The sequence below is a fragment of the Candoia aspera genome, chromosome 2, assembly GCF_035149785.1.
Source record: "Candoia aspera isolate rCanAsp1 chromosome 2, rCanAsp1.hap2, whole genome shotgun sequence".
NCBI classification, from domain to species: Eukaryota; Metazoa; Chordata; class Lepidosauria; order Squamata; family Boidae; genus Candoia; species Candoia aspera.
In genome coordinates, this window is record NC_086154.1 from 31,094,358 (window position 1) to 31,238,536 (window position 144,179).

At 39.7% G+C, this 144,179-nt stretch overlaps 1 protein-coding gene across 1 annotated transcript; it reads right to left on the reverse strand.

Moving 5' to 3' along the window:
• Positions 1–34,151: 34,151 nt before the first annotated feature.
• On the reverse strand, positions 34,152–107,375 carry RYBP (RING1 and YY1 binding protein). The gene is made up of 5 exons (XM_063291581.1): positions 107,077–107,375; positions 105,885–106,010; positions 47,628–47,804; positions 46,954–47,049; positions 34,152–38,217 (listed from the first exon to the last, which is right to left on the reverse strand). Exons 1-5 carry the CDS (start codon positions 107,106–107,108, stop codon positions 37,965–37,967), a joined length of 684 nt encoding a protein of 227 aa, XP_063147651.1. The 5' UTR covers positions 107,109–107,375; the 3' UTR covers positions 34,152–37,964.
• Between the last annotated feature and the right edge of the window lie 36,804 nt (positions 107,376–144,179).

The window sequence follows — 144,179 nt, forward strand, 5'->3', positions numbered from 1 at the left end:
TAATGTGATTATTCAAAATGCAGTGACTAACCTGCATCATCATCTCCTTGGCTTTCGTTTGATCCTCTAGGTTAGAAATTTTCTCTTGGATCTGTTTAAGAGTGTCATTAATCTCTATAGTTACTGTTTGAAGAAAAGAGATAGACTCTTGGATTTGCTTCAAAATCTTTAATTGGCAGAATCTGTTTTAACAAGTTGGCCGGGATATTTTCCTCTCCCCTTTTTTTTTCAGGGGAGTGATGGAGCTGATGATGGAGCTGCAATATGAGATTTCTTGGCTCTAGCTGACACATTTAGAGCAAAATAATCAGCTGTAGCAAGTGTAAACATCCTTAATTTACTGGATTGATGAAATGTTGTCCAAGCCAGGCAGGATTTCATATTGTCCAAGGAGGAAATAAGCAGGAGAGAAGAGAAAGCCATCAGCTCCTGCTGCCAACTCCAGATTGATTTTGAACATCATCACAAAAGGAACTGCCCATAGGAGGCCAGGAAGGAGAATCCAGCAATTGGTTTGGACTTCTAGGGAACTCTCATTGACTTCTACTGCAATCTCTTAGCAGGGAGCCATGCTGTCTGTTGATGAAATGCCATTGCTATCATTTCACTGAGTCTGAGACAGCTGGAAAATCTAGTAATTGATTGGCCTTTGAGGGGTGAGGGTGCAGGATGGGGAGGAAACCCACCAGTCTGCAAATTGTGTTTCAGGAAATCCTGTGGTTTCTCAGGAATCAAGCAATTTTCATTGACAAAGAATGACAAATGGGATTCCATAACAGACAGCTTGTGATCATCATGACTAGTCTCAAAGCTTAAAAGAATGCTTACTTTGTACCCAGAAAATATCGAGTTCAATTCCTGGTACAGGAGTTCCTGTTAAAAAGGGCTTGTCACAGTGAAATAGCTACTGCCAGTCAGAGTTTACTGAACTCTTTGGGCAAGCAATTTGGCCTGTTATAAAGAAATTTCCTGTGTCCCCTGATAGGCTAACTTCAGTTAAACATTTAAGGGTCATAGTTACCAGTGAATTGTTATCATTTTTTCCACACTGATCATAGTTGATTAAGGGAAAGGATTTATTGGCCCCAGGGAGGTACAGTTTGTGTACTCAGTGTATCAAGGGAACATGCATTAAAGAGATAGTCACAGAGCTATACATATCACATCTAGACTGTCAGGTTACATCAACTTCAATCTAAACCCAATAGAAAGCCTTCCTTCTGCGAAATACCCCATTTTTCATCCACATTCATTTGTCACCACTAGGATGCTAGTGGACAGATTATCTTCTCTGCTTCCAGCTCCCCAGTCAATTCTCTAGGGTCTGCTATGGAATTAAGTTCCAAGGATCTGCTATGGAATTATGTGTTAATATACAGATACTCACAGATGCTTAATTTGTATGAAGTACATTAAATAGTAACCTATAACTATTTCCATGAATTGCTTCTTCCTCTGATTGCCATTTTCCTGGAGGAAAAGCAATATATTTGAAAGTTCCAGCAATATTGCCATCTAGCCTTTGCCATAGGTAGATTATATATCAAGGGTGGAGAATCTTTTGGGCTCAAAACCTGCATTGTTATACTTTTATCTATCTGTCCATTCCCCAATCCTAAGTGCATTTAGCACTCTGTCCCTTCTTCCCTATTTATTTTGCTTTTCAGACCTTGTGTTCAGGCTCATTCAGGCTTTCCAGGCACTGGCATCCAGGATATGATTGAAGGCACCCCACAAAAAGACAGAAGCAAATTCCACCTCTCTTTCTCTAGAGGAAATGCACTTTTATTAAAATTCTACTGTGGATATGATCACATAAGTAGTTAAAATGTTCATAAACATTCCATAACCTCACAGCAGTTTGGCAAAGGAATGAAGAACTTTTAGGCAAGAAGGGATTTTTCTTTAAAAAAGAGTAGCATCACATAATTGAAAACTGAAATGACGAAGTCAACTAGTATACAATATAATATATTCAAAACTAGTTTTTTTTTTAAATGTGCAAACATATTCCAAACATCTGCATTTGTCTTCAAAAGAAACCCACTCTCAATAACTCCACAAACACAATATTTTAGTAAACATGCTTTTTATCCATGATATAATTGAAACTAATGGAAACTCATACCAAACTTGGGAAAAACAGTCTTTTCCCATGATAGTTTGTGTAACTATGACAAATTCTTAGTTTTGAAATGGCATAATGTGTCTCCTAAAGCATCTAAATTGATCTGATGCTGAGAGGATTGAGGAGATGGAATTCAGCTTTTGTTCACCAAAAGAGGCTGTCCTATGTAATTCCCTTTGTACAAAACAAAACTGGTGAAAACCAGACTGGGCTCTTATAATTCCACCAAAAGTCCTTAGGGAGTTGGATTTGGCCTCTAGAAAATTTTGAATCGATCAGAGATGGCAAAGCAACAACCAATAACCCCAAAGACGTTGGCTTTCAATTTATCTCCCACATCATATAAAACTGACTAGATGATTTCTCTCCAACCAGCCTTTCTCCAATGAATGTGTGTTGAAACCTAAGAGTTTCTTCAAGGAGGCAATAACTAAGTAGTTTAGCTGGGCTGACGATACTGATTGCATTTAGAATTCCATGTGAGTAATTGTTGCCTTCTGTATATCTCCTTCCCCACCCATAACCCCCCCCCCCTTTATCTCTAGAGACTTGGCTTCATTGGCTTTAGAAGAGAATTTTAAACTTTTCTATTTTTTTTCCCAAACCCTTAATGGTTTTAAAAAAGAATTCCCCCATGTGCAAGACTGTATGGTTTCAGTACTTGCACAAGGTTCCAAGTCGTGTATTTTGGCAGGAAGATCCAAAAGACCTTCCTCTTTACCATCCAAGACCTGGGCAGAATAGAGAAGCCGTAAGTAGAAGGGCTAAGAACATTCCAACTGGATAAAATATGGGGTGTCAGGAGATTCACCTTGATGGGAGCAGCCCATTGCAATTCTACTTTACTTGGAAGAAGGTCTCTGCCGGGGAGATTTTGTCAATAATCAGTTGAGCTGGTTGCCTCCAGTTTCTTGCTGCTTCTATGTTCCTTAATCATGGCAAAACTGGCAAGCAAGGCTATGGTCTACCATTAATCTCAGTGTTATTGATATCAGTATTCCCACATGATTTAAATATTTTACCAGAATCTGTCCTGATATTGTATTTGAATTGAGAAATATACTTCTAAATAAAAAAATAAATAAATAGGTGCTTATTTCAACATAGGGCTACCTTTTAATACAACTCAAAAACTACAATGGTGTAAAATGCAACAGTTCACAGATGCAAACTGCTACAGTCCTATACATCTATTTCTGGTTGCTGCATTGGTTACTGATGGGCTTCTGATTCCAATTTGATGTGATTTATTTATTGATTTATTATATTGATTTATATAGCCTTTCATCTTGGAATTGCAACTGTGGGAGCTGAACATAGGATTAAAATCAACAGAAGAAAAATAAATAATAACATTAAACAGCAGCAACACAATTGATCCATAAAGCCTACATGATGTGGCTCTAAGATGGCAAGACTATCTCTTTCAAGTGGAAACTGCCTGGGCCGTGAGTAGGAATGGAAGGCTTAGACAGTGTCCTGGCTAAGCAAAGACCACACTGAGACAAGGAGAAAGTCTCTAGTGTTTTATTTAACTGCTATTGTAGACAGAAAATCCTCCCACACTGAAGAAGCATGGGAAAACCCAGACAGATAAACCCCAAAACTCAAGGCGGGTCTGCTGTGGGTTTCTTTGAATGACAGCTCAAAGTCTCTAAACTACGAATGCGTTTTTTCCCCTGGCTAGGGGCATCCTCCTGTTCACCATCTGTACTCATGACAGGCAGGCCCGCAACTAGGGTCTGTGTCACCCGGGGCAAACATGGATTCCATGCCCATTTTGGCACCCTCCCAGCACTCATTTTGGTGCCCCCCCAGCGTAGAGCCTGGGGCACATGCCCTGCTTGCCTCCCCCACCCCAGTTGCGGCCCTGGGTTTAGGGTCCTGTCCTTGCAAGAGATCAAGAGGACATGGACCCAAAGACATCTCTTCTGTGTAGTGAATCCCGTGCTTTGGAATACTCTGACTTCAGAGCTATGCTTTGCATCCTGCCTGCCAGGATTTCATAAAGCAGTGAAGACCATATTATTTAATCAGGTGTTTGGTGGATGTCTTTTGTTGTTTTAGTATCAAAGAATTATGTATAAATGTGCATGTGCGTGTGTGTGTATATCTCAGTTGATATGTTACCAATATCCCAGAATATCTATTCTCACAATAATATATTTGTCTTTCAAATTGTTTTTCCTGCTGCATATTACATTCAAAATGTAATATAAGCAAAAGCTGCCAGTCAGAGTAGATTTTGAAGAAGAAATAGGATAGAAAGAGTACTGATGCTTTTGAACTTTGTGTTGAAGAAGACTCCTGGGAATACCATGAATAGCCAAGGAAACAAACAAGTGGATCATAGAACAAAGCAGTGCAGAGTTTTCACTAAAGGCACAAATAACTAGACTCAAATAAATATATTTTGGATACATTATGCAAAGACCTAGCTCTTTTGAGAAGTCTATAATGCTGGGAAAGATAAAAAGAAAGAGAACCAGAGGACTACCAGCAGCAAGGTAGATGGACTCAAATAAAGCAGTGAACAGCCAGCTTGGGGACAGATGATCTTGGGAAAGGTTTATCTATGTGGTTGGTAACCCTGACTTGCTGGCACATAATAAATCTTTTTTTTTTCATCTTATGAAAACAATAAAATCCAGTTATTTTAAAATGTGTTTTCTCCAGGCTATTGAGTGAAATAGCATGTTCTACATATACTCTACAGCTACATGTTACAGATTTTAGAATGTTTCAACCAAGGCTATCCAGGAAAGGAAAGGCAATGGGGGCAATCTGCTTTGGCCACTCATAAAGTGGGGAGACTCCTCTTCAGCCCTTGCACACACAAATGGTCTCTACTATAGCCCTTCACATGAGAGACCACCATATGGGTTCATGAAGAAAACGTTGGCCAAGATGCAAAACATACCTTCTATAAAGAGAGTCCTGTTGACGTTACTTTTAAGTAAGCATGATTACAATTTCTGTCTTATTTTAATGTCCTGTTTACAATTCATTTAACATGGGAAAGATGCTTTTCTTTAAGGAATCAGAGGGGGTTCAGCAGTGGTTAGGGGTGGAGAAAAGATACTGTATTTAAGCTAATAGTGCCATCTACAGCATCTGGGAAACTGGATATCCCCAAAGAGACAAATAATCTGTATTTGATCTTCTATTCAATTTCCCATTTAACTCTTTCTTTTAAAAAGCTGAACTACTTTGAACCAGTTACCTGTTTCATAACATATATTTGGAACTATTCAGAAAGTAAAAACATAATAAATATTTGAATGATTGCCCATGTGACTTACATCTGAAGTGTAAGGTTTTTGCTATTGTGTCATGCTACATCTATGATGGGAAGCTATGATGGCTTTTACTTGTCTCAGTTTTGCATAAATAGTAAAGGATGATCCTGTAAAAACTTTGGTTTCATTGTAACCTAGTGAATCAATGACCAATAATAATTTTCAAGGGACAACCTTTTCTGCATCTGAAAGTCACGACCCAATCGGATAAAATGAAATTAGCTAAATCATATTAACTTCACTGATTTTATCTGAAAACCTGTCTGTAATTTGCTGTCTTTGGCCTACGCTCTTTCCTCACAAGTAAACTTATTTATATACATAAACAGGTAGGTTACCTTGTTTAAATTTTTTCCCCTAAATTTCTCATTTAAAACAACATGTTTTTATACAAATATGTCACACTGTTTGGTAAACTCTGTCTCACCTGGAGTTTAAGAAAATAGAAATGTAGGTCCTTTCTTTTTTTATTATTTCTAGTGCTGAACACCTTTAAAACAAGAAAAAAATATTTTTATTTCTCTCTCCTGGGAGGAAAAAAACCTTAGGATCAACCAGTGATCTTATTCTATCATTTCTGTTGGAAGCAACACTATACTTTGCTTTCCCAAAAAGCAAATAGTATCCTTCAGGATCTGTTGTGGTCACTCCTCTTGGGTTGGGAATGAAGGCTTGCCTTTATTTTCATACCACCTATGATGGATGGAACAATAAATGTGAATAATGGCTGCAGAAACTACGTGAAGTTTGGATCCATCCATTTAAATTGTCACTAAATCAGCAAAAGCAGAAAACCCCCCATAAATACAAAGGGTTCTTCCTCTACTCATTCTCCGTCACATTTTCATGCCATCTGTTCTCCTTCATTCATTACTGAACAGTTCATCCTAATCGTTGGACCTGTTTTACATTACTCTTGGTTTAAACGCTACTAAAAATAATGCCATGATTAAGGAACATTAATAGTCTGCCTTAAACCAATAAGCATCACAGCAAACAGCAGGGGATTCTCTAATTATGGGTAAGATGATGGCTGTGCCCTGCTGCAGTATCCTCTCATCTTATGTAGAGAAGGAGAAAAGATTCCGGTCTCCAGGCCAGCTGTTAATGAGATGACATTTCCACACCGTATCAGCTACACTGCAAAAACACCCAGGTTAATTGTGGCATACTCACAGCAGCAGAAAAAGAATGAGTTACTGGGCTGCTAGATACTGAAATAATGGTAATAACCTTCTATGTTACTCAGCACCTGAGGCTTAGCTGAGTTTCTTTGGAAGAAAATTGCAGGAATAATTAGGGTTAAGAAAAGGTGCACACTCTAACCTACTACACTCACTAAATAGTCAGTTTCTAACTCTTCTTGCATTCTTTCAGAGAGGTTCAATGCCAATTCTCAGTAACTCTTACTAAATCTATATCTTCATATTGGGGTTGGTTGAGATAAACCAAGGTTGAATTAATTAGTCTCTGTGTGGTTCTTTAGATCCATTTGTAAAGAACAGTATTTGATTTGCTAGGGACTGGATTACATCATTCATTCAAATTATTTGTGAAAAACATGCTTCGTTTCTTATTTTATATATGTATTTATATAACATTTCTTATTTTAGCCTCCCAAATACTTAAGAAATGTAAAATCAAAACAGTAAGAATTAACAGCTGGAAAAGGCCAATGTAAAAAGTTAATTAAAAAAAAAATCTAAAGTAGTCTTTCTGCCTGATATTTCAGAGGCAGTCATTTCCATTGTAAAGAAGTTCTAACCCTGCATTGTTGTCAAACAGAATTTGCAAGTTACGGCAATTGTGGAAAAGAGGACCCCATCAAAAGGGCATCAGTGTCTGAGAGGCTGAACCATGGAGAAGTCTATTCTTGATTAAAAGGTATCATCAGGTAGATTCACACCGCACAGAAAAAAAATCTGCATTTTTTTCTACCAGTTCTCAACTGATTAAAGAAATTTTGCTTTCAAATTTTTAAGGATGAGCATTGTGTGAAGTTCTTATGGATGGAGAAAGGTGAACTTGTCTTGATTTCCTTAGGAGTAGCCACTGCCCTGATTTCCACTGCGCAATCATCTCTCTGTGGCCTACAGCCTCCCAGGTTTCTCCCACTGCAATGAAATCCCAAGGAAAAAATCCTTGAGGAAATTCCTCCTGTTGTCCTGCTTTAGGTGGAGAATAAAAGAAGCTTCAGAATTATAGATGGATGTGCATCAGAAAATACCAGCAGCAGCAAGAGCACTCTGCCACCTTCAATAATAAACACAAAATACCACCAAAAGAAAATGGAAGGAAATATCATGAGTATATAAAAAAGTCTTTTTCAAGGGGAAGAACATTTTAGGAAATCAAAAGACATAGGTCAGCCCAGCAATATTTCAGAGCCTGTCTGAACTCATCATTTACCTGAAGATGCTATTACCACTGATGTTAGAGTCCCTTGAAGGCGTCAATTGCCTTGGCCCGCTCATGGAAGGAGGACTCCTCCAATGTATAAATCTCAAAGGGTCAGCTGGATTGATACCTTTAATTTAAAGCAGTAAAATTAAACTACTGAAGTAGAATTGTGAGAGTTTGAATTTCCCCACACATTCCCATTTATAGACTTCAACGGACAAAAAAAGCGGAGGAGGGAACTTTACACTAAGAAAAGATGCCAGGAGAAGAAAGGGTGTGTGTGTTAAAATGAACTCATCTTCAACCCTTAGGGCCATACAGCAAGAGTTAAATAGATTTTTCCCTAGTCTGGCAGCTCTAATCAAAATCATCCCAGACTTGCAGCATTATATTTACCTTGCCTCCAGCCCACCCCCCACCAGCAAATGGACCTGGAAGAGAAACTTGTCTTCTTATTGAGGCAGCTGTTTTCCACGTTGCTTTATATTGTATTTTTTTTTTCCTTCAAAGTTCAGGGGGTTGGATTTGGCATGAGGGTGGATTTGGCTTGCCTGCAAAGAAAATCAGAAACCTGAATGGAAGACTGAATATAAGCTTGAACTACAACCCCCATGCTGCCAATTCAACCCAAGTACTTTGGGAAGGAACCAACTTTAAAGAATGATTGTGGTGATTAAACATACTCTGGAAGAAGACTGAAGTGCCAGCTGGCAGGATTTCTAATGGGACCAAGATGACTTTTTATTTTATAATTGTTTTCTGCTTTGGCCATTCAACCACTTTCCTCCCTTAAGCTTACTCTTAATGCTAGATGGTTTGATGAGAACAACATGAATTCAGGATTGCAGTATATATACTTTTCAAAAATAGTATAAGGGTAGACAAGGGAGGGAAAGTTAATTGAAATATGACCCAGTTCTTATTGAAGAAGTAAGGATGAGGATAGAAGTAAAGATTAGCTCTTCCCCCTTTCATCCCAACTGTCCCATAGAGCCTCACAGTTTTTGAAAGAGAAGTATGCAACCACGGCAACTTCATGACAGTCCCAAAGGCAAATCTAAGGTGTTTTTTATGCCACTGGATTGTCCCAAAAGCTTTGTCATGGACTACAATACACCTGTTCTTAAAACGTTTTAAAATAATACCCCAAGCTGTGGAAGGAATATACTCTTCAGATGTGGAATCCAGCCTTTTGGGACTTGCAGGCACATCTGGAATGTCTGCGAACAAGTTATGATGACTCTCATGAACTGATTGGCATGGTGGCCCAAGCCAACCACACAACACCCATTTCCAAAAGGCAATGCATATCAATTCCTCTACTTCCAAGAATACTCTTAGCTTACTTTTCCCTTGGGCGGGGGGGGGGAGGGGAAATAGGCACATTTACAAACCTATCATTTTAGTACCTAAGAAAACCTCTAAGGTCTACATGGTGCCCTTGTATTGTTGGGAAGACAGATTATGCCAAAAGCCAATGGTTTGTTTTGTAGTATGTCAGCTTCCCCATTGTTCATTTTTATTAAAATAATCTTCATGAAATTCAAGTAAGCGGGACAGGGGCCAGTCACCAAACATATTGATGCTTTCATGTGTTACGTTGAGAATCCAGTACACTACTAAAATATAGAACTGTGCAGCACTTTGCATTCAACACCAAAAAGGTGCTTAGAATGCACTGGGGTGCAAATGTAGCATCTGTCAGCAATTCTTTAAAGCACACACGGCTTTTTCCAGGATTGCACAGTACTGCAGAGGACAGCCCAGGAAAAAGCACAGTTGCAGACAGGAGCTGTGTTCAAAATGGTGAATCCCAACACACCTCAGGAGTGCCGTACAGCCCTGCTAAAATACAAGGAATGTGTGTATGAGTTGAGAGGGAGGGGAGATGGCTGCAAATGACTCTGACAGACATAAAGGATCTCACAGGAGTTTTATAAAAAAGCCTCGAAGTGGCATTAGAGCAGATCCCTGTAGTTTTGACCCTTGTTTTGGAGAGTCTGACCTGATTGCAGGATCAGAACATCTGATAAGCACATCTAAGCCCTTCCTCCTCAGCCATTTTCCAATTGTCTCCTTTTAGCTCCAGTCCTCCCTGTCTTTATTCTAATGCAAGATGTAAATCAGAAAGGAGAAGTGAGTGATTGCACTAGCCCCCACCTAGGCAACTGAAGTGCCATAAATCAAGCCAATCTAAATAAATAAAAAAGTGGATGAATGATGCTCAGCACTCCAGCTGGAGCTTTTGCCTGATTGCTATCAACTTCTATAATTCAAATCAGATGCCTGCCACTTTTCTCAGCTTTTACAGTAATGGCTACCCGAGCTGCCCAAGTCTCACAGAGGAGAAAATTCAAGAGAATTTTCATTACTGCAGCAACAGGGACCTGTTACTTTTGGTCCTCAAACATTCCTATTCATACTGAGATGGTGTGTGCAAAACCAGAAAATGAGTTTTCATTTTCTGAGCCTCTCAGAGGGCCCATTCCCCCTTGGGATGATGTCTCCTCCTGGAAGTTCTTGTATTTAATACCTAACTTGAAGGTGAAGATTGCAAAAAGTGGTCTCCAAGTATATCCCAGAGCACAGCCTCAAGATACAATATCTCTTACCTACTTATCTATGGTGGTTTAAGACCAAACATGGGCAAAACCATGAAGATCCATCCCATGATTTCTTTTAAAACAGTTTTCTTTTGCCACTTGTTGAATTTTGGGAAATATAGAGGGGTTGAAGATTGTGTTCCCGAACTATTTGTTCTTGCCAAAGCTGAAACTTCCCTGACATTCTTTAGGAGTTTTATTTTCCTCTTAGCCAAGACTGCACTGAGATATCCCCAAAGAGTCTTGTTCCAGCAGGGAGTCAATGCTAAGTATGCCTTTGACCCTGAGTCGACATCCCACAGAGTTGGCAGCCACAGATCTAGCTTCAAATTGGAGTGCACTCAGTGCTAAACCAAGAGGGACGCGGTGGCGCTGCGGGTTAAACCGCTGAGCTGTCGATCGGAAGGTCGGCGGTTCGAAACCGCGCGGCGGGGTGAGCTCCCATTGCTCGTCCCAGCTCCTGCTCACCTAGCAGTTCGAAAACATGCAAATGTGAGTAGATCAATAGGTACCGCTTTGGCGGGAAGGTAACGGCGTTCCGAGTCGTCATGCTGGCCACATGACCCGGAAGTGTCCTATGGACAACACTGGCTCCAAGGCTTAGAAACGGAGATGAGCACCGCCCCCTAGAGTCGGACTCGACTGGACTTTATGTCAAGGGAAACCTTTACCTTTACCTACCAGTGCTAAACCAAATGTAAAAAAAATCCTTTGCTGGTTGTAAAGGCATTTGGGGACCTGAGGCAGAAAGTCCCACAAGTGCCTTTTATCATATCAAGTGATAAAAATAATTAATCCAGTGTTTCAGACCTCTACCTCATTCTGCATAACAGTAGTACAGTAGTAATACTACAGTATTCTGCATAGCAGTAGGATCAGCTCAATAGCTTTCTTGCTTTCAAATGGACTTGGGCGTAATTAATTTTAGGTAACTTGTACTCAAGTAGTTTGAAGCACATGAAATGCATGTATTTTTAACAAACAATTGTGTAACATGCTGTCCAATATTATCACACTGCATTTTATGGAGCCTGGGGTACACTTTAACTTTACAGTGTTGCTCTGGCTATTTGTACAATTCTCTCATTTGGCCATTATTTTATTATTTTCTATTTGAACATGATAGCTTTCCAGTGGGATCCATGCTTTTAAATGGTTTGCACTGTTGAAAGTCTTTTTTAAAAAATTATGCGCTGTACAAAAAAATAGCTTTTGAGACATCTGTCTGGCATATTCTTCAATGCCCTCCAGATATTTTGGACTACAATCACCCATGTGATTGTGCTGACTAGGGACCATGGAAGTGAACACCCGACACACTTAAAGAATATTAGATGGGGTAGGGTTGGAAAGCTCATGCAGCTGCTCTGCAGGCTGTCCATGGTTTCTGCATGCACAGACAACATGGGACTGTGTGTAAGGCAAATTACGCACACACATGGAGCAGCCTTCAAAACGGGTACAGAAGGATGCCACTTTACCTCTTCAAGGAGCAGTGCTTCCCTCAAACTAACGTGCTTTGCAAATCACCTTTTTCTGATGCTTTGCACATCCCTAATGCTTATTGAGAATTAGGGCACTGTCATAGACTTGGAAGAGCCACTGAGCCCATCAAGCCTAACTTTATGCCCAGTGTAGGAATTTAAATGAAAGCATTGCTGATGGTGGCTGTTCAGCCTCTGCTTGGATTCATCCAGTAAAAAATTGCTTGAAGTTTTCCTTGGTAATTGGTTCTCTTAACAGCCTCTACCATTAGAAAGCTTTTTCTAACATTCAGCTGGAAACTGTTTCCCTGTAAGTTCATTATTCTATACCCTGCACTCTGAAAGACAAAGAAGAGGTTGGATGTTTGGAAAGGGCTATTTTCTTGTTCTTCAGTTGCCTTTTTCTCAAGGCTGAGCATCCCCAATTTCTCTTATCTTTTTTCACAAGACTTAGTTTCCAATCCTCTCATCAAACTTGTTGCCTGTCTTTGAATCTTTCCTAAAGGTCAATGCCCAGAACTAGATAGAGTACTTGAAATGGGATCTGACCAGTATAGAATATTCATGGGAATAGAACTTTCTGTGATTTAAAAGCTATAGTTCTCTTTATGTAGCCTAACATGACATTCAACAGTCTGGGGTATGGTATTGCCAGTATGCTAATTGAACATCCCTACCCTAGGCTGTTAGGGAGCTGCTGCTGATGTCCTTTCCTAGGAGAGAACAAGCTGAAGTTGGAGCTGCTGCTTGTTCATTAGGGTTCTCTGTTGCCACCAGGGTTGTTTCTTGACAGGCAGGCACCTCCTATGAAGGAGCAGGTCTGTAATTTGGGGATCCTTTAGACTCATGACTCCTGCTTGAATAGCAGATAGAAGACGTGGCCAGAGGGGCTTATGCCTATCTTCTATCTATCCTAGTGTACCAATGGCATTGCCTCCTGGATGGTCTAATGAACTTTACATGGGGCTGCTCTTAAAGTCTACCCAGAAACTGCAACTGATCCAGAATGCAGCAACCCATTTGCCTACTGTCTCTTGCCATTGGGGGCATGTAACATTAACTTTGTGAGCCCTGCCCCAGTCTATTAGTTTCCAGGTACAACTTAAGGTGCTGGTTTTGATCTATAAAGCCATCTATGGTTTGGCACCCTACTTTTAGCTTTGCTCTGAATTTATTAAAATTGGTGTTATTGAAGTCTGAGGTGTCCTTAATTGCCCTCAGCTATAGCTTCTCTTGTGAGAGCCAGTTTAGTGTAGTAGTTAGAGCATCAGGCTAGAAACCAGGAGACTGGGAGTTCTAGTCCTGCCTGAGACACAGAGCCAGCTGGGTGACCTCGGGCCAGTCACTTTCAGCCCTAGGAAGGAGGCAATAGCAAACCAATTCTGAAAACCCTTGCCAAGAAAACTGCAGGGACTTGTCCAGGCAGTCTCTGAGAATTGGATGCGATTGAACGGAAAAAAAAAAGCTTTTCTTAATATCAGATTTTCCAATGTAGTGTGATCCAGCAGTATTCTTATGTCTGTCAGGCATGCTGTTAATAAAAAAGAAACAATCATCAATTTGTTAGAAGAAGTAGAAAATTGTTTCTTTCCATCTGCCTTGCTCTATCTTGCTTATCTTACTCGCTTAAATGTCTTCTCTTGTCTCATCCTCTCCTTTTCCCACATCTCAATCAGTCTGAGAAGGCTTAAAGCAGATATCCTGAACCTGTGTAACTCCAGCCAGCCTGCCCAGCAATGAGAATGCTGAGAGCTGTAGCCCAGCAACTTTTGGAGGGCCACAAGGTCTTATCTATGCCCTAGAGCCTGGACCGGGGGGCTATAGAGCAGATTTCCATGCTTTTTCAGGTCATATTGTCTTTTTAATGTCATACTATTGGCTGGTGCTGGGCTGGAGCCATTCAAGGAGCAGTGCAGATTGGAAACTGAACGCAGGAGAAAATGCAGTGGTATGCTCCAAGTATCCTTGTCTTCCAGGTAGCGAGAGGAGAAAGGATATGACAGAAGTGGAGAAAGATAACAGATGAAGGATTCATAAAAGCAATAACTTTTATTATTTTATACTATATATTTAAATTTAAATTATATAATATTATATAATTATATTAAATTATATATTATTATTTACTTCAGCAAAGGATCGTTACCTTGTCGTGGTGCTGGAGCTTGAGAACCTCAATGATGCCATGAGCTAAACTGTGAAGGGCCACCCAAGACGGGAAGGTCATGACAGAGAGGTCAGACTAAATGCGATCCCTGGGGAAGGTAATGGCAACCCACCCCAGTATTCTTGCCGTGAAAACTAAATGGATCAGTACAACCAGAGATATGTCGGTATACCATCGGAAGATGAGACCCCCAGGTCGGAAGATGGTCAAAATGCTACTGGGGAGGAACAGAGGATGAGCTCAACTAGCCCCAGACGTGATGACGCAGCTAGCTCAAAGCCGAAAGGACGGCTAGCGGCCGACGGTGCTGGTGGTGAACGGCGAATCCGATGTTCTAAGGATCAACAAACCATTGGAACCTGGAATGTAAGATCTATGAGCCAGGGCAAATTGGATGTGGTTATTGGTGAGATGTCAAGATTAAAGATAGACATTCTGGGCGTCAGTGAACTGAAATGGACTGGAATGGGCCACTTCACATCAAATGACCACCAGATCTACTACTGTGGACAAGAGGACCACAGAAGAAATGGAGTAGCCTTCATAATTAATAGTAAAGTGGCTAAAGCAGTGCTTGGATACAACCCAAAAAACGACAGAATGATCTCAATTCGAATTAAGGGCAAGCCATCTAACATCACAGTGATCCAAATATATGCCCCAACCACAGAGGCTGAAGAAGCTGAAGTAGAGCAGTTCTATGAGGATCTGCAGCACCTACTGGACAACACGCCTAAAAGAGATGTTATTTTCATCACAGGAGACTGGAATGCTAAGGTGGGCAGTCAAATGACACCTCGAATTACAGGTAAGTATGGCCTGGGAGAACAAAATGAAGCAGGACATAGGCTGATAGAATTTTGCCAAGACAATTCACTCTGCATAACAAACACTCTCTTCCAACAACCTAAGAGACGGCTTTATACATGGACTTCACCAGATGGACAACACCGAAATCAGATTGATTACATCCTTTGCAGCCAAAGGTGGCGGACATCTGTACAGTCGGTAAAAACAAGGCCTGGAGCTGACTGTAGTTCAGATCACGAACTTCTTCTTGCACAATTTAGGATCAGTCTAAAGAGATTAGGGAAGACCCACAGATCAGCTAGATATGAGCTCACTAATATTCCTAAGGAATATGCAGTGGAGGTGAAGAATAGATTTAAGGGACTGGACTTAGTAGATAGGGTCCCAGAAGAACTATGGACAGAAGTTGGCAGCATTGTTCAGGAGGCGGCAACAAAATACATCCCAAAGAAAGAGAAAACCAAGAAGGCAAAATGGCTGTCTGCTGAGACACTAGAAGTAGCCCAAGAAAGAAGGAAAGCAAAAGGCAACAGTGATAGGGGGAGATATGCCCAATTAAATGCAAAATTCCAGAGGTTAGCCAGAAGAGATAAAGAATTATTTTTAAACAAGCAATGCGCGGAAGTGGTAGAAGACAATAGAATAGGAAGGACAAGAGACCTCTTCCAGAAAATTAGAAACATTGGAGGTAAATTCCAGGCAAAAATGGGTATGATCAAAAACAAAGATGGCAAGGACCTAACAGAAGAAGAAGAGATCAAGAAAAGGTGGCAAGAATATACAGAAGACCTGTATAGGAAGGATAACAATATCGGGGATAGCTTTGACGGTGTGGTCAGTGAGCTAGAGCCAGACATCCTGAAGAGTGAGGTTGAGTGGGCCTTAAGAAGCATTGCTAATAACAAGACAGCAGGAGACGACGGCATCCCAGCTGAACTGTTCAAAATCTTGCAAGATGATGCTGTCAAGGTAATGCATGCTATATGCCAGCAAATTTGGAAAACACAAGAATGGCCATCAGATTGGAAAAAATCAACTTATATCCCCATACCAAAAAAGGGAAACACTAAAGAATGTTCAAACTATCGAACAGTGGCACTCATTTCACATGCCAGTAAGGTAATGCTCAAGATCCTGCAAGGTAGACTTCAGCAGTTCATGGAGCGAGAATTGCCAGATGTACAAGCTGGGTTTAGAAAAGGCAGAGGAACTAGGGACCAAATTGCCAATATCCGCTGGATAACGGAAAAAGCCAGGGAGTTTCAGAAAAACATCTATTTCTGTTTTATTGACTATTCTAAAGCCTTTGACTGTGTGGACCATAACAAATTGTGGCAAGTTCTTAGTGGTATGGGGATACCAAGTCATCTTGTATGCCTCCTGAAGAATCTGTATAACGACCAAGTAGCAACAGTAAGAACAGACCACAGAACAACGGACTGGTTTAAGATTGGGAAAGGAGTATGGCAGGGCTGTATACTCTCACCCTACCTATTCAACTTGTATGCAGAACACATCATGCGACAAGCTGGTCTTGAGGAATCCAAGGCTGAAGTTAAAATCTCTGGAAGAAACATTAACAATCTCAGATATGCAGATGATACCACTTTGATGGCTGAAAGCAAAGAGGAACTGAGGAGCCTTATGATGAAGGTGAAAGAAGAAAGTGCAAAAGCTGGCTTGCAGCTAAACCTCAAAAAAACCAAGATTATGGCAACCAGCTTGATTGATAACTGGCAAATAGAGGGAGAAAATGTAGAAGCAGTGAAAGACTTTGTATTCCTAGGTGCAAAGATTACTGCAGATGCTGACTGCAGTCAGGAAATCAGAAGACGCTTAATCCTTGGGAGAAGAGCAATGACAAATCTCAATAAAATAGTTAAGAGCAGAGACATCACATTGACAACAAAGGCCCGCATAGTTAAAGCAATGGTGTTCCCTGTAGTAACATATGGCTGCGAGAACTGGACCATAAGGAAGGCTGAGCGAAGGAAGATCGATGCTTTTGAACTGTGGTGTTGGAGGAAAATTCTGAGAGTGCCTTGGACTGCAAGAAGATCAAACCAGTCCATCCTCCAGGAAATAAAGCCAGACTGCTCACTTGAGGGAATGATATGAAAGGCAAAACTGAAATACTTTGGCCACATAATGAGAAGACAGGACACCCTGGAGAAGATGCTGATGCTAGGGAGAGTGGAAGGCAAAAGGAAGAGGGGCCGAGCAAGGGCAAGATGGATGGATGATATTCTAGAGGTGACGGACTCATCCCTGGGGGAGCTGGGGGTGTTGACGACTGACAGGAAGCTCTGGCGTGGGCTGGTCCATGAAGTCACGAAGAGTCGGAAGCGACTGAACGAATAAACAACAACAATTATTATTTAAGCAAACAAACATTAAATTTCAGTCAAAGTGAGGTATGAAACCTTAATCACATAATTGCAATGAAGTTTGTTGTTATTTATCGTGCTGAAAATAGTGCTCATACACTGTTGACAAACTTTCCCCAGCCCTCCAAAAACTTGTTTTGTTAGTTGAGTTCTTGTGCAGGAAAGGGGGTTCACTCGAGTTTGTGTTTCTTCCTTTCTCTCAGGCAAAAACAATATATTATCAGAGAGCCTCATAACTTAGAAGAACCATAGTACATTATGGACAACATACAATAACTTGCCATTAGCACTGAGCCCTAAAGTTGCTGGTCTGCTGCTGTGCCCTGGTAAGGGTGAACTAGGCCTCTGCCCTCTTTGTTGCAATAGAGCACCATAGAAAAAGAAATATTTTTAAAGAATATACTTTTTAGTACTTGAAGCATATTCATCCCATTTGCAGATGTAGGAGATGGCCCTGATTACACCTTTTAATTGATTGATTTAACAGGTGTCAACTCTGAACTTTTGGATTTTTTGAGACAGCATTGTAGGATATGAGGCAAATCTGCAGTTTAAAAACAAGCAAACAAACAAACAAAACCCTGTGTTGGTAGATTTTTAAGTTTGCTACTATTCCTAAAGACCTACAGGATGTTTGCAACTAAATAGAATATATCTGTTCTAGATAGGAACAACTGGAAGAGGTTTACTCATGGATTTCTTTTTGCGAGACTCTCAAAGTGCAGTCAAGTTGTCACTGTAAAAATGATAATAAAGCATAAACCAATACTCTGTGTTTAGTCAAATTAAAACATTCATGATGTGAGGTATCTTGTAACTTTCTGTACAGTATAGTCGTCACCAATCTGCCTTTCCCCCAAACATTCCAAGTCATTTGCTATCAAGAATGTTTTACATCACTAATCAGTAATCCCACCCTCCTTTATTTTTGTACTCTAATGCCTGCAAATTGTGTTATTGTCACAACATGCATGTCAGGCCCCGTCACACTTGACATCTCTGTTCCTTAGAAACTCCCTATTGAAATGATAAGTGCAGCTCAGTGCTTATTTTTAAATCCCATCCTTGTGGCATAAAGAGGGCATTTTAGATCCAATCATGATTCCTGCCAGCAAATCCCATATTAATAAGTGACATTTCCATGGGATGAATGGAAAAAAGCAGCAAATGGTGCTACATGTAATCTATTTGATACTATGTAACCTGACTTTTTTCCAGAAAGCTGCATTAATTTCCAATATTTTTGGAGTTATATACTGCATGTAGCATCAGGTTTGGCAACCTGATGCCGACATATATTTTTGGCTATGAGTCCCACCAGCCCCAGCCAGCACAGCTGATGTGGAAGATTGAAGTTGTAGTCCAAAACTGCTAGAAGGCTCCAGATTGCCTGTACTTGTTGTAAATGTGAACCCCATGACAATTTTAATGAGTACATATAGTCAGTCATCTTACTTGCCTTCAATTAGTTCAAAAGCATTGGCGAGATATGCCACAAACAACCCACTGCCCCCTGGTTATGAAGATGCAAACATGTACTTATAAAGTTCAGCTGTATTTAAAATATGGATGGAACTAAGAACCTCGTGTGGCGCAGAGAGGTAGGCGGCAGTATTGCAACCGAAACTCTCCCCATGACCCAAGTTCGATCCCAGCAGAAGCTGGATTCTCAGGTAGCCGGCTCAGGTCAACTCAGCCTTCTATCCTTCCGAGGTCGGTAAAATGAGTACCCAGCTTGCTGGGGAAGGTGACAACTGGGGAAGGCAATGGCAAGCCACCCCGCTATAGTCTGCCAAAAAAACATCACAAAAGCGGTGTCCCCCCAGAGGGTCAGATATGACTCGGTGCTTGCACAGGGGACCTTTCACCTTTCACATCTATAGGAACTAATAGCAAAGTTAGGAGAAGTAAAGAAATAAATGGAACTGAAACAGCTTCAGTATTTTATTACTGAAAATTAATGAAAAACCAATGTTAAAATAGAAAGGAAAGGCAAGAGATTAAGTCAAGAGAAAAGAAGAACAGATAATGGCACCCTCCAGTTGAGGGATTGCAACTCCCAGAATTCCCCAGCCAGCGTGGCCATTGTTGAGAATTCTGAGAGTTGAAGTCCATGCATCTGGAGGGTGGCCAGATGCAAGGAATCTGTGACCCTTCAGATCTTGTTCAGTCCACTATTCCTAGCCAGTTGTATTAGGAGTTGTGATTCAAAACACTCACCTGGCCTTGAGTTCTTGATCCCTACTCAAGAAAGCTGGTCTTCTGTAGCTGTTAAGGACCCAATTCTGGCTCACAGTGTATACAAACATGACTTTCATTAGCAGTATTACGTCATACAAATATACAATTAAAATTAAGAAATGGGTCTCCAAATGCTCAGGACTGAAGATGTAAAAGACAGTTAGTACAACCTGTTGAAGAAAACTGTATTTTGTTTCACTGATCGTAACGCTGTATTCCTAACTCCTCAAGAGACTCTGAGGGGGTATACATGGCTTTGTTGTTGTTTATTCGTTTAGTCGCTTCCGACTCTTCGTGACTTCATGGACCAGCCCACGCCAGAGCTTCCTGTCGGTCGTCAACATCCCCAGCTCCCCCAGGGACGAGTCCGTCACCTCTAGAATATCATCCATCCATCTTGCCCTTGGTCGGCCCCTCTTCCTTTTGCCTTCCACTCTCCCTAGCATCAGCATCTTCTCCAGGGTGTCCTGTCTTCTCATTATGTGGCCAAAGTATTTCAGTTTTGCCTTTAATATCATTCCCTCAAGTGAGCAGTCTGGCTTTATTTCCTGGAGGATGGACTGGTTTGATCTTCTTGCAGTCCAAGGCACTCTCAGAATTTTCCTCCAACACCACAGTTCAAAAGCATCGATCTTCCTTCTCTCAGCCTTCCTTATGGTCCAGCTCTCGCAGCCATATGTTACTACAGGGAACACCATTGCTTTAACTATGCGGGCCTTTGTTGTCAGTGTGATGTCTCTGCTCTTAACTATTTTATCGAGATTTGTCATTGCTCTTCTCCCAAGGATTAAGCGTCTTCTGATTTCCTGACTGCAGTCAGCATCTGCAGTAATCTTTGCACCTAGGAATACAAAGTCTTTCACTGCTTTTACATTTTCTCCCTCTATTTGCCAGTTATCAATCAAGCTGGTTGCCATAATCTTGGTTTTTTTGAGGTTTAGCTGCAAGCCAGCTTTTGCACTTTCTTCTTTCACCTTCATCATAAGGCTCCTCAGTTCCTCTTCACTTTCAGCCATCAAAGTGGTATCATCTGCATATCTGAGATTGTTAATGTTTCTTCCAGAGATTTTAACTCCAGCCTTGGATTCCTCAAGACCAGCTTGTCGCATGATGTGTTCTGCATACAAGTTGAATAGGTAGGGTGAGAGTATACAGCCCTGCCGTACTCCTTTCCCAATCTTAAACCAGTCCGTTGTTCCGTGGTCTGTTCTTACTGTTGCTACTTGGTCGTTATACAGATTCTTCAGGAGGCATACAAGATGACTTGGTATCCCCATACCACTAAGAACTTGCCACAATTTGTTATGGTCCACACAGTCAAAGGCTTTAGAATAGTCAATAAAACAGAAATAGATGTTTTTCTGAAACTCCCTGGCTTTTTCCATTATCCAGCGGATATAACTCTGGTAGAAGACAAGGGCTATACTGAACAAAGCAAAGGAAGTAGACAGGAGAATTTTTTCCTTTAGACAGAGACAGGATTTTCATTTTCCCCTTTTTGTGGGGAAGAAATTTTGGAGTTCTCTTTGGATTTATAAAATATAACAAACCTAATTTAGAGCTTACATTTCATTTTTTTGACAATTGTGGGAGCTCTAGGGGGTCAAAAAAGAGGTTGGTGAACTGCTCTTTGCCCATTCTTTCACTATGCCATAAATCATGGTTTATAAACCTCAGTGGATAAATTGACATATTGTGCAAGCCAACATGAAACAAACTACTTTATTGTTTAATATGATCTTTAAGCCTAAAGAATATATTTGGGAGGCCTTTCACTGTAATCACATAGTTAAATAGTTTCCCCACATTAAAAGAGGACAACCCTGCATGTGAAAAACTAGCATATCTCAATAGCTCTAGCTTTACCTTCTTCTAATGGGTTTTTTAGTTTTCTGAGTGTAAACAATTTTTTAATCCAATAGAGTACATAATCCCATATCCATAGCCTGAATCAGTATCAGTATCGTCCATATAACAACTATATGCTGCTGTTATTCTGAATGTGTACAGGTGCCCTCATGTTATGATAAAAGCCAATTCTTGGGTCTCTTTGTCTGAAAAACATCCAGATGATTTGGTTTCTCAATCATCTATTCTAGTAAACTAATTTATTCTTATAAAGTTATTCATATTTTCCTGCAGAACTCTTTTTAACTCTTGCTGTTGCCTGATTGCCTCACATTATATAATCAGTTTTGTTCATTTTGTTACATCCTCACACTATTTCCAAGCAACAATAAATTCCATGGGCAACTTAACTAGGTTTCATTTGCTTCCAATGACTTATGGAATGCACAGAAGACTTATGGTGCTTTATTTATGCATAAGCAGAGCACAGAGAAATAAATATGTTTCCTCACCACCCACACCTCTATTTTTAATCACTCCTAACATAAAAATTAAGCTCTTATTCTCTTTCTTGTCAATCAGCTGCTTTTTGAATCAGTTGGTTCTTTTCTTTGGGCTAAAAAAAGAACTGCCCTCAGAAAACTCTGGTGGGTCATTCATTCCAAACATGTAAGAAATATTCTCATTTCTATTTAATTAGCTCCCACAGGTGAAACATCAATCAAGAACTGTGGACTGGTAGCCATGAAACAGTTTAGCAAAAGAATAATGGAGGAGCAGCATAATAATATGTGCAAAACAGAACACATAAATCTGAACTATGAATGGATAATGTAGATAGAGAGGATCAGAGATGTTACTGGAATGTCCTGTAAGAACTGCAGATTGTCACTGGGGAACAATCCAGATATGGAGAGCATTTGTCCATACAGTCAACAGCAGCCAGGCCTGACTTGATGGTACTTAAGTTGCTATGCAATAAGAAAACATGAATTCTATATTCCAAATACATAGCTCTGTTTTTGAAGATATTCTGAAGCCCACAAAATATTAGTGGTACTTTTTCAAAATAAAGAAGCAACAAATTTTATCTCTGTGGTGGGTTCCAGATACTACTTACAGTAGAACTCTACATCTGTAGACAAAATATAGATGACAGGTTTTTCCACATGCCTGAATGAAGTAATGGCAGAAAATCACAAATGCTACATCACTGAGAAGGTTAATATGTAAAATCATAAGATGAAAGACAGTAATCAAGATAACTACCAAACAAGAATATTCCAAGAGATCAAGAGGTGGAGAATGGGTATATATCTATTTTGGGGCATGCATAAAACAGAAACATTTTATTCTGAGCTCACAATGAAACAGCTTCATTTAAAATGTTCCATCAGAGTGTTTTGAATCAGTTTGTTCTGATGGAACAAAACAAAAAACAGTTTGAATGTTCTGCTCATGGGAACGATGGAAATTTGAACCAAACCCCTTACTTATTTTTTGGCTCAGTCATAAAATAGGGGAGCCTGCTACCCACCAGTCAGCCTACAGAAAACTTGGCTAACTGGATTTTTTTTAAAGTTTATTTTTTAAAAAAATCCTATAGCAAGAACAAAAACAACAATGAAAAATGCTTTTTACAGCCTAGCCTGCCTACACAAATAGCTACAGAATGGAACTCCCACAAGCAGTAACAGCTGGATTCAATGGATTCATGGATGGATTTACTTCAACACAACCCGTGAATAAAATAACAACTCAAACATATTACTCTGGGTCTTGGATTAATTATTCTTCCTATAATACATGCACAGTGCAAACTTTTGTGTCTGACAAAGAGCCTGAAAAATAAAGTGCAACATACACCAGACAGACAAGAACTACATTATATAACAACCTGAACTCTAACTTTCACATAGAAAGGTTTTAAAAACAGCAGTAAACTCTCTTATTAGACAGGTGGCAATCTTTTTCATATGTCCAAACATTGTTCTCAATGAGCATGTCCTTAACTGACTTATCTTCACTCCCATCCCAGTCTCCCCTCACCTACTGCCAGCCTGCAACAGGATTAGAGTTTCAAACAATATTGGACGCAATACTGCATTTTGTCTGGAGCTGAAGAAAAACTTAGAAATACAGGATGTTTATGTTGACCTCAAAACATCAAACTGGATGTTGCAAACTTGAAATATTTCAAGTCTGGAATGCTTTGTACATTCTAGCATGATACGCAATCTTGGACAATTCTATATATACTTATATCTACAAGTATTAGGTAGAGTTAAAAAGGGCAATATGAGACAATACTGTTTAACTATGCTCTGCTTTCTAAAAGAAAGAGGCACTTCTAATTTTAGCAGTAAATTAAAAAGCCACAGTCCAATTTGAGATTATGTGCAGTTATATGGGTGCATGTAATCAAAATCAGGCTATATAACAAAGCATACTGAAAGTGTTGTCTCCTCAAATTGGAAGGACTGAACTTGAAGAACAAAATGAACCATCAAGGAACTTCCAAAACATGCTGTTTTGTTGATGTTGTTGTTGCATCAGAGTTTCAGAATGGACCCACCCAGTGAAAGAACATGACCAGCTACCTGAGGGAAGTGGGTTGGTGAAAAAATGTTGCAACAAGGAGTTGGTACAGGTACAGCTCCAGGCTGTGTTAAGAAGCTGTAATCTTCATTAGATTCTCCTGCCCATACATATAAAGTTGCAAGCTTATATAAGTACTCTTGGCTTAACTAATAGTCATCAGTCATGTTAGCTGAGAACTGTGGAAGTTGTAGTCCAACACATCTGGAGGGAAGGCTGCAATACAGGAGGAACCAGTCATGAGGCTGCTTCTCTCATCAGCATATCTTGTAACTTGCTAATTTGGGGAGAGAGAATTTGAGAGGAAAAGAGCTTCTGCTACTCAAGCACACAGAAGACCTTCATGAAGGGGAATATAATACTTTATGAGGCAGCCTCTTTACTTGTTGAAAGCTCTGGCCTGGGTGGAAGAGAGAATCACACCACGAAGGAAGAAAAAGCCAAACCAAGCACTAAAACAGATTATTTTGGAAATGACCACCAAAGGAAAGAAGCGACTGAGAAATAGCCCAGACAGTATTCAACAGTGCAAAAAAAAAAATTGGGGAAACAACAAAACAAGGTAGGGAAACAACAACAAAATGTCTCTTTTCTACCACATCATGATTCTCAGAGTTGTAAGTACTCCTTTACTTAAGAACAAGCTTGCTACCTTGAGAAAGGAAGATATTACTTCCTCTCTGAGGGAGGTTGAGGAAAGACAACACTTGCCCACCTCTATACCACCAAACAAGATTTGTTACAGTCCTAGTTGCCATCAGCCATGAAATATTGGAGGGAATAGAAAGGTTACATGATAATCACTCCTCAGAGACCATCCCAAAGATGGTCCCTAGGAGAGCTTTGTTTACTTACAGGTTCCACAGTTGTGGCCATTTTTGTTTCCCTAGACAATATCCAATCTAAACTTGATAAGCTTACTCAAGCTCTAATAACACCTGGTGCTAGTAGCTGCCATGTCACAACATCTAACTATGCAAGGTCCTCTACTAAAAAGCAATCTGAGTGTATAGCCAGTGTGCTTCAAAAGAACCAGGTTCTGCTGATTTGCTGATGGTTTTCACAATCACCTTTTAAAGGAGGCAAACTCTGGTCTTAATTCACTTGACATGCGTCTTCCTTTTTCATCTTAGTAGTTCTTGAAAAATCCAGTGTTTATTAAGCATCACCCAAATACTTTGCTAGGAGAGTTGATTAGAGGAGGCTCGTCCTTGGTTCTCTTGAATCCCAGAAAGTTCAGAATCATTCAGACAGAAGGTTAAAAAACAAAAAAAAAAGGATGGTGGTGGTATAAAAAACAATCATACTGAGTAGTACAATCCTGCATGTACCCACTCAGAGAAATAAATCCCCTTGAGTTCAGCAGGGCTTATACCCAAGCAAGGAGATGGAAAAGCACAGTCAAAATCAATTGCTCTGTTGAAAAAGTTGGAAGGGGCTGTTGGCTGTGCTGGCTGAGAAATTTTGAGCTGTGATCCACCCCCAGGGACAATACTTCCTGCTATAGCACAACTCTGCATTTTCCTGTTCATACTATTTGAAAAATTACATGACTTATAGGAGCTGTGCAGGTAACATCTAAATTACATGACTGCTGCTTTCTTCTTCTTTGCCCTGGAGTTTTACACTCAGACAAAAATGTAGTGAATTTGTTTATTAACAAGAAGTAACATTCTAACTTCTGTGGCTGGCAGCCTTTGAAAATAAATTCAGAAGAAATGCTTCAGCCTTCTTAAACAGAAACACCACATTTCTCTGCTGTTTGTTAAAGGAGCTGCTTCTTGACAAACCTGAAAAAAATGCAGTTGCTTGAAGAGTTGCACCAATTTTACTAAGTGACTCCCTAAAGCTGTGGCATCTTTATTTAGACTCAAGTGAAGAAAGGAGGGTTTAATAAGGGATAGTGAGGTGCTGTGCTAACATTTGTTCCAAAGCATTTTAAAGCATGCATTTCCCTACTAGCCATATTCAGAGAAACTCTGGAACATCCACCGGAAGGTATGAAGAACTGAATGAATACAATGAACAGTATGATCCTAAAGAGGCAACTATTTTGAATAATTGCCCCCTCTTAATTGGGGTATTATACCTTAATTTGGTATAACCTGTTACAGCTCTGCCACATGGGTTTCTCTGAACTATTACGATGTATTACTTCTTCACACCTGACTGCAACATTTCTCCCTGTCTCTCCTCCCTCAATATAGATCTTAGTTCCACAAGCCAGCACCTTTCCTGTTTCTAAAATTCAGCCAACTTGACTAACTGTTGCCACTTAATGCTTTCTTTAAACTACTGGCTCTGCAGCACACAAACATGTATTATGCAGGGAATTTCACAGTACTTAAGTGAAATCTGTCAGCATTATAGGCTTCAGTTACTTCCAAGTCACCAGCTTACTAGAAGGCCAAGAAGCAGGGGGTAGGCAGAATGATGGCAATTTTCTGTTCTGAAGAGCAATGTTGAGCAGACAGTTTTATTGAATCTCAGGAGAGCTTCATTTCAGACAGGCAGGAAGGGAATGGCCTTCAACATCCAAACAGGATGCAGTAATATTTGCAATCCTTTAAATGAACAGATGGCCCAAGAGACTTGGGATGTTTTTAGGGTATAAAATAAAACCTATTAATTTTATTTCTGACCAAAAGTATTTAATCTTAATTTGCTTTCAGACTCAGTGCCACGCTCTAGGTGCTCTTAGAAACAGGGGATGTAACAATAACAACCCACAATTGAATCTGCAGTATTTCCTTTATATTTGATCATATTTCTAAAACCAGTATTTGAATGTTAGAAACTTTTCTACAAAATTTCAAATTTATATAGTTTCGTTTTTCAATTCAGTTAATGGTAAGATAGTTAAGATCGTCCTTTCCTGCTCTTCAGTGTGATGGCTGTTTTTCAGTCTCCCTTTTTTCAACATCTTGGTAAAGATGCCTCACAATGTGGAAAACAACACCAGGCTTTATTTTTTTCATATTTTTCTTTGGTATCTGCTTATAGGTAAATATAGTACAAGACCTATTTTTCATGAACAACAATCTTATGAGGTTGGTTGGGCCAAGGGATCGTTATTGGCTCCAAGTTACCCAGTGAGTTTCTGTGACTGACTGGACTAGAACCTGGTCTCCTGATCCTAGTCCAACACCTTAACCCTTGGACTGCACTAGGTCTCACTAATTTGTGCAGATGCAGTGGAGGCAGGGAAGTAAGCACTCTGTGCTGTCTCCAGTGTAGCAGAGTAGAAGTTCAAATGGTCTTCAGATGGTTCTCATCTTGGATCTGATCTGTGCTGAGAGTTCCTCTACTTGTACTATAGAAAACCCCAGCTATTTCTCAATTTCCTAGTAAATTAAGGGGCTGTGATGGTCCTATGAGAGCCAGTTTGGTGTAGTGGTTAAGGCAACAGGCTAGAAACCAGAAGACTGTGAGTTCTAGTCCTGCCTTAGGCACTGACCTTGGGCCAGTCAATTTATCTCAGCCCTAGGAAGGAGGCTGAAAAACCTTGCCAAGAAAACTGCAGGGACTTGTCCAGGCAGTCTCAGAGAATTGGACATAATCAAACAGATTAAAAAAAAAGGCCTATGAGAGGCAAGAGGAGCCTTGGAAAGATAATGTCAACCTTGTGAGCGGATTGGTAGTCAATAGTGCACTAGGGCATTGACAGAACTACTGACAACTATTGGAGTAATTCCCCAAGCACATTCAGGAAAATATTTGAATCTACCCAGTACTTGATGTGGACTATTTTAATGGTCCTTCACCTCTGCAAAGATTTATATCTGCTATCATTCTAAAACTGGGTAAGGAATGATCTGTCCATGTCAACAGAGCCACACAGGAGCCCTCCATCTTCAAATCACCAACTCTACCCATATAGAAAACCAAATCCAGCATGTGCTCTGCTGCACGTCTGAAGGAAAATACTAGCTGGGATATGTACGGACTATTCCTCCATAGTCATCACAAGATATAAAGCCCCGAGCAACTCTTGAATGAGCAGCTTCACTGTGGACATGAAATCTTCCAAGACATGTAGCCCAAGATAATCCAACACCAAGCCTGAGATTACCTGGCTTGATCAAGACGTAGGATGTAGAGAGTATATTTATAGTACCCACACACTGTCCTGACTTGCAAATACAGCAGCATGTATTAAAATTGGCAGATTTTCAAATGGTCAGTAAAGTAGAATTCCTACAGCCAACCATCTATTCTACCTCCTGACCTCCAACCCGAGACTTCTGCAGCATGAAGGAGCCTGGCAAAGCTTGTGTGTGTGTTGGTGGTGATGGGGGCAAGCAACTTATTTTGTTTCTGTCAGGTCAGCATTTTCATCCAGGATTAAATTCTAGATAATAGATGTTTTGTCAGCAACCGGCCTGACAGTGAAAAGTAGGACTTTAAAGTTGGAGGGCCACCATTGTTGTCTAGTAAGACCATAAGCAGTACCCTGCTGGATCAGACCCTGGCCCATCTAGTGCAGCAGTCTGCTCCCACAGTTGCCATCCAACTGCACAAGGAAGCCCACTAGTCTCCCAGTGGATGGCCTTCAGAGGTAGTCCCACTGCTATCAAGGCTAATAGTCTCCTTGGCCTCCTTAGTTAGATGCAACCCGAGAGAACAATTATTAGTTTACCCTCCTTTCCCTGTAATAGCCAGGCTTAACTCTCCCACCATATTTTCCCTGCCAATTACTTCTTCAATATACTCTGCTAGGCTGTTTTCCTTTTTTTTTAAATAGTAATTTTATTAAAAATTGCAATTAAAAAAAACTAATACAAACTGAAAAAAAGAAAAAAATAGAAAGTGCAGAAAAGAAAAATAGAAAAAGAAAAAAATAAAGAAAAAGAAAACAAATATATAAAGAAATGACTTCCTCCTTTATAACAAGTATAAACGATTTAGTAACTTATCACCTTCTCTTAAAATACAACATGATCTCTTCTTCCCATATCCCATCTCTTATCTATAAACAAATCCTTAAAGCCTTGTTGTTCAGTTCTGATCAGCAAAAGTCCATTAAGGGTTACCAAAGATAACAATGTATCTATTTTAACCTTGATCAAATAAACCAACTTTATATTCCTTTCTTTTAGTTTTAGATTACTTTTAGTAATCTTGATCTTTAGTCCCTTCAAATAATGTCCTAGAACCTGATTTCATTTTTTTCTTTGTCACTTTGCAGAAAATTCTTCAAAGCTTTAACAAGCCTCTTTTGTAAATCCAATATAGGAAAGTTACCCAGGTCACTCTTTTGGTTCATTGTTTGTATATCCACTTTAATTACTGAGACATCAGCAGGTTTCTTTTGCTTAGTGTAGCATCTCTTTCCATGTCATTCTTGTAGCCTGTCATTTTAAAATCCACTTTCAGATCAAACTCAGTCTTGTCCAGTAAGACTTGTTCCTCTTGCATAACATCTTTTAAACACAGTCTATCTGTAGAGGCAGGCACTGTCCTGTTCAGACTATGAGGCGGCCAGACAGATTTATTATCAAAACTACTCTTTATTAAAACAACTATTTACAATAATAAGTCCTTGTGATCAAGAGGTAGGTAGTCTGGTTCCGATCAAGACCACCCGGGCAACAACGGGAGTACTAGCAAGGTTGCGGGAGGAGACTGTGGCAAAACAGCTAGGCAGGATTCACTGATCAGAGCTATGGAACTGGAAAAAGCTAGGGCACATGGCACAACTGGAACTGGAGACGATTGTCCGCAATCTAAAACACCACCCAAACTAGGCTGGCACCTGGAAGCTAGGTGAGACTGAACTGGAACCATTGGGCAAGGCTTGGCTCTAGAGGCAGGACTGGACTGGGTACACTGGGCTGAAGACTCAGGACAAGGCTGATAACTCAAAACAAAGCTGGACTTGGCTGGAGACTCCGGGCTAGGCTGGAATCTTGGGACATGACTAGACTGGAGGTTCTTGACTCAGCGAAGAGCTTGAAATACAACTGGACTGGACTGCAAATTCTAGACAAGGTTGAGAACCCGGATCACAACAAGGTAAGTTCCTGAACAATGCTGGGCAACCGAAGCACAGCTAGACTGGACTGGAGAACCTGGACAAGACTGGAGGTTAGAAGCATGATGAAACTGGACTGGAGACTCTGGACAAGGCTGGGAGCTGAAGCACGATAAAACAGAACTGGAGATCCTGGGCAAGGCCAGGGGCTTAGAGCATGAAGAAACTGGACTGAAGATTCTGGGCAAGGCTGGAAGCGCACCTGGAACGCACAGAATGGCGGCAGCGAGGTCCAAAGTTGGATGCGAGGCTGAGGTTGCTGGATTCAGCAGGGAGAAGATCCTCTGTGGTAGCAGTTGCAGGGTACAGGTCCTCTTCAGTAGGAAATGCAGGCGCTGATTCCCCTCCAGCTACAGATGTTTCCAACACAGGTAAGGACTCTTCCACTGGGGCTGCAAGCTCGAAGGATAGTTGGTCTCCAGCAGCTTGCTCTTTGCGCATCTGCCTTTTATGCCGATCCCTTGTGTACCTATTCCCTTCTGCAGCCAATCAGGCTTCTCCTTTGCGTGCTTTTCTGCACATCTTTCACGCACACTGATTGGAGGATTCAAATCCTCTTCTGAAGACTGACCAAACAGCGTCTGAACTTCTCCCGTGCTGCTGAGTCATTTCTGGGTTTTGCTTTCCTGGCTTCTGCCTGGTAAGTTTCTGTTTCCCCTTCTCACTCAGAAAAAGTTTTGTTTTCTGAGTCAGAGGCTGGCTGAAACCTCACAGGCACTCTAAAAATTAACTTTCAAATATCCCTCAATATGTACAATGCTAAAATATTTTGCTCCATTCTGTATTAGTAAGTCAAATTTAAGTGTTCTTCTCTTTTAATTGTAATCTGTAGTTCCTTCTGGTTCCCCCTAGTATCCAACCTTTGAAGTCTCATGTTTTTTTTAAAGAGAATTCAAAACAAAAGCATCCATGGGAAATATTCTTATAATTAATTCCAAAATCTATACTGTAAAACTTGTCAATCCAAAGATTTCTAATAGCTGAAAAGCTATAAGCAATTTCTGAAAATGAGAAAAGGAAGTATGTGAATCCAGTGTCCTTTTTGAAGGCGCTGAGCATGGTTTGAACAAAGATGGCTTTTCCTTGTCTCCCAGAGCTCTGAACCCACCAGAAACTGCAGTCTTGCGGTCTCCTCATGAGGAGCAGCTGTCTGGAGCACTTGTGGGCAATCTCAAGTCCTCTCCTTGTCCAGAGAGGAATTATGAAGAGCTGGTCTACTCTCTGGCTCTTCATTCCACTGTGGTGGTTGGCAGAGCCGTCTTCAGTTTGTCATTTCTTCCCTGGAAGTCTGCTATGCTGTTTTCCTGTTGCATCTTTTAATACCAGGCCACAATCAGCTAGCAATCTCCATTCTTCTCTCTCTGGTCTCTCCTGATGCTCACATATTTACAAAAAGATAGAAGTGGAGAACTCATAAGGGGCTTTTCAGGAAAGCATTCCTTTTAAATGCCACCCTAGGAAGCTCTTGCAATCTTGTATAGAGAGCGTCTGTCAGGAACTCATCATCAAAGGTCTTATTTTGCAAGGAAGCAGTTTTCCATAGGTAGCAGCCATAGAGATGATACAGCATACTCCCCCACTTTCTGGTTGGGCCACGAGATGGTCTTCTTCTCAGCCTCCATTCACAGAGTGCAGGTGGAGTTTCTATATATGCTACCTGGCTATTGCATTATGTTTACATAGCACAACCCCCAAATGGGCTAATTTTCTCTTGAAGGAAGTCACATCTTGTAAGGTGGTGATTTGAATGCACTGTATGTTGAATTTTCCATGAAGGATACAAACAAGCTGGAAAGGATAGGGAAAAGTTGTAAAGTTTTTATTGTTGGGTTTCAATTCCCAGAATTCCCATCCAACAATTGCTGATGGTCTTGGTGGCTAGGAATTCTGGGAGTTACAGTTCCAACATGACCCCAAATTGGTAAAGAATGCTCTAAACAGTGTAATTCTTGCTGTATAAGTGTCATTAAGCAGAGTCAACTCTGCTCAAAGTAAAACTAAATACCAAAGTTACTAGCAACAAATAAAATATTAACTTCATAAAAGAATGTTAGTGTATACCATCCTTGTGATATATAAGCACATTTTATAGTTAACACAGTCCTGCTTTAAAGCTGTATTGTCCAACTTACACATTTCAAAGTTAAATTAATTACCTCTTTAATGATACGGTTAGGTCTTATTAGTAAGGATACTTCATTTCCCATCTTAGTGCAATCTTTCCCACCATTTTTTTGTTGCCATCTTTTTTCCCCATGTTATTTGCCACAATATTTTCCCCATAATTTTGTATGGTAAGCGTTATGAATTTGCTGCTCCTTTTGACCAAGGGTTTCCTTGTTCCCTCTATAGGGAACAACCACATGCTATATATGCAGTGTTCAAAATTACCTCACAGCACTCCTATGAGCCACATTCATTATCTTACCATCTTCTCTTTACTATTGGTTGTTTAAGAGATATGGCTATCGCAGAAAATTTATATTCACTGTTCTCTGATAAAATAGATTCTGTATCCCTTTTAAAAGCTTATTATTAAATGGCACTTTAAATGTAGACAACTTAGATTTTTCCTCCCCTATACTTAGTTATACTCATGCTCTTTGTATTTTTCACTCATACTTTTGCATAGTTTCCTCACTGGATAGTGGATATTTTTAATAGTTTTAAAAATAAGTTTACATTCTTGCTTTTTCACTCTTTCCAAATGTACTGACTTAGTCCTCCTTCATCTTTTTTTCCTGGACTATTTAATTTCAGCTTGCCTTTTATTCACTTATTTATCTAAAAATGCAGCTTTCTAGTCAATGTCACTTTCTCTGCTTTATTCATATTTTATATTTTACCTGCCAGACATCATTTATGTACTTTTTAAATAGGGTCATATCACTTGCAAGCATCCTTTCTCTATAACATTTATATGAGAGAACTAGCAATGGGGCTCAGCAGTCTCCCATTGCTACACCAAGTTTCTATGCATTAAAAAATTCCCACCAAAATTGGAAACATTGAACTGTAAGCACCCCAAAAATTAACTAAGCAAAAAGAAAATGCACTCTACTTAATGTGAGCATTGAAAACCTGGTGGATTTTGCTTCAGCTCACACTTTGCCCAGATTTCCTGCTCCATAAAATAATACGTATTTATAAATATAGTTGACATTGATAGTAATGTCAACTATGGATTGTGAAAGAGCAGACAAAAATTGCATGGAATAAAAATATTAACTTGGAAACTATTGTGCCCTCAGGAGGGGGGGTTACATAGATTTCCACAAATTTCTACTTGCTACTTGAATAGCTAAAGACAGTCATTGGAACAGCAAAGCAGAATTTCAGACCCCCGATGATAGGTTCTACGCGACATACCCATTGTGTTTAATGATTTATACTTTAGAAGCCGACTACAATTCTGCCCCTGGAAAAAGAGTAATTCCCTCTCAGTTGAAAGGCTGAGTTGGCAGCTTTGACAGATAGGATATAGAAGCAATAGTCAAATCAATCTAGACCATCTGTAGCTTTGCTCTTAGAATCTCTACCTTTTGAACTAACTGGTAACACTACTAGTACAACATGGCTAAAAAAACAGTGTTTTGGAGAACAAAAATTTAAATTTATCACATTGTACCTATAAATGTAAGCTATTTAAAAAATTGAACATATAACTGCCTCATGACATTTTCATTCTAGGTACAGTGTTCCACAAATCCTTTAATGATTTTCTCTGTACAACTGGGGAAGGGTATCCACTTCAACAGAAACACATGCCTGTTAATAATATAATTCTTACAGAACATTAGATTCAACAAGGAAAATATGGAAGGAAATTCTGCAAATTTGTCAACAAATTTGCTTCTGTCCCAAGATACATGTCCCAAGATATTAGTGTTAGCGATGGACATTCTTTTGCTGGAAAGAAGGAAAAGATACCTATTTCCAAGCTTGGTACATCATGGATATGATCAAGTGCAAGAAGCAAAAGTGTTAATACATATGGCTTATCTGGAATATCGGCACACAAAAATGCACACACTTTTCATGCATAAATGTAATGATAAGCATGTAACATAAAATCAAAAGTTTACCTAGAAAGATACTAGCACAGCAAACTGACTTAGTCCATTCCTCAACACCAAAGAATAGAAAATCAGATTTAATTAAATGTTACTATTTTATTCGTGAAAAAACTACAAGCAGAATTCATAAATAGACATTTCTATTTAAAGCAAGAAAATGATAAAGTGGCTTCTAATAACAGTCGTGCACATGCCGGTAACAGGAATATATTAACATCTTTTATTTGCTAGACAAAGAGCAGTGTCCAATATAAATTTCCCGAAAACATTTAAGACCTGTGAATTTTTCTGACCAGTTCACAAAATCACCATTGACACTTTTAGCATGAAGATTAAAAACAAACCTAACAGGACTGTCAGCTCTAAAGACTTTACAGAGCAGAAAACTTCCAAAGCGTTATACAAGCTGTCTTTCTGGGCAAATGAAAAATATAGCTCGTATAATACATTAACATAAAAATTCACAAGATAAAATTATGTTTTGACATACTTAAACAAGCATTCTCTATTTGTCTCCAAACAAACAAAGCTAAAGAAATAATGTAACCATCTTTACACAGTAAATTAAGGTTACAAGTCATACACAAGAACAGAACTGCTTGCGCATTAAAAACTGTTCAGCTCCATTGTCATATTGTAAATGTTGGCTCTCAAACCATTTTTTTTTCAGTTACATACAAGCAAAGGTTATATAGTCAGCAAGTAATAACTTCAATAATTTATGGTAACAGTTTTAAAAAAAGTAGACTGGAAATGGTACTGGTAAGGCAGATGTATTTCTATGAATATAGCTACTGCCCAATTTTAAAATATAAGCTGATTTTGAATAAGCAAAATGCTTTCAATTAAAACTGCCCATCTTAAACATTTTTGCTTTTCATTGTTCTCTTTGCATGACATATTCAAACAGAGGAAGTCAAGCAAGCTGTTGTGTGTATGGGTGTGTGTGTGTGTGTGTGTGTATAAGTAAAGTGTAAAAATTTAAATCTGAAAATGTAACACTGTGCTTTTTCCTTACCTGCTTTCTGTGCCAATGGCTACGAGGGATTTCTGGCCATTTCTCCACACTAATATTTTAAAGCATGCTCTCCAACTACTGAATGAAATGCAGGAAGTTAAGAGAATCCAATTTTTAAACATGTTTTTTTTTTTAAAGGGTGTTTGCCTGGTTACAACACAACAGTTAAAAATGCGGCCCAAGAAAGTTTGAATGCTTAGCTGACAATTTCAGCCAAATGCAGTTTCAGTCACTCCACTTGTGCCAAAGATAGATTTGCATACTTTATTCTAACAAGCTAATATAGCACAGAGGCACACATAGGAAAAAAAGGAAAAAGAAAACCCAAAGAGGATTTCATTGAATTGGTAAGCCAATGAGCAGCTCATTACTGTTAAAGCTTTTATTCCCTAACCTAAGGGGCACCTTTCACCAGGAAGAACCCATCAACCCCTGCTGCTTATACCATTGGAACGACAGCCCACAAAAAGCTACCTTACAAATGAATGGAGCAGCAAGCATTGGAGGGTGGTATTCACTGTAACTGATTTTCTTAACAGGCACACTGCTTTTCCCCCACCAAGGCCTTATTCTAGTAAGCCACAGAAGGAAACACACCATTTGTATACACAGGTGCATTTCTAGCAGACATGCCCAGAGATTGGGTCTTTGCTGGGAAGGAGCCAAATGCACACAGGCCTAATTCATTCGGATTTAAGTTAAAAAAAAAAAAAAAATCTGCAAATTACACACATCTGGGACTAAGTTCAAAACATCTCTAAATTTTTTTTTTCTTTTCCAAAAATAAATTATGGCTGACCAAATTTACCCTCCCTGAGATCCTTTAAAGGAATAGTAAAACTTGTAAAAGGAATGTTTACCAATGTTAAAATGTGGATTGATGTGGACTATTAAAAACTATGATCATATTGTATTATCAGAGCTTGAGAATCATCTGTTTTTCCTTTGGTTCTTTTTTATTTTTCAATAAATACTTTAAAAATAAGTTTTCAAAAAAAGAATAGATATAAGAACAATTGAATGACAAACCCACCATGTGCAGAATGGACGCAGCTGCAAAGGCACTGCTTTGCTACTCTACCTCTTTGAGCAGAATTGCTTTATTCAGTTAAGCATAGGTTAAAATTTAAAATTGATATAAAAGGAACGTTTGCGGCTTTAAACTGATAAAACTCAACAATTTCATTGCCTCCATATAACAGAAATAATTTATATTATTCAAGCAAGAAATTAGTACAGTAATTGTCTAGCACCAGGTTCTGCCAAGTGGCCCTTTGAGAACAAACACCTGCATGGTACCCATTCTGATAAAACAAAAAATGGTTACTGAAATTACAGCAAAGCACTCTGGGTCGCCTAAAAAGCACACAGTAAGAGCTTGAAGATTTTTTTAAAGTGTTCCATCTTCATTCTAGTGTTTTAAGCAGAAAAACATACCAGCTAGGTAAAACTGCAACAGGATTTGGATCTGTAAGTGAACTTTGTCAGAATAGCTTTCTAGCAAGAATTGAAGTTACTTGCCATTCTGGTGCTCCCTTATAAATATAAAACTTCTTCACAACTTTTGTTCTCATACCAAGTTATGTTATAGAGATATGTCTAAGCACCGATAATCCCAAGGAAATGTAATGGATTAAATTAGAAACAAAATAGAGTCAGATATAGAAGTTTTGCACTGAAAACAAGTCATGTGACAATAGACCTCGGCTCATGTAGTTATTTGTTTATTGACAGGGGAGCATTTACTATTAAGGCTTTGGACTGCCTTTTATTATAAAAGCTGTCTGACATTCCCCCACTGATATTCAAAATTTTCCCCATAACCAATATAGATCTGGACAATAAGAGAGAATGAGATTTGTTATTCAAAATAGGCAGTGTTAATATGCAGCCATCAAGTACATTAATACTAGGCGTTTTGAAATCAGTGTAGATCATTGTTTTTAAAATTTGTACACTGTGGTAGGAAAGGGCAAGAAATCTATTATTTTCCAATACTCTAACTGGAAATGCAATGACTTGGAGCACCTTTTGGATTTCAAAAAGAACAGAAAATAAGAAAATAGATATCTATTTTTGTCCAGTACTCTTCAGCCAAAGCACAAGATTAAAACCAGGTCCTGTTTCCGTTAGAACCTCCAGGAACACTCTGTTCATCTAAGACTGGTTCCGGTTCGGTTTTAGCATTCTCCAAACGGCACTCACTGTCCCAGATCTTAAATTGCTTAGCTTCACAGTGTTTCAAGCACCAGCGTTTCCATGTATTGGTTTCAAATAACCCTATATATATTTTATTTATATATATATATATATTTATATATTTATATATATATATAATTTATATCAAAACTGATAGTACACAGTATAACTGGAAGAGGGAGATTTGAACTCAAAAGAATATGCTGAAAAAACAAGAGTGAGAGAATGAAGTTTGTGAATACAATAAATAAAAACCCTCCTATAAGCCCTCCCTTCCCCTTCCATCACATTCCCTCGCCCAAAACAAAAATAAAATTGGTTGTAAGAATCATGGAAAAACTGTGCACAGCAGATTTATAAAAAAGTAGAGTCAGGAGCACATCGAATTATAAATGATTGTTAGGAAAATCATATAAAACAATGGAATACATAAGCGTCAAAAAGTAATTCTCAGGGTGCGAAATTCCTTGGTAGCCAGATGCCCACAGTCAGATCAAAGTGTCCTGGTGTCATCAATTAAGGGGAGGATATCCAAAAAGCATGTTGAAGCACAAGGAGAAAATGAAGAGGAAGTGGCACTGGCAGCTTTCCCAGGTTGTCCTAGTGGACAGGTGGAATATTTGAATTTCATACCCTGATTTCTTAAGTTTCCCACAATTCCATGTGCAATTCTCAGAAAGATTCATCATTGACTGCTGACATGTCTCCCTTCGGCGTAGAAGAGCGGGATGAGCCCTTGTCTGTGCTCTCGGAGCCCGAGCTACTCTGGTTTTGCTGTTCAGATCCTGCACTGGAGGTCACTGTGGATGACGATGTGGAGGAAGAACGAGTCTTTTCTTTAAAGTCTGTGATAATTACTGTGACATTCCCTACTGTGACTGCCAGCTGCTGAGCGGTACTTCTGTCCACATTTTTCAGTCTGGGCCTACAACAACAATAGTAAAAAGTAATAATGGCAGCAGCAGCAACAATGGTAACAACAGCAACAACACAAATTATAAATAATAGATGAGCCTTCTGCTAAGACACTTTATTTGGCTTATACAGAAGAATGCTAAAAACTGCATATATTTTATATTAAAAAAAAGAAAAAAACACTGTTTTCCCTTCCCAGCCCCTGCAGCATCTGATCATTTGCTCTCTTTAAATGCTTAGTCTAAAAAGGCTGTACTAGCAGCATTTTCAATTCCCAGTGGATAAATGTAGCTTGGGAATCAATTTTTGAGCTCTGGAGTAGTAGGAAATTATTCTCTATTGCACTCAGCCAGAAAGCATAGTAATATGCTAGAGATACAAAGTTATCAAAGCTTTTGAGTCTCTTTTGGAATACAAAAATTTTGTGCTTGGAATTCTTCAGACTCTTAAGTTCCTTACAGCTGCAACTCTGTAGGACAAAAAAGCATCTGTATGTGACAACGTAATTTGGAAAAGGGATCTCAGCTGTTGCAAACCTATAAATAACAGTAAAATTTAGCATATGTATACTGCCCAACAGAACTGTACAATTAAAAAAAAAGATTTATATTCTACGACCTTCTTAATGATTTGTGCCATAATCTTAAGCAATCAAACCAATTAATAAAGCACTGGCTTAAGTTCACATATGACCAAGTGTTCAGTTCACAACTTTAATAGAAATACAAAGTGGATTTATTTCCAGGCCAACCTACTGAGGATATTCTAGTTTGGGATGCAAGTGGTATTTTATTGGTTCATTATCTGGGCAACTAAACAAGATCCCTGTTATCATGTCAGAAAGGAAGAAACCAAGGAAGGCTTTGAGCAAACATTAATGATTCCTTTTAGCAGCCAAAAGAGTTATGTTAAGAGACAGTAAAAGTTTATTTCAGAAACAAAGCTTTAAAAATTAAAATGCTCAAACTAGTTATTATTCAGACAGTAGCAAAAGCATTTCTACAGAGTTGCCAAAGTCAGATATAAGCTCATGACCCACTTTGGTCATTCTGTAGCACCCAAGACCATCTTTATATATTTAATAGAGGTCTGCCAATATTATTTTGCCAGAAAGTGAGGAATGTGGACATTAGTCCTCATTACCCACATTAATAAAGTGACACTTGAAACAATTTGGTAGGTATTGAAGCTAGAGGTGAAAACTAGCTGTGTCAACCATCAGATGACTGTTGATATTTCAGGTTCTTTCACTGCTTACTGCTACTTTAAAATATAACAAATGGGTTGAATGGGGAATTTAGAAGAAATATTTGTTTTATACAGAGTGTACCAAAAGTCAGCTCCATAGGCCAATCGCAGTATGTTTTATTAATTTTTTTTCCAGAGAAAATGTTACTGTACTTAGGGATGTTCAAATCAAGCAAGTAAAGAAGTGTTTAGAAGAAACTGAAAATCAATTCGAACATTTAATTTATATAATAATTATATATTATCCAGACCCCTTTCAGTCAGGTTTTAGGCCCAGTTATGGGACCGAAACGGCATTGGTCGCACTTATGGATGACCTCTGGCGGGAGCGGGATGGAGGCAATGCATCCATCCTTGCTCTTCTTGACCTCTCAGTGGCTTTCGATACCATCGACCATGGTATCCTTCTGGACTGACTTAGAGAGTTGGGGGTGGGTGGCGTGGTTCTGCGCTGGTTCACCTCCTTCCTCCAGGGTCGGTCCCAGTCCGTGTTGATAGGGAGCGAGAGGTCCAGCCGGCGGCCCCTCCTTTGTGGGGTGCCGCAGGGTTCAGTACTCTCTCCGTTCCTTTTTAACAACTACATGAAACCACTGGGCGAGATCATCCATCACTACGGGGTGAGGTATCATCAATATGCAAATGATACCCAATTATACATCTCCATCCTGGGTGAAGTAAGTGATGCTGTAACCACCCTTTCCAAGTGCCTGGGGGCTGTGGGGGCCTGGATGGGGGACAACAGGTTGCGGCTGAACCCGGGGAAGACAGAGCGGCTGTGGATTAACGGCTCGATTTCTAGGAAATTATCTTTAGTTCTGGATGGGGTTGCACTGCCCCAGACAGACCCGGTGCATAACTTGGGGGGAGTCCTGGATTCATGACTCCTGCTCAAAGAGCAGGTGGCAGTTGTGGCTAGGAGGGCCTTTGCGCAACTTCATGTTGTGTGCCAGTTACGCCCCCTCCTGGAGCAAGAGGCCCTTCGAACGGTCACTCGTGCCCTGGTCATCTCCCATATCGACTACTGCAATGCGCTCTACATGGGGCTACCCCTGAAGAGTATCCGGAAGCTACAGCTGGTGCAAAATGCAGCTGCGCAGGTGATCTTAGGTGCTTCAGGATCAGCACATCACTCCTTTGCTCCCTGAGCTGCACTGGTTGCCAGTATGCTTCCGGGTCGAATTCAAGGTGTTGGTTACCACCTTTAAAGCCCTACATGGCATGGGTCCAGGCTACCTAAGGGACTGTCTCACCCCCATCACATCAACCTGTCCCAACCTGTCACGCAGAAAGGGCATGCTACAGACCCCATCTGCAAGAGAACTCCATCTGGTGGGGTCCAGGAGGTGGGCCTTCTCTGCAACAGCTCCCGCCCTTTGGAGTATCCTTCCCCTGGAAGCAAGGTTGGCCCCCTCCCTCCTGGACTTTAGAAAACAATTAAAAGGCCTGGTTTTGTCATTATGCCTGGGCAGGAGAGAAAATAGTCACTTCTGGGGATGGCTAGTTCCTTAGAGTGGCCCTGTTCTGCTTGTGGGTCATAGAGAACTTTTAGCCATCAGGTTCCCACCATATTTATATTTTATTATGTATTATATTTATTCTATAGCTTTATATGTCTTTTACCTATGTTTTATTGTAAACTACCCGGAGTCCCTTTTCCGGGGAGATGGGCGGTGATAAATTTGATTAATAAATAAATAAAATAATACATTTCTTATGGGGCCTGATTTTTGATACACCCTATATATGCCACTTTCATGAAATGGATGAAACTAGAAACATTCCGAAATGTACAAGACAGCATTCCACACTCTAGGCAGCATGATTCAAAACACTTTGTGCAAGTCTACTGACTATTAGTCCAGTACACCCAAAATTGATGAACCAAGTAAAGCTGAATCTAGGAGTATAGCGTGAGGCAGTTCGTTCAGGGAAAGCTCGACCCAACCCATGGCAGAGCACTCACTGATTATTTAAGGAAACCTGGGAATTCTCTATGCTGCTGAGAGAAAGATAATCAAAGGAATCAAACTCCTACAGTATCTTTCCTGACAGGAGTAAACAATTCAGGGTTGTTTCATTGTTAAAATCAGCCTTCAATCTGGATTGAAAGAGGTTTATATCCCATCAATCATTCTGTCAGAACCTGGATCCCACCAGAAACAAAGAAACTTGAAAACAAAGTGGGATCCTGGGGCCACTGGGAACAAATGCAGTTGCTATTCTTATAGCCAAAGCAGAGGCCCAAACACAAATTCATAATATGGTCAATTACAATAATAATGCACAAGGGCACATTATAATTTAGAAATACTTCAATATCAAGTATAGAAAGGGTCCCCTGTAAGGGAGGCATTCATCACTTAAGCTGAGGCTTGTCAACATGATGTTGCAGGTTGGGTTTAATGAGCCTATGACTTTCTGGACCCACTGAATAATATCCTCTAGTTAAGTGCCCATTCCAGACTATTTACAAGGATCAAGAGTACCTCCAAGGCACTATGACAAACTGGGCATGAGGATGAAGGAACAGGGGAGCACTAGTAACATGGCTCAGGAAGAGCAAGAATATTGGAAGTGGGATGATACCCATAAGTGGAAATAAAACTTACTCAAAAGAAATGGGCCAAACAAAAAGGGAGGAGGGGTGACATTACATGTGAAAGATCTGTTTCACTTCTGGTGGGGACACAGCGGACTGAACAGCTGTGCCCCTGGGCTCAGAGGGCAGAACTGACAACATGGCAGTTTTTTCAGGCTCAGGCAGGTTTTTCCTGAAGCCCAGGAGTATTTTTCCAGAAAAAGGAAAACACCTGGAATCACCCCATCTGTCCTGCAGATGGCTGCTTGCAGCCAGAAGATCGCAAACAGCGTTCTCACTTGACTGGTAAGAGCAGCTGGGAGGCTGGGACATCACCGTTTTCCAAGCAGCATTGTAGCCTTAAAGGGACACTAAGACCAGAGCTACCCCATTTCTAAATCACCCAATTTATATTTCTTTTAAGTACGCGTACCCTAAGAGAGGCTTTCTACAGCAAGGAGAAGCGGGTTCTCTTGGTGCTTATTGTTATTTTTGGGATCAATTTTTTTAAAAAATTCTTTTTAAGTTTTGGACTTTGTTTTCCATCCAAATATTAAGGAGGATTGAGAGTAAATAATTGTTTCCCTGTAATTATTTTTGTACTAAATTTGAAGATATTAGCATTTTCCTACACATTGAATTGGCTGTTTTGAACTTTCAGTTTTCTGCTTCTACTTTCCCTTTTTGTAGATAGGAACAATGTTTCTTCTCCAGTTCTCTGGCACTTTGCCCGATCTCCATGATTTTCTACTTTGCTCCAATTTGTCCTAAGCAGAATAACTGACAAAAGAAAGGAGTGGCAACCCAAACAAAGCAAAGGAATGGTTAGGGAATACCTGGCCACTGTTAAGGAGATTAAATTTCTAGGCAAGACTAATTACATCTGAGAAACATCTCAGAACCCCTTTTTGTGATTTTTTTGAGAAATCATGGAGATCAGGCAAAGTGCCAGAGAACTGGAAAAGGGCAAACATTGTTCTATCTACAAAAAGGGAAAAAATAAGAATCAGGAAACTACAGACTAATCAATTATACTGATATATAATTTGGGCAGTATTCTGTAATAATTAAAGTCATTTTATGATCACTTAGCAATGCATTATTTGGTAGCATGGGTTTTTCAAGAATAAATCATGCCAAATCAACTTGATCTCTTTCTTTGATAGAGTGACTATTTTAGTTGACCACTGAAATGTGGCAAACATAGTATACCTTGATTTTAGCAAAGGTATACTATGTAAGGTAAACAGAGTCTCCCTTGAAATTCTAGTAGAGAAAAGATGTCAAAATTTGCTCTCTTTAGATGGATAAAGAGCTGGCTGAACACTAGCAAAGCCGGCTGGGTGACCTTGGGCCAGTCACTCTCTCTCAGCCCAACTCACCTCACAGGGTGGTTGTTGTGGGGAAAAGAGGAGGAGGAAAGAGTATTTGGTATGTTCGCTGCCTTGAGTTATTTATAAAAATAATAAAGGCGGGATATAAAATAATAAAATAAATAATCCAGTGAGATTACGTCAATAACTCCTCATAAAGCTGGAAGTGTTGAGTAGCTTACTGCATGGTTTTAAGCTCCCTGCTTTCAATATATCTTGGGTGTTCTGATGGATCAGAAACTTACGGCTGCAAAAAATAAATGTTGTCTTATGGTGCATCAAAAGAAATATCATGTCAAACTCAAGAGAAGTCATTATTCTTCTCTGTTCTGAGTTGGTCAGACCACATCCAGAATACTGTGTCCAGTTCTAGGCACTGCATTGTAGGAAGAACATTGATAAACTAGGACATGTCGAGAGAAAAGCAATCAAGATAAGTGGCCTGAAAGGAAAAACTAACAAAGAATGATTGGAGGCACTGAATATGTTTAGCTTGGAGGAAAGATGACTGCATGGAGATATGATAACTGTCTTCAAGCACCTGAATGGCTGTTCTGTAGATGACAGGACAGAGTAGTCCACAGCTGTTCCAGAAGTCAGGACAAGAAATAAAGGGTTTAAAGTTACAAGAAAAATGGTTTTTGTTGGACATCAGGAAAAACTTCCTAACAGTTAAGATCTGTCCAATAATAGAACAGCTGCCTCCAGAGATAGTAAATTCTTAGCTGGAGGTGTTTAAACAGAGTCAAGATAGCCATTTGTCAGGGATGCTGTAGAATTCTGCACTCTGTGTAGGGTTGGACCGGTAAATCTGTGCAATTTCAGTTGTGCTCAGTAACATTCAATACAAGATTTATATTGTTACTGCCAATCTAATAGTTGCCAATCTATTTTGGTGCACCAGTTGCACTCAGAAAGGCCAGGTACGTTAACTGAACGTTTTCCAAGAGCACTGAAGATCCTTCAGATTCTGTGAAGGGGGTTGACCAAATTAATGTTTCTACCATTTCTACAAAATCGGTTGACAGCTGCCAATCTAAATGTCACCAGACAAGGTCCAAGCATGATGATGGGATACAAAATTCCTTCTCCCATTCCAGCAATCTGTCATTAAACAGTTCAGAATTCCAGGTCCAGAATGTACCCTGGAGAATGTATATGGCATGAGGTATACAACCTTTGCAGGAGCCAAATAAACACTGGAAGTCTATCAGCCATTCCTGAGACACCAAAGCCAGAGCAAGATTTAAATCCACAAGCCCCTTATTGTACTGTTGTAGAGATACAATAAAACTCTAATTTGTTCAAGCAAAATAATCTGTCCACATTTGGATCAGAAAATCAACATAATAAAAATGATTTCTATGCATGATTTCTATACTGCTCAGAGTTGCTAAAAGTTGGGCAGTCTATAAATTTAATAAATTTAATAAATTATTTAATTAAAATTAAGTGCAAAAAGCCACAGAATCACTGGATTAATCAGGAGGCAACCGATGATCTGATTCAAATGGACAGTCTTTGGGTTGCATTTCAATCAAATCCTGCCCAGCCCTACTGAACAGTAATACCTAAGTGAATATTATGAGACACTTTTTCCCAAATTATTCACTTAGTTCTCAAACAAAACATTTCCATTTAACTTCTTCTCCCATATATGAACTGTGGATGATCAGTGTTTCATTTTTAATCCTTCTGGCAGTATCACTAGAGCAGACTGCAAGTTGGCAGGGCAATCTAAAACTCTATCCCAAGCCTATAGCTTTCTAAAGGTAATAAAATGACAACAAAAAAACCAGTTCTGTTTTTATTGTTCTGAACCTTGCTTCCCCTAGATGTATTTCTCTTATTTTAACTAGGACCTCTTGCCAAAACATCTATGGATTTTGTGTTCTCAAATCTCCTATCATCCATCTTTATTTTCAGAGTCATTACAACAGACAGTTTCAATCTAGTTGTGATGCTTCAGAAAAGCCAAATAGCTGTATCTAATCTGTTCTGATTTTAAGAAATTCAGAACTGATGGAAATGCAGGCTGAAGAAATGCAGGCTTATTCACTTTATGAATAAGATAGAATAACAAGCCAGGGCTTGAATAGCTCAGCGTCAGCCTCTAAACTGCCTAGGTAGTTCAGCAGCAGGCCTTAGCCAACAGGGAGACCCAGAGGAGGGACATATTTACTGCGGGCTTGTTATAACTTAAGGAGATAAAATATCTAAAAATCATGTCATAAAGATAGAAAAATGACAGAGAAAAAATGCAAATACTAGTCCACTTCTCTTTAAGCTGAATAAAGCTTTGTAGTACTTGATGAGTTACACAGTACTATATTAAAAGATTATAAACGAAAGGAACATCCAGTGCTGCATAATGCTAAAATATTTTCATCCTGTTACTGTACAGTTGCCAGCACAGGAGTTTCCCATGAAAGGCAAACTGCAGTAGCAGTTCCTCCAGAAGAAATTAGGTATTGGAAAATTTAGTTTATCAACCAAAAGAAGCCTTTAAATTGGCTAAGATGTTACAATTTTTTTGGTGGGCATACTATCCACTTGTTTTATAATGAATTTTGATAGTATTTAAATGACATTAATAGCTATTTCACACACTATCTTTGTAACAACTAGTTACAACTTCTCTTCCAAATTAAATTATCATGCAACCTCCTTTATTTTGTTTCTCTATATTCCATACAAGAGCAAGTAAGAAAATTATTGTAATGTTCTTCCTTTTTGCAGCAAGTAAAAGTAATGTTATATATTACAGTGAATAATGGATTTTGTTTCCTCATCAAAGACATAATTTATTATTTTATTTATTATTTAAATTTACCTCACTGCCCATCTCCCCCAACGGTGCAAAGGAAGGACTAGAATAAGAGTCTTTAGCCACCATTGCCTATAGTGGAGTAAGCTCCTACTCTAAGTTATTAAAGGAGGAATGGAACTAAACACATACATGAACTTACATGCATACCCTGTCTATATAAAGGCATTCAACCCAGGTACAAAATATAGGGCAACCCTTCCTCGTTGTGCTAAGAAGCTTATAATACCCAGTAGGATATGCATCAAAGGACACATAAACATCTATAGTGTGGCTGATCTTGTAACAGCATATTTGTCAGCATGTAAGCTTTAATCTGGCTATTTATCTCTAAATCCCAGTAAATACAAATTAGGTATTAGCCTAGACCTTGGTGTGCACCAATAATATAGACCTGGACTGGTTATCCCACAGATGTTCTAAAAAGTAATCCTAGTATATTGGAACTGGGAGTTCAGGTCATCCCTGATGATTATACAACAGTTATAAAATGCCCACTTATGATTTAACACAATATAATATCTCACATTTTAATTTATATTTTCAAAATGAAAAGAATGAAGTATATGCCCAAACAGAAAAACTAAGAAGATTTAAAATATTATAACAATCCTCCAAGTGGTAAATTAAAGGATGGGTTGCAGGAAAAAAAAAGCTAGACAAAAGTTCCTTTACTTCCATAACTTTGTAAGCAGGCAATTCTTTAGCTTAAAAAGTTACCTTGAGGTGTGATTTGAGTCACTGGTCTTTGTTGTATTTCCAGACTGTATACTGTTTGCTTCACTAGGAGGATCTTTCACAATATCTGACTTTGGCCTGAAAGAAAGAATGGGCAGAAGAAAAGTTAACACTACAGTAAAGATACTGGTACTTTGGGAGTATCATTCCTGGAACTGGGTTAACTAGTAACCTAGAGGTAAATCTTCATATAAATTTATACACAGACACACCATCATGTAATGAATGCAGCTTTTATGCATTATTCATCAATGATATCAGTGAAAGTAGCTTAATAAAGCCATACAGAGTAGAAGGGAAAATAAGCTCATGCTAATGGTTATAGCAGGAATACAATACAGTATTCCCACTGTGGGAAAAGTTAAAATGGCATAAAACTATGAAACTAGGGCAGCACCTAGGAAAAAGCCATGTAACTTGAATTAAGTGATAGAGAAGAGATTTTCTTTGATTGATAGAGATGACATGGGGAAGGAGAGAATTACTGTGGAATTGCAGACAATTTAGGAACTACTGCAAATTAGGATTAAGAATTCTTAGAAAATATCAGATTGGCTGGAATTTCAAGGCTGCAAGAACAGGTATGCAATCTACAAGAGTTATGGATACAAATTAGTTTGTTTGCATAACTTTTAATGGGTGATCCAAAAACATACTTAGTCTTCTTGTTGGTATTCTTCTTTATAACACTTTGACTAACTTCTTTTTCTTTGTCTGTTTTTTTCTCTTCCTGCTTTTCCACCTTTTCTTTCTTCTCCTTTTTAGGAGGTGGTGGGGTAGCATATTGCTGAGCAACTTGTTGTGCTACAAGCTGAGAATTTATCCTAGGTTTCCTATAAGATGAGAGGAAATAGAAAAGGAATATTCATTGTCAGTGACTTTATTAAAACAAATGGGTGACTTGTGCCAAAATACCAATAAAAGAAGCATTTTATCAAAGCAAGCAATGCTTAATCTTAATTAGCCAAAGTGTGATGTCTAAAATTTTAAAACGGTACTTTCACCCAAATATTGAATATCCATTATATTAACATGGGGGATTCTAGCTCACACTTATTTTGAAGAACACTCATACATTTCACAAACTATATGAATGTAATGAACGAAAACACTGCCATTATGTGCTCAAGAAAACTAAAATTAAAATGGGAATCTGCCATGTAGCATTATGTCCTGAGAAGATTAATATTCACATTTTCCAAGAACAATTTACGTTGTTAGCCAACATAATTACTGAAATAGTGTCATTTAAAAAGTGTGGATATGAAGATGTATTCTGTGGGCTGCTGACAGCTAAGACACCATACCCTTTCCATCTACACTATGAAGTTTTCAAACTGATTGCACTATTGCATTACATGGACATTGGTATTTTGTTGAATAACTAAGAACAGAGTTAGTAATGTCTCATTCAACTATAATTAATCAGAATAAATCCTTCTTCCCTAAATTTAAAAGCCTGACAATCACAGCTGAGAGTCTGTCAATCAGAGCAAAGTTAAAAACAAACAATACATTCAGGGTGTCATAATTAGCAGTCATGTCTCTACCAGCCTCCAACTGATACTGATTCTGAACAGTACCTTCTGTAATCTTCTGTAATTGTTATAGCATACTGACACTTACAGCTGAGGGCAACTGGAAAACTACAATTTTGAAAGGCATTTTCAGAATTTCTGCAAACAAAAAATGTAACAGTGGCCAGTCACCTTCACTAAGAAATTACTGCTAAGAAATAACAGTGAACAACCTGTAATCCAAGAGTAGGAAATCCAGGTTCATAAAGTCTTTCATTCAGGACATGGTTTGTTTCTTGGCTGTATGCAATTCTGGTCAACAGATTTTTAAGGATATAACAGAGCTGGAAAGTGCAGAAGTGTTCTACTAAAAAGACTGAAGGCTCAAAAATCTTCCTTTTAAGAAAATACTGTCTGGGACTCTTTAGCTTGGAAAAAGATTTGACAGGGGATATTATTGAGGGGTATACAATCTCGCATGGCCTCTATTTCAAGACCTGTAGTGAAGGAGAACTCATCATTTCATGTAACAGCTTGTTCCACTGACTGACAGTTTGTACAGACTGGACGGTCCTTCTGATGTCTACCAAGACCCTCCTTCCTTTCATTTTAACGCAATCTATTGTTCTCTGGAGCAACAGGGAATAAGTCAATTTCCCCTCCTGTGTGACAGCCCTTCAGATATTTTAAGATTGCTATCATATCAGCTGTCTCTTCTGTAGGCCAAAAATACCCAGATACTTCCATCATTTCTCACAGGGCTAGGTTTCCAAACCTTTCACTATCTTATTAGTTTTCAGCTTCACTAGGTAGACCAAACCATGAAATCAACTCCACAGGATGCCTACAACTACTTTTATTGAGATTGGCTATAATAACAGAGTCTTGTAAGTTTAATTTTGCGAAACCTCCTTCTTTTTATAGTTCAGTGACTTAGAGAAGTGTCTGTCTGAGCTGCTTCCAAACATTATCTTGACGTTTTGGACTAAAATAAATGTTTTAGCCCCATTGCCTTGGCAACAGAGTCTGCTTATCTCTGCAAAGTCATCCTCCTTAGTTTCTACATTACTGCTCCAATTTGTTATTGTCCTTTTTGAATGGTGATGACCAGAACTGGACACAGTACTCCAAATAGACTCTGACCAGGACAGAGTAGAAGCCTCCTGATTTCTAGCCCAGCACTTTAACCACTAGACCAAACTGGTTTCTGTTATTGCACCCCAAGATAACATTTGCCTTTTAGCAACTGCATTAGACTACTGACTCATGTTTAACTTGTGATCTGCAAGGACACCCATATCCTTTTCACATTTACTGCCAGACTAGAATACAGTTGGTAGAAGAGCTTAGTGCTAACAGAAATCCTAATTCATATTCAAAATACTTCCTTAAGTAGACTTTTTTTGTAAAGTGCAGCAAAGATTTGTTATCCAACTAATTGTACTGACAGAGATGGGCAACTGAGATATTTGCAATTATACTAATTGGGGGATAAAAATAAAATATCTAACAAGGCTTACTTTCTTCACAAGGTAGGTTATGCCTCTTCATTTTCTACCTGTCATACAAACTGTACAGTCAACAGTCATTCCATGGATAAGTTAAAAAAACTTAGGAATAAAAACCTTAAAAAAGCAGAAATGATGCCTGTTTTGAAACAAAAATAAGCTAAATGGAATCTCTTTCAAGTAAAAGTACTGCTCCAAAAGAGTTGAAGCCAGTGTGGGGAACAGATAGAACCTATTTCAGGGGCCTGATATAAACCACTGTAGTATAATGTTTGCATTTACTTTCAAACTATTTCATATTGATAACAGTGTCCACAGCAACCCCATTACTTAGAAGGATTAATCACCAACAAAAAACTGTACTCGAGAGTAGTAATCCAAAAATTCAGGAATAACCCATGTGTTATGCATTAACTTTCCACAATGGGATACCATACAGTCCAAGTTTTGCCCATTCCACATTGATATTATGTTAATGGAAAGCAGATTAAACATGAATTTAAAGAAATATCAGTGTTGCCTTAAATTGGATTCCTAACTGGGCAGGATGAGTGAAATGGCACTTTCCAATTTTTAAAATTCCTGCTTTTTAAAATTCTTATTTTGCCTTACACTGATAAGGGTACTATTGAGTATACACCTAGCCTGCATTTGTTCTCTTCTCCACCTGCTTCATTCTCTAGATACCTTCTTCAATCTGTTGCCTATTCCATACTCTCCATTTAATTTCCTTCAGTTAAATGTGTTCTCTGTCCCATTACTTTAGAACAATCAGGATCCTTGCCTTGAATTAACACACATGGGCGGGACAAACTAATAACTTTCTTTTCCTTCACAAAAGCTGAACTGCAAACTGTTTTATTTACTGAGCAAATAAACATTATGCGCCTTTATATTAGTCACCAATCATCATCATCAGAACTTCATACTTCAAGCAAATAAAATACAGATGTCTTCAACAGAACTTCACAATTTGTGCAATTATAAGCTGAGAAGTAGATAATATATCTGCAATACTATTGCATTTGTATCCAAAATGTCAACGAGCCACAATTTTAACCCAAAGTACACAATTAAGAATGCTATCTAAATTCATCAAGAGAAAGAAAATATGCATGCCATAAGGAATATCATAAATATGACAGTGTAAGATTTTTAAAACTTTTATTGCTTTAATATACAAAAGAAAAATAGAAACTCTGAAACACAAAAAGGAAACGTCTTTATATTTCTATGCTTTTTAAATATAGCCCAGATTTTAAACACATCATTAAAGCTTCACAGGTTTAATACTGATCAGTCTTTCCACTAATTAATATGATATATATGGCTGTGCATTTCACAACAGAGACTCTGGATGGTGTTCAGAGTTAAAACCAACCATTAGAACAATTCAAATAATTTGAAAGAGAGTTGATAAACAGAAAGCAAACTAATTTTGACAATTCATGATTGTAAACCTGGGGCCGATGTCATGAGTAAGGATGGTGAGCAGGGGGCTCCCATCCAGGCTGTAAAGCGCATGCGTAGCACTGAGGAATTGGGCAGCCATTCAAAGAGACACAGATCGGGACCTCCTTAACCTTTGGGGTTTATAGGTCTGGGTTTTTCCCACGCTTCTTCAGTTTGTTAGGATTTTTCTGTTATGTAGCAGCAATAAAACACTAGAGACCTGTTCCTTGTCTCAGCGTGGTTCCTGGCTGTTAGGACAGCTGCGGTGTCTTTCCAACAGTGAAGAGTAACCGTACTGCCCTGCATACTTGATAAATCCTTAATTCTTGATGCAGTGCAGGTGCATCCAAAGTGATAGTCACTGGCTTCAAAATGGCTAGTGCAACTGGGAAATAAAGCCCATCTCGTTTTAACACATCACCTGCATTGCACACATATAAAATGGGTGGGGCTTGGATCGCCTGGTCACACATGTTATTTTGAAGCCAGCGACCTTCACTGTGGGCGCCCTGATACAGTGACAAGTGTGGGTGAGAGTCTTCACAAGCCCATATCATGAATGTCTGCTCACTCATTTTAAATTTCCAACAAAGTGAATTTGACTACCAACTCTTTTAAAATATTCTCTAGGATGCCCAATAAATGTGGAAAAAAATGCTTCTGTTGAGTAAGTTTCATTTTAAGTTCATAAAAATCATATAATATAGGCCTCCCCAGAATCTCGTTTTCGTCAAAATGACTCTAATAGTCTTGCACAAGTTATGCCCCTCTTGGATATGCATGCATGTCATAATGCATACATAAAAGGTATGATGCTGCTATTTATTTATTTAATGTGGGATATTGTAACTTTTTAATTCAGAGTTTTTGCAAATAACTAATATCACCAAGAGATATTTTAACTGAATATACTGCCATGTTGAAATTTTAGGCAGTCCAAATTCCTCTTGTAATAACTAGATGCTTGGCAATTAGATTGATCTAATACTTTAATACACTAATCTGCCTTTGACTACAATCAATCAAACAGAAAGATTTACCTGCAATTTTCAAATTGGAATTATACCAAGGTGTAAATTTGTCATATGAATAAGGATTGAAATTATACTCCTTACCCAATAGTTGCAAATATGCTGTGCGGCCTTTAATGAAGTAAATACAAGAGAGCTACTACTAAAAATGAAACCAACCCCCAGTCATTATGTCTAAGTGGTCATGTAGTAACTTTCTATTCTGCTCATAGTGATTTTTGACTTGGCCTCTTGTGTTCCATAGAGAAACTGTAGTCAAAATATATGTTAGTGATAAAACTGAAAAGTCAAGAAAGTTACACCCCTCCTCCCATATGATAACCATAATTTAGATGAAGGAAACCTAGTGGGTTGTCTTTCACATAGTGTTTTTTTAATAGCAATCTGCTAAAAACAACTTAGAGGTATTAGCATATGAATCCTTTAAGTCAATGATATTCATTTTTATTTTTACTTTCCCTCATAAACCTAATAGGATTTTTAACCATCAGCTTATGTTAATTTTTATCTGAGATAAAAGAAAGTTGATACATTTACATCCCAAAATGAAGAGAGTTTTCTCGGCATCATTATTTCTAGCTATTTAAAGTATTTAAAACAACTGATAAAACACTATTTCTATGGATTACCATAGAAACATTACAGCCTATAGCTAGTATGATTCTTACTCTAGTTAGTTAAATAACATTACAAATTAACAAATTGTTGCACAATATCATTGATTTTTGTATATATAACTATCAATAAGTCTTGATATATCCATATTTCGACAAAATCTGTTTCAAAAATGATGACTGTACCATATCAAAGGCCTTTTTCATATCTGAGACCACTAATGCAGATTTTAATTTTTCTTCATGTACTTCCAAAATGTCAATTGGCAAGCTAATATCAGATACCTGAATAATCAAAAGAAATATAAAACAGGGTCGTTGTTAATATTTCTGCCATCAACATTTAACAAGAAAATCAGATGATAGCTAGCACAGTCACCAGCCTTCGAATTTACACGAATATAATCCTAACTGAAGGCAATTGGAAAAACTATTTAAGAGACATTATTATATGTCTCCAATAATACTATATTAGGAAAGAAGTCAGTATGACTTAGACCACTCAATATGGTAACCATTTGTTCAGAAACTTTTTCTAAATTCATAGTGTTATTGGTATCTGTAATTTTGGGGAGAGATAAAGATGCATTATCAAGTTAAAAAGGCAGCTTGATAACGTGTAACCTTAGAATTACATTATAAAAAAACTGATTAATTTCTTTGCCAGTTAAAGCTGATTCAGTATTACATTGATTTATTGAGTTAGAATCACCACATTTTATACTGGACATTCTTAATAGTAGAAGTATATGTTACATTGTTGCAGCCTTTTCAACTGAGAGGCCAGCAACCTACCAGGTCTTTCAAAATATCTTGGTTTTATATAATTCAATGAATATTATGTTTCAAGTGCATAAAGGGAATTAAGATTCTGTTTGCACTTCTAAAAGTTTTATATAATTATGATGTAGGTCAGCTTATATGTATGCTTAAATGTTCTTTAACATTTTTGTCCCCAAACTATTTCTTTCATTTTTTGAAATAATTATTTCTATAATTGATGTTAGAGTATTTTCTGTGACTGCTCTATTTGCTTTGAAAAGTTAAGAGAGAACAGTTATCAGAGCTACAGTAATGTGTATTCCTGGTATCATGTATATCTTACAAGCTCTCGAGCTTTGTAAAAAAAAAAAAACTTTAGTCATTTATGCCAAAGAACTCTCATTTACAAATCAGAATACTTTGCCTAAATTTTTTTTCAGCAGTGTGACCATGCATTCTAAGAGACTTTGAAGGACCAAAAGTGGCCAGGAAAGAAGTTTAAAGCAGGAAGGTGGGGGATAGTAGCATCTTGTCTTATTTATCATTTCTGTAAATCAACTCCCATGGCTACCGGTTAAGTGGTGAATAGCTCTTTCCAAGCCGTCTGGCTTCTCTCCATGAATTCACAGCTGCTTCAATACAGGCGATCTTGCATGTGCACAATCTTGCATGTGCACCACAGGCTCTGACAGCAGCCTGCCAAGCTTCTTCCCTCTGCTCCCTCAGCATTCATCACAGTCATCACAACACATGCAACCCTGCCCAAACTACCACCAACGAACACTGCCAGTTCTCTGCAACAGCGCAAGTGGCTGTTTAAGATCTAGCGGCAGCACAAGCATGAGGAATAGGAAAGAAAAAAAAGCAGAATAATGCCCTCTAGAACAGGACATACAAGATGATAGCTTTTAAACAAGTAACTTATCTTCTTACCCTTTTGTTCCTCAAATTCATTATTCTGAGGAACAGAACTTCAAATGCCTTTCTGATAGAAGTGGTTGATGATTTGGTGGGGGGAGGGTGCCTTTAAGTCACTCTTGACTCCTGGCAGCTGCCTAGGCTAGTCCCTGCAGTTTTCTTGGCAAGATTTCAGAAGTGGTTTGCCACTGCCTTCTTCCTAGAGTGATTGGCCCAAAGTCACCCAGCTGGATTTGTACCTAAGGCAGGACTAGAACTCAGAATTTCCCACTTTTTAGCCTGGTGCCTTAAACCACTACACCAAACTGGCCCTCACTTAATGAAATACTACAAACATAACATCACAAATCTGCACAGAAAATAACTTTTGAATGTCCATATTAAAAATGGAATAAGGGATTATGGGTTGATGCCACATTCTCTTAAATTGAATTGCCTAAAAAATCTGTTTCATCTCACAGCTGCCAAAGGTCAGGTGAGCAGGAGAGAGAATGCAATACCTCTATGTACCAGACCCAGCCTTTTTTCCATCTTGCTAGACCATCTCTTGAAGCAAAGAGCATACCCACAACAAAATCAACATGAACCCACATCCTAAACTGCCTTCCTCTATGACTCAGTCCTTTTTAAAATATATACCTGGAATACATTTGATCAAGTCATCTAAACAACTGACTAGTCAGATTGATTTTTCACTTTTGAGGGAAAGGTTTAAGGTTCAAAATGGTTGCTTTAAGCTTAGTGTTATGCTCAAACAGAGCCAATCTTGTCACATATACTTTGAGGATGCATTCCTGCCCCCTGCCCCCAACATTTCAAGGTATACACGTGAGCTTTTTTCCATCTGGCTTGCACTGCCATTTCTTTGCTTGCATACCTGGCACTCCTACCCCTTTTCTTGGCCAAGTGCTAACCGAAAATATCCAGGAAATGTTTTTTTCCTGGGCCAAGAGTATTTCCTGTTTTAGATATGAGGTTCCTCCACACAGGCCAAAATATGAAATCCCTTTTATCTTTTAGTACTGGTAGTCCTTGCTTAACAACCCTAATTGGGACTGGAAATTCCATCGTTAAGTGATGCAGTTGTTAGATGAAACATCACATGACCACACTGCTTAGGGTAGTTTTGATAGTCCTGGTTGCAGTTGTTAGGCCAGGATCACACCACAGTTAGGCAAGGACCTCATGCTTCAACTCCTGCATCCGCCTATTTCTACCCATCTCTGCCCTTTTGGCTTCCCTGCCCCCCAGCTGACCATCATTGTCTTCCTCCCGCTGCTGACAGTGCATGCCCAGCCTGACCGTCGTGAGGCAGCTGCTGTCCACATGTGGGGTTTCAGGAACGCCATGTGTGGCCAGCAGCTGCCTCACAAAGGCCAGGCTGGGCACACCCTGTCAGCAGTGGGAGGAAGACGATGATGGTCAGCTGGGGGGGGCAGGGGCAGTGGAGTGTAGAGTGGTGGGGGAGTGCAGGATTGCAGGATGGTGGGAGAGTGGAGTGCAGGATCGCAGGGTGGCGTAGTGCAGGGCAGCCAAAAGGGCAGAGATGGGGTGGAGACAGGCGGATGGGGGAGATGAAGGGCACCCTGTAGTTGAAAATGTGGGTGGACTGCCAAGCACCTGAATTTTGATCAAGTGAGTGTGGGAGTGCTGCAATGGCTGGGTGTAAGTACCATTAGTTCAATGAGGACTACCTATATTTCTTATCCATTTGTAATTTAAATGAATATTGGAGCTTGCATTAAGTAGTGTCCAAGATTAACCATAAATAAGAAGGAATACAAGAAAAATTAGTTAAAGCTCACAACAAAAACAAAGCCCAAATAACATACAAACAAAAACCTAAAAGCATCTTTCTGAACATAGATACACTCTGGCTTTGTTTTCCATTCTTGCCCACCTTGTGAATTGTTAAAAACTCTTTGAAACTAGAACTAACTCCTTCTCTTCTCTTTCCGTTATCGACTATACCCAACTCAGTAGTCTTCTTTCACAATCCTGCTTCCGCTCCAGTAGGGATGGAAAGAAAAACAAATGTTAAGCCTCCGTCCACTTGGTTAGTTAGATGTCATTGAGCCAGATTCAACTCCTAACAACTGTATGGACAAATGCATGACATTTCAACTTGTCTTAAGCAAAAATTCATGGCAAATCCAATCTCATCTATTTGATCCCATCTAGCTATCCTTATCCGTCTACTTCCCTTAAATTTGCCAAGTTTATTTATTTATTTTTCTAGTCTGCATCTGCTTATAGCATATGTCCACTTACTTGCTTATAAATCACTCAAGAAAATAGTATTTATTTGGTCCAGGTTGGGGTGACTGATTCTTCTTGCAGCACATGGTACTCTTAGTAACTAATTCCAGATTCGTAATTCAAACGCACTTAGTTTCTTTCTCTTGCCATTTCTGAATGCAACTTCCAAGCTTTTCATTACTACTGGAGAGAACACTATTTTCACTCTTCTGATCATAAAAATTTTTATCCTTTTGCCACTGTCTTTCTAGAATTAAACTCTACTTCTCTAGCACACTGTTCATCCTGCCTCCAAGGAATGAACCTACCTACCTACCTACCTATCTTATTAAAATTCTACACATAAAATAAACATAAAAACACAATACAGAAACATATACAGAAACATAAACCTGCAAATACAAAACTATATATATGTATGTATGTATATTCCACTTCTGCCCTTCACTTTCCTCATGGATCCATTAACCATTTCTTATTCTTTTATATCATTGTAATCACTATTTAAATTTTCTGTTATCTCCCCTTATTTAATCTATAAAACCCTTTATCATCAAGCTGTTTTTCTCTACTTTTGTAATATAATCCATAAACAGATTCCAGTCTTTAAAAAAAGCCTCTGTAGATCTCTCTCTCATTAAACATGTCAGTTTTGCCATCTCTGCCAAGTCCATAATTTTAAATATCCAATCTTTTAACATTTGGAGTTTATTTTTCCATTTCTGCACTGATGATGAACATGTAATTGCTAAAATGTATAAACGTTTGTTGAAATTTGAAACAGAGGAAGAATAGATTAAATAATGTATGATAAAGTGGGCGAAGAATTTTGGTTATAATATACAGATGGATCAATGGGAAAATATGTGGTTAAAAGGGTTGAAATTTACATTGTGTTATGATCTCAAAGAGAAGTTTTATAAAATGATGTACTGTTGGTATATGACACCAGAGAAATTATATAGAATGTACTGTATAAAGGTACTTCAAATGTATGTTGGAAAGGTAAAGAACATGAAGGGACATTTTCATGTTTGGTGGACATGTAAAAAGCTAAAAAATTCAAATACATACTTTGATACAGAGGATTTTAAAGATTAATGTTTAACTGAAGTCAGAACATTTCCTTTTAGGACTAATGGATAAACAGTTAGAAAAAAGGCATGTAAGATTGTTTCAATACATGATTACTGTGGTGAGATTACTATATATATTACTGTGGAAGAGCATCCCTCCAGAGAGCCATATGGCTTCCACCCTGATGATATTCCAAAAGGTGCTGGAAACCTGGCTGTTCCCCCAGGCCTTAGGGTTCTTTTTTCCATAGGAGCATGATCTTTGTTCCCATTGGTTTATTTTCTTGCTTTCAATGCTATAAGCCACCCAGAGTCTTGTGGATTTGGGCGGCCTTTCTACTAAATTAATGGACAAACAAACAAACAAAACTATTTTCTCCATAAACTACAGAAAAAAGAATTTGCTGGTGATCTTCAGGGTTGGATTGTCCCATAATGTCAAAATTTTATGAGAATTAGGATTAATTTGAATCCCCTTCCCAAGATGTTCCATATATGTCCTTCAGTTTTTAATGCAGGAAAAATACTTCATTGATAACTAAACAGTATCTATCTCATGCCTCTCCATCACTTCTGAAACACCTCTTTACTTGACATTTCTTTCTCCATGTCTCTATTATTCTTTGTAACTTTGTTTGTATGAGGAATTAGTGAAATGGTTCAGCAAGTCATACATTTTCTTGCACCCCTCTTCACTATTAACATATACACCATCTCTTGCACTTTTTAGGCCCCAAAGTTCTGTTCCATATTTCTTGACACAGGGCTGTTAGCACTTTAACTGCCTCTTCTCCTGGAGTTTTAAACATTAATTATTTCATATGTACCTGGTTTTTTCCTATTCAACAGCTATTGTTATTGCCTGTTGTACCTCACTTGATAATGAAGTCAGTTCCTGAATATATTATTTCTTTGAAAATGCTTATGTCATTATAATCATGTTTGTAAAGGATTTCAATAGTCATTCCATCTTCCCTTAACCTAGTTTGCCACTATTCAATCTCTTCCTTGTTTATTCTCATCAGGAGGTTGTTAAACTAGAGCAGAAGAGGGAGGGTAGAAAAAGGCCAGAACCAGTTGTACACAGGAAACAAAGGGAGAAGCACAAAGGCAGAGGGGAAGTGAAAAATTAGCAGGAAACTAAAACAATTGATACCACTACACAGAGTATGAGAAACAAACATGGAGAACTTGAAATCCTAACACATAATTTCTTGGCATTAATAAAACTTGATTACTACAATTTACACATAGCACTGGAAGGCTACAACTTATTCTGAAGAAACATTCTCAAGAGAAGGGAGGGAGTATTTCACTGTATATAAACAAAGCACGTACCTACACAAATTCATGAATAGGAACATGGTAATCCTGTTGAGAGTGTTTGGATGATACATAGAGAGAAGCAGAAATGATATCATTATAGTTTATTATAGAATACCTGGAGAGACAGAAGATATGAACAAAATTCAGATGGCCAGTTTCATTGAGGCAAGTGACCATTACAATGGGAAAGTTCAACTTTCCTGACATCTGCTGGAAATTTAACTCTGCCAAGTCAGAGGTACAGCAGATTACTCTCCTCTCACGTAACAACTTTGTTTGTAAAAGTGGGAAGAAGCAGTTAAGGAGTAAACTATTCAATGCCTTGGAATCCAAAAGGAGAAAGGTGTCCAGGAAGGATAGGAAACTCTGTGAAATGAGTTAAGCAAAGATTTGTTTGCATGAGGAATTATGCAATCCGAAATAATTTCTACCAGAAGAAAAAATGGAAGACATCTAAAGAAATCAGGAAGGGTACACAAAGAGCTTTCTATAATGTTGAAAAGAAAATAGGACATATTTAGGAAATAGAAGGATGGTTGTAGAACCAATGAAGGATACAAGGCAGTTGGTAGAAACTGTAAGAACTGTGCCAGACAACTAAAGTGCAAAATGACCTGAGGCTTATAAGAAATACCTAAAACAACAAGAAAAAAAAGCTTCTGGGGTTATGTCAGTAACAAAAAGAGAGGCAAAGATGTTGTAGAAGGAGAAATAAGCAAACTGATAATGGATAATGATAGAAAGATACATCTTAATTCTGAAGTGACATCTGTCAACTCTTAGAAAGGAAAGGAAATCCTAGGTGGCCATCACTGTGTTGCTAGTGGAAGGCAGAAACTGCAGATCAGGATAGACAAGAGAAGGCAAAAGAACACTTAGCTAACTGAAATGAATTCAAATCTCCAAGACCAAATTGCATCCCAGGGTATTGAAGGAACTATACAAGGTGATCACAGAAATACTAACTGTAATTTTTAAGAATTCCTGGAGAACTGGCAAGACCCAAGAAGATAAGTTAAGAGCAAATGCAGTTCCTATCTTCAAAAAAGGAAAGGAAGATGACCTGGGAAGTTACAGACCTCTCAACCCAACATCTAAACTGGGCAAGGTCCTTGACCTAACTTTTTAAATAGTTTGTGACCACTTTGGTTGGAATGTAACAATTAACAAGAACCAACATGGGTTTGTCACAAATAAGTCATACCAGACTAATTTTATCTTCTTCTTTTAACAGACTTAATAGTTGTCAGCCATACCAAGTAGACCAGATCAGAAAACTGACTCTACAGGAAGATTAGAGCTATACTTTACTGAGATACGCTATAGTAACATAATCTTGTAAAACTGAGTGTGCTTTACCTCCCCTCCCTCTTATACCCAGTGAATCTGGGAGGAGTCTGCCTGAGTCTCTTCTGAATACTATCTTGTTTTCCAGGACTTAAGGAATGTTTCAGCCTTTACCTATGTAACTGTTCTTGCCTGTTTCCCTCAAGGTCATCTCCCTGACTCTGTACAGCAGTTTAATAGATTTGGGGAATGCTATGGCATAGTGTATTTTGACCTTAGCAAAGCAAAGTCTTTGTTAAGGTCAAGTCTCTCTTTATAACCTTGTAAGAGTGGCTAATCTTAGTCACTCATGCCCTGGTCACCTCCTATATGGATTACTATAGTGTGCAAAATGCAGCAGCATAGGGCAGTTATGTGCACACCTACATCAGTGCATGTTACTCTTTTGCTCTGCATTGGTTGCAGTTCACTTCCAGGTTCAATTCAAGGTGCTGGTAGTGACCTATAAAGCCCTACACAGCATAGGACTGGGTTATTTGAGGGACTGCCTCTCTCCTGTAACATCTACCCATCCCATCAGGTCCAGCAGAAGGGACATGTTACGGGTCCTGCCCACTAAGGAATGTCATCAGATGGGACCCAGAAGGAAAGCCTTTTCTGCCATGGCACCTGCCCTTTGAAACATCATCCCCCCTGAGGTTAGGTTGGCCCGACCCTATTGGTCTTCCGGAAGGGCCTGAACACATGGCTTTGCCATTATGCATGGGGATCTGGTGGTGGTATGGTGCCTGCATATATATTGGTTATATTGTTTGCAAGATGGATTGCATTCTCCTGCAGATTATGTTTTTAGTTATTGTTTTGGTTATTGTTTTGTATTGTTTTTTGTGCTTTAACAGTGTGAGCCACCCAGAGTCATATATGTGGGATAGGTGGCTATACAAATTGAACAAATAAATAAATAAATTAGTAAAATATGGGCTAGATACAACTGTTATATGGAATCATAACTGGCTGAGTAACTGCATCCAAAAGTATTCATAAATGGCTCCCTATTGGAGAGTAGCATCATGTGGAATTCGTTAAGGCTGTATCCTGGACCTTGTGCTGTTCAACATTTTTATTAGTGACTTGGGTGAAGATTTGAGGGGGAGGAAGGGTGGCTAATGCTTTACAAGTAAAAGAGAAGATTTAAAAATATTTAGACAGACTTGAACAAGAGGCTAAAACGAACAGGATAATTTTAACAGAGAAAAATGTAGAGTCCTGAATCTGGGGAGGAAAAAGGAAAGGCACAACCACAGGATGGAGGAAGCCTAGTTTAGCAATAGAACATATAAAACTTATATTGAACCAGAACTAGAATCAATTATATGAACCTATAGGGAATAGAGTCCAGTTAGATGTCCATGTTTAGAATTTGTACTCATTGAACCATTTAAATTGCAAAAGAGGTAGTTCAAGTTTATACTGCTTTGGCAACAAACACTTCTCTATAAACTTATACCTTGCAAAAATTATTACTTTACTATTGTTTATTTTTGATGTTATGTAAATATATTGAGAGCTCCTGCACCGAAGTCAAATTCCTTGTATGTCTAATCATACTTGGCCAATAGAGCATTCCATTCCATTCCATTCCATTCCATTCCATTCACCCAATCCAAATATTTTCACAATACCAGTTTCCTCCATTTCTCAAACATCTGCATCCCAGTCATGCATTCTTTCCAGATGTCACATTTAGTATACCTTGCATAGAATTTGCCACAGAATTCCTCTATGCCTTTCACCATTATTGTGTCTGTAGTTGGTGCTTATGCTTGCAGAAAAGATACCTACTGGATATCTAATAATTGTAATATATAGAGTGTTTATTGGGGTAGAGTCAAGAACATACTTAGTTATGTCATTTTTGACCATAATTTCCCCTCTATTTCTTCATATGGACTCATGCCTTGTTACGAAATGATGGTATATGGTTCTAATTTTCCATGTTCCAATTTATATATCCTTCCAGAGTGAGGAACTCCTCTTTCTTTACTCACACTCTCAATAACCAGACCTCCTTGCAACATTTGTTTTAGCATGTCATTACTTTCAGATCTATTCATGAATATCTGACATCCTTCCCTAGTAACTGCAGCAGTACTTCAGAGGCCTCATCACTTTGAGCCCAGATTTTTTAAAACGTTTCAGCTAAGTCCATACCATTTCCTTGGCAACAATGCAGAAGTAGTTTCCTATTATACACTTCCAGGTTTGAGTTTGGAGTTTCTTCTCCTGGATACTTTGGCTTCCCTCACACCTACAAAGCCCCACCTGCCCTTGTCCCAACTGTGCAATACTCTGAGCTTCACCCTTCCTCATATGAGGATGATCCTACCATGAATTTATGCTCCAATCTATGCATTACTGTGCTAGGTGGGAATTATAACCCCCTGGTTGGGCCAGGAGTATTACATCCTGGAAGGACCACCTTATCATCAATGTGTTCCAGTATCTGAGAAAACCTTTACTAATTGATTCACAATATATGTTTAAAGTAAAACAGTACTAAATGTCATTCTAGTGTTTCACTGTGAACAGAAAGCATTGAGGCAGCGCTGATACAGAAGTACATTACACTTTCTTGCTACAACGTCTTAATGTCTTGGAAGTTCACTTTGAAGTTTTGTGGAGAATGAACTTCTTTGTAAACAGCTATGGCACTACAGTACATTTCATGAGAAACTATAATCGTGCAGTCAGTCTTAAACACAGAGCAAAGCTTCAACTGCTAAAGTAAAAATGTATAAATTCAATGAGACACACTCACATGCACACTGCCAAATAACTTTTTAAATATCAACTTTTGATTAGTAGCTTTTTGAGAAAGCTATTCTTAAAAATGTATATTTCTGAATGAAATTCAGAAATGTAGTCAGTCTTTGATAGTATGACCTCTCAAGTTTTATTCATTCTTCCACCCACATGTGGATTTTCTCTTGGAAAACTTTAAAAGCAAGCCAGAGAATGATAATTTTTCCTCACTTAAGTCTCATGCAGGGGATAAGGAAAAGGAAGCAGTATGAACAGTACAAGCCACTCCATCTGGGGAGAAAAAACCTTATAGAGCTATGTCTTTCAACTGCTATGCGTGGCACATTTGTGTGCTAAAGGTCCACAAGTGTGCTGCATCAGTGAGCCACAAGTAGATGAAGGCAAGTGCTATGCAGCCAGAACACTGCCTCCAGGACATCACCAGGGGTAGACTGCCTCCATTTCTCCTCCTGAGTCCCTCCGACCTGTGGCATCATAGGATTTCCTGTTTCACATCCAGAAGTCCCACCTATGAAATGTGCAACCAAGCAAGTTAGCTTGGAGGTGGGTTTGGTGGCATCCTCCCTGTGCTGTGCAGCTTGTGCTGGCTGGTGTAGTGAACATGTAAAGCATTTAGTTGTAAGATTTGACACAGTATTCAGATATAGCGATATAGCCCACTAATTGCTTGCCTTGTTAACTGAGTGAACCTGGCTCTGCTGCCTTTTGGTAAGTCAGTGTTGAACTTGAATTTATTTGAATTAATCAAGAGTTATTTTGTTATTTCTGAATTTAGTTCCTAATTATGTTTTTTTTTTCAGGGCTTACTAGACATGGATAGATTTTTGACTAAACAGTGTATGTTGGGTGATGACAATGAATCAGGTGTGGCTGGCACTAGTTCCAGTAATAACACACATTAGCATCTGCATGGATAGTGTTGGGAAGCTTAAGAGAATTCATCTCCCTGGCCAAACCAAAAAAAACACCACCTGGCATGGTTTTTACATACTGCTTCCTGCACAGAGAGGCCCTCATTCCAAAATCAGTAGTACCTGAACTCCAAAAATGACCGAGGCAATCAAAATGGTTAACTATATCAAGAGTAGGCTGTTAAAATTAGGTTGTTTTCAGCACTGTGTTCTGCCATGGAAGCTGCTCATATACAACTTCTACTGCACATGGAAGTGAGATGGCTATCTCAAGGGCAGGTGCTTTCACGGCTGTGTGAACTAAGGGAAAAACTTTTAATTTTTTTAATGTCAGAAGAGTCTGAGCTGGCTGACTTGCTTAGTGATGAGACCCGGTGTCAAAAAGTTGCATTCCTAGCTGACATTTTCCAAGCCTTGAACACACTTAACATGAGTTTGCAGGGAAAGAATGAAAATATTCTTACTTGTACTGACAAAGTTATCTCCTTTAAAGAAAAATAATATTGTGGGGAGCCAGAATAAAAAATGAGAACAAAGTTGAAATGCTTGAACTGACAAAAACTTGCAAAAATCGTGTTGATTTAATTCTACAAACTTTCTCACTGCTGAGTAAAAACATCGAAAATATTTCCCATCACTTAATGTATCTTTTTTGGACTGGATGAGAGATCTGTTTGTGCTAAGTGCGTGAGAATTAGCAGAATTAAGTGCTGCAGAAGAAGATGAGCTGACAGAAATCAGAAATGATAGAAGACTGAAACTGAAACGCTCATGTACAGATCTAGTTGTGAAACTGAAACACTCATCCACAGATCTAGTTGTGAAACTGAAACACTCATCCACAGATCTCGCCTCATTCTAATTGTCTTTCCAACATTATCACAAAGCTGGTGATTAAAGCACTTCTTCCTTTCTCAACATTTCAACTGCTTGAGGCTGGTTTCTCTGCTATGAACACAATGAAGAGCAAGAACAAGTCACAGCTTCAAACACTGGAAGAGAACTTGAGGGCATGACTGTCCATACACCCTCAGACAAGGGACATCATGGAACATTGCCAAGCACAGATTTCCCACTGTTTTTTTTTTTAAAGCAGAACGATTAAAATTTTAGTTACTGAGCACAATCTTAATACTAATTTTTTAAAAGAAGTCATCTAAAAAACTGATGGTGTGTCCTGACAATTTTAGCACCTTGTCAGTGTGCCATGAGATGAAAAAGGTTGAAAACCACTGTTCTAGAGTGACGATGGGTAGAAGAACTAATTATTAAAAAGCCACGAAGTCACTATTTCATTGTGTTGACCATGTGACTTGGAAAACAATATTGGTGAATCAAATACCTATAATATCCAAAGAAAAAGTATCCAATCTTATAAGCTGAATGAACAGCCAGAAAGACTCCTGGCTAGAGAGTGACAAGAAACTTTATAGAAAACATCCTACACTTTTTTACCTGGCATCTGGTGGTATCACAATCAACGAGCCAAGAGCTAGGAAGAACCGTAAAATATAATATCCAAAGATGTTCATTCACTGTATGTTTTCTTAGCAAGACTTCTAGAAAGTACTAGAAACTTGTAAAAAAGAATGATAGAAAACAAGATATGAAAATCTGAGACTCTGATTTCACTTATAATCTATTTTAAGAATAGATGTGCTGATAACAAACGTTTGACCCAAGAGTATTTTCCAATTTGGAGAGGATGAAGTTTCATGGACAGATGAGATAACATAATCTAATAGACCAAAAATAAATAATTAAAGGAGAAAACAACAGAAGAGAATTTATGTAGAAGTTATTTCAATTATTTGAAAAGGAAAGTTCATTCCCTCTTCTTTCTAGTCTCAGACAGACCTGGTAAAAAGTTACTTTTATAAACTTTTATGTACAAATATTTCATTGATTTGATTATGTAAATGCTATGCTATACTAACCTACTATAATTTACTTATTTCAATACGGAGAGACAGATATTCCTTGTTCGAGAAAATAATCTAAATATTGTGTGTCTAAGACCCCAAAGACACATGTTCCAGAGAGGCTTTGATGGTATACATTTACAGTTTATCCAATAACTGATAAATGAATGGCTCTGCTACACTGGAGTCACATTAGGAGATTTTTTTTAATATAGAGCAATAGTTCACAACATGATATGCCTAGCTAACCCATTAAAAGGTCCAGATTTGACAACGGGATAGCTGTGCAACTGAAAAAGTATTAAGTTTTAAATACTTAGGTGTAGTTTTATAGACAGCAAGGATATAGAGGTGCACAATGAACACCCATTATGTTAAAAACGATTTGCAGCCAAACCATGTGCTCAGCTATTATCTGGCTACACTGGTGAGTGTATTGTCCAAATGCTTACAAAATATATTTCACGTTGCTTGCTTTTTTTCAAATATGCCACTTCAACTGGATGCAGGCATCACCAAAGCTGAGACTGGGCTATGGCTAAACATCTTTGCATATTAACTAAGGTTTTCCTTTCGTCAAGTCAGATATATGTTATTAATAACAAGATGATACTTTTAACTCAAGGTGGAAAAAATCACTTGCCAAGAAAATGAACTACAAGTAGTCCTCGTTTAGTGACCACAACTGGGGCTGGCAATTCAGTATTTAGGGGAAGTGGTTGCTAAGTGAAACCATGACTGCATTTATGATTATTTCAACTTTCCTTCACTTTACTGACCTGCGAACATTGCAAATGTGAGGATTGGTCGCAAAGTTACTTTTCAAGCACCATTGTAACTGCAAATGGTTGCTATACAAGGCAGTCACTAAATGAGGACTACCTTATTACAGGTCCTCCAATGAGGTGATACTGATTTGGGGATATAAGAATGCCAAATTTGTGCTTAGACAATAAGTACTGGACACAGAAAGCTAAAGCAAACAGATCCTCTGCTTCGCAGAGACATATTTGCAAATAGTCTTTTTATAAAATTAAAGCCACCTCAATACCTAAATCACATTCTAATTCCAAAATTCAGAAGGGTATTAAACATAGGCTGTTTAAATGCCCTTTCAACATCAGTCATAGAGGGGAAATCCCCCCCGCAAAATCTCTATGTAGACTCTCTCCTGAGGTAATTTTATGGAGCTAATAATGAACATTTAAGGAAAAATGCTGAATGCAAACAAATGTTATTGGCCATTCAAAATGAAACTTCTGTCCTATAACATCAAGTGAAGCTCTTCCTGCTGATAGAAATGAAGTCAAAACTAAGCTACTGGAAAAGAAGGGGAAAATTTGTGCATGTCAGGACAGCCTAAAGGTGTGCCAGAATACATACGTTCTAAAAATTTGACTTGTGTATATTTGTAATTGCATGCATATAACAAATGGGAAAAGAGAATATATGTGAGTACTGTCCCTGAAAGTTGTAAGAATAGTGTTTGGATGCTGCTCTGGAGCTTTTCAAGCAAGCAAGCAGGAACGAGGAAAAGGAGAAGAAAAACGGGAGAAAGAAAAGGAATCCCACACATGATCACCTTAAGCAGGAGATGGGTTGGAACCCCTTTATCTTTGTAACCGTTTAAAACTGGTCAAAAGTTGGGAACTGAAGCTGGTTGAATATTATTACTAAGAGCCAAGTAAAATGGTACAGTATACCAATGGAGTAAATACGATTACAGTAGTAATTATTAAAAAATGAATACAGTGATATACAACAATCCTCTCCCTTCATCTTAAGATCTGAAACATATTGGATTAAATAAAACTTTGCAAGTCCCTTCAAAAGTCTACTCATTAACTGTTGCTAGATTTATAATGATAAAATTACATTTTATTGTTTGAAACCATTCAATAATAATAATAATAATAATAATAATAATAAAATTAAATTTGTATACTATCTGACTCCCAATTACTATGGGCAGTATACAAATTATATATATGTATATATTTGTTTGTGTATGTATATGCTGCGTCTGCGTGTCAGACTTTAACTGGCTTGAGCTTTATGTGCTACAATCCACCCAAACCAATAGCAATAGTGTTTTGTTGATTAGTCCTAAGGCCATATCATAATACAAAAGATTAAGCAAAACCATCCATAACAGAATAACTAAAAACAAAAACTCAACTCATACAATAAATCCTTTATCAGCCTTACAATTTACTCTAATTAGATCTACATATGTGGCTCTCAACTGCAATGCTTTATTCAAAAAGGAGGCCTTTTTATATGTGATGCTTGAGTTTTGACCACACATAAAATACTTTGTTCTGAGATGCAGGTCCCAGTGAGCCACTCATCTTATGTATGGTTCAAGATAATGATTTCCTTCTGTTCTCTATCACTGGGACTAAAATGATATATTTTCTATATCCTCAATCTTGGGTTCACCACAGATACATATCTGTTCATGATAAGGGACTCTATTAAACCTTCCATTTTTTAATACTGTCTAGTTGTTCAAATGTCACATGGGTAAACACCCTCAGAAGATTACTTGGGCATTTAAGTAATGAAATATTTTTCTATTTGAAAATTACGTTTATAGTAACTCATCTATTTCAATGTACCAGCCTTGCTGAGAATAGCAGTATATTTCTGAGCTTCTGTATCAAGGATTCTTTGTGCAACAATTTTCTTAACTTGTTGACCAGGTACTGCTAAACAAGAGGTGGAAAGCCCACAACTCCTAATGTAATTTGTAGCCACTCTAAGCTTATTTACATGAACAATATTTTTAGAAGATACCTAATGGTTTGTAATATTTGTTTGTGCTCAACAGAAGACAAACACAGAACACAGTGCTGAGACTGCATTGATTGTGCTTATCGATGATCCATGGTGGAGCTGGGATGGGTGTGGTGCAATTGTGCTGGCTTTCCTTGACTTCTCAGCAGCTTTGATTCAATCATGTGATCTTTCTAGAGAGGCTATGGGGAGTAGGGGTAGGAAGTATGTGGTTCTCCTCCTTTCTCTGCGTCTACTCAGTGTCCATGGAGAGTGGGAAGTTGAGTCCAAATCCCAGATTTTGGGGATTCTACAGTTGTACATTTTCACCCATGACCAGCTAAACAATACTGGCGAGGTCTTATCCCAGTTCCTGGAGGTTAACAAGGTCTGGATGGGGAAGAACAGGCTCAAGCTCAACCCTTACAAGATGGATTGGCTATGGGTTCTTAGGCTACCCAGATCCAGGGATCCTCCATCTCTAATCCTGACTGCGGTTGCACTGGTGCACTTGGGACTGGTGCACAATATAGGAATCCTGCTGCATTTTCAGTTTCTGCCTGAGGAACAGGTAGAACCTGGGCCAGAAAGGCCTTTGTGCAAGTTCAACTTGTGTACCAGTTGTGCCCATTCCTGGACTGGAGAGTCACTCATGTCTCCGTCATCTGGAGGGTGAACTATTGCAATGCGCTCTATATGGGGCTGCTTTTGAAGTTCAGAATTTGCAGCTTTTCCAGAATGCAGGGGCACTAGCAGCAATGGGCAAGCTTTACTATGCCCATGTAACTTCTCTGCTGTGTGAGCTGCACCAGTTACCATCAAGCTTCTGGATGCAATTCAGGGTGCTGTTATTACCTTTAAAGGCCTACATGACATAACACCTAGTTTATTTATTTTATTTATCCATCCAATTTCAAGGCTGCCAAACTCCTTAATGACTCTGGGCAGCTTACAGATAGAGAGAAACAATACATATAAAAAAGAGATCATAAAAAAAGAAATAATGGCTAATCAGAGAAACAATACACTCAACTATAAAACCAAACGTAACTTTTCTGAAGGATGATCTGTTTCCCATAAATCCAATGGAGTTGGCTTGCTTCAGATCCCATAAATTAAGTAATGTCATCTAGCAGGACCCAGGAAGTGAGACTTCTCTGTTGCTGCACAGACCACTCCCTGATATTTGCACAGCCCCCACCCTATCCATCTGTAATTAATCTTTAAAAACTTAGTTTTTCCCACAGACGTTCGGTTATTCTGTGCTGAAGCCATTTTAAGTTGGGGATGGGGTGAGCATTCTTTTTGATTTGCTTCCTTTGGGAGTTCTTTTCTGTTTCTATTATTTTCTACCTGTTTTTTATTGGGAAACCACCCTGAGTCATCCTGGAGTTGGATGGCTCAATAATTGGATGAATTAATGAATTAATAAATAACTATATAAAGCACAAATATATGCAACCATAAAATAATTGTTTTGCCCTCTTTATGCCTTATGACCTCTATATTTTTCCTTTTCCTTGGACATAAGTCAAACTAATACTTCTTTTTGTTAAAAGTGCCAAACTTCATCTAGAACACACTTCAACCTCCAAACAGCTCTATGCCCATCCATCTCACAGAGATAAAAGGACAGGTTTCTTATATTACTGTGCAAATGACTAAAGTAACTAAAAGACATCTGCTCAGACTGTTTGCTAGCAAGGAAGCAGGGAACTTCTACAGAAGAATCTCACATGGCAGGCATCATGTGATTAGCTAGGAAAGCTTTTTTTGTGGGGAGAGGAGACACTAAATATGTACAGGGATTTTTTTTCCAGGTTTATTCAAAAGTTCCATCAAGTTAGAGACTGCACTGTAGTACAGTATGTGTGCACTGAAGAATGTGTGTAGAGCACCACAGACTTTCTGAACTTATTGGCAAGGCTACAATAATCCCAAAGTCATCATTGTGACTTCCTTACCTATAAAGGTAGCCCTCCTTATCCTGCTTTCCTCCTGACATGTAAGGTATATATAACTCAATCTACACAGGCTCATAACTGGAAGCAGTGGGAACTGTGGTTTGCTTGGAAAGCACTAAAACTGGGAAAAGCTACTGGAGCTCTTCAATGCACTGAGGCAACTCCCCAAAGTCATGCAGGCTGAGTGTTCTGGAAGTTGTAGTCCCATCACATCTGAAAGGTGATGAGTGTTTGCAGAATACAATACTTTCATCAAAAGCTTTAAAAATGCAGCCTTCTGTCAGTTCTGATTTGTAAGTTAACATATGGTAGAACTTGTTTAGCTTACTGGTGGTAGTGATATCATTACAAGGGAAGAAAAAGCTAAGCCAAGCCAAGGAGATAGATAGACCACTTTGGAAATGACTACCAAAGGAAAGAAATGACTGAGAAATAGCCCAGACAGTATTCAACAGTGTGGAAAAAAGGTAGGGAAACAACAAAACAAGGTAGAGAAAGAACAAAAAATTGTCTTTCTATCAGACCATGATTTGCAGAGAGTTTAAGAACAAGCTTGCTACCTTCAGAAAGGAAGACTCTATTTCCTCTCCAAAGGAGGTTGACGAAAGACAACACTTACCCACCTCCACATCAACCAACAACATTCTGTTGTAGTCCTAGTTTCCAGCAGCCATGAGATAATGAAGGGAATAGAAAGGAAAGGCCACAGAAAAATCACTCCTCTGAGACCATTCCAAAAACTTTGGGAGAGAATTGTCTACTTACAGGTTCCACAGGGTGGCCATCTTCATTTCCCTAAATGACATCCAGTCTAAACTTGCTAAGCTCATTCAAGCTCTAACAACTCCTGGTGCTAGTAGTTGCCATCCCACAACATCTAACATTGCAAGGTCTTCCATTAAAAATCAATGTAAGTATAGCTAGAATGAGTCAAAAGAACTAGGCTCTGCTGTCTATCCCTTTAAATATGTTTTGTGCTAGGAATCTTACACATCAGAAAACTGCTAAGCAGGCTCCTAAACTGTCATCCTAAGCACATAGATTTGGATACATATCACTTTTTGCCTAGTTATCTAGGGTCTAAAAGAATTTCTTTTTTTCCCCATAAGCCACATAATGTACAGAAAGTTTTTAGGATGGCAGAAACTCTGACAAAAATACAGGTTTTCCCTTCCAGAAAGACACCCCAGTCCAGCCTCTGATTTAGACTCACTCTGCTCATTTGGTCAAGACTATAGCCTTCTGCCAACAGCAGAGGATAATCACTAGAGAAACCAGTGCTCCAAAGCAGAGAGAATGTAACCCTCCTTCTCTCTAGCCCAATAACTTATTTTATGCTTAGTTAATAGATCTTCAGAACAGACTCTAGATTTTAAAACAATAAGCGTTGCCATTTACATCTCTTATCCCTCAGTCAGACCTTACTGACGACTTTAGAAGAGAGCGTAACTTACCAACTTAACTGTTCAATACAGTTCCAAGAGGGGGAAATTACCCCTGTAGGCTGAGAACAGGGCCCAATAATTAAAGCAGCATATTCCTCAAAGGCAAGATCTTCTCTTGCCTCTGATAGACAAACTAACTTGTTAGATAGTAATGAAGTATCACCCCACCTACAGTATTTAGAGGAAAGCTGCTAACTCACTCCACAGACTACCCCAGATTTTCTTTTGATCAAAAAAGAGGCTGACCACAATCTGGCCCCCCCCACCAATCTAGTACTACATCCACTGCCACCCACAGAATTGGGTGAAGCTGCTGAAATCAAGAGGAAGGGTCCAAAAACACACAACCATATGATCCAGAAGAGAGGGAAGCTTTAACTTCAAGAGCTTCATTACAAACATGGAAGCAGTCTAGTGTATGCCAAACAGAGTACACTATGTCAGGGAGTCCTTAAAAGAGCCAGAATCCTCCATCTTCTATATACAGGGTTCTTCTCCGAGCCATACAACATGCGACCCCACAGAGGACTGAGGCCCACTTGAACAAAGCTATCCTAATTAGTTGGAATGTGGCTGGTTGGTTGTCAAAATGTAGAGATAACAACTTTGTTTCATAACTATGTTTGGTGTCATCTTGCTGCAAGAAGCCTGGCTTCAAGCTGATTTGGCACTATACAGACATACAGCTTATTTCCTAAATGCTGTAGCTGGGGAAGGTAGAGGCAGACCCAAAGATGCCTTAGGTATATTGATAACCACCAGCCTGAATAGAACTAATGAATTCCTGCCATTTAAATACTATGCCGTGTCACTAAAGATTTAATCAGGATCCTGTACCTTAATAATAGTCAACATATACATCCCTCCAATAAGAAGAAAATCTTCTTCTTATTGGAGGGATGTATCTTATTGGAGGGATCAGGAGCTTATGGAAGGAGCTTATGGAAGGAAAAGTTGCCATAATGGAAGGTACAAAGTAATGATTTTTTTTTTCTCCTGTGCAACAGCATCATATTTCCTCATAAAACAGGTAAAAGCCTAGCAAACCACATCTTCTGTTTGTGTCATGTGAAAGCCTGTTCTTGAAGCAGTCTGTTTTCAAAATCTCAAAAGAACAGTATTTATTAGCTTTATCAAAACAAAAACAGGATAAAACAAGCAGAATTTTAAAAAACATCATCAATAACAGAGAATATTGCTGCTGAGAATATTCACAATGTCTCACATACAAATCAACTATGAAACAGACTCACCCATACTGACAGGGCCCCAGGATAGTTGACAAAGCCCAGTTTTTAATGCCTTGCAAACGACCAGCAGGGTCGGGGCACATATTAGCAGCACATCCCCCTTTTAACTGGTGTTAATCAGTATAGATTCTAGGGCAATTCTTTTAATGGAACAGGACAAATTCCTCTCTCATAATTTCAATGCATTGAGAAATTCACATTTTGAAGAACTCTTCTAGTATAGGCCATCTAGAACACCACAAATCTCTTCCAGTTCCTTAAGATCTATTTCCAGATAAGCACTGGACCACATCTGGAACAGCCATCAGTATATTCCAGAGGAAGAATAAAACATTTCACAGTTCCCCATAAAGTTCTCTCTCTCAAATGGAATATTCTTTACATCCCTAGTTTGTATAAATGTTTTCACAGGTTGATAATAGTATATTAATATACTGGAATATTTAAAAAAGAAGCAGAGTTACAAACACTTTCAGATACCAGTACATATGATTAGAATTACATTTTAGAAAATCCCTAATTTTGTCTCTCCTACATTGATACTCTCACTAAGTTACTCCTTTTTTTAGTTTTTTTTCCATCTCTCTCATCAGTTCCTTTATTTCCTGCTGAGGATACTCCATGAGAGCAAAAAGGAAGAACACTGAAAAAATTAAAAGAATTGGGCCACTGAGGTGACAGAGGAAAACTGAGAGTAAATTTTTACTCCTAGAAAATCCATGTTAGGAAAAATACAAGCCAGAACAGCTGGTATTTGGTCACCTCTGGAAAAAGTCTTTGACAAAGCCAGATGGAGCTGCAAAGTGGCCCAAAGCAATTCATTCTCTCTCTCTCCCCCCCCTGATTTTTGAGGCTGCTGAATTCCAAAAAGACCCTGGGTAGCTTATAATTTTAAAAGAATACACAATATAAAAGAAAAACACGAACACCCACACAAAAAAACCCCCAAAAGACCACCAGGGGCTCCACAAATATCCTAACTTTTGATCTTTTTAAAAGCTTGACACTTATAGAGGTGCGAGTTTCTTTGAACAGAAGCTTCTTTCCCAGTATGCCCTGGGATGACCAAATGACCACACTATAAATACCTAGGCTTTTTAAAATCTAAGAAAAATACAAGGGGCTCCTCATCCACATCATACATTTTAGAAAGAGGCTGATCTGTATCTTTTTCCATATATTTTTAATTTGCCTTATTGGAAATCTGTTCCCAAAAATAGATGGCTGGAATCATGCAGTTAGAAAAGCCATTTAGGCCACTGATTCCAGCCCTCTACTCAGTGCTAGAATCCAAATTAAAAAAAAAAAAAAAGACAACTGTGTATCCTACTCTTGAACACATCCAATGAATGGAAGCCCACTATCCGACAGGGTTATTTGTTCAACTGCCAAATTGCTCTATTAGAAAAATTCCTGAAGGTGTCCAGGTCTGGAAGGAGAGGAACTGGTTGAGATTATGTGCAAGCAAGATGGAATGGGTTTGGGTTTGAAGATGGAATGGATTCCAGTGAGATTCCATTATTAAATGTAAACCGAGTGGCACTTTCCAAGAGAGAGTTGATCTGCAGTTTGGGAGTTCTCTTGGACTCACAGCTCCTGCTTGAGGACCAGATAGCAGCTGCAGCCAAGAGGGCCTTTGCAAAGTTTCACCTTCTATGCCAATTGCGACCTTTCCAGAACAGGCGGTATTACTCACTGTCACTGACATCTTGTTCACCTTTGGACTGGACTACTGCAAGATGCTCTTCATGGGGCTACCCTTGAAGAGCATTCAAAAGTTACAAATTATTCAGAATAAAACAACTTAAGTAGTTCTGTGCGCAACTTGAAGCATCCACATGTCATTAGTTTGGGAGCTGCACTGGCTCCCAGGTGGCTTTTGGATGAAATTCAAGGAACTGGTTGACACCTTTAAAGCCCTTAATGGTTCAGGGACTGGGGACTATAGGGTTGCTTCTCCCATTAATATTTGCTAACCTGGTAAGATCTAATAGGGTGATCTCACTACATGTCCCTACATAATATATTTTTACCTTTAGAAGCCACATAAGAATGTTTTTTCAGTTGCCACATACCTTCTCTGGAACAATATGTCTCTTGATGTGAGATTAGCCCCTTTCTTCCCAATCTATTATTTTGTGTCCTGCACATGGGTTCAAGAAAGAACAGGTATAACTTGCTATGTGATATATTTTCATATATCTGAAGACTGCTATCATATCCAGCCTTGAAGAGTCTTTTCTCTAGGTAAAACTTACCTAGCTCCTTTAATCTCTTTTCACAAGGCTTAGCTTCAATCACCATTCTCTGAACCTCTTCTCTTAATATTTCTTTAAGCTTTGTTAAGTAGGTTGTTAATGAAGGATCTCACATGCCCAGGGCTTCCGACTTTCTGCCAGCTTCCCCAGTGACTTTGCTTGTGGAAAGCTTGCAGGGAAGGCTGCAAATCACAATCATGTGACCACAGGACACCGTGACAGTAAAAAATCTGGGCCAGTTGCTGAGTGCCTAGATTGCAATCACATGACCGCAGGGACACTGTGAGAACTGGAACTTCCAGGACTGGTCAAAAATACCACTTGTTCTTAATCATCCAGTACTCCATTGAGGGAATTTGTGCATACTTCCATCTTTGGGCATATAAAAAAAAAAACCCACTTGTTCAATGCCATCATGAACAGTCACTGAATGAGTGGTCATTAAACAAGGACTACTTGTATTCATTTTTTAATCAGTTACTATTTCAAGACTGTAATACTATGACCATACCTTATATCTGTGCATTTGATTTTTGTTCCCTAAGTGAAGAATTCTGTTCTTGTCTATGCTGAATTTCTTATCAGTAGTATTAACACATTTCTCCCACTTACCAATATCACTTTTATTTCTGTTTTCTAGGATATTAGTATTTGATTGTATTTTTAAACTCTGCATATTTGCTAAACATTCTCTTCATCCCATCATCCAAATTATTAATGAAAACATTGAAGAGTGATTGATCCAATACCAATCATTTTGGCACCCCTCTTTATATCACTCCTCAATCTGATGAGGAACCACTAATTAGCACTCTTGGAGTACAATTTTCAAATTAGCTAGGTACCTGTCAGCCCTTCAAGGTTGTCCAGATCAGGAAAGAGACTCCACAAAAAGACCAGAACTAAGTTTTATTGAGATAGTCTATAGCATCATAATCATGCAAATCTTTTTCCACCCCACTCTCTTACACACCAGTGAGTCAGGGAGGACCCACTGAGGCTCTTCATAATATTACCTCCTTTCCTAGGGATCAGGAATGCTTCTGCCCTTTTGTTTTTTGTAATGGTTTCTGAATATTTCCCTCAGGGCCATCTCCATGGCCTTCTACAATATCCACCTAAATATTATGCCATCCAGTATTTAACTAGCTTGCTAATAAAGGCATCATAAGGTACACTGGCAAATGCTTTGCTGAAGTCAAGATATGTTACGTCTACAGCATTCCCACAACTTATTAAGGAGGAGGGTCATCAAAAACTGAAATAAAATTAGTCTGGAAAGATTTAATGGATCAAACTTACCCTGGTCTCCTAACGAGTATATCCACTGGAGTTTATACTACATTGTAGCCTATACTTAAAACTCTAGTGGGACTTAAATCTGTTGAACTCCAACTAAATAACAGCTATAGGTTGTATCTGGATGGTTTTTTAAAGGATATAATCAATAGTAAATAGACAATGAATTTCTTAGATTCTCTACCATACTGCATTCCAAGTTGACAGCAATTTTACTTGGGAACAAATGCTACAGAATTCTGTGGAATTGAAAAACATACATAGGATTAAGCATGAATATTCAGGCATAAAGTCCTATCAAAACCTGTTTAGTTTGGCCAGAAGTAAGACCAACTTAACTGAATAGAACATATTCTTAAATAAGTTTGCAATAGGACTGCAGTTCAGGACACTTACATCAGAATATTTCACTTCAAGTATAGCAACATGTTTCCATGGAAGTAAGTCACGCTTACATACAAATCAATCCCATTGATTTTAGTTTATAGTAATGAACAATAGCCTGTTCCAAGGCTGTGGGAGAATGACTGCTGGTGGCAGATGGCTTTGTTGTATATGGCTGAAAGAAGAATTTCTATAGAAGAAAGCTTTCCTATAACTAAAGAGAATTTTATGCAAGAGTATCATGGGTGGACTAGCCAGTGAAATCACCCTTAAAGGGGATCTGGGTAGGAGTGCATCTCTAATATCTGTAGAGTTCATCTCTCTTTTTAATGTTTATTTCGAAAGCCCTCACTAACTCTCACATTCAGGATAGCAAGAATCTTGCAGATCCTTTATTTATTTATTTATTATTCAAATTTCTATTACTGCCCATCTCCCCACAAAGAAGGGGACTCTGGGTGGTTTACTTATTCAGCACAGAATACAAAAAGGCTTGCATTCAAGGTGACTGTGCAATTCGTATGGTCTTTTCTTGCAACAGGAAGCATCTTTGCAACTTGAAAGTAGCACACATAGCAAAGAGGTCTAAGAATATATAGATAAATAATAGGTTTTCAAAATACATAAACAAAGCCTCTCCTTTGTTGGAACTGCCTTGTTACAAATATGTCCAGATATATTTTTCTTCCCCTTAATGATTATAAAATTTTTATATGTTTATAAACATATCCTGAGTGTGTCAGTACACCACATGTACATCCTAGTTAATGGGATATAAGAAAGAGTATGGTAGAAATCCTTGCACAGGATCTTAGACCAAAGTTGGACTTCAGCTGCACTTGTGTCATGCTGGGCAACATGTGTTTAAACTATGCAGTACTGTGTACTAACCATTAGCAGGGAATGCAGATCTGCTACTACTGTGACCAAGGATGGTAACATATTCAACCCTTTTCCTTTTCTTACTAAAATCATTATGTGGAAGCTTTGGGTGACCAAATCTATGAGAGTTGGTATAGATCAATATTAATGGGGCCATCTATTTATGACCACGATGTACAGCAGACTGTAACTTGGAATGCAAGAAGAGTAAATGGTAAAGAGCATGAATTAACAAAGGAAAGAAATGAAAGAAGAATCTATCTGTTCCATGTCTGTGAAACTAACAGAAATGGGAAGGATGTAACAGAACTGACTGAAGGCAGCCTGATCTGATGAAACTGATGAATATATGCATGGAAGTGAATGAAAAAGCTAAAATGTATGTCAGGAAGTATGAATTTGTGTTGTCTAGACTGTTGTGGGTACACAGGAAAAGAGAAATTTGCAGGGTCACAATCACTGCACCTTCATGAACTGTGATAATGGAAGAATCAGGATTGAGTTTGGGGAAAAATTAAAAATGTATGAGATATGGAGAAATAAGTTATTTTAGTAGTTAATATAAATTTATGGGTGGAAATAGGATGAGAGAATAGAAAAATTGATTGTGTCATTTGGAGATTCAGGAATGCATGAAAATGGTGATTGCTTGGTGAGTATCTGGAAAAAGGTATGTTTCAAATACATCTGTAACCTAATGTTTTAAAAAACAGTTGAGAAAGCTTAAAGTTGTAAGTTAAATATGTAGATTGCATGATGCAGGAAACAGGAGCTCCTAAGATGGGTAGGTAGGTAAACAGTAGTACAGTTTCCTAAGGTTCCTAAGAAATATTTCCTAAGGTTATAGTTCAACTACAGGTACTCCTCGTTTAATAACCACAACTGGTATCGGCAACTCCGTTGGTAAGCGAGACATCACCTGACCACAACGGACTTATGACCTTACTTCTGTTGCAGTCCTTAAGCGAATCGCCTGCAGTAATTAAGCAAGACATCATGCAACCATGACTTGCAATTTTACTGCTGGCCTCTCCATTGACTCTGCTTGTTGGAAGCTGGCTGTGAAGCACCCAAATGGCAATCATGTGACCGTGGAATGCTGCAATGGTCTTAAATGCCTGTTGCTTGTGAAGAGCCCAAATCTCAATTACATGACCGCAGGGACACTGTGATGGCTGTAAGTGCAAGGACCAGTCACAGAGTTAATTTTTCAGCACTGTTGTAACTTTGAAAGTCGCTAAACAGGTAGTTGTTAAGCGAGAACTACCTGTAGTCCCAACCCTAAAGGTAAAGCAATGGAATATAGAACTGAGTAAAGGATATAACAGGGAGCAAAGACAGAGCTAGCTCAGAAACTATGAATAAGAACCCAATTTTGGGTATGGTAAGGGAAAAATAGAAAGAGACAGGGGAGATGAGATGAGAGAAAAGGAAGAACATTTGGAATGAGCAGAGCCCCCCACCCCACTACTCATCTGCAAGAGGTGGAGAGAAGTCATCAGGCTTTTGCTAGGAATATCAGAGAAATAGCTGGGTCATGTGATATGAAGAGATGAGCAGCTGAGAAGCCGTTTAGAACTGAATCAAGAGGAGAAAGATGCTAGGATGAGAAAAGGAAGGGAGAAAGCATGACTGAACATCTGCAGCAAACAAGCAGCTACAGGAGATTTTGGTAAAGACAATTAGAATGAGAACAGTTTGGAAGGGGAAAGAGAGTTGTGTGATTACCAGACTGTTCATTTAAAAACTTAACATAAAGTTCCTATTGTACAAGTAAGTATACTGTTCAAGTCTCTGCATGCTGTTCCTAATGATATAAGTAAAAGTTGAAAAAGTTCATGATTAGAGGTGGGATATTCTTTTGTTCTTTACTAGATGGCCCAGGAATGAGAGAATTCACCAAAGAGAGAAGTCACCCTTTAGAACTTCCTCTTTTGGCCAAAAGGTTAACAGTAGGCTTGATGAGAATATATTCTACAGGAATTGAAAAAGATTCTGCTTGGTATATCTTGGGATGATTCAGCTCTCAAACCCAGGGCTGGCTCCGGTGTTATAGCTGGTTTAAGCATAAGTCTATTTGTGCATACAAATGGAAAATGAATGAATCGAAAAGCATGATTGATTTGATTCTTTTTAATGAATTACTGAGAGAATTAGGAAAGGATACAAGGATGATGAAATCTTCTAAGTATGAATCAGACCATTTTTTGGCAACGTCAAGAGTAGATCTTGGGGGACATAAACATGGTAAAAAAGGAGAGAAGTGAAAGACATGAAGTAGAATGACTGCAGGATCAAAAAGTACAATTCCCTTAGGAAAAAATATTATAAGTTATATCAGTCTATAAGCTGAATGAACAGAAAGTGGTCATAAGGAAAGATGTAGAAGCTGTTTGGAACAGAATGAAAAAAATGAAAAAAGATGCTTAGGGAAATGATGAAGTGAGAACAAAATTTGCTTCTGACATACAGAAGTGACAATTCTACTGAGTATGTCAGTAGAAACCTATATATCGAGTTTCCTTGGTTGGAGGTTGGAGGTTTCTTGCATTTAAGGACACATCTGAATGCAGCCCAACTTCTATATGGCCCTATCTTGATTTTCTCATGCTATGTCTTTTAAGTCACATTCTTGTTGTTTATTCGTTTAGTCACTTCCGACTCTTCGTGACTTCATGGACCAGCCCACGCCAGAGCTTCCTGTCGGTCGTCAACACCCCCAGCTCCCCCAGGGACGAGTCCGTCACCTCTAGAATATCATCCATCCACCTTGCCCTTGGTCGGCCCCTCTTCCTTTTGCCCTCCACTCTCCCTAGCATCAGCATCTTCTCCAGGGTGTCCTGTCTTCTCATTATGTGGCCAAAGTACTTCAGTTTTGCCTTTAATATCGTTCCCTCAAGTGAGCTGTCTGGCTTGATTTCCTGGAGGATGGACTGGTTTGATCTTCTTGCAGTCCAAGGCACTCTCAGAATTTTCCTCCAACACCACAGTTCAAAAGCATCGATCTTCCTTCTCTCAGCCTTCCTTATGGTCCAGCTCTCGCAGCCATATGTTACTACGGGGAACACCATTGATTTAACTATGCGGACCTTTGTTGTCAGTGTGATGTCTCTGCTCTTAACTATTTTATCGAGATTTGTCATTGCTCTTCTCCCAAGGATTAAGTGTCTTCTGATTTCCTGACTGCAGTCAGCATCTGCAGTAATCTTTGCACCTAGAAATACCAAGTCTTTCACTGCTTCTACATTTTCTCCCTCTATTTGCCAGTTATCAATCAAGCTGGTTGCCATAATCTTGGTTTTTTTGAGGTTTAGCTGCAAGCCAGCTTTTGCACTTTCTTCTTTCACCTTCATCATAAGGCTACTCAGTTCCTCAGTTCCTCTTCGCTTTCAGCCATCAAAGTGGTATCATCTGCATATCTGACATTGTTAAAGTTTCTTCCCACGATTTTAACTCCAGCCTTGGATTCCTCAAGCCCAGCATGTCGCATGATGTGTTCTGCGTATAAGTTGAATAGGTACGGTGAGAGTATACAGCCCTGCCGTACTCCTTTCCCAATCTTAAACCAGTCCGTTGTTCCGTGGTCTGTTCTTACTGTTGCTACTTGGTCGTTATACAGATTCTTCAGGAGGCAGACAAGATGACTTGGTATCCCCATACCACTAAGAACTTGCCACAATTTGTTATGGTCCACACAGTCAAAGGCTTTAGAATAGTCCATAAAACAGAAATAGATGTTTTTCTGAAACTCCCTGGCTTTTTCCATTATCCAGCGGATATTGGCAATTTGGTCCCTAGTTCCTCTGCCTTTTCTAAACCCAGCTTGTACATCTGGCAATTCTCACTCCATGAATTGCTGAAGTCTACCTTGCAGGATCTTGAGCATTACCTTACTGGCATGTGAAATGAGTGCCACTGTTTGATAGTTTGAACATTCTTTAGTGTTTCCCTTTTTGGGGGATATAAGTTGATTTTTTCCAGTCTGATGGCCATTCTTGTGTTTTCCAAATTTGCTGGCATATAGCATGCATTACCTTGACAGCATCATCTTGCAAGATTTTGAACAGTTCAGCTGGGATGCCGTCGTCTCCTGCTGCCTTGTTATTATCAATGCTTCTTAAGGCCCATTCAACCTCACTCTTCAGGATGTCTGACTCTAGCTCACTGACCACACCGTCAAAGCTATCCCCAATATTTTTATCCTTCCTATACAGGTCTTCTGTATATTCTTGCCACCTTTTCTTGATCTCTTCTTCTTCTGTTAGGTCCTTGCCATCTTTGTTTTTGATCATACCCATTTTTGCCTGGAATTTACCTCCGATGGTTCTAATTTTCTGGAAGAGGTCTCTTGTCCTTTGTATTCTATTGTCTTCTTCCACTTCCGCGCATTGCTTGTTTAAAAATAATTCCTTATCTCTTCTGGCTAACCTCTGGAATTTTGCATTTAATTGGGCATATCTTCCCCTATCACTGTTGCCTTTTGCTTTCCTTCTTTCTTGGGCTACTTCTAGTGTCTCAGCAGACAGCCATTTTGCCTTCTTGGTTTTCTCTTTTTTTTTTGGGATGTATTTTGTTGCTGCCTCCTGAACAATGTTGTGAACTTCTGTCCATAGTTCTTCCGGGACCCTATCTACTAAGTCCAGTCCCTTAAATCTATTCTTCACCTCCACTGCATATTCCTCAGGAATATTAGTGAGCTCATATCTAGCTGATCTGTGGGTCTTCCCTAATCTCTTTAGTCTGATCCTAAATTGTGCAAGAAGTAGTTCGTGATCTGAACTACAGTCAGCTCCAGGTCTTGTTTTTACCGACTGTATAGATGTCCGCCACCTTTGGCTGCAAAGGATGTAGTCAATCTGATTTCGGTATTGTCCATCTGGGGAAGTCCACGTATAAAGCCGTCTCCTAGGTTGCTGGAAGAGAGTGTTTGTTATGCACATTGAGTTGTCTTGGCAAAATTCTATCAGCCTATGTCCTGCTTCGTTTTCTTCTCCCAGGCCATGCTTACCTGTAATTCCAGGTGTCATTTGACTGCCCACCTTAGCATTCCAGTCTCCCGTGATGAAAATAACATCTCTTTTAGGCATGTTGTCCAGTAGGTGCTGCAGATCCTCATAGAACTGCTCTACTTCAGCTTCTTCAGCAACTGTGGTTGGGGCGTATATTTGGATCACTGTGATGTTAGATGGCTTGCCCTGAATTTGAATTGAGATCATTCTATCGTTTTTTGGATTGTATCCAAGCACTGCTTTAGCCACTTTACTATTAATTATGAAGGCTACTCCATTTCTTCTGTGGTCCTCTTGTCCACAGTAGTAGATCTGGTGGTCATCTGATGTGAAGTGGCCCATTCCAGTCCATTTCAGTTCACTGACACCCAGAATGTCTATCTTTAATCTTGACATCTCACCAATAACCACATCCAATTTGCCCTGGCTCATAGATCTTACATTCCAGGTTCCAATGGTGTGTTGATCCTTAGAACATCGGATTCGCCGTTCACCACCAGCACCGTCGGCCGCTAGCCATCCTTTCGGCTTTGAGCTAGCTGCGTCATCACGTCTGGGGCTAGTTGAACTCATCCTCTGTTCCTCCCCAGTAGCATTTTGACCATCTTCCGACCTGGGGGTCTCATCTTCCGATGGTATACCAACATATCTCTGGTTGTACTGATCCATTTAGTTTTCACGGCAAGAATACTGGGGTGGGTTGCCATTACCTTCCCCAGGGATCGCATTTAGTCTGACCTCTCTGTCATGACCTTCCTGTCTTGGGTGGCCCTTCACGGTTTAGCTCCTGGCATCATTGAGGTGCTCAAGCTCCAGCACCATGACAAGGTAACGATCCTTTGCTGAAGAAGTCACATTAGTCCTACTAAAAACTTCAATCTTATGACTGGATATGATATTGCTATTTGCTTTGTCCCAAATCTCATTTACCGGTAAGAAGCCCTGTTTCATTTAATTAGTCAATTAATGCTAGAAGCACAGACATTTCAAATTTAGAGATGTAATTTTTTAAAAAATGGGAAAACAATCTTCAGGTGATCTAGAAGAGATTATATTTCAGAAAAAAGAGAATGACAGGATAAGAAATTCATTCTGCTTATACATACATATAGTCTGAGACATGACAGAGACCAAAGAAAGATAATTTTAGCTATAAAGCAGTAATGAAGAAACATTCGTTCTGGATCCCAGAAGAATGCTGTAAGGGGGGACAAGCAGTTCTCTGGCTAGTTATGTAAGCATCCCACAACTGCCGTACTCCAACATCACAAAGGTCTGCATAAAACACCTTATTAATTTGGAAAGGTGGAAGGAAGAACCTTGGAAGTGCTATGTACGTCCTTTATAAGTTTATATTGCAGTGGACAATCAACTGTTGTTTCTGTGGCTTTACTGTTGTCTGCAATAACGAGTCTAATCTAATTGAGTGGTCTCTGAGTTTTCTGCCAAGCCAATAGTTGTGTTAAAGGCAAAGAGTTAGGAGGTATATGATTTACTGCCATCCAGGTGTGAAGCTTGACAAATACTGTTAATCATTTAGACAAAAACTGAAATAAAGTTTAAGAGCAAACATTTTATCTTCCATCTTCTATCTGCTGTGACACAAGATATAATATCCTATGCAACTGACACTAGTAGCCAAACCATATTTTTCGTATTTATTTTGTAATTTGTTGATATATTGGATCATATAAATACACACATACACATATATAGAGTGTATTAGTTATTTTCAAATTGTGGTCCATGAGCTACCAATGCTCAATGGAGGTCCCCCAAGATCGTCTACTATTCACTACCCATATTCACTACCACTTAACTGGCCAGATCAGAGTCTGCTCACTGTCTAAGCCCACCTTTGCATGTTCACCACCAAACATGTGATTTACAATAATAAATTAATAGCTAAAAACTATTTCACTGATATATACAAGTGATAATATAAATATAACAAACTAAAATCCAAAAAAAATTACAACAAACTGTGTCTCAAGTGCAGGCACCAACTGTTATACCAGATGTGCTATGAAAATTCGAATTGCAATCTCAGCCAAGGAACCCAAAATTCGATGTGCAAATAGGAAATACAATGATGAATAAATAAAAATGGGATTTCCTTGGGCTGCAGTTCCACTCACTCTAGCTCCTTGGTATTCAAAGATTTCTACCAAATAATATTCTTTACCAGAAGGTTTATTTTTTTTTATTTTTTATTTTTTATATCCAGCCTTTATTATTTTTATAATAACTCAAGGCGGTGAATATACCCAATACTCCTTCCTCCTCCTATTTTCCCCACAACAGCAACACTGTGAGGTGAGTTGGGCTGAGAGGGAGGGACTGGCCCAAGGTCACCCAGCTGGCTTTCATGCCTCAGGCAGGACTAGACCTTACATCCTCCTGGTTTCTAGCCCAGCACCTTAACCACTAGACCAAACTGGCTTTTTATACTAAAATCATAATAGTATGGAGTACAGAAATTCAAGAGGTAGCTTTAAAAATGGTGGGAATGGAAAGGCATAAACAAATGCACCTACGTTTCTTACCTTATTTGGCAAAAAGAAAAATCATAGGGAGGCAGTGTTTGTTTAATTCAGTAGTTTCTGTTTTTTTCTGAATATTTACTTAGTGGTTTACAATTGCAGAAATACCGCACAATGTAAACACCAGCGAACTCTCCAGAGATCCTTTTATTTGGAGGGAACCTGAGGTCTTATGTATACAAAACATACACTCTACCACTGACCTATAGTCCTTATGCCACTTCAACTATTTGTGGTTGCAGAAGACAAATGATTTGGTCCTATTTCCAGTCAACATTAGAGACAACTTGAAAGAGATTTTGGATTTTATTATACGGGTGACACCTACACATCAAATGACATTCTTAGTTTAGGAAAACAACTAAACCTATACAAATAAGAATTCAGCCTGAATGTTGTGTGGCAGATCATTTTTGAAAGATAACGATACATGTGAACGTTTATCTTCTTTAAACTTCTACTTTACTGGTACACTCTGCTGAAATATGCATATATTCCCCACTGAAGTTTTTAAGAAAAGTATTGCATTTTAATTGCCATTCCTACTTCAGTTTAACTCTAGATATAGATATCTATACATTAAATATAGCTATAAAAATTACATTTAACAACATATTGTTCCTTATACAACCCTTCACAAGGAAAAATTAATCAAATTTAATCAAGTTCAGTTAAAGAAAATGTGGAGGGATAGTAGGTATTTTTAATTTTATTTCAGAACATTAAGTTGCTAAAAAAAATCCTGTAAAGGTTACATTATCTTTTGTTCACTGTAAGTAGAAACTCAGAAAGAAAGTTTGAAGAGTTTTAGTCTACAGAATTAAACAGGCTAAATATAGGAATCTTATCTCTTGAACTGAAGTGATAATGCAATAACTAGAAATCTGAAATTCCAAGTATTTCACTTAGATCTAAAAACTGTTCATTTATGCTTTACATGTTTTTAGATAACCAAGGCTACAACCCTATAGAGTTATGCCCCACTCAAAGCAATTGGCCCCAATGCTGAGGAGAGGATTGTATAAGATTGTGTTATAAAGCTTGGCAAATTAAACAAAGTTTAGGTTAGATTCCTACAGAAATTCTGAAGTTATATAAGATTTTTTTTTTTAATCCATTCAATTGTGTCCAATTCTTGGAGACTGCCTTGACAAGTCCCAGCGGTTTTCTTGGCAAGGTCTTTCAGAAGTTGTTTGCCACTGCATCCTTCCTAGGGCTGAAAGTGACTGGCCCAAGGTCACCCAGCTAGCTTCATGCCTAAGGTGGGACTAGAACTCATGGTCTCCCGGTTTCTAGCCTGATGCCTTAATCACTACACCATACTAGTTCTTATTATAAGAATTAGATTCCTATTAATGTAACTTAATTAATAATTAATTAATGTTAGTCATATTATTTCAATTTTAAAAATACTGCAACCTAGTAAAAATTGATCCAATTGTGCAAAATATTTTCCAATTCTATTGATTAATGTGGATAGCAAGAAGGAGCCATGAGGCAGAGAAGTAAGAGGAAATGGTGGTGGTGGCCACACTCAGCATGAATCTGAGCTGAGGTGGACAGGCCAAGCGACAGGCAGTGACATGTCCCTGGTTTTCCCACTCACAGTCTCTGCATACCCCATTTCCTTCCACTCCAGTGAGTGAGGCAACCAGGTGAGCCTCAGCCATTGGGCCTGCTTGGAAAATGGAGGAGGTGGCAGCAACTGGGCGGCAGCTGTAAGGAGGCAAAGAGGGGGATGGAAGGAAAAATAGCATCCAAGACCTCCGCCTGGCTTATTCCCACACTTTCAAGCAACAAACAGCATCAAGTCCCATACTAATTGTGTAAAAGACATTTTAAAGACATAATATTACTTAAATAAACATTATTCATAGTTTGTTATGTTTTATTATAATTTCCTTCACTTATTAGCTATAGAGGTGAATGTGGCCTGCCACCCACTCACAGACATGGCCTCTGGTCCCTATGTGGAAGAAGGCTGCCAACCTCTGTACTACAAGAACAGAATTGCTGTGGGTTATGCAACGTCAAGAACATTTGCTGTGATTTTTCATCATAACATAGCTGTAGGCTTATTCATACCATAATGCCATGGAACTCTTGAAGTAAGTGGCAATGGCTACAACTATTCTAACCTCAGCACAAGATGGCTACAAAATGTAGCATAATTACAACACACACACAAATAAGCTATGTTATGATTATCAGAAATCTCTCAAACCAAAAATGAAAAGTAGAGTGGAATACTTCTGAGAATTCTGCATAATTTCCTCCATCTATTGATATATACAGATATAAACTGCATGGTAATATACATTAAGATAATCAAAAATTATTTTTACCTCTATTTATATTATTTATTACTGTATTTTATTTTGTGTATTTATGGTTATGGTTTTTAATCGATAGTTGTAAACCGCCCAGAGTCCCCCGATGGGAGGAGATGGGCGGGGATAAATTAGATAAATGAAATAAAAATAAAATAAAATCTTTTACCTGGTCTGCATATATTTTTCTTAAAAATAAACCTGGCCCAGTCCAATAAAACTACAAACATTTGCTTTTACACCTCTTTAGTACAGTTTTATGTTCTTTTTGTCTTAGCCATAGTATACTTGGGGGGTGTTATTAAAGGACAAGATAACTTATCTGCAAGAAAATAGTTCTTATTTATGAGATAAAAATATCAAGATTTCAATTTAAGGTGGCCACAATAGCAACATTTACATTTAAACTATAGTATGTTCAAAAAGATAGCATGCAACATTTCAGAATGTCACATCAACAATTACATCTGCTTTTCAAAACTGCGTTTTGTTACAGTTTGATCCAATAATTAATTACTGATTGTGACACAACAGCAAAAAATACAACTTCATGGAAACATGGCTTCTGGAGTTTTAACATTCTTGTGCTTTTTTGTAAGTTTACTGTGAAGTGAATACATGGCTACATTACAGCAGTACAATATAGTTATTGATAATGAACTTTAGTTTGCAATGCCGTTATGTGTCTATACCTACAAATATCAGAATTGTGCAAGCCACGCTGGTGACACTCCATGAAAGTGAAAGCTGGACTTTAAAGAAACAGGATAGGAAGAGTATTGACACCTTAGAAATTTTGTGTTGGAGAAGACTCCTGAGAATACCAGGGACAGCCAAGAAAACAAACTGATGGATCATTGAACAAATCAACCCACAGTTCTCACTCGAGGCACAAATGACCAGGCTCAAATTATCCTACTTTGGATATATTATGCGAAGACCCAGCTCGCTGAAAAACGCTCAAATGCTGGAAAAGATGGAAGGAAAGAGTAGAAGAGGACAACCAGCAGCAAGGCAGATGGACTTTGTTACAATGGCGATAAATGCACCATTGTGAGACTTGAAAGAATAGGTTAGGGATAGATGGAGAAAACCTATCTATGTGGTCACTAGGAGTCAAAAATGACTTGACGGCACATAATCTATCAATTTTCAAGGGAAATATATATTTTTTATTTTTCATAGATAGAAATTAGTCTCATCCAGAGAGAGTTAACTCATTGGTTCTGCCAAGAATGCTCTCCCTCAACTGTCAACTAGTGGCAGCCATTCTATCAGGCTACCTGTACTGTTCTCTTTCCAGCCGATTGCTATATTAACAGTAACATTAGTATAGCCTTCTCCAAGACAGTGCCCTTTATATGGGCTATGCTGTTGGTCCAACCTTGTCCAATCAATGTCAATAGCTTTATTCATCTATTGCAACTGAAGGACAAGTTTGGGAAGGACAAGTTTGGGAAGGCTACGTTAAGAACTGTTTCATGCAAGCCTGAGAAAAGGGGCTGCCTTGATTATTTAATTATCTCTTAAGTTGCTCTGGAGACTTTTCAATTGAAGAACAGGATAAAAATGATATGTGTAATTATACTTTATAGTTCAGTTTCTCTAAGAAATTCATTAAATAGAAATTTTCCTACTTTGTTAACCCAACTCAGTACACAGTATAAATTTGAATAATCAATACATAAATTAACAATCAAAACAAATGTTATATTTTATGTACTTAAAATACTATATAAGCTTTCTCCTGACTTATTTTTAGGGCTGAAAATATATTTTAAGGAAATCAAGTTATCTACTATGCTATTCATAATTTAAATAAATATCAGTATCTCAACACACGGTTCAAGGATGAAATATTCAAAGACGGCAGCTACCTGTGAAATTACAATCAAAACTATTTTCTGCAACAACATTTTGCTAATATGAATGCATTAAAAGTGTTTATAGACAGTTTATCAGTTTGATATCTCAAAAATAACTGTCAAAGGAATCCCAACTGATTTTTATGACTTTATTTTGTTAAACAGCAAATGATAAATATTTTGTCTAGAATTTCAGTGCATAAACTACCTACCAAAGCCATCTTAGCATAATAACATTTTATTCATAATTATTGAAAATGATGCGTGTGTGTGTGTGTATCTATCTATCACATACACAAACCATAGAATACCCAAGGTTCTCTATTGGTATTGATGTTTTTTTTGTTCATGAATTAACTGAAACTAGAGATGAACAGTGAAGAGATCAAATTTCTTTATTTCGGGTGGCGGGTTAAACCGCTGAGCTGCCGATCGGAAGGTCGGCGGTTCGAAACCGCGCGGCAGGGTGAGCTCCCGTTGTTAATCCCAGCTCCTGCTCACCTAGCAGTTCGAAAACATGCAAATGTGAGTAGATCAATAGGTACCGCTTCGGCGGGAAGGTAACGGCGTTCCGAGTCGTCATGCTGGCCACATGACCCGGAAGTGTCTATGACAACGCCGGCTCCAAGGCTTAGAAACGGAGATGAGCACCGCCCCCTAGAGTCGGATTCGACTGGACTTTACGTCAAGGGAAACCTTTACCTTTACCTTAAACAATTTGCTTCAGCACCATTTTTAATAATAAAAAGTAGGATACACATTTTATAAATAAAAAGGGATAATTAACAGCTTCAAATGTTGGAAACATATACTGAAATGTTTTCAGATAAAAATCGACCTATACATATACACTGTTATAGTCTGAAGCACCAGTGATTAACTAGAAACAAAACCTTGGCTGAGTAGCAAATAACTCCATGAAAACACATGTGTGCTGTTATTTTAAAAAGCAAAATTATATATTGTTGATCAATAGGAATAAATGAAAATGAAAAATACAGTCATATTGTAGTGTTGGAAAAAGAGCATTCAAAACAATGTAAGAGAGCTAGAACATTCTCTTATGAGGAAAATGATGTTTAGGACTCCTAAAGTGGGAAAGGTGATTACAGAAGCATAAGAATGAGGCAAAAATGTTGATAGTTTTTCTTTATGTTTCATAATACTAGATATCAGAGTTATCCAATAAAACAAAGTAACAGAATATTCAAGAGAGATAAAAGGAAACAATTCTTCGTATCATACAAACCTAAACTGTGGGATCAACTATCACAAGATGCAGAGATGGTCACAAGATATAGTGAGGGTTACCACATGGGCACCTTTAAAAAGGAGTGAGACAAATTTATTGAGCATAAGAACTGGCTATTTCTGTAATCACAATGGTTATATATTACCTTCAGTGACTGTGGTGGGTAATCTTTTTACATCAGTTGGTGGGAAAATGTTAATACAATCATGTCTCATTGACATCTGATTGAGAATTGTGGATTTGGTGGTTCAGCATGGCTTAATTAGAATTAATTCTTTTTCATTTCATTCTGCTTACAAGGACAAAGTTGCAATTTATTTAAGTGTTGTTAATGTACAACAAAACAGTATCATAAAAATAATATACACTTCAAAGTTATTTACTTATTTTTCTTTGCTGCTCCCAATAGGACTTAAAATAGCTCAGTAATAACACAGGAGCAAGAAAGCTAATACAAAATTTCCTCTAAAATTAGCATTTCAGAGGAAAGCCTTCCCCTTTTCTGCTAGTGATATGCTCTGAGTATCCCATCAAAACAACTGAATGTATTGACTGACTCCCAACACAGTGTTACTGTCTGTCAAAGTATTGCCTATTCTACTGAAACCTCTGGAAGAGAAAGTTCTCACACGGCAATCAGTTTCTGGAATAAGAGTGCTACATTACACTTTACTCAAGTAATATAAGCAATCAAAATAACCACAGAGAGAACACGTGCCTTTGGTGGCTATGTGCAGAAGTCACACACATTCAGTTAAGAACAAGGTCTTTCCTCTTGGGCATTTACATTTTTCAGAAATGCAACAACAGAACTTAATTTATACAGCAATATGTTTACCTTTAACAACAAAGCTTATATAATTAGTCAGTGCCAGTTTGGGAATAATTGAGAGAAAGGTAGTTGCTCTCTTGGCATTTCTAAAAAGCAGCACTTTTTGTACATGTTCCAATTGCTAATTAATTTGCAAATCCTATGTATACTTACTTCAGTTATACTCTAATGAATCCAGGGGGGGTGGATTTTTTTTTTCTTTTTTCGAAGACAACTTCACTCTAATTATACAGTATGTGTCCTTGTGTCCCCAATCCTGTTGGCCTTTGGTAAGGCCATGAAGACCTGGTTATGTGGCCAGGTCTGGGGCCCTGAATGTGTGAATGGTCCTGTTTCTTGGTTATATTAACATCTATGCACTGCTTACTTGGTAGCCATGTATATTTATTCTGTGATTTAATTGTTTTAATTGAAATTGTTTTAACTGTTTTATAGTTTTTATTGTTGTCAGCCACTCTGAGTCACTTGCTGAGAAGGGCGGCTATAGAAATCAAATCAAATAAATAAATAAACCCAGAAAAGTATGATATGCCCATTGTCAAAGTATCAATCCAGATGCTCATTCCAGATATTGGAATGAGATCAAGCAAGAAAGAAGCATAACTCAGAAACAGGGCAACCAAAGGATAGATTTGAATCGAGTATAGTCATACAAGGAGCAGCAACAATAGTGAGAAATCACAAAATAAATGATAGAAACATGACATTGGTAGTGCTGAAACAGCAGCCTATATCTTTATTATTTGTACAACAGACTGCAAGCTATTCTGGACATTCTAACACATCAAATCCCTGTTCTGGAGACACAGCCATGAAAACTGAAATCTCACTATATATCCAAACATATCTCTAAATAAAGCCTGAGGACAATGCTTAAGTTAGTGTTGGGTTCCTTATTTACACAAAGTTCAAGAGACATTAATCAGTTTATATAATAATACATGTTAAATTAAGCACTGTGACATATTATATATGTGCCCTTCAAAATAAGCAACAGGTTCTTCTAATGAAATCATAAAGCATGATAGCCTCAGAACGCAATTAACATCTGCACCCAAAAATTGCTTTGGGCACACCAAATCTTGTATTTACCTACCCAGAAAAGTGACTTTTATGAAATGAAACTTGATCATGTCTGGCCTGAAGCTTTCTGCTGTGTCATTTATTTATTTAAAATTGTATATGCCATCTACCTTCCTTTATAGCTCTAAATGACTTACAAATACTGATACACGTAACAAGCCATTAAAGCCCAACTAAGAGATTCCAAACATTTTTTAAAAAAACTCTTAAAGGCTTGAGTAAAAGTCAATAGTTTAACTTTTCTTAAACTATGATTTGAAATATACAGCTTCAGCTCCAAAGGCAAACAGTCTAGGCCTTGACAGAAAAAACAGAATTAGCTTTCTGTCCCACAAAATGCCCAGATTACAAATCAAATAGACCATTGAGAATAGTCAAAGTGTTATATAGTGGTTAAAACATTTATTAATAACAGAAACAATTAATTAATAGCAGAAAAGTTCTAGTCTACCTTCAACCACTGAAGCTCACTGGGTGACTTAGTCCAATCATTCTCTCTCAGCCCAATCTATCTCATATGTTTGTTATTGTCGCTACTGATGATACCTCACCCCATGGCAACAGATGAGCCTGTCCAGAGGCCTCACGTAGATGTTGAATAGGAGAGGAGAGAGCACTGAACCATACGGCACCCCACAGAGTAGGGGCCGAGGGTGGGATCTCTCTTCCCCAATCACCACCAACTGGAATTGACCCTAGAGAAACCAGCAGAACACAGTGCTGCCCATCCCCAATCCTGAGCCGATCCAGAAGGATACAAGGATACCATGGTTGATGGTATCGAAAGCCACAGAGAGGTCAAGTAGGGCAAGAACGGATGCATAACCTCCATGCTGCCCTCTCCAGGGATCATCCAAAAGTGCAACCAGTGCTGTTTCTGTCCCATGCCCGGGTATGAATCCCGACTGAAAGGGATCCAGATAATCTGCTTCATCCAAGGTCCTTTGAACCTGCTGCGCAACCACCTTCTCAACCACCTTCCCCAGAAAGGGGAGGTTAGATACTGGGTGAAAATTGTCCAGTATCGTTGGGTCCAGCAATGGCTTCTTGAGGAGGGGACGAACCAAGGCCTCTTTAAGAGGTAAAGGAACAACCCCCTCACTCAAGGAAGAATTCACCACTGCTAGAACCTACTCACATGACACCCCCCGAGCAGCTTTAACAAGCCAGGAGGGGCATCGATCTGAAGAGGTGACTGAGCTCACAGTCCTAAGGACCCTATCCACTTCCTCAGGCCCAACAGGTTCAAACCATTCCCAGATAACCCGGCAAGACTCCCCCCAAGAATCTCCTCTGGACCTCCAACAAGGCTGGCATCCAACTCTGAGTGAATTCAAGTGACTTTGTCCAACAGATGCTGAACAAATTCTTCTGCACACCCCCTGCAGGAGGCTCTCCAAGCCCCCTCTATGATTCTCTGAAGATGTATTTTATACTCTCCCCCTCTACAACCGTGGTATGGCTATCCACGGACACAATAAGGGCAGAAAAGTACTTAGTTGTGTTATGTATTTTATATTCTCTCATAAACTTGCTTTGAAAATATCACACACTTCATATATACATTTATTTGCTAAACAAGTTGGAGATACTGTAGGAAGCACACAATCGCAGAATCAAACTTCTATATTACAACCTCATAATCACGTCAGATTTTTTTCTCAGCTATTTTGGTAAACACTAAATTGATGTTTCTGTTTATTATTCAGCAACATACAGTCCATTTGTTTTCTAAAATACGCCTTTTAAAAATGAAATAGATTATATTTGTTGTATATTGCAAAACTGTATCTAGTGCTGGTGAATGGAACCTGCATACCTAACCTGTGTTGTTCTATCATAGGTCAAAAGCTACTTGTTACAGAAGAAACATACACTTTTCCAAATGACCTACATTTTTCAAGAGACCCAATGACACACAGAACCACTTATATGCTCATGAAGTAGATTACTGAGTTTCATCATTTTTAAGCATTACTCTCTGAAAAAAAGAGACATACAATGACTAAGTCTAAATAAAATACTTGACACTTAGTTTTCCAGTCAAATGACCCAGCATAAGACTATTGCTTTCAGGTCACTGGGTTGGTTTCTTCTTCTTCCTATAAGGAATCACATGAAATTCTATTTAGATTCTCCAAAGATATATTTTATACTTTTTTGATTAGTCTCATAGAACCATGAAATGTTCATGAGTGAAAGGCACTTTTTTAAAATGACTGTCTATATATTGCTTTACTACAAGGCAGTAGAGTCAACACACAACCTGTTGAAGCAACAAGGTCTTGAAGGAAAATAATGTGTTTTAATTTAGGGGCCAACTCCTTAGGAAGGGATGACCTATCTGCATTTTGAAGTAGTATTCCTATACCACTGAAGACACTGCATATACCTCCTAGTTAAAAGAGGCACCAGAAACAGTACAATGGATTGTAAGGTAGTTTCTAGATTAGAAATACTAACTTGTATAGAATAGCATAAGAATGTTTACCCTTGTGGCGTACTGGCCAAAATCTGCCAAAATTGACCTGCAGTGTTCTTACTTTTAGCAGGGAATGCTGCATATGGCACAGATACAACTAAAACTAATAATCTAGAATATTCTTTTCTTCTCTTGCTAAAAGCATTATATGAAAGTCTCAATGGGTTACAGCCATGATGATGTACTAGATGGGGGAAGGGGGAGAATTATTCTCATATGTGACATGAATGAATAGGTGGAAACAGACAAGAAAAAGCAATTGGCTATTTAGAGACCCTAGAAGAAAGGAGAATGATGATTTGTGTGTATCGTTTAGAAAAAGGACTTCTTTCAAATATGCTTTAAGTATGTCTTTATTTGCATGAACATTGAACATAAATGAATTGAAAAGCCTGACTGATTTCAGACCTTACTATGAAAAGACTGTAAAATAGTGGACAATAAAAGTGTTAAGAGATTTTGAATATGGGATGTATCATTATTTGGTATATCATAACTGGATCTCTGGAAAAAAATGTACATAGAACAAGAAAGAAGTGAAAGAAACTAGACTGAAAGTAGAACAACTAAAGATAAAGTATGAGCCCTGTATGAAAAAGTATTAGAAGACTGACTAATCTCCCAAAAAATAAGAATGGAAAGTGAAATAAATTATGTTACTGAGTTCCAGAGAGAGTATGGAGTTGCACTAATGGAAGGAAAATAAAGGATATTTAGGAGAACGAAGTGAAAGAGGCTGTGGGTGAGAAAACAGTGCATTTAAGAGAATGATTTCTGCAAGATTGATGAAAGTTATTGAATAATGTGTATATAGAGAAAAAATAGTTACAAAAATGTAGTCAGAGTGCAAGGAATGGTTATAATTAAAAGTGGCCAACAAAATTCAGTATGTTTAGGAAGTAAGTGAAAGGGGCTAAACAAGGAGCCTCCAGCAGAGTGAATGTAATTAAAAATAAAAGTGGTGAAATGCTAGAAGGAGCATTTCAGACATTTGTATGGGAATGATAACATCATGAAAAACAGATTGCTATAGGTGTTCTATAAAATATGCAATAAAAGTAGTGAGAATGCTGGGAAATGGTATAGCTGCAGATGCTGATGGTGTAATTGGTGAACTGTTAAAGTACGTGATTTATTTAACATGTATAAAAACTGCATACATGCCTGATGTAAGGAAATAATAATGGCATTCTTCCAAAGGGAAAGGTAGAAAGAGTGCAAAAAGTACTGGAGGATTAGCTTGTAAAGTATATGTGGGAAAGTGCTTAGCAGAATTTAGATGGAGAGGACATAACAGCAGATTTTGTTATTCAGCAAGTTATTAAGAAACATATGAATGTAAGAAAGTGCATTATACATTTGTTGATTTAGAGAAAGTGTATGATAAAATTAACATAGCTCAACATAGAATTGCAGGTTGTCTACTGTACATGGCAAGAGTAGTATAAGTAAAGTAAAGCATGCGTGAGAATAACTAAAATGTTTAGCAAATGTTGCAACACTAACAAGGGAGGAAGAATAGGATGTGTGATGCCCCTTTGGCTGTTTAACATATTTATAGATTATAGAACGCTTATGGTGACATCAGAGATGTGCTGATCAAGGACATTGTCATATGTGTACTTTTGTATAGAAATTATGCTGCATTACTGGCTAAGAACCCAAAAGATTTGCAGCAAATGTTAAATAAATGGCATGACACAATGAGAAGTACAGATCTGAAAATTAATGAATCGAAGACCAAGATAGCTGCCACCAACAAGGAAACTGAAAAGAATGGTTGCAAGTTACACATAAATGGCAATAAATTATAGTAACTAGATAAATGTGTGTGCCTTAGCACAATGTTTACTAAAAATGGGGAAATGGAGAAATTGTAAGATGCACAAATGGCAGAATAGTATAGGGCTATATATGTTGGAAAGAAGGAATATTCTAAAGAAATGAAAACAGTCATGTATGACTGTGTGCTTCTGCCCATTTTGATTCATGGAAGTAGACTGGATATGTCTCAATGTCAAAAGTCTTTTCTAATTGCTGTCCAAGTCTCCACGGCAGGTTCCGAGATTTAAGTCTAAATACTTGATCATGGCAATCCTTGTGTATAAGTAATAACCGATTTGCCTCTCGTTTCTGCCACTCCCTTTTTAAGGCAAGTTGTCTTCTAAGATGTGGGGGTGGTATGTTGGATAGTACCGGTAGCCATTTGGAAGGCGTCAATTTAATGGTTCCTGATATTAGCCTCATAGTGTGGTTAAGCTGGGTGTCCACTGCTTTTATATGAGTGCTGTTTAACCATACAGGACTACAATACTCAGCCACTGAATATACCAGAGCAAGAGCTGATGTCCTAAGAACTGTGGCACTTGCTCCCCAGCTGGTGCCAGAAAGTTTGTGTAGAATATTGTTCCTAGTTTTTATTTTATGGTTTTTCTTAGGTGTTCCCTATAAGTTAAAAGACCGATTGAGGGTCACTCCTAAATACTTTGGGTTACGACTGAACTTTAGCAGCTGATTCCTAAATTCCACTTTTGGTATACAGTTGGCTTGTCTACTGTTCAAATGAAAACAAGTGACCTTGTTTTTATTGATGCTGGGTTTTAGTCTCCAAATTTGAGACAGCATGGCGCCAGGAGTGGGCAACTTCTAACCCAGACCTCTTTAATTTAGTGTCTGATCCAGCACAACGCCCTTACGGCTTTGATTTCCCAAGGAAAAACTGGACTGTGCTTAATCAGATTCGAACTAATCATGGCAGGTGCTGATATTGGAAACATAAATGGGGGCTGGTTGATAATCCTAACTAAGACTGTGGAAACATCCCGCAAACTTTACATCACATCGCGATGCAATGTCCCCTCAGAAGGTTTCCTGGCTCCCTGCAAGAACTACATCATCTTGAGGCTACTGCTGTCCAATGGCTAAATGATTTAGATATTTGGCCATAGGCTTAGATACTTTAGTAACTGCTCATACGCAACTTAATTTATTCATAATTTTATCCATCATTTGTATTGCATGTTTTAAAAATAATTTATTGTCCCAATGTCCTATATTTTATACACTTTTATATATAGTTTCTGTGATTTTTATGCAACAATGCTGCATTCTGCTATGTCATACGAAATAAATAAATACTGGATATGTCAGGAGAAAACAAAAGTTGCAATGGGAATGAGTTACTTAAGTGTGTCCAGTAAAACAGGAGCAGGTAAGAGTCAAGAATGGATGAATGAAGAGGAATTCAATACAAAAGTGAGTGATCAGTGCAAAAGTAGTACAGTGAGGGGGGTTAGTCAGATTTAATGAATGAATCACAAAGCACATACATGAAAAAAGTGGGTTGAGAAAAAAGGGAAGATTGAAAAAGGTATGGTTGGATGGAGTTGATTAAATCCTCAAAAAGAAAGAGATGAGAAGTTTAAAGAACAAAAGGCAATGACTAAATGGGTATGAACAGATATGGTGGAAGCAAGGATGAAAAGGTATGGAGAGGTATACACTAGATTTACCTATATTTCCTTTTTTGTTATTTCCTTTTCTATTATTTCCTATACTTCCTAAAAAGGAAAAATTCCTTTTTCCCATTACTTCTCACTCTTTTTCTGCACTTTGTATAATACTGCTTGTCCCAAAAAAGAATGGCATAATGGATATGTACCTATGCATAAAGTCAGATTACATATAGGCATAGAAGAGAACAACCTCCTGGGAACACGTTGGGATGCTTCTAATGTTATTTGAGGGAGAATTTTCAAAGCAACACTTTCTATTGCTAAGAGGGTTGTGTAGGTTTTTAATACATATAGCCTATCAACCTTCATGGTACAGTAGTGCAGTACTTTAGATATTATAAAAATCTGTGAAAAAGGTTTTTTTTCCTGCCTCTTCCAAAATTTTCCAATAACAAACTTCAATAAAGAAAATAGTCGGAAAAAATTCTCTCTTATATAAAGAAGCAATTTAGGATTAAGACATGGAGGTAGCATCCAGGAAAGGGAAGATAGATAGATAGATAGATAGATAGATAGATAGATAGATAGATAGATAGACAGACAGACAGACAGACAGACAGATATTTTACATTTACTTAGCTTGTAGAACATGCTGTCATGTGAAAGAAACATGAAGAAAATATGCTTAAACTTTAGTCTGATTTTTTTAAAAAAATAAAATTAAATCTGCAAGGAACTAAATGAAAGATTTAATTCTTGGTTAAAGTTCACTTTTTAAAAAATGCACATGGACTTTATATTTTAATTCACATGCTTCTCCATTATGCTAATCTTTACTCCACTAAACTTTTGTTCTCATGATTGCTATACATCTCTCTATAACTAAATCCAAAAGTGCTAAGTCTACTTAAAGAAAGGGTAAGTTTGTTTGGGATCAAGGACATATTGGTCTTTGAGTGACATATTGAGGCCCCAATCCAAAAAATGAATGGTGCCTTTATTTATTTATTTGCACACACAGAGAGAGAGAGAGAGAGAGAGAGAGACAGACAGACACCTACTTATCTACTATTACATTTCGTCCACTTTTCCCAAACTTTTATTTCTTACCTATAAACAACTCTATGTAATTTATCTCCCACCTGTAAAATAAACATTCCTTAAAATGAATAGTTTTCCTCTGTAATAAATTTTAGATAATTATACGGCAATTCTATGACACATACTGGGTTGATGTCTCAATTTTGAACAATGCCGTCAGCTGCTGCTTTCTGAGTTATCAGTTGAGATTAGCTGAATGGCTTCATGTGGATAGTTTCTTAACTTCTGAAGCTAAAGCATCTGTTGGGAAGCACTCTGCCTTCAAGATTCAGAGAACAGGAAGGAGAAACAGCCATTCAGTGTTTCCCTTTGTTTCCAGCCTGATTTCAATTACTGAATTTGTCCTCTAGGGTACTGGGGAAGTGTCCTCATTTTTTCTTACATTATGTAATGATGGAACTATCTAAATGAACAGAATTACTAATTTCATCTTGTACTTTGGAACTAGCATATGGGGCTTATCAAAGTACTAGGCTACAATCAATTAAAATATATATTTACACACATATCTCTAGGTGTACTATAATCAGTCCTAATAATAGTCTTAGTTCACTCTCTAGGTTACCATGTTCAAAACATAATACGATATAAGCATAAAAAATACTGCATTAAATCAATTTATTCAAAACAAAAGAAATATGTGTGTGTGTGTGTGTATATATATATATATAAAATAATCAACATGCAAAGAAAAATTCTTCTTACCAGTTGTAGTACCATGACAGAAAATTATTTACAAACAATAACCAAATCTAGCCAGTATAAACAGAAGCATTGTCAATTCAATTGTTAATTTGCAGGGAGAAATGTCTAGCGGTATAATATGGTTCAACAAGTGGAAGACGAATCCAAATTTTAAAACAAACAAGAACTACAGATATGAAGTCATAGATGAAACGTAAAAAAAGGTTGTTCTTTTTTCCCCCTTAGGCTTTAATATTTTTCCTATGCTCACTGGTCACTTATCTTTAATCACCTCTCCCTAAGCCCCCTTATCTCTTTAGACATACTTGGTATTAGTTAAGAACGCTGAAAGATACAAACTGTGGAAAGATAAATAAGAGACAAGTTTTTGTGATTAAAGTTTTTACTATTATCCACTCACCTGTCAAACAATATTAACAACAGAAATATATCCACAATAAAAACTGTTCTTTGCACATACCACATTCTTTGCTCCTATCATATTCAAACATTTGAATCCTGGACCATTCAGTATTAAATAGTAATTTTAAAAAATACAAAACGCCTTAAAAATTGTTGGAAATTTCAAAATCCAAAGAAGTTTCTAGCTCATATACATGGCTAACTCCTGAAATATTTATGCAGCTTTCAGAAATTTCAAGTATTTTTACAATATTATATTTTCAAGCTCCAGAAAACAAGATGAAAGTCTAAAGTGATAAGCACCACAGTGTCTCCAATGCTTTTCAACTCTCTATGCTTCCATTATCTCCTTCAATTTCTGACTTATTCTTGTTCTCTTTATATTCTTGATTGTGAAGCCTAATATACTGCAGTGTAATGGAGTAACTTACTACTGCAATCTTATCTAAAATAGGCAGGGAATAAGGATCCCTTCCTTTTTCTTGGTGTTTATTATTTAACATATCACTGCTGTTGTACTGTATATTTTAAAAATACAATGAAAATGCAAAATTTATCTTTGATTTTAGATTAATAACATACTTACATATTTAAATACTTCCAGTCAAATATGTTTCTGATATTTAAAGTGCACCAGACAATCAGAAACTTGTAAAGAGATGTAGCTTCATAAATAATTATATTCTTTTGCCATATCATTATAACAAATAATTATTTTAATAATTATTTTATCTTAGACTTATTAGAACACTGCAGAATTTCTTAAGTGAAAAAAGCAAGTGAGGCTTTCACTTTTAGTCATGAACACCAACACATCAAAGATATATTAGATAGTGCTGAAGTCAGACTACCAATATATAACAACTCTCATAACTCAGTTCAAAATCTATAAGCAATCACACAAAACTATATAAAACTACAGCAAACTAATATTGAACTGATCAGGTCCACAATGTGTGACCTGCATCAATTCCCCTTAATTGATACAAGAGTATAAAAAGCACAACAAAATATTACACAGGATAAGAAGTATTTTCATGCACTCTTTAGAACAGCTGACTGCTCTAATTCATACAGCCTATTGCTACTGCCTGACACAAATAGCAACTCTAACTTCAATTCGGATTTCGGTACAAGTCATTTGTCCATCCTTTATTCACAACATATCCTTCTACCCTTCTTCCTCCAAATGAGCCACAGGGATTACGCAACACTATACAAAACAAACACCTTCCATAAACAGCCCAATCTATGGACAATATCACTACCCAATCTTCAGGGATTTTAAAATTCCAGCATAATCAACAAAGGGCGGGGGAAGGCACAGGTGCAAGAAGGGAATTCTATGCATACTATTTGGAGCTCCTGTAAGAAAAGTGGTCACAAATCAAATACATAAAGTCACATTAACTTCTCTGTACAATTTTGGAGGAAAGAGGTAGAAAAGTCTTGTTTCTACCAATCCAATTTCACAATCCTAAATTTTCGATCTCTAACTCAGTAATATCACTAAATTTGTTAAAGACTGCTATTAATACTGAGGGCCTGAATTAGATCTTAAATTATCCTAGCAGGCAAGTTTTCTGTATGAAAACACACAAACCAACTGTTGCATTAGATGTAAATATTCTGAGTAATATTCAACCAAACAGTATGGCATTTTTGTACTTCAAGTGTCTATTAAAAAAAATTAAAAATTCCCCTAGACACCAACTTACGTCATATACAGTAACTCATAATTCTAAGCCACAACCAAGAACTCAATCTAAAGTTCACATAGATACTGTTATTTAAACTGTTTGCAATATTCAGTTTCACTCTATGATAGTTAAAAGTATATGGAATATTATGAATATCACTGTAAATAATCACCTTAAACTTGTTTTATATCAAAAACATAAGCTAAATGCATTATACTAATAAAGACACATAGAGGACTTGGAACCCATCATGGTAGGTTCACATTAAGTCTTTTTGTAGGACATTTACAAAAGCAAATAAACCATCTTCTAAGAATCTCTTGTAAAAAAATGCAACTATACTTTTGTTGAAACTTTTCAATTATTTATGTACAATTTATGACAGAGTTAAATAGATGAAATTATATTATTTAATATCTCCATCTCCCAGCTACATTTTGTCAAGTGTAATATTAGAGGGCTTGGATTTTGTTTTACTTCATAAGCTCAATTGATCATGAAAATGAAATCTCCATAATAAAGTTTGCCCAGCCTTATAGTAAGGGCTTGCAATTATTGATCTCAAACACTGCAAGTGTATTTAATGCACAGAGAAATCACAATTGATTACCAACATAAAACAAATTAAACACACAAGACAGTGCTTGTAACACTCCAAAAAGTACTATGGAGAAAGTTGACACAGCAGTCCTGTATGCGCAACACATTGAAATGGGTCATGGGATGAAGGGTATTTCATGTGAATTCTCTACCCTGCACAAATGACTCATTTAACTAACCCAAAGGGGGTTAGATATTGCCCATAACAGACACAATCTGTTCAGGAGTATATTCATTCCGTAGTCAACTGTTCTGTGTGTGTCAAAAAAAAAAAACCTACTTATTGAGGGATTAGCTGACTTTTCTCACTCCTGAGACAAAGCAACCAGAGAGACCCTCTGAAAACTGTTGTCCATCTCTTCTGTAGGCTCCTCCACAGCCATGCAGGGAATGTGTGAAAGAGGCAGAAAGACGTGAGGGTGGATAAGCACTTCTCCAGAATCTATCATGGTGGAACCAAGTCAAATCATACCATAATTGAAACGAAACAAAACTCCAAAGTAGGGTGGGGGTGGGGAATAAGAAAAAAAGTGTAGTTGGAAGTGATAGTCTCCCAGCACTCTTTGTAGCAGTTAAAGCTAAAAGAAAGATTGCATGATAGATCCAGACGACCTGTGACATGTGGTACCAGCGTACAAAAGTGATTTTTTTCATTGGGGGAAGAGATGTCTCAATCATACACAATATGAACACAAACACAGAATATATCCACCCTAAAAGCTGCTGGTTGTCTATCCCTGTTAAATGTAGTCTAAAAACGCTAATCTTACAAATGTTTCTAATAAAGGAGCAAATGAATATCAACAGGTTTGAAATCAAGAGCCGCAGGTAGATTCAGTGACAATACTAAAGCCACCTTACAATATTTATTAACTCTCACAAGGTAAAATCAGTCCTGTTTAAAACAGTTAAGACTTGCACAGATAAAGGTATTATTTACAAGAATGAGTTCAGATGACACCAAAGAAATGCCCTCATGTCACAGAAAGTATCACTCATGTAGAAGGATTTTCTTGAATTAAAGTAAATGTCCAAACATTGTGAATACATTCTGAACTTCTCAAAGACACCTACTGCCTAGGCTCCAAAATACCTACTCCCTACCATTTTTAAACCCTTCAAGTAAGTAACTATTCCTATAGAAATTAATTAAAATAAAAAGCATGCCATAACATATGACAATACTGCGAGGATACAGGATAGGCCACTTCTCAACTTAACTATCTGAAAGAAATACCAACAACAGTTTCAGCCTTTTGAAAGAATTTCCAACAATCTGGATAACTTAATCAGAAAAAAGAGAGGACACCCCAAGTTCTCATAAATCTGTTATTTCTACAGCACTTCTGCAAAGATCATATACTTTTCTATCTAATGTTTATGCTATTCTGGAAGACACTGGCTTTCTACTAAGCTCTGGCATTTTACATAAAACAGCCACTATATATTAAAAAAAAAAACAGCACACAAACCTGAATGTTTATGCTATTTTTTTACTGTGCCATACAATTCCACACCCAAATATATTGATAAATTGAATACTTTAGCAGAAGATGCTAATGCCCTTTCTCTTACCACAGCTTATTCTATTCAGTAGCATCCCTGGAATCATAATGGCACAGAAAAACACAAGCTTCCAATCATATCTGAATGACCCAAGAAATGTCCAGCAACTTTTTACTTATAAACATGCCACATTACAAACAATATCAAATATTTATTATACCCTTACAAAATATTCAATTTTACTGAAAGGTTGCAACACAAAATACCAAGTTTAAACTCCCCCGAGTTAATTTATGTTGCTACCACAATGGTAAATCAACAAGTCAACTTCGTTACAATTAAGAATGGAGATAAATATTCATATTTCAATTTGGCCATGTACCTTGTAGAGGTGCCTTTCCTGACATCACATATGCTGCATTTAAAGGCTTCAGCACTGTTCCTAAAGGTGCAGACACTACAATCCCAAAAACCTTCATCAGCTGCAGGTTTAGCTTGCCTTTTGGGTCTTGAGAAGTGCATATTTGAAGAAGGGTAAAGAAAGAGAGAAGAAATAAAACAGGTGTTAGAAACAAGGTAATAAAACAAGGCTATGTCATGTTACATTCTGCTTGCCTGCTTTTTCTTTTCTTTGGCTAAAAAAGTAATCACATTTTTGGAAAGAGGTAAAAGGGAGGGGAAGCAGAAAGAGGTGCAAAACATCTATAAACCTGAAACCACACTGTGCTTTACTATCGCCAGATACATATTCCCCCATTACTATACCCCTGAGTGAGAGAGGAAAGGATAACATTTCCTCTCAATCTTCAATTCCAAGACAATCGATTTTCACTCAACACGGAGTACCACTGAATCTGGAAGGGAAAGGAAAAGAAGGATGGTGGAAGGCATCTGAGAGGGCTTGAAACCCTCCCTCTTTTTTGTGGGGAGGGGGAGCTTAATTGTACTTTAAAGGATTGTAGGCGTGTCCCTCCATGCGCCCCCTCTGTCTGTCTGTCTGTCTGTCTCTTTTACCTTGTTAAATCTCCCTTTGTCTGGAAGAAGTCAGTGTGAGGAGATGTATGTGTGTGAAAGAGAGTGAGGAGCCGCCATAGCTGCTCTAACACCAGATTAGCCCTGGCACCGACACACATACATACACAGAGAGGAACACAAACATTTGCTCTCCGCTTTGCTTTTACACACTCCCTCCATCTTAAGAGCAACCCTGGGCCCCTACATCTTACCATACAAGGAGCTCCAGCTTTTCCTCCTCTCCACCCAACCCCATTGAAAAAGGAGTTTTCTGTACCTGGCTGGGAGGCAGGCAGGCAGGCAAACAAATAAGCTCTCCTTACCCACTTCCTCCATCTTAAAAGACCCCTCCTCTACCACTACTACCACCACCACTACTACCACTCTGTGGCCTAGTCCCCACACACAGCGCCTCCCTAGAGCATAAGGCGGAGGTAGGTGTTCTAGCTGGCACCCGCGCATACTCCTTTCTATTCCCTTTCCACACTCCCTCCATCTTAGGAGAAGCCCTCTCTTTCTAGCCTGCTCCGCGAAGCGCCCCTACTTCCTTCCCTCCTCACCTGGTCGGGCTCTTCTTGTCGCCCATGGTCATGGATCGGTGGAGACGAGCCCCCTCCTCGCCTCGCGCACCCGGAGCGGAAGGCAACGGGGCTGACTCCTCAGACCAGCAGGCTCCGGCTGCTCCTCAGCAGCCGCCGCCGCCGCCTCTCCTGCCGCTGCCAGGCTCCCGCTCCAGACTAGGCAGCGCAGGGAGCGCAGCCCTGCTCTTCTCCCCTCCCTCCAAGCCAGGCAAGCACGGCTACAGCGGGCGGAGCTCGCGGCCCTCCCCGGCCAATCCGGGCAGCTCGGCCTTGGGCTCCGCTGGCGCGAGGGAAAGGGAACGTGCACCCCCCACACGCACCCCCTCTAGCCCGTCAGTCGCGGCGGCGGCGGGGAACGGCTCCCTCGGCGAGGAACGTAGAAGAACCGATTCCGTGGAAGAACCGAGAGGAGCGTGTCGTCGTCGTCGTCGTCTGGGCGGCGCCTGGCCACCCACAAGGCCAGCATGTGACCCCGCCTCGGTTCAGCCGCCTGCCGCTGCGAGCCAAGAGGGTGGCCGGCGCGGGTCGGATCTCTCCCCCGGCGAAAGTAGGGGGAGCGGAGACGCGCGCTTCGCCCTCTCCTGCGCCGGGTGTGTTTGTGTGTCCGCGCCCCAAAGGGGGAAGAAGTGTGGGAGTCACTCGGAAGAGGGCGCGGAAGAGCCTGCCGCCTTTCCGAAGTTGGTCACCCCCTCGCGCGAAGGTGCTTCAAACTGTCGCCCGCCTGTCACGCTTGCGTCGGATGCCCCGGATTTATCCCGAAAAGCGTGCCCCTGGCTCGCGTCTTGGCTAGTGCCCCCTCAGACGCCAACGTGTACCAAGCAAGAGAGGGGGCCCGGCCGATGGGTAACGTCACCGTTACCGAAGAGCCCACCTCGCCCGCCTCCTCTTCAGCCCCGCTGGAACATTAATGGAGAGAAGACGTGCCCACACCTTGGTCTCGGGACTGTGTGATTATTCTGCCTTGCCCCTCTGGAAATTACCTACAAAAAGTTGGGGTTGTGCGTGCCAACACTCACATATACTTCACAAGCCACCACGTACCACAGCCTCTAGACTACTCTTTTTAATCAGGTTTTCTGTGAGTTGAGAAATGTGTCAACATTTGCTCTTCCTGTGTCATCACCTACGAAGCTGCATTATTCAAGGTTACTCTGGAAGCAGTCCTAGGTACACTGGGTGTATGCCCCATCACAGAATTGCATCAGGCATGTAGACTAATTTCAAATTAACAGTCTTGTAACACTTTTAATCAATTCCGGTGGTTAAAGAGCAGCAAATTTTTAGATTTCTGCCATCTCAAAATTTCATTATCAGTGATCTCTTAGGAGATTGTAAGAGAAGAGCCGGGTCAGCGTATGGTGGCAAAAAATCAGAAGGAACCTGGTAGAACCTTTTCCGACTAACACATTTTATTAAAATGAATAACCAGCCTGCTTCTGATTTATGGCAGCTACATTGGTCCCATTTACCACAAGACATGCTTACCTGTGAATATCTTCATCTGTTGCAGAAACTGCAGTTCAAAATTAGAAATGCTACTAGAGACATGAAGTCTGAAAACCTTGTCATCAAGATCATGACACTTTGAATCCACAAATCGCAGAGAAGAAAGAATCAAACTAGCTTCTCAGAGAAAGAGCTTGCTTCTTTTCAGTTTCCCTCAGAAATTGGATCATTTGCTTACATTTCTTTTTTTTTTAATTGCCAGCTGAGCTATTTGTACATTTATTTATTGACTGCCTATTTATTGCCTATCGATCTGATATCCAAAGGAAGAGAGGCTTTATGGGCAAATATTTTGTCCTTGCAATGTAAGGTTTTATAACGTGTAATCCAAACCTTGGAGTGTGGCCTCCAGAAAATTCCTAAAATTTACCTCAAAATTAAAAATTTCAATATTCCATAACAGGAATATTATTAAAGTTAATATGCTTATTCCATTTATATTTAATAATTTTCTTGTTTTATCATCTTAAGATGCATAATTCTGTGGTAATTAAAATTTATTTTTCTTTATTCTTGCTTTTCCTTTATGAAATAAAAAAGAGGGATATAAGACAGTATTATTTTGCTAGTAGAGGTTTCTTTATTCGTATATGTGTGACATGATTCTGATTTCAGAAGCAGAGATCACAGTCATGTATGTCATTATTAACCCTAGATTTTCCTCTTCAAAAAAAAAAATAGCATCATTACAAGCAGAGGGAAAAAGTAGTCTCCACAGGCATGTAATCATGTGTGATGGTCTTCAGAGTTCAACAGTGTCTATGGAATGTTTTCCTTCCCAAATATCAGTATGGGGTTTATTAATCCTGTCTAGAAGAAGAAAAGTACTCTATGTAATACTATATTCTCTCTGAATAATACTCGTCACAAACCCAAAGACCAACCATGACACAATATCCATGATTCTTTCAAAAAAATAAGGGGAGAAGGAAAAAATTAATTAAAACTTGCCAAGTGGGCATCCACAAAACTTAGTTACAGCAGCAAGCTCAGCAAAAATTGACAGATTCTAGTGTGTTTCAGAGGTTTAGGAGATTTGCCAATACTGTAACCACTGCTAAACATTCCTGTGCCAGTATAATGTAATTATGCTACCTCATAGTGCCAACAGAGGTGGCTTCTATGCATCTGCTTGTGTCTATTTTATAAAAACTAGACATGCAGAATCTAAGTGTTTAACCCAGGCTTTGGTCTGCTTTTTCTATGGTTAAGAACATAACTTCACAGTCAAACTTTAAGTGGAATTTAGTTGCAGATGTGTGCAACTGATATGTCTCCCTCCATCACATGTTTGTGGAAACAAAAGAAAATGTGCTATTCAAGGAAGAAATAATATTTGATCATTTTTATAAACCTATATCCCTAATGAAGCATGCAAAGCAAAATAAAAGCCAAAATGAAATGGACCCATATACACATAAAGACCTACATGTATCTCAGTTCTATACATAATAGGGCTTAATCTCAAATAAGTGTGAATAGGTTTGGAACCTAAGGATTTTGTGAAGACTTTTAATTAACATGAAGTGATATCTCAAGAACTTTTTAAAAAAAGGAATCTTTTCCTCTCCCACCAGAACTTACTGCAATAATTAATACCATCGATCAAAAAGAAAAGGTAGCCTAACAGCCAGGTTTTATAATGCTGATTATTACAAGGAATACACAGAGGAAAAATAATAGCTGGCTTCGCTGTGTTTGTTTATATCTCACCTTTCCAGACTATGGTAACCAAAGCTGCTATTACCTGTTGGTGTCTGAAAATGTGGCTCTGGCATTTATTAAATAAATATGGACCATAGCTGTAATGGTTGCCTACTCCAAAATACTCAGTCTCACAAGCCAGAGCTTCAACATAACTGATTTATTATAAGAATAGTGTGCAAATACAGAGAAAGCTGAGAATGAGCAAAAGCGCGCGAAATACAAACTAAAACCCTTGCTTTCAAACCAGTCCCGCCCTTCCTCCCTCCTAGCAACCACCCCCTCCCAGGTGTTAGCAACCGTTACCCACATCGGCCTGAGAAAGTAACCTTGAACAGAGTCACTAACCCAAACATACATTCCACAGTTGCAGTAAGAAGATTACAGCCTGGCACGGCTGGAAATTTCCAACCCGCAAACACGGGTTGAGAAAGTGACATGTGAAACGTTACGATGTTACAGAACATTGAAACGATGAACATGACATATCGCCCCCCCCCCCAAAAAAAAATGCTAAGGAGCCGGCTTGGCCGGATAGGCAGCATGAAATCTAGCAACAAGGTCTGGAGAGCGGACATCGTGAGCGGCAACCCACTCAGGATGTGGAAAATGCTTCCAACGAATGAGATATTGTAAGGTAGACCGCTGGCGACGAGAATCAAGTACCTCCTTGACCTCAAAGTGTTGTTGGTTATCAATCATAATGGGTGGGGGAAGCGATGGTTGAGGATGCCATCGGTTGGACAGGAGAAACGGCTTGAGTAAACTGCAATGAAAAACAGGATGCAAACGTTTAAGATTATGTGGCAGATCCAATTTAAAGGTCACAGGGTTTATTTGTGCAACAATAGGAAAAGGACCCACAAATTTAGGACGTTTCTTAGACGGTTGTGGTGATTTGATGAACTTTGTGGAAAGATAGACTTTATCCCCCACTTTAAATGTAGGCTGCGGGGAGCGCTTTGCATCCGCATGTTTTTTATAAGAGGATTGGGCATGTTGCAGTGCTTGTTGGATTTTCTGCCAAGAGTCTGTCAGAGTCTGTGCCCAATCGGTTAGAGATGAAGGCAGAGATTGCGGGTGCGGGAGTTCCGGTATCGGGACGAAATCACGGCCGAACACAGTTTTAAAAGGAACTTGGCCAGTGTTTTGATGTACGGCGTTGTTATAAGCAACTTCAGCAAAGGGAAGAAGATCCACCCAGTTGTCTTGTTGATAATTAACAAACGCACGTAGATATTGTTCCAATGTGGAATTAACAGCCTCAGTAGATCCATCTGTCTCAGGATGCCACGCCGTAGAGAGGGCTTGTTTGGTACCAACCAGTTTCATAAATGCATGCCAAAATCGTGATGTAAATGATGAGCCCCTGTCACTCACCAAACAGGAGGGGCTCCCATGAAGGCGGTACACGTGTATGAGAAATAGGTGGGCCAGCTGTTGCGCGGTGGGAATGGAAGCGCAGGGGATGAAATGCGCTTGTTTGGAGAAGAAGTCTTTGACTACCCAAATCACCGTTTTACGTTGACTGGGGGGTAGGTCAACTATAAAGTACATGGAGATTTCTTGCCAAGGATAGGAAGGGTTAGCCACAGGTTGCAGAAAGCCTTGGGGTTTCCCAGCCTTGCGCTTAGTCGCCGCGCAAACCGGACAAGCAGCTACATAAGCTTTAATATCCCTCAGGAGAGCTGGCCACCAAAACTGACGTCTGATGAGATGGAGGGTCTTAAGGTACCCAAAATGGCCTGCCAGTTTATCATCATGACAGCGCACCAGGATCATCTTTCGTAAAGCCTCAGGTACATAAAGACGATCATTCTTCCAGGCAAATTCCCCATCAAAAGTAACAGCATCTAAGTTTGCCTGCAACCAAATATCGGATTTCAGGTGGAGAAGAAACTGTTGTTGCAAATCTGACGGAATTGGCAAACGGTCCGGACTGGAAGGAGGAGGAGTGGCTGGCCGTTGAGCTGGTTGGGTGCGCGTCTGACTGCGCGTCACCACCGCAAAGCCCAATTGCTTTTCAGTCCACACAGTACCCTGAACGATTGGCACAGGGCCAGCATCTTGGGGTCTGCGGGATAAGGCATCTGCCAAAAAGTTTTTCCTCCCCGGAATGAATTTAAGAGAGAAATCAAAGCGGCTAAAGAATTCAGCCCATCTAAGCTGTTTAGGGCTGAGTTTTCGACTAGTGCTTAATGCCTCAAGGTTTTTATGGTCAGTCCAAACTTCAAAAGGGTGGGAAGCCCCCTCTAATAAGTGGTGCCATGTTTCCAAGGCTGCTTTTACAGCAAACGCCTCTTTTTCCCAAACATGCCACCTTCTCTCTGTTTCAGTGAACTTGCGAGATAAGTATGCACAGGGTTTCAAACTGCCCGAGTGGTCGGCTTGGAGCAGAAGGGCTCCGATAGAGAAGTCGGAGGCATCGACCTGCACCACAAATGGTTTAGTTGGGTCAGGATGCTTTAGGATGGGTTCAGTTGTAAATAGCTGTTTGAGCGCGTCAAACGCCCGTTGGCGGGCTGGGGTCCACTTAAGTAGTGCGCCTGGATTTTTTGAACGCCGCTTATCCCCTTGAGCTTTAGTCTTTAGTAAGTCAGTGAGGGGGAGGGCAATTTCTGCAAAATTTTGGGCAAATGCCCGATAGAAATTGGCGAAGCCAAGGAAACTTTGTAATTGGCGTCGCGTGCGTGGGGGTTCCCATGCGACAATGGCTTCAATTTTAGCAGGGTCCATTTCAATGCCCCCTTCTGAAATCCTGTAGCCCAGATAATCAATTTCCGACTGATGAAAAGCACATTTTGACAGTTTAGCATACAACTCAGCCTTTCTCAGTTTAGCGAGCACTTGACGCACCAAATGAATGTGTTCTGCCATTGTTTCAGTATAAATCAATACATCATCCAAATATACCAACACCCCTTTGAACAGGTGGTCATGCAAGACCTCATTGATGAGCTGCATAAAAACCCCAGGCGCCCCTGATAAACCAAAAGGTAACACCTTATATTGGAAAGCCCCCAGAGGACAGTTAAACGCTGTTTTCCACTCATCCCCTTCCCTTATGCGAATACGAAAATAGGCTTCCCTTAGATCTAGCTTTGAGAAAATTTTACCTCTGGCCAGATGTGATAACATATCTTTGATGAGGGGCAAAGGATATTTGTTTAAAATTGAAGCTGCATTGAGCCCACGGAAATCTGTACATAGCCTCAAAGAACCATCTTTTTTCGGTCTAAACAGGACAGGTGCCCCCACCGGAGAGTTAGCTGGCTCAATAAAACCCCTGGCCAGGTTCTTGTCAATGAACTCCCTCAATGTGACCAACTCTTTCGGGGACATAGCATAGATTTTTGGGTTAGGCAATTTGACATTGGGCAGAAATTCAATAGCACAGTCCGTCTTTCGGTGAGGCGGCAAGTGATCTGCCTCCTTTTCTCCAAACACATCTGCGAAGTCTTGATATTGCTCCGGCAGCCCTTCTAGCGGCTCAAGCATTTGTACAGTCGTTGTGGCTGCCCATCCACCCTCATTGTCTCCCAGTAAATCCTTTTCTGGCACTTTATAAAATCCATCAGCAAATGTCACAGTCCTATGCAGCCAGTTGATAAGAGGATTTTGCTTGACAAACCAGGGCATCCCCAAAATGACTAATGGGCCCCCCACCGGCGCTATGACAAAGGGTAATTTTTCCCAATGACTACCCATTTGTAGTGCCACCAGTCCTGTGGAGTGGGTGACTGGTTTCCCCCCAGCCATAGTCCCGTCCAATTGCGTGAAGATCATTGGCCGCTTCAAAGGAAACTTAGGGAGGTCTAAGGCGGCTACGAGATCGGGGTGCATCAATGAATGTGAGCAGCCTGAGTCAAGCATAGCCCACACCTCCACAGTTCGGGTACTGGATCCCAATTTCACCTTGACCGTCAGGGTAGGAAAATTCCCACTCACCGAATCATGGTTACGCCCATCTCCTTCCACCTGCCCTACGGCGCCCTTCAGAGCAGGTGGTTGCCTTTTCCTGCCAGCTGTTCGAAATCCAGTTCTTCCTCCTCTCCCCCGAATTGGTTGTCGTTAGGATCGACCTCCGTGCAGGCAGCCCTCATCTTCCTCGGTACCGAAGGAGACTTGCCGGACGACTTCCCTGGCCGCTCCTCGGATCTCTTTCTTGGGCACGCAGCTGTGCAATGTCCTTCTTTCCCGCATCTCAGGCACTGCCCCTTCGCAAAACGCCTTTCTCTTTCTTCCTCCCAACTTTTCAGTTTGGGGCGGCTTGGGAATCCCGGGGCATGGACACTTTTACTTGACTTCCCTTGCTTCAGTTCCTTGTTATGTACGAAAGTCTCTAGGGCGTTTTCAGCGCTGCCTGCCAGCTGAATCCACCCATACAACATTTTCGGATCGTCACGTCCCAAAGCCCATCGGAGGACCTCCGTCTCCAGTCCCTGCTTGAACATTTCTACTAGAGTTGACTGGGACCAATCCTCCACCTTTCCAGCCAGGGCTTTAAACTCCAAGGCGTAGTCCGCGACGGAGAGAGATCCCTGGGAAAGTTTCCTCAGCGCCCGTTTCGCTCGTTCCTGGGCCAAGGGGTCTTCGAAGTGTTGTTTTAACGCCCACAGGAACTCCTCAAATTCTTCTAATTCTGTGGCTTCGGCTTGGCATAACTGTACATACCAATCCGCTGCCCTCCCCTTTAGTTTGTTGGTGATGGCATTAATTTTGCCATGTTCTGAGCGAAAGCTTCGCCCCCAGTCCTCCATATAGTTCCTGGCATTGGTAATAAAGAAGGACAACTTTGTGGGATCGCCATCAAACTTTACCATGAAAGGCGGAGGGGTTCTTGTCGACTCTTTCGGCTCAAGTGGTTCCGCGAATGCCAATGCACGCCTGCCCACCGTCTGCGACCCTTCCCTGGTCACTCCCGGCTCTTTTCCCTTCAATTGCCGGAAAACCCGAGTCCTACTTCTTCCCCGGGGCAATGGGGACCTCGCCACCGGCTTGGGCTGTCGGGTTGGAATTTCCTCCGGACCCTCTCGCAGGGACCCCGACCCTCTGGGGTTTTCCTTTAGTAGGACAACTAGAGATTCAATTTTTTCCTCTAGTGCTTTTATGCGTGCGGGGGTAACAGGTTCTTCCAATGGCCCTGTGGTCACCACCACCGTCGGCGACAACGGGATCTCCGGTTCCCAGGACGCTTGCGGTGATTCGACCTCGGAGTCTCTTTCCTCCCCGGTTCGATAGTCATCCCCTGTAGTGCCGCTCACCTCAGACGGTAAACCCCGGTCTTCCGTCTGGGTACCCCGCTTATCCCGGCGGGCTGCCCTCTGAGCTCGGGAGCTCGGGACCACCAGCGCCCTTGTGGTGTCTGGTTCTTCTTCGCCCCCTTCGCTCTCTTGCAGCCTGGGTTCTGACATCGCTAGCGCTCCCCTTCACCAAAGACTTGGATGGGGCTAGCGGAAAATTGAATTATGATTCTCAGCTTTATGTAATGGTTGCCTACTCCAAAATACTCAGTCTCACAAGCCAGAGCTTCAACATAACTGATTTATTATAAGAATAGTGTGCAAATACAGAGAAAGCTGAGAATGAGCAAAAGCGCGTGAAATACAAACTAAAACCCTTGCTTTCAAACCAGTTCCGCCCTTCCTCCCTCCTAGCAACCACCCCCTCCCAGGTGTTAGCAACCGTTACCCACATCGGCCTGAGAAAGTAACCTTGAACAGAGTCACTAACCCAAACATACATTCCACAGTTGCAGTAAGAAGATTACAGCCTGGCACGGCTGGAAATTTCCAACCCGCAAACACGGGTTGAGAAAGTGACATGCGAAATGTTACGATGTTACAGAACATTGAAACGATGAACATGACAATAGCTGACAAGTTCTAATTTTATTTTAAGAGCAAGTTTCTACATGTTCATCTGGATCTGAAATAACTCAGTTTGGGCTATTAAGTTCTCTAAAAGGGTATGGAATAGGGAAATTTGCCCATGTTCCTATTGGTTTCTAACAAAATTCTGTATGCTGCTTGTCCTGATACAGTTCATCTGTGATATTATGTTCTCCATAATAGGCAGATAGGTAGCAAAGAAGAAGCAGATGGGTAGCCAAAAAGTGAAAATAGGGCACCAGTGCCTGCTTCCTTGCTTACAGGTGCATCTGTCCAAAGGAAAAAGAAAAGCTCTACAATTGTATTGGGCCTAGTTACTATGTAGGCAGATAAAAGTCTTGCAAGCTGCATAACCTGCTGGACTCTTTATATATAAGCCATGTTGAATATAACAGAGAAAGGTATTTTGAAAAGAAGAAGAAATTGAGGGGCAGGTGAATGGAAGACAAGAGCAGAAGAACTAAAACTTAAAAAAAAACCAGAAAAAAGAGTAGGAGAAGTAGGATAGGTAAGATGAACTTTGATAAAGGTATCAAACTTATATCATCCATGAAGGATAAAATGGAAGGATATATAAGAATCAGTAAGTAGTTGACAGGAAGAGAGAAAGAGGAACTCACGGCAATTTTGACAATGGTAGGAAATAACTAGAGGAGATCTACATGTTCTAAAATCAGGTAAATTCAAGCACGCCAGAGTTGTTTCAGTGATTTAATCCACATTCAGAAGAGGAATGCTTTCATTGCCATGTGCTTTTGGCACAGGCAAGATGGGTTCCCCAGTCTTCCAGCTGGTGAGTCTTTCGGTGGTCAAACAGTCACTATGAGAAACAGACCTTGGACCTTAAATTTAGAGCATATATTGATCTTCTCTGCAGATGGTATCTTGTAAAGCTGTAAATAAGGTTTCACAAAGATACTAGAACTCTGGATAATACTGATCCTGATAATGTAATCTGTTTTCCCATTGATACAAGAAATGCTACACTAATGAGAAATTACATTCAGGAATATATTTGGACAGGATCACTCAAACAATAAAAATGCCAGTTCATACTCTCCTTTATATTAAACGACATCCCATACAAATGCAATGTAACTGTGAGATGCACTAGGATGCCTGGGCAAGCTACAAGAACAATAATTTATCACCTCAAAAAGTTGTGTTTTTTTATTACAACACTGAGCTTCCTTAGCAAAAGATTAATTACGCAGTTCCTTAGTCTTCTTTGTTTCTTAGCAAATATTATAATATCAGACACTGAAAGCCTGCCAACCCATCTCACCAGAGTGTAATTCCATGTGATTTATAACATATGTGACACAAGGTAATTATTCTGTTTATGAAATACACTCTTAATATGTAATTTTTAGACTCGGTTTTGGATGCTGTATTTTTTATCTCAGAACTTGATTGTGCAACTTTAAGTCGGTCAAGAGATTTAGTTTTGATTCCAGAGATCAGAGAACAACCCTTAGATAAGTATGAAGTGGGAATGGCTGTGTGATCTCATGTGGCTATTATCAAAGGTCACACTTCTGCATCAATGACTTTCACAGGATAGTATAAAGTGCTGCCATTCCTGTTGATTTATGCTGACATTTTAAATCCATCTCTCAATTCTGCCAAAGTTCATGCAAGTGCTTTTCCTTACCTGCTGAGGGGTAATCTTCTTGTCTGCAAAAGGAGAAAAAGATGATTAGGCTCACCATGGTTTGTTTGGTTTTCATTTAGTGCATCTGTATACCCAGCCAATTATATGTTTTATTCAATAAACTATGTTTTATACAATACATTACGTGGGCTATTGTAATGTGTGAACCAGGCTATAATAGCTCACTTTTCACATAGCACTATAGTGGAGTGAGAGGAGGGCTATCATTTTGAGCTGCAAAATCCAGATGTCCATTAGAGTTTTCTGTTTTTCTTTGCTGCTATCTAGTGGTGGTCTGGATTTTTGCAACCCATCTATAGGAGCCCTAAATGAAAGGCCTATGGACTAGCTAGTGACTCTAAGTATTCAATACCTGTAAGGCCATTGTCCTCTTCCAATGAGAAACAGGGGCTTGGGATTCAGGGGACAGGGCGTTCCATTCTCTTCATCAGTCAGTGAGTGAAAATTCTTGAGGCAGCAAAGGACTTTTTTCTTTACTAGGTCTGGAACTCAATCCCTCTGCCCCAAAGCCCTGGGAAAGCTGGCAAGGTAAAGTTAGCAAAAATGTGTAGATGGAAACATCAGGGTTCTTTTATCTTTTTTCAGTGCTGCTTTGCTTAGTTGGGTAGCTTTATCATTATTTCCCTTCTCTATCCCTCTTCGTTTTGCTTGCTGGATTGTCAGTTAATGATTGCTTATTTTGGTATGGAGATCTGAGCCTAGTGGCTGATAATCTATTTCTCAAGTTCTTATTTGTTGCCCTTATTAAAAATAAAGCATTGGGTTTGTATTAGCTTGGACCTGGTAAAAAATAAATCTGGAGACACTGAGTATGCTTAGTCCTGGGGATTTCCTAATCTGCCTTATCCAGATTCCATGTGAAGGGCATCTCTGTTGTCAAGAAAAGATGGTGGCAGTTTAACTATCAGCCAGAAGGGGAAATTTCACCTGGAGGGAGCAGCTACATGCAACTTTGGGAACTTTAAGACTGTTTTAATTGTTTGTTTTATTGTATGCCACTGTCATGAGTACTGATGGTGAACAGGAGGGAGCCCCTATCCAGGGGGGGAAAACACATGCCTAGTTTAGAGGCTTTGAATTTTCCTTCAAAGAAACTCAGAGCAGACCCGCCTTGAGTTTTGGGTTTATCTGTGTGCGTTTCTCATGCTCCTTCAGTTTGGCAGGATTCTATCTTCTAGAGCATTCAATAAACACTAGAGACTAACTCACTGTCTCAGCGTGGTACTTTGCTCTGAGTAAGTTAGGACAGCCACCCAGAGTGCCCATGGGCATACATTACCAGTTTCTGACTTACAAGATGGTCCTCCAAATCTTTTGATGAAAAAGGAACAGGAATTGGTAAGAATGTCTTGTTGAGGTTTTCCTACTAACAGATTAAGACTGCTATATGTGCCTAATCATTTTGGCCAGGTGAAGGGGTTGTATTAGATTGTCTCCTCTCACGTGCTTCATGCAAATTAGCCTGGGGGAGGAATCCTGCCCGGACTTGTTCTCACTTCCTTTTTTTTCTCACTGCCGATATGTAGCAAGCAAGGCTTGCTCCAAAGGGAGCTAAGTCCTTTAAATGTTTTGCTTTTGTTTTTGCTTTCTGTAAATAAATTCTTTTTATAGAAATGCTTGGTGTGTGACTTTTTTGACCTCTCCTGGGCTAAAGGCTTTCCCAGCATCTGCCAACAGGTTATGTGCCCAGTAAACAACGCAGTAAAACCCAGAGAGAAAAGAGAGATCAACTCCACACCTCATGCACAATTTAAAGGCAGGTAGCAAAGACCTGTGAAGATTTTCTTTGGAGCCACCTGGAGATTTTCCAGCAACTGCCGGTCTGCAGGACTTAGAAGCTAGCTGAGGTGACTTGCAAAAGAAGGAAGAAGCCATGGCTACCTCCCAGCCCTCAGCGATGCCTCTGGAGCGCCTATCAGAGACCAACTATTTGAATTGGGCCCTGAAGATGGAGATGTATCTTCGCAGAGAGAATCTTTGGCTGCCAATTGGTGAGCAAACCCCACAAAATCCCAGTGCTGAATGGCTGAGACAGGATGAGCGGGCTAGAGCCACCATTATCTTGGGAGTTGAGGACAATCAGCTAGTCCACGTGCGAGGCATGCAGTCTGCAAAGCAACTTTGGGACGCTTTGAGAGACTTATATGTAAAGGCAACAACAGGGAGTAAAGTTACTCTGACGAAAAAGCTGTACAGAGCCTACCTTGCAGAAGGAGAAAGCCTTCCTGAGCACCTGCATTATATTCAGCAGCTGTTTGTTGAGTTGCAGGAGAGAGGAATGGAATTTACACCTCTCACAAAATCCTATATCCTCCTGTCCTCACTGAATGAAACATGGGACACGCTGATTTGTACCCTGGAGGCTATGCCTGAAGCAGACCTCACCCCATCGTATGTTACACAGCGCTTACTCGCTGAATGGGAGAAGAGAGAGGAAAGATCCCCCCCCATCTCTTCTGGAAAGCTGCAAGACCAGAAAATGAGGGAAAAGAAGGGAAAGGAACCTGAAGCCACAGCACTAGCCAGCCAGCGATGCTTCACTTGTGGTTCAGCTGGACATTTGCAAAGAGACTGTGCCATGAGACCCAAGAGTAGAAAGACAGAGCAGAAGAACACAATGGCAACACAGAAGAAGGCTCTTCAGACAACCCAAATTGCACAGGTTGCTGAGAAGGGTAATTCTGATGTATGGGTGTTAGATTCTGGGGCCAGTTGTCATTTATGTAATTGTAAAAGCTCTTTTGTGTCACTGTCTAAAACTGAAAGACAAAGTGTATCTTTGGCTGATGGGTCTGTGACCAAAATTATGGGACAAGGTGACTTGTATTTATCCTGCTTAGGAGAAACTGTAAAAGGTGTGTTGTATGTGCCAAATTTACAATCAAACCTTTTATCTGTGGCACAATTGGCTGCAACAGGGTATATCATAACATTTAAGAAAAATGGTTGTGAGATACGTAAAAATGGGAAATTGTGTGCTACTGGTATGTTAAAAGACTCCTTGTACATTGTGCAAAATGCAAGGAAGCCAAGCTGCAAGGCTGCAGTTGGCAACACATCATATCATGACCAATGTGTACACCTGATGCACAGGAGATTTGGTCATGCTAATTTCAAGTATATAGCACAAATGCCACAGCTGTGTGCTGACCTAAAGATAAAACCCTGTGATAAATACTTAGACTGTGTAGTTTGCAAAGAATGCAAAACACTAAAAGCTCCTGTGAGTAAGCACAGTGACAGAGTTACAACTAGACCTTTGGGAATTGTACACTCTGACATTATTGGTCCTTTTGCTCCAAGTCTTGGTGTCATGTTCTCATTTCAATGTGCTGTTAACATTGTAACGTTTCACATGTCCTTTTCTGTTCCGTGTTCCTTCACCCGGGGTTTTTCCATTCCTTCACCCTCCGTTGTTTTGAGGGCTTGGAATGTATGTTTGGGTTTGCGCTCCTGCTCAAGGTTACTTTCCCAGGCGTGTCTAACGGCTTCTAGCACCTGGGAGGGGGAGCGTCCTGACGAGGGATGGGGCGGAACTTGCTTACAGGCAAGGCTTTTAAGTTTGTATTTGGCGCGCTTTTGCTCATTCTCAGCTTTCTCTGTATTTGCATACTATTCCTTTAATAAATCAGTTATCTTTAAGCCCGAGCTTGTGAGACTGAGTATTTGGGATTAGGCAACCGTTACATAAAGCTGAGAATCATTTCATCCATTTTCCGCTAGCCCCATCCAATCGTTGGATAAGAGGGAACGCTAGCGATGACAGAACCTCAGCTTCGCGCAAGTGAGGGAAGCGAGGAGGAACGGGAGGCGGCCAGAATCCGGCCAGCACTAACCTCGAGAGCGCAAAGAGCAGCACGTCGGGAGTTGCGAGATATCCAATTAGACGAGCTGCTGATATCCATGCAGGAGAGTCTCAGGAGTGAACATAGAACTGTTATGGAAAGAGCACCGGGGAGGGGGTCTCCACAATTGTCCTGGGAGCCCGAAGTCCCCTTGTCACCGAGGGTGGTGGTAACCAACCAACCTCCGGAAGAGCCGGTCACTCCAGCCCGTATGAGGGCATTAGAGGATAAAATGGATTTAATAGTGACAATCCTTAAGGATCTACCCAGAGAGGCAGAGCCCACCCCGGAGGATTGGGAGGAAGAGCCGTCACAGTACCCCAGGCACAGTACCCTATCAACCCGGGGGAGAAGCAAGACTCGATCAGCCCGTCAAGGGGGGGAGCGAGAGGCAAGACCTCCTAGGGATCGACCACCCATGGGGGCTCGGCGTACGCTGACATTCGCGGCACCGCCACAGCCAGCTGAGCCGGCAAGAACATTCCCACCATTTGGAGTGAAATTCGATGGGGATCCCACAACGCTCTCCTTCTTTATCACTAATGCCAAGCATTATATAGAAGATTGGGGTCGGAACTTTCGGTCAGAACATGGCAAGATCAATTTCATTGCCAACAAGCTGAGAGGAAGGGCAGCGGATTGGTATGTGCAACTATGCCAGGCTGAGGCAACTGAGTTAGAGGACTTCGATGACTTTTTGTGGGCACTTAAACAGCATTTCGAAGACCCCCTAGCTCAAGAAACAGCTAAAAATGACCTGCGGAAACTCTACCAAGGGTCCCTCTCAGTTGCCAAATATGCGTTGGAATTTAAAGCTTTGGCGGGAAAAGTGGAAGACTGGTCTGAGCCAACAATAATTGAATTGTTCAAACAAGGGCTAGAACCCGAAATCCTTCGATGGGCACTAGGAAGAGATGATCCCAAAATGCTATATGGGTGGATTCAGTTGGCGGGCAGCGCAGAAAATGCCCTACAAACCTATGCCCATACCAAAGAGCTTAGACAAACGCGTCTTGCTAGAGGAGCGCGCACATCTGGACTTGCCAGCCGCCCCAAACCGAAAACCTGGGAAGAGGAGAGGGAGCGACGGTTCTCCAAGGGTCAGTGCCTCAGATGTGGGAAAGAAGGGCATCGAGCCACGTCGTGCCCGAGACGCCGTCCAGAGGAACGACAGACGAAACCTACGGTAAAGTCGCCTGCTCCTGCTCCACCGCGAAAACTGAAAGCCGCCGTCGCGGAACTGGACCCCCCAGAACTACCCTTCGGAGAAGAGGAAGAAGAGTCGCAATTCGAGCAGCCGGCGGGAAAAGCCTACCACCTGCCCTGAAGGGCGCCCTAGGGCAGGTGGAAGAAACCGGGCGTAACCACGATTCGGTGAGTGGAAATTTCCCCACACTGACTGTTAAAGTTAAACTGAGCTCAAAAACCAAAACTGTGGAAGTGTGGGCCATGCTAGATTCGGGTTGCTCCCGTTCCCTTATGCACCCTGATGTCGTAGCGGCTCTGGAACTGCCCACGTTCCCTTTGCCAAGACCTATGATTTTCACCCAATTGGATGGAACTATGGCGGGAGGGAAAGCAGTCAATCATTCCACGGGACTGGTCGCCTTGCAGATGGGCTCCCACCAAGAAAAGCTGCCATTTGTGGTAGCTCCAGTGGGGGGTCCTCTGGTAATCTTGGGGATGCCTTGGTTTGTGCAACAGAACCCTTTTATCAACTGGCTGCATAGAACTGTGACTTTTGCAGATGGATTTTACAAAGTACCCGAAAAGGACCTACTGGAAGACATGGAGGGTGGAGGGGTAGCATATACTACTGTGCAAACGCTTCAACCTCTTGAGGGACTACCCAATCAGTATCAGGATTTTGCTGAAGTATTTGGGGAAAAGGAAGCGGATCGCTTGCCACCCCACCGAAAAACAGACTGTGCCATTGAGTTTTTACCAAACGTAAAATTGCCTCACCCAAAAATATACCCCATGTCTCCCAAAGAGCTCACTACGCTAAGGGAGTTCATTGACAAAAACCTGGCTAGGGGTTTCATTGAGCCGGCTAATTCCCCGGTAGGAGCCCCTGTCCTATTCAGGCCAAAAAAGGATGGGTCATTAAGGCTTTGTACCGATTTCCGCGGGCTCAATGCGGTCTCAATATTAAATAAATATCCTTTGCCCCTGATCAAAGATATGTTATCACATCTGGCCAGGGGCAAAATTTTCTCAAAACTGGATTTGAGAGAAGCTTATTTTCGTATTCGCATAAGGGAAGGGGATGAGTGGAAAACAGCATTTAACTGTCCTCTTGGGGCTTTCCAATACAAAGTCTTACCATTTGGTTTATCCGGAGCACCTGGGGTTTTTATGCAACTAATCAATGAGGTCTTGCATGACCACCTATTTAAGGGGGTACTGGTATATTTGGATGATGTATTGATTTATACTGAAACCATGTCAGAACATATCCACTTGGTGCGTCAGGTACTGGCTAAATTGAAAAAAGCAGAGTTGTACGCAAAACTGTCAAAATGTGCATTTCATCAGTCACAAATTGATTACCTAGGCTATCGAATTTCAGCTCAGGGCATTGAAATGGACCCTGCAAAAGTAGAAGCTATTGTGGCATGGGAGCCTCCCCGTACCAGGAGACAATTACAAAGTTTCCTTGGATTCTCTAATTTTTATCGGGCATTCGCCCAAAATTTTGCTGAAATCGCCCTCCCCCTTACTGAACTGTTAAAAACTAAAGGACAGGGGGATACGCGACGTTCAAAGAACCCAGGCGCGCTCCTTAAATGGACTCCTGCCTGTCAGCAAGCGTTCGAAGCGCTCAAACAAATCTTTACCACAGAACCAATTTTACAGCATCCACACCCCTCTAAACCCTTCGTTGTACAAGTCGATGCTTCTGATTTCTCCATAGGAGCAATTTTGTTACAATCTGACCAATCTGGCGCCTTAAAACCCTGTGCCTACCTCTCTCGCAAATTCACTGAAACGGAGAGAAGATGGCACGTTTGGGAAAAAGAGGCTTTTGCTGTAAAAACGGCTTTAGAAACATGGCGACACCTATTGGAAGGCACTTCAACCCCTTTTGAAGTCTGGACCGACCATAAAAATCTGGAAGCTCTAAGCACCAGTCGAAAACTCAGTCCCAAACAGCTGCGCTGGGCTGAGTTTTTCAGCCGCTTCGACTTCACCCTTAAATTTATACCAGGCAAGAAAAACTTTTTAGCTGATGCACTCTCCCGCAGACCCCAAGATGCTGGCCCAGGGCCAACGGTCCAAGGCACCGTCTGGACCGACAAACAATTAAGTTTGGCAGCAGTGACTCGCAGCCAAACCCGAGCGCAATCAACACAACCTCCAGCCGCTCTGCCTTCCAGCCGCTCGCCGCACTTGTCAATTCCCTCCGATTTGCAACAACAGTTGCTTTCCCACCTTAAAACAGATACTTGGTTGCAAACCAATAAACACATTTTAACTTTCACCGACGATCTTGCCTGGCGCAACGATCGCCTTTATGTACCCGATGCTATGCGAAAAACCATACTCCAGCGCTGCCACGATGACAAGCTGGCTGGACATTTTGGCTACGTAAAAACTTTGCACCTTGTTCGCCGGCAATTCTGGTGGCCAACTTTACTCAAAGACCTGAAGGCATATGTGACTGCGTGCCCTGTATGTGCTGCGATAAAGCGCAAACCAGGCAAACCCCAAGGTCTCCTTCAACCCGTTGCCACCCCATCTGTCCCTTGGCAGGACATTTCCATGGACTTTATCGTTGATCTACCCCCTAGTCAACGCAAAACTGTCATTTGGGTGGTCAAAGACTTTTTCTCCAAACAAGCCCACTTTATCCCATGCGCGTCTATCCCCACCGCACAACAGCTGGCACGCCTCTTCCTCACCCACGTGTACCGCCTCCACGGTATCCCCGCCCGTTTGGTGAGTGACAGAGGCACACAATTTACGTCACAATTCTGGCGGGCATTTTTAAAACTTTTGGGTACAAAACAGTCACTTTCCACCGCCTGGCATCCGGAAACGGACGGATCTACAGAGGCGGTTAATTCCACACTGGAACAGTACCTTAGGGCTTTTGTTAACTACCAACAGGACAATTGGGTCGACTTACTCCCATTTGCTGAGGTCGCTTACAACAATGCCGTTCATCAAACCACTGGTCAAGTTCCTTTTAAAACAGTTTTTGGACGTGAGTTTGTTCCTATTCCTGAACTTCCTCATCCTCAACCGCTACCAGCCTCCCTTACTGACTGGGCGGACTCTCTAAAAGACTCATGGTCTAATATTCAACTGGCTCTCCTCCATGCCCAGGCTACCTATAAACGCCATGCCGATGCAAAGCGTTCCCCGGAACCATCCTTTGCGGTCGGGGATAAAGTCTACTTATCCACTAAGTTTATCAAGTCCCCACAGCCCTCTAAGAAACTTGGCCCTAAATTTGTCGGACCTTTTCCAATTATTGCTCAACTCAACCCTGTTACGTTTAAACTTGATTTGCCTCACAACCTTAAACGTTTACATCCTGTTTTCCATTGTAGTTTACTCAAACCCTGCCTGTCGTCGGACCGCTGGCATCCCCAACCCATTCCACCACCTCCACTCATGATCGACAACCAGCAACACTTCGAGGTGACATCCATCCTCGACTCCCGCCGCCAGCGCTCCACTTTACAATACCTCGTCCGCTGGAAACATTTCCCTCATCCTGAATGGGTTGCTGCTCCGGACGTGCTTTCCCCTCGTCTCGTAGCCCAATTCCACTCTGCCTACCCTGACAAACCTGCTCCATAGTTTTTTTTTGGAGGGGCAATATGTCATGTTCTCATTTCAATGTGCTGTTAACATTGTAACGTTTCACATGTCCTTTTCTGTTCCGTGTTCCTTCACCCGGGGTTTTTCCATTCCTTCACCCTCCGTTGTTTTGAGGGCTTGGAATGTATGTTTGGGTTTGCGCTCCTGCTCAAGGTTACTTTCCCAGGCGTGTCTAACGGCTTCTAGCACCTGGGAGGGGGAGCGTCCTGACGAGGGATGGGGCGGAACTTGCTTACAGGCAAGGCTTTTAAGTTTGTATTTGGCGCGCTTTTGCTCATTCTCAGCTTTCTCTGTATTTGCATACTATTCCTTTAATAAATCAGTTATCTTTAAGCCCGAGCTTGTGAGACTGAGTATTTGGGATTAGGCAACCGTTACACTTGGGCAAGCAAGGTATGCAATGACCATCATTGATGATTTCTCAAGATACACATTTATCTACATCTTAAAACATAAAGATGAGGCATTTGAGAAATTTAAAAGTTTTGTGACATGGGCAAATGGAAAATTCCCTAGGCCTGTATCTGCACTCCAATGTGATAGAGGAGGAGAATACCTTTCTCACAAATTCAGAAGGTTCCTAGTGGAAAAGGGGATAGAACAAATTCTTTCTAACCCGTACACCCCTCAGCAAAATGGTGTTGCTGAAAGAAAGGGCAGAACCTTGCAAAACGCGATGGAATGCATGTTAAAAGATTCACGATTATGTTTTAAGTACTGGGGAGAAGCTTTATCGACTGCTTGTTATGTTCAGAACAGGTTGTATAACTCTGTGATTCAGGACACTCCATTCCATTTGTTTTATGGTGTGAAACCAAAGGTAAGCCATCTTAGAGTGTTTGGTAGCACTGCATGGGTTCACATTCCAAAACAGCAGAGAAGGAAAGGAGACCCCACAACAAAGAAAGCCATCTTTGTTGGCTATGAACAAAGCCAGAGGAGCTACAGGTTCATAATGGGAGAGAAATTAATAATTAGCAAAAGTGCTTCTTTTGCTGAACAAAACTGGGGGAGATTAAATTCTAGCTCTCCAGTTGAACTGACCACAAGAGAACAGCAAGGACTTGCTGATGGTGATCTTTTGCCTGATGAGGACATTAAACCAGAAAAGCAAATTGAAGATCTGTCTGATGAGATAGATGCTTCTCAGGAAAGTGATAGGAGTCAAAATTTAAGCCCTGTATTACCTCGCAGATCTCAGAGGAGTAATAAAGGCGTTCCTCCATCACGTTTTCAGGCTGAAACAGTAAAGGCTTTTCACATATTCACAGAACCTGAGTCTTTAGAACAAGTGAATGCTTTACCACCTGAGATTGCACAAAATTGGCATTCTGCCATGCAACAGGAGTTAGCATCCTTGAAAGAAAATAAAACATGGAAACTGGTAAATCTACCTCCCAATGAACGCTGTCTGGGTTGTAGGTGGGTTTTCAAACTGAAAAGGGATGCTGATGGCAAAATCCAAAAATATAAAGCAAGGTTGGTTGCAAAAGGGTTCACTCAAAGGAAAGATTTAGACTTTGACAAGACTTTTGCACCAGTTACTAAAGGTGAATCAATTAGATTACTGTTAAAAGTTGCTGCACTCAAGGGAATGTCAGTTCACCACTATGACATTCAAACTGCATTTCTCTATGGTGATTTAGACCACAGATTATCCATGCAGCAACCCCCTGGCTATGAAAAAGGGGAGAATCTAGTCTGTGAACTGCAGAAGTCAATCTATGGGTTAAAACAAGCTGCTAGATCCTGGAACCAAAAAGTAGATGAAAAACTGCAGAATTTTGGTTTTGAAAAAGGAAAAGCAGATCCCTGTGTATATATGAAGAAGGACAAACAAGGCTGTATGTATCTGTGCATTTATGTTGATGATTTGCTGCTATTCACATCAACAGAAAAACAAAGGCTTGATTTTGAAGCCTGCATGAAAAGCCATTTCATATTAAAAAGCCTTGGAGTTGTGACCAATTACCTAGGTTTGGAAGTACACAGAGACAAGGATGGTAGCTTTCTGTTAAACCAACGTAGTAAAATTCAAAAGCTCCTAGAAGATTTTAATATGCAAGACTGTAAACCAGTCTCTACTCCGATGATAATAGATTTTCAGAAAGATATAGGAGAAACTCAATTAACTGAGGCAGAGAACTAGATCTGCAATTGGAAGTTCACTGTACATTGCAAATCATTCTCGCCCAGATATCTCAAATTCTGTGGCCATTTTAAGTAGACAGGTAGAGAAGCCTACATCTACTGGAAAAGCAGCACTGAAGAGGTTAATGAGGTATTTGCAAGGAACAAAGAATTATTGCCTGAAGCTAAATGCCTCTGGAAATGAGAAATTGCAGGCTTTTGCCGATTCTGACTGGGGAGCAGATGTCAGTGACAGAAAATCCACTTCTGGGATTTTAATTCAATTTGCTGGATCTAGCTTAGGCTGGCATTCTAGAAAACAAACACTTGTTGCTCTTTCCACTGCAGAAGCAGAGTTTTATTCTCTAACACAAACCTTTAATGAGGTTACATGGTTTAAACATTTGTTAAAAGACATAGGCATGGAAGTGAACCAGCCTATAACTGTTCATGAGGATAATCAAGCTTGCATTGCTATGGCAAAATCTGAAGCCTGCAGAAGTAGAACAAAACATATCGATATTAGATATCAATATATCAAAGATATGATAAGCAAAGGAGAAATAATGTTAAAATATTGTGAATCAAAAGACATGATTGCTGATATTTTAACCAAACCTCTTCCTGTACCAAGACACAAAGAGTTGTCAGAGAAGATTGGTTTGCAACTTAATCTATAGTGTAAAAAGGGGAGTGTTGAGGTTTTCCTACTAACAGATTAAGACTGCTATATGTGCCTAATCATTTTGGCCAGGTGAAGGGGTTGTATTAGATTGTCTCCTCTCACGTGCTTCATGCAAATTAGCCTGGGGGAGGAATCCTGCCCGGACTTGTTCTCACTTCCTTTTTTTTCTCACTGCCGATATGTAGCAAGCAAGGCTTGCTCCAAAGGGAGCTAAGTCCTTTAAATGTTTTGCTTTTGTTTTTGCTTTCTGTAAATAAATTCTTTTTATAGAAATGCTTGGTGTGTGACTTTTTTGACCTCTCCTGGGCTAAAGGCTTTCCCAGCATCTGCCAACATGTCTCACCATACCTGTAAATTTCAAACTCTGAATGGACATGGTTTTCATGTTTCCTCATGTAATAGGTGTAGCTGTTGTATTTTCTTTTGCTTCTGCTAAGTAGATGTGTCATGTCTGCAGCTTGGAAAATTCAGCTGGCAGGGGACTTTTCCTTGCCTTCAAAGTATGCCTCCCTTAAAGCAAGCACTAAACTAATTGCTTCTGTTGTGTCTGGATTCTCACCAGCACAGATCTGCTGAGATCCCAAGTTTATTTACCAGCACCTGGACTGCCAGCACAGGGCATTTTAAACAGCTATGAAATGTTATGAATCAATGCCAGTATTTGTGCATAAAATTAATGCCAACTATAAATGTTAACTTGAGCTTCTGTACTTCACTAACCAAAGTATTTAATGTACTTAGTCCATCCTCAAAGTTTGCTTTTAACTGGTTTGTGTTCTTGGAAATACTGCCTATCTAATTGTTGATGAGGGATTTGGTGGGTGAATATTCTCAATAAATATTTGTTTACATTAAATTTGAGGACATAACAAGGACCTAACTAGCCCAATGATCTGCACAGGGGACATGATTCAAGGAGACCTGAGTTCAGATCTACACACAAACTATGAATAATTGGACACACACAAATTAGGTGGCATGGACTGGTCACTGAGAAAGAGTTTGAATGACACAGTGAACCACAAACTAGCCAATCAAATTTCATCCTAGTGTATTCTGCAAACCTATCCCAAATGTATCTACAAAGATCAGAATTGTGCAAGCAATGATATTTCCTGTGAAACTCTATGGAAGTGAAAGTTGTACTTCAAAGAAGCAGAATAGGAAGAGTATTGATGCTTTTGGTGTTGAGGAAAACTCCTGAGAATACCAGGGACAGCCAAGTAAGCAAACAAATGGATCATCCAACAAATCAATCTGGAGTTCTCACTCAAGGCAGAAATGCCCAGGCTCAACTTATCCTACTTTGGACACATTATGCAAAAACTTAGCTCTCTGGAGAAGGCTCTAATGCTGGGAAAGGTGGAAGGAAAGAGGAGAAGAGGATGTCCATGAGCAAGCAGTTATAGTGACAATGGGTGCACCATTGAAAGACCTGAAAGACTGGGTTAGGGACAGATTGTCATGGGAAAAAAAATCTATGTGGTTGCTACAAGTCGGCACCAACTTGATGGCACATAATCAAACAATCAGTTTGATTATGTCAATGGCACCATAATAATCTGAAATGGTTAGCTTATGGTTCAGTGTGTTGCTCAAATACAAAAAATTGTACTGAGCGGACCAAGATTGTTAACCATGGATATGTGTTGACACACTTCTCTCTCAATGTTGCCTATCATATAGAGCTTTTGTAAGGATAAAGTGAGAGAACCTTTTGTGTTAACCTGAGCTCCTTGAAGGAAAGGTAAAGAACTTGACTAGCTTTTAAAAACTACCATAGAAAACATTCTGGAGATGCCTCTAGGCTCAAATACTTCGTTATCTGAAATAAGAAGGGAGGACTATACAGCTTTCAGGCTATGCAATACATTACTTCTGGAATAGGATTAACCTCCTTCCCCCTTTTCTTTAATTTAATCGGATAGTAGGTAGCATCTGGCTGACCTTCTCTGGGCTCAGCAGCTAAGCAGGGTCTAACTATGGACTAGCTAATACTTGAATTGCAGTCATTCAGGAAAGCTCACACCTTTATCCTACACCTACCTTATCTAGGCTGCAAAATACAGGCAACCACTAGATGGCAGCAAATAGTCAGTTTTTGCATCTTCTTGCTGCCATCTAGTGACCACCTGGAGTTTTGCTAAATGTGGTAGCCTCTCTGTAGCCTAGAGTGGGAAATGTTGAGAAACATCCTGAAAGAAGGCAGTGGCAAACCTCATCAGTTCTGTTGCCAAGAAAATGGCATAGCTTTGTCCATGTAGCCCTAGGAATCAAAAGCATCTTTACCTTTCTACCTCTCTTCCTTTAAAAGAGCAACCAAAATACATCACTTCATCCAGACTTTATTTTGTTGTGAACTGCCTTGATGCCTTGACTGACTAGAAAAGGAATCAGATCTGATTAATTAAATGCTAATCACTGTGGTCAGTTTGGTATTAACTTAGTATGATGTGTGAACCTAACCACTGTGGTTTGTAAATGATGGTTAAAACCTGATGGATTGTTTAGCAATCATGGTTAAAACAAAGAATGGTTGAATATGATATGTTGGCCCACCCAACAGAAACTGATTGAAATTAATAATGAAATCTGTAAGCCCATGCATGTTTATTAATGCATTCAATGGGATTTACATCTGAGAAAACATTGTTAAGATCAGATCTATTAACAGAAATGGAATTTAAGGTTGAATCCTATGCATACTTATCTGAGAATAAACACCATCAAATACAGTGTGATTTACTGTTTGTAAGCATCACCTGTTGTACCACATATTATGCACCACGTTATGAAGTGATGTGGCCCCCTTTCCCCGAGAGTGAAATAAAGCACCTATGCTGCTTTGCTTTGTCATGCTTTGATCTCCTCTGCAGCCTCTTCTGTAGCATCCTCTGGCACTTCAAACAGCTGGAAGAGGCAAAGCATTTCATCAAGGTGCATCAAAGTGACCTCTCTCAGATCTAGGAGAGATAGTGTGATTACTATACTGTTCAGTATGTTGTGCAAACCCAAGCAGTCATAATCATTCAATAAATTATGAGTAAACATGTAATGAAAACACAGCGTCTTGGTGATATCACTTGTGTTCAGAGGTATCTATGAATTCCATGACTCTTCAGGCCGCATCCTGTATTTCTGGAGGAAAAGGAAGAATGACAGTGTTCCTTGACAGAAATCACTGTCTCTCCAGAGAAGAAGAGAGTTTTTCAGAAGTTAAATTAAACTTTTCTGAAGAAAAGAATATTTATTCATTCATTCTTCATTCATTCATACAATGTTTATAGCCCATCCCGATCCTAATGGATTCTCGGCTGGGTACAACAAAATCCCATGTCTCAAGCACTAAAAACTCATATAAATAATAGTAATAAAATGTTTTAAAAATTGATATATTGAAGGCACTATTCACTTAACCTAAGGGCCAAAAGCCCACTTTGGCCTACTGTCAAAATAGTTGTAAAGTCGAGGCCACCCTTTTCTCTGGGAGGAGAGTGTTCCATTAAACAGGGCTACCACTGTGAAGGCCTCTTGCTTGGCCCACAACCCAAGAACCTCATGAGAAGGGATCACCCACATCAGGCCCACTCTAAATGACCAGACTGGATGGGCAGATCTGAGTTTGGCAAGACATCGCCTGATATATCCCAGTGCTGCACTATAAAGGGCTTTAAAAGTGATAATCAGCAGTTTGAATTGGGTCCAGAAGCCTACTGGCAAAGCAGCAACTTAAAAAAAAAAATCCCCTCCAGATAGGGTTGACCCATCAAAAGTCAATATCAGCCCTGAGAGGCCAGATGAGAAAACTGACAGAGCAAAGGTTTCAGGGATGCTACTTTACTGATGTAAGGTATAATAACAGAATCCTGAAAGCCTGCCAGAGGATTCCTCTGCCTCCTCTAATGTCAAATGAATCAAGGCAGAATTATTTTGAGCTTATTTCTCACATCTTCCTCTTTCCCAGGGCTGAGTTTTCCTTTACTTTCTCTTAACAGTTCCTGGTATTCATAACCTTCTTCAGGGTCATATTCTTATTCCTCTACAAGCGGCCACATTTTGTATCAACTGTAGCTTCTGAGTTGTCTCCAGATGGAGCTCCGCATACAGCACATTGCGGTATTTCATTAGGGTGATGGTCATGGCCAGAGTTACTGTTGCCAGGGCCTCTTGGTTCAGGTAGAATCATTAGTGGTGCAGAAGCTGGGTGAAGCAGAAGCTGGGTGAAGGCTCCCCTGGCATTTAAGCAGGAGCTACAAATCCAGGAGAACCCCCAGAAGACCCCTTCCTGCCATTTAAGCAGGAGCTACAAATCCAGGAGAACCCCCAAATTACAAGTGAACTTCTTCAGGCAGACTGTGCACCCATCTAGAATAACTACCAGAGCAGATGTTACAAGATTGCCATGATTATTGATGACAAGCAGTTCTGTCTCAGCAGGATTCAATCTGAGTTAGATCCTTACGGTCTCCAAACACCAGTTCAGACTTTAATGGCATCAATGGTTCAGCCTGGGGTGGCAAGGTATAATTAGATGTCATCAGTACATTGATGAATCTCACCCTGAAACAACAAATGACCTTCTCCAGCAGTTTTATGTAGATGTTAAATAATAAAGGGGAAAGCACCAAAACCCAAGGAACCCACACTGAACAGAGCTTTGAAGGGTTTGAGCACCACTCATCATGACCACTGACTAGAAGTGCTCATAGACACACGAGCAGAACCACCATAAAATGATGCCCCCAACTGCAGGCATTCCAGGAGAATACCATGGCTGATGGTACTGAACGCTGCTGAGAGATCTCATAGGACCAGGACAGATACACTGGCCCCATCCCTGATGGAGGTCATTGACCAGAATGACCAATGCCATTTCTGTGCCATAATCAGGCCTGAATCCTGAGTGGAAAGATCCAGATAATTTGTTTTATCTACGATCCTCTATAACTTATTTGCTACCATCTTCTCAACCACCTTTATGTAAAGGTGCATATGAAACTGCCAAGAAGACAATTTTAGAAAACATGTAGGGTTTCATAATGAAAAAGTGACCAACCCTTACTGCAGGAATAGTAAGAAATATAAGCTGAGATATTATTTATGGAATTGCAGAACAGTACATAACTTCCTTATTGTTTGTGTGTTCCTCTTTTATACAGTCTGGTAGCCCAGTAATGTGTACCCAAACATCTATCTACATATCACTCAACCATCTGTTTAGGGGGCCCTTTTATTGAATGTAAAACATTTTCTAACTGCCTAGCATAAATTTTTGCCTGGTGGCCTTTTTTCTAATCCTGGGCTTTGTTCCTATCTTCAAAAATGGAAACTACTACAAATAATAACAGTTGAGTTATGAAAGATTTTAAAATATGTCAATATTTCAGTATCTCTGAAGCTCATATAAATTTTTAATGTAACTTTAAATCAGAGTTTCCATAAACTATATTGTCTTTTTAATGTGTTATTGCTCTTGTTTGGTAGATCTAAATTATTAGAAGTGTGTCTCTGTGCGTGTGTATGTTCATCCATATTCATTAATCTAGTTTTGCCAACGAAGTAAGATTATATGTTTTAAGTACAAAATATTACCAATGCTTCACTGAAGTCATTTACAGTAGTATTTAACCAAAAAAACAATTATGGATACAAATTATAGCCTGTATTTAAGTGAAATAAATGTTGCTACTAAAAGTGTGTGATTCTCTCTATTAATACTTGTCAGACTTCCCCAACCAGATGTATTGGTATTATAACTGTCAGCATCCCAGGCAACATGCTGATGGCAGCTTCCGAGAAAACACCAGGTTGGGGAAAGCTCACCCAAGTATCTTCCCCACTGGTAAACCAGTTTAACACATTGATCCAGCCCAAATATCCCGCTGACTTCTCTTAGCAGTTTTATGTGGCTGTTAAATACCATGGGAACAATACCCCACTCCAACACAGAAGGTAAGATTCTTCTTGTGAGAACTCATGGAGAATAGATCTTTCAGGGGTTGTTAGCCAGCAGAATTCTACGTCCAGCTGTAGGATGCCTCAGCATGGAGGACAACAGGGCTATCTGGGCTGCCAAACTCTGGACAACTACTAGATTGCAGCAAGGGTTATTCTATATTTCTTTCGTCCACAGCTATCCTGATTTTTGTAGCCCAGATCTTGTAGCCTTAAGAGAAGATGAAAGCCATCCCTGCCATTTCAGCTTTTGCATGTGCAGAGGCTACCCATTCTTCGATACAGATTATTGGACGAGATGGGTGTTGGTCTAATTCAGGAAGCTAATTCCTGTCTTTTAATACTATAAATAATGAGATAATAATGAGATGTGGTCTAACTAGTATTCCCATGGTATGGGTCCATAGTATTAAATTATGGAACATACAAGCCAGAGCTAGGTCCACTGTTTAGATTGAATGAGTGTGCAGATGGTAAAGGCACTCTAATGCAAATCTGGGATCTCTTTCCTATTGAGTTTGCAATAGCACAGCCTGGATGTCGCCAGTGTTTGAATGAGCACCTTGAGACTGCTCTGAGGAGCATAGGTCAAAGTTTAGTGATGTATGTAGTTGTCTTACTAATGGGCCTTATTGATTATAACCCATAGAAACAACAAAAAGCTCTGACTCCTCCCCCATCCATTGTGATGCTAGCAACCAAGAAAAACTACAGTGGCCTTTGAGCCCTGAACAATTTGTAGGATAGTCAAGCTCTCAGTGTGAATCAACACCAAGACAGCTTATAGATTGCTGCAACAGGGTAATGGAAAATGATAGATGGGTCTGAGAAGGACCTCTGAGGCAATGATATCTAGGAGCAAACATGCAAAAGGAAAATAAATCCTGTTTAAAATTGGATTTTAAGTGCAAGGGAACCCAGAGCAAGGGGAACCCAGAGCAGAAGCTTGTGGGCCCCCACAGTCCACTTCGCCAGTTGAACCAAGAGGCACACCAGAAACATGTTAACAATGCTTGTGCAGAAAAGGAAACAGCTGTTCTAAACTTCAGCCTTATTTGCAACATAAAATATTCTACATCAGAGTACCTTCCACAAAAGTGTCTGAAAGTCCTGGTGATAGGATTGGCTGTTCCGCTTCAGTTTTTTTCTGTGGTCCATAACTCATTTAGGTAGCAATTGGACAGATAGTCTTTCCTGGGAGAAGAAAGAGATGGTAACATTTTGGGGTAGAGGCAGTGATAGACAAAGACTCATTTAATCCTATGGCTTGTGCGAAACCATAAATTGTTTTAAACATAGTTTGTTGAGCAATCCACAGTTGGTTGGATTCACATAACAAGTTTGTAGAGCAAATCCCGTCAAAATTTAGCACCAGATGTGAACCTAATCAGAGTCTTCTTGCCTTGTCCTATAATCTGTATCTAACACAGTCACTGTGAATGTGTAAGCTGATTTGTAGCTCACATACTGTTCACCCTGTAAAACAAGAATGTGATAAAGCTTAATTCTAATATTAAAAAATGTACACAGGAAAAAAGTTGTCTGTTTCCTTTTTTCCTCCTTCACTGTGTACCTTGTTTTAATGATAAATAAGATACTTTTGTTCTGTTCTTGTAGGTCTGGCACTTTTTGTATCCTTTAGTCCTGCATTCAACACAACTGGATACTGGGGAAGGGCTAGTATTTTGTGTGAACATGAAAAGTAGGTCAGCGGACCCAGCCAATCAACCTTAGAGGAGCTAGATTTAACTTAAATATGAATAAGGAGGTGGCTGGGGCTTTGGACGGGATTGCGCCCATGCGGCCTCTCTTGTCCCATCGAACCTGACATGCCCCGTGGTTTATAGAGGAGCTGAGGGTTCTGAAGAGGGTTAAGAGACGCCTAGAGTACCTCTGGAGGAAGACAAGGACTGAACTCGACCAAACACAAGCTAGAGCCACTGTTAAGGCCTACCTTGTGGCAGTAAGAGCAGCGAAACAGCAGTATTTCTCCACTCTTATTGCATCCTCAAAATGCAGCCCAACAGCCCTGTTTAAGATCACACAATCTCTTTTAGGGAAGGTGGATCGAGCAACTCACCTGCAGGGCCATGCTGAGGAGTTTTCTCGGCATCTGGAGGATAAAATCTCTCAGATTCATTCCAAGTTGGATGCCAGGCATGGCGTGGGGTCTGGGGAGATGCATGGGGAGCGTACTTGCCCAGTTATCTGGGAACAGTTTGATCCTGTTGGGCCTGAGGAAGTGGACAGGATTCTTGGGTCTGTAAATGCCACCACTTGCCAACTAGATCCATGTCCCTCCTGGTGAAGGCAACGCAGGAGGTGATGTGTGGGTGGGTCCAGGTGATGGTGAATTCATCCTTAGGGGAGGGAGTGTTTCTGGTGGCCTTTAAAGAGGTGCCGGTGTGCCCCCTCCTCAAGAAACCATCACTGGACCCTACCATTCTGGGCAATTTTTGTCCAGTCTCCTACCTCCCCTTTTTAGGGAAGGTGGTTGAGAAAGTGGTGGCGTTGCAGCTCCAGAGGATCCTGGATGAAATGGATTATGGGCCCTTTTCAGTCAGGTTTCAGGCCCAAATATGGAACAGAAACAGCTTTGGTTGCACTTATGGATGATCTCTGGCAGGAGCAGGATGGGGGCAGTGCATCCATCCTTGCTCTTATTGACCTCTCAGCTGCTTTTGATACCATTGACCATGGTATCCTTTTGGGTCGGCTCAGGGAACCGAGGGGGTGGGTCATGGACTTGCGCTGGTTCACCTCCTTCCTCCAGGGCTGTTCCCAATCGGTGTTGATAGGGAGCGAGAGATCCGGCCCACGTACCCTCCTTTGTGGGGTGCCGCAGGTTCAGTGCTCTCTCCACTCCTTTTTAATATCTACATGAAACCGCTGGGTGAGATCATCCATCACCATGGGATGATACTCAATTATACATCCCCATCCTGGGTGAGGTAAGTGATGCGGTTGCCACCCTTTTGCAGTGCCTGGAGGCTGTAGGGGTTTGGATGGGGAACAACAGGCTTCAGCTGAACCCTGGCAAGACAGAGTGGCTGCGGGTTGGGGGCTCCCAGGTATCTGGGAATTTACCATCTTTGACTCTGGATGGGGTTCCACTGCCCCAGACAGACCCAGTGCGGAACCTGGGGGCTCTCCTGGACTCACGACTCCTGCTCGAAGAGCAGGTGGCAATTGTGGCCAGGGGAGCCTTTGCACAACTTTGTGTTGTGCGCCAGCTATGCCCTTTCCTGGATCGGGGATCCCTCTGAACAGTCACTCATGCCCTGGTCATCTCCTGCATAGACTACTGCAATGCTCTTTACATGGGGCTACCCTTGAAGAGTATCCGGAAGCTACAGCTGGTGCAAAATGCGGCCACGCGAGCAATTTTAGGAGCCCCTAGAAGGGCACATATAATACCATCGCTGTGTGAGCTGCATTGGGTGCTGGTTTGCTTCTGGGTCCAATTCAAGGTGTTGGTTATCACCTTTAAAGCCCTACATGGCATGGGTCCAGGCTACCTGAGGGACCTCCTCACCCCAGTTACATCGACTTGTCAACCCAGTCAGGCAGAGAGGGCATGCTACAGACCCTGTCCATGAGGGATTGCCAATTGGCAGGGTCCAGGAAGAGGGCCTTCTCTGTCATAGCACCCACCCTTTGGAACAAGCTACACCCAGAGGTAAGACAGGCCCCCAGTCTCCCAGCCTTTCGGAAGGGAGTAAAAACTTGGCTATGCCACCTGGCCTGGGATAGGAGGGGGGACAGCCATTCATGGGGGTGGTTGGCCTTGTGAGGGTGCCTAGATTAAGAGCTTCTCATCTCAAATTGTATATTTTATATGCTATATTTTATATTTTAAACCTTGCAATTGTATTTTTTTTTGTATTTATATTGAATTGTTTTTAGCGATTTGCTATTTTTAGTATTTGTAAGCCACCCAGAGTTGTCATGTGTGAGATGGGTGGCAGAGAAATTTGATAAATAAATAAATAGATAGTCCTAGATGTGTTCAAAGTTAATGTCACCACCTCAGTCAACAGAAACAACATCCTAGAGGGGACCAGCAAAAACAGTCTCACTAGGCATTCATTGGCTATGTTTCATCCCTTCATAATCACACAGGGAGATGAAAAGGGGTAGAAATGGGTGGGCCTTCCCAGCAGTATACATGGTGGCACTGATCTCAATTGTGCCATCACAGGTTTTTGTTTTTCTGCTCCAGTGGGAAAAAACAATTGTCAATGAGAAGGGAAAGACTAGATTCTTCACTTCCTTTTATGGAGGCTGTAAAAAACTGTTAACATAGCTACTGGATGACTGTCTGAGTCATTCCAGATCATGCATTACCAGTGCATGGAGTTGAAATAAGTAACAAGGGGATGCCATAAGCAACCTTGCAGTCTGAACATGTCTTTTTGTAGGCCAGCTAGTTTTTGTAACTGAGCCATGTTATGTAGAAAAGTCCTAAACTGAAGAAATGTGGAGGTAGCATAGTGGAAAACCACTGAGTGCCACCATATGATATTAAAATTAGAACCCCCACCATCACTGCTGCTTTTAATAGTCAATAATCAGCCATACAAATGAATAAACAAATATTTTAGCTCAGGGACATTAGCCAGATTTCTTGGAGGAGTAAAGCTATCTGTTTTTCAGTTTTGTCTTTTCTGACAGCCAGACTTGCTCCAGCTGCATTTTATCCTTTCTTTGAAACTGCAGCTGCAGCGGACTCCAAGTATAACAAGCAATATGTGTTCAGTCCATACTATCACAAATGGGTTTGTATTGGAAAGGCATATGTGTCTAAATTCTTTCAAATGCAAATCTCATTCCAAAGCATTTAAGGACTAACAGTAAATATAAGACAAACGTTTCCAACCTTTGGATACCAGTGGGTGCATCTGGAAGTTTGAGATCTTATTATAGGCTTTCAGTAGAAGATAATATCTGTAGCTCAGGGATGAACTGTGGAGTCCTTGGTCCTCTCCGAGCTTGATTGTTTACTTGCCAATGTTTCATTACCCAATCAGGTAACATCATCAGTGCACTTGCACTTATGGTGTTACCTAGTTGGGTAATGAAACGTCGGTAAGCAAACAACCATGCTCTGAGAGAACCAAGGACTCCACAGTATAGTCTTTTGCATAACTTTCATAAAATGGCTGCCTAGTGGGCATGACCAATTAGAAAATACTCATCTTACCAGAAGGCAAACTGATAACACATGCTCCCCACTCCTCTGTTTTGCATTCATTTTTTCTGAGCTGCAGTTCCCCAGATTTTATGTTCCAAGAATGATCAAGAGGCATTCTTCAAAATACAGATTATGCTTAAAGCTAGGGCTTTGCTTCATTGGAAGTTAGCCTCCCATTTATTTATTTAACTTACAATAATCGTAAAGATGTAAAATACATGTGGTGTGGAGTTGGTGGAGCCAAACTCTGAAGCACACTGAAGCTCAGAACACTGTGGTGGAACCTAGGATTGAAGATGTTAAATGGGGTAGCTTTTTGTTCTGCAAAGGAAGAAAACGTTCTAGTTAAATTCATGTCAGATCTGTTTATCTGAAAGACAGCTGCCTCCTTATTGGGGTAATATTTGAATGCCCACCAACAAAATATATTATCTTGGTGAGAACAGAAGACAGGAACTTTCCTGCACCAGTAATCTGGTTATGAAAATCCCTCATAAGGGAAGTTGGATTAGATCCACCTCTGATGGCTATCAGGCAAGCAGCAAAAACATTTCCATCCAGCTTTAAATGGTGTTTGATATATGAAACACATTCTCTTTAATTTCAAGGATTAGGAGATTTTTTTAGAAGGCTGTTATTTATTTATTCTGGCTTTTTTGTTGTGATAAATAAATCTTGAGAATTCTGTTAGGGTAAAAGCAGTACAATGCTTTTATTTTATAATATTTATATTCCTATAGATCCAGTTTGGTGTAGTGGTTAAGGCAGTGGCCTAGAAACCAGGGAGACTATGAGTTCTAGTCCCAACTTAGGCACAGAGCCAACTGGGTGACCTTGGGCCAATCCCTCTCTCTGAGCCCTAGGAAGGAGGTAGTGGCAACCCACTCCTGAAAACCTTGCTAAGAAAATTGCAGGGAGTTGTCCAAGCAGTTGCCAGGAGCCAAAAACTGACTTGAAGACACCAAAAAACAAAAACAAGAACCAAGAACCACCACACCTCCTATTTGGTTAAAATATCCTGATCTGGATTTGCACACTGCGGTAAGCCATGGTTTATAGAATAACCCACAACTAACTGGATTTGCATAAACTTTTTAGTCCTAAACCACAGTTTATAAATTGCAGTGACTATATTCACATTAAAACAAAACCAAATAAACCACATTGTGGCTTAATGTCACATGACACACATTGTTTAGAACAATATAAATATATAGGAGTTGTTTGAAACAGATTTTAATTTATCAAATTATAATTATAAATATAAATTTGGCTAGAAACCAGGAGAATGTGAGTTCTAGTCCCGCCTTAGGCATGAAAGCTGGCTGGGTGACCTTGGGCCAGTCACTCTCTCTCAGCCCAACTCACCTCACAGGGTTGTTGTTGTGGGGAAAGGAGGAGGAGGAAGGAGCATTAGGTATGTTTGCTGCCTTGAGTTATTTATAAACATAATAAAAACGGGATAGAAAGTAAATTAAAAAAATAAAAATAAATACATCTCTTCTATGTGATTCCTTACTATTCCTGATAGGATTTCCAGCCACTTATTTCCATAGCTGATTCAAGAAACTATAGAATGAAAAATCTAGGATATTATTTCTAGGTCCTATTCCAGCTTTTCTAACATAATTTTAGTTTTAACAAATGCAGTGATAAGCCTGTGGACACTTGCCAGCTTTCAGCTAGACAGGAATATTCATGACAGGTAATAAACATCTTCATATAAGATTTAAATTAAAGACATAGACAAAGCTGATTTTTTTTTAGTAGAAAAATGTCACCAAGCAAACCAGAAGAGAGCAAAAATTTAGAATTTTATATTGCCCATGGTTTCATTGCTTAACCAGGTCCATTTCTGCAGTATCTTCTTAACTTCAAAGCCTACTTGGATATCCTTGTTTTTGTAGCACAATCCCTAGAACAACAGAATTGCTACAGCTTTTATTTTAGAGATGAATAAGCACAGTTACCTTCCATTCTAAAAGAATGACCTAGTAATCAAGACAGAAGTGAGGTTATATATACTGTAAGCAAAGCTACATACTTAAAATTTGCAGAGCACGCTGTGCATGGAAAACAAGGAACAGCATGTTAGAGTAAGCAAAACAAAACCTTCTGGCACAGTTAAGAGTCTTAGGGCTGCTTTAGATATTCCAGTGAAAAAAACTAGATTGTCATAAAAATGCATGTAATAGGGATACTTGGCCATACAGAAATTGTGTGCATCATGCAATGTCATCAAATGTTTCTCAGAAAAGTATTTTAAAATATAAAAGGCTATGATTCCACAGTACACTGCCCCAAAAGGTTCTTTTTTGAGGTTTTGGGACTGCAATTCCCAGAATTCTGTAATGTTTGGATTTTGTGTAGGTACATTGGGCTGGGACATGAAGTAGGAGAGATTCCAGTTTTCTTCTTGGGATTCTGACTTACTCATCAGGAGAAAGCATCAGCTTTTCAACTCCTGTCTTCAGTGGGGCAATTGTGTTGGCAGAGTGCTAGAAAGCATTTGGCCCAGGAGAGATCAGAAAAGTCACACACCAGGCATTTCTATAAAAATAATTTTATTTACAGAAAACAAACATATTTAAAGGCTGTTTGCTGAGAGGAGAGATTTCTCTCAGCTGCATATTCTCTGCAAGCCTGCACAGAAGGGAAACTGAAACAAGTTCAGGCAAGTTCCCCCCTTAGGCAATGCAACCATTAACACATGAAAAGGGGACGATTAAATTCAACCTCTTCACCCGGCCAAAATGATTAGTTACCATAGTAACCTTAATCTGTAGTAGAAAACATATTAACACTACCCTTTTTATACTACAGAATAAGATGCAAACCAATTTTCTTTGACAACTCTGTATGTCTTTCCATTCACATTATTTTAACATTATCTCCCCTTTGGTTTAACAGAAAGATATCATCCTTCTTCCTGTGTATTTCCAAACATAGGTTATTTGTTATAGTTCCAAGGCTTTTTAATGTGAAATGGCTTTTCATGAGGGCTTCAAAATCAAGCCTTTGTTTTTCTGTTGGTGCGAACAGCAGCAAATCATCAACATAAATGCCAGATACATACAGCCTTGTTTGTCTTTCTTCATATATACACATGGATCAGCTTTTCCTTTTTCAAAACCAAAATTCTGCAGTTTTTCATCTAATTTTTGGTTCCAGGATCTAGCAGCTTGTTTTAACTCATAGATTGACTTCTGCAGTTCACAGACTAGATTCTCCCCTTTTTCATAGCCAGGGGGTTGCTGCATGTATAATTTGTGGTCTAAATCACCATAGAGAAATGCAGTTTGAATGTCATAGTGGTGAACTGACATTTCTTTGAGTGCAGCAATTTTTAACAGTAATCTAATTGATTCACCTTTAGTAACTGGTGCAAAAGTCTTGTCAAAGTCTAAATCTTTCCTTTGAGTGAACCCTTTTGCAACTAACCTTGCTTTATATTTTTGGATTTTGCCATCAGCATCCCTTTTCAGTTTGAAAACCCACCTACAACCTAGACAGCGTTCATTGGGAGGTAGATTTACCAGTTTCCATGTTTTATTTTCCTTCAAGGATGCTAACTCCTGTTGCATGGCAGAATGCCAATTTTGTGCAGTCTCAGGTGGTAAAGCATTCACTTGTTCTAAAGACTCAGGTTCTGTGAATATGTGAA

Coding starts and splice junctions, on each gene's coding strand:
- RYBP (XM_063291581.1), bottom strand. CDS start 107,108: ATGACCATGGGCGACAAGAAGAGCCCGACCAG. Junction 106,011..107,076: donor GACAAGAAGAGCCCGACCAG/GTGAGGAGGGAA, acceptor GCACTTCTCAAG/ACCCAAAAGGCAAGCTAAAC. Junction 38,218..46,953: donor GACTCAAATCACACCTCAAG/GTAACTTTTTAA, acceptor TTGTTGTTGTAG/GCCCAGACTGAAAAATGTGG.